Below are 144,179 nucleotides of genomic sequence, written 5' to 3' on the forward strand. Positions count from 1 at the left end.
GCTCTCTAGTTGGGTAATATGGAACTATAGGTTCCTTAAGATAAGACGGTGCCTGACCAGTTAGAGCTTTGTAGGTGAGTAGAATAATTTTAAATTCTATTCTTGATTTAACAGGGAGCCAGTGCAGAGAAGCTAACACAGGAGTAATATGATCTATTTTCTTAGTTTTTGTTAGAACACGTGCTGCATTATTCTGGATCAACTGTAGAGATTTAAGAGGCTTATTAGAGCAGCCTGATAATAACGAATTGCAGTAGTCTAGTCTAGAGGTAACAAATGCATGAACTAGTTTTTCTGCATCGCTTTGAGACAGGATTTGCCTGATTTTCGAAATTTTATGTAAATGAAAAAAGGCTGTTCTTGACATCTGTTTTTTATAAGAGTTAAAAGACAGATCCTGATCAAAGATAACTCTATAACCATACTACTATATAGTAGATAATTGATTTTGAAGGTGATCTGGGCCTAGTAGAATAAATTCAGTTTTGTCGGAGTTTAAGATCAAGAAGTTGCAGGTCATCCAGGTTTTTATGTCCTTAAGACATGCTTGAAGTTTAGAGAACTGGTTAGTTTGGTCTGGCTTAATCGATAGATATAACTGGGTATCATCTGCATAACAATGAAAGTTTATTGAGTGTTTTCTGATAATATTCCCTAAAGGAAGCATAAGGTGAATAAAATAGGTCCAAGAACAGATCCTTGTGGAACTAAACCAGCTAAGTGCAGTTCCTTTAATGCCTATTAGATGCTCCAGTCTCTGTAATAAGATTTGATGGTCAATGGTATCGAACGCAGCACATAATCTGTGCAATACAATAATTATTCTGTCTGTATATATACTATTTTAGTTATTGTGGATTTTTTACTTTTTTTAATTACTTATTCAATATTCTTTACTGTGTAATTACTTATTTACTTATTTATAATACTTGTTTTGAACCTTTTACTATGTCTGTTGTTTGCACTATCCTCTCTGCTGCTGTAATCCTGCAAATCTCCCCACTACGGGACTAATAAAGTATTATCTTATCTTATGACAACCACAACAAATGTAGCTCCTGCAGTGGTCCTCATGGTGACTTTACAGTAGAATCAGAGTCAGCCCCATCACAGTCCCCTGGAAACATCTAATTTGTTTTGCCAAATACGCTTTGACAGAAACTTAACTCAAATATTATCTCCTGTTTCATGTTTCAAGTCACTTTTTTAATACCCAACCATAATCATTATTTTCCCTAGCTAATTAATGAAAACAAACACAATTCTAGGTTCCTGTTTAAAACCATTGACCGCCTTGTAAATCTTGCCCATCCTTCTGTATCTGCCTCCTCCCCATTAGATTGCGAAAATTTCTTGTCTTCCTTTGTTAACAAAATCAACAACATTCGATCCAATTTTAACATGGCTACTGTCTCTTCTGATTCATAATTTACCCTCTTGTCTGATTTCTCCCCTATCACTCTGGACAATCTTATTGATACGGTATCCCATATGCGCCCGTCCTCTTGCCCTTTAGATGTAATCCCCCCCAAATTCCTTAAAGAGGTCCTGCCTACCCTGGGCCCAAGCATACTCTCCATTATTTATCTCTCTCTCACCTCTGGCTGTTTTCCTGATGGTTTTAAGATGGCAAGCGTCCAACCTAGTTAAAAAAAACCTGCCCTTGATCCAACCCAACCAAATAACTACAGACCTTTCTCCAAATTACCTTTTATCTCCAGAATTCTTGAAAGAATTATTGCACAGCAGCTCCTTGAGGTCATTGACGGTCACGACATTTTCAACAAATTCCAATCTGGCTTTCGCCACCAACACAGTACAGAAACAGCACTACTAAGAGTGACTAATGACATCCTTATGCGGGCTGACAATGGTGAACATTCAATCCTGGTCCTGCTTGACCAGCTGCTTTTGATACTATTGATCACCCCATCTTGGTTGAACGTCTTAATAAGTGGGTAGGTACCTTGGGCTCTGCTCTCACCTGGCTCTTGTCCTATCTGTCAAATAGGAAGTTTCAGGTTGTCATAGACAACTTTGTGTCCTCAACCGCCTCGAAACATTGTGGAGTTCCGCAAGGTCCCATCCTTTTCTCACTTTATATGTTACGTCTAGGAAACCTGGTTAGCCAGTTCAATTGCATCTCCCACCACTGCTATGCTGATGACATGCAGCTGTATTTTTCAGTCAAGCCAAATGATAGGAGTAATATTGGTACCCTCCATAACTGTATGGCTGCTATAAGGGATTGGATGTCACTTAACTTCCTTCAGACAAAACCGAGGTTCTCCTCATTGCACCTAATAAGTTTGAATCCCTGCATCGGCCCTCTAGCCTCCAATGTAAAACCATTCTTAAGAAACCTGGGTGTAATCTTTGACCAAAATCTGAGCTTTGACTCACACATAAGCAAGCTTGTGCAAACCTGCTTTTTCCAACTCCGGAACATCGCAAAAATCAAATCAATGCTATCAACCAGACATCTGGAATTACTTATCCAGATGTGGCGGAGCTCAGTGTAACAGTCAATATTAACGAGGGGAGGGGGAAATAACTAAAGAGGGACCGACAACGCCACCTGGGGAATTACACCCCAGGAAATATAGAACAAAGAAAGTTAAACTATGATATTACAGAAATAATAAGGACACAGGTTCAAGAACTAAAGAGGCAGAGACAATAACTATATTAACCATTTCTTTTATTACAATAACTAAATAAAAGAAAAAAGGAGCAAAACCAAAGCAAACCAAACAGCAAAACAGGGGTTATGTAACCCAGCAAACCAAAGGTCAAACAATGAAACAGAAAAGGGAAAATAACACAAAAGCAAACTGAACCACAGCAACCAAAACAAAATAGCAAACGGAACCAAAACAAAACAAAACAGCTAACCAGAACAACTAAAACCATACAAAACAGCAGCAGGGGATCCTAAAAACAAGAGACACTAATTAATAAAAGTTCAAATGGGAACTCACAACTATTAGAAAGCGGGGACCCTACTCACCACCCTAGGAGGCAACCAACAGAGGCTGAATTCAGCCATCTTGGCCCTTTTATCTGCACCTGGGTGCAGGGGGAGGAGCTTAGATGGGGTTGCATTCGCAACCCCTACTGAGGTTCACCACACATACTCTAATTTTTTCACGCCTTGACTACTGCAATGCTCTGTTTTCCTGTCTTACCCAAGCAGCCCTGTCCTGCCTGCAACTGGTGCAAAATGCTGCAGCCAGGCTGCTAACTAAAACCAACCGTAGATCCCAATCCTCGCATCCCTTCATTGGCTCCCTGTAAAATATAGAATAGACTTCAAGATACTACTTATCACATACAAGGCCTTACATGGTCTCGCCCCCTCATACATTTCTGAACTTTTGCACCCTTACACTACCTCTAGGCCACTCAGATCTTCTGACCAAGGTCTTTTAGTGATACCCTGCTCCCTTCGCAAATCAAAGGGAGATTGTGCTTTTGCCGTCAGGGCCCCGTCCCTCTGGAACAGTCTCCCTCCCTCTGTTAGATCAGCTGAGTCTGTAAATGGTTTTAAAAAACTTCTCAAAACCCATTTCTACCGTCTTGCTTTCCTTGTAAGGGGGCTGTAATTGTCTTATTTTATTTAATTTTTCTGGATTTAACTGTATTTGTACGTTGTTTATTTCTCTGTATTATTTTCCGTATCCTTTTTATGGATCTGCATCATGTACAGCACTTTGTAACTTCATTTTAAAAGGTCCTATATAAATAAAATCTTACTTACTTACTTACTTTTTTTTAATATGCAGATAAAGGTGATAAAAAGTGAAAGATAACTGTATTAAGAAGTTATAACATTTTTGTCAGAAATATCCAGATGGATAAATACTTGAGGTATTTTTAAATTCCTGAAAATGCATCTCAAGAACATTGTTAACATTGTGCATCATGAATAAGGAAGGACTAACAATCACAATTCAATCTCAGTTGTTTGCGAGGCAGGATATCTATCTCCAGCATGTTAGTCTTTACTGCATACTAGCAACAACTAATGAAGTCAAAGTGATTTCAACATGTTGCTTTACTGTCTCTTCAGAGCATGGCCTGAGCTTCTCAGTTGGCCTCATTAAAGCAGAGAAGCAGCTGTTGATAAGAGCCAGGGTGGCTGAGGGGAAGCACATGATGACTCACTGTGAATCTGGGGGAAGATACACATTACAGATGGCTAACGCTTGTTTTCACTGATTATGTATGTGTGAAACATGTCCAAATGAGCAATGATGGCATCCAATCCATGACCCAGTCAAAATGTCAATAATGCTTTAGAGGGAGAGGCTTTCCTTTACGATATCGAACATGATTGTCTTGTTATGGATTCTTAAGGAATTGCTCAACATACCATCAGAACTGCTAATAATATACAGTACCAGTCAAAAGATTGGACACACCTTCTCATTCAATGGTTTTTCTTTATTTCTTTTATTATTTTTTTCTACATTGTAGATTAATATTGAAGACATCCAAACTTTGAAGGAACACATATGAAATTATGTGGTAAACAAACAAATACTCAACAAACCAGAATATGTTTTATATTTTAGATTCTTCAAAGTAGTTGAATGAGAAGGTGTTTACAAACTTTTGACTGGTACTGTATATGGAGATTAAAACTAAAGTACTGTATACAACAACAATAAGAATTCGTGGCTTATACAACTGCTGACTGATGTGGCTGTGGCTCAGAGGAAGAGCGGGCCGTCAACTTATTAGAGGATCTTCAATTCGATCCCCAACACCTCCTGTATGCAATGTGTTGTATTTTATATGGTGTCCCTGAGTGAGACACTGAATTCCAAACTGCTCCCGTGCCATCAGTGGATGACTGTGTGTGTGTGTGTGTGTGTGTGTGTGTGTGTGTGTGTGTGTGTGTGTGTGTGTGTGTGTGTGTGTGTGTGTGTGTGTGTGTGTGTGAAAGTGTGAATTTATAATGTAGTTTAGAGCGCTTTAAGTGGTCGGATGACTGAAAGTACATAAATTCAAGTATTTTACTTTTACAGTTTTGAGGTATTTGTACTTTATGGAAGTACTTCCATGAACTGCTGCTTTACACTTGTACTTCATTGAATCTAAAATGAATGAATTCACTACATGTATATGACAGATATACAGTAACTTATCAGAAAATACATTAACATATACAAATCAACACCTTATGAAATACAACACATTGTTAAAGATTAAACCAGTGGTTTTGAACATTTTTGGTTGTTTCTTCCTGATTCCTTTCCTCGCCTCCTTACGTCTTACTCCCGCCCATAGGAGATGTGAGCGAATGAGGAGAGGAGGAGAGGCGAAGAGGGAGGAGGAGAAGCAGCAGGTATTTAACAAATAAGACATTGCTGCCTCGGTGCCGTCATTTTATTACGTGTGTCATAGCTGAATCAACTGTCCATTGTTTTATTAAACAGCTCTTATGATCTCTGTCATAACAGGGATCACGACGACTTTTAGATTTACTTTAAATCAATTCACAAGGTGGCATAATGTGACAAGACTTTATATTCTCCCTCTGGTCTGTTGTGTTCCGGCAGTGATTAACACGTATTAAAGAATCCCTCATAAGAACACAAATCACCATGCTTATCAGGTTTACCAAGTTTATTAGGGTCTCTGGGTTTCACTGATATAGTGGTCCTGTCTTTTATATAGAGTGCACCAGCAGAGACGTTGCAGTTTTGAATGGTTTGTGGTAGGTGCTGACTCAGTTCAGCCATGTAAAGCTTATTCACAAGTTTTAGTGCAAGTATCACATATTTAATATTACAGTACTTGTTATTTTACAGATTTCCCGTTTGTATTGGAAGTTTATTAGAGCACCAGGCAACAGGACCTCTATCAAACTACTGTATCACCGTGCGCTTCAGGTCTGATCTGCGGCGAAGAGTATGAGCCGGATAATACTCTGAATAATATGCTAACTGAAACTACTCGTTGCGATATACTTAAACTAATCTCGTTTGGCCGAATGACGGTAATTAAAGTTGATATATCACGAGGTTAACAGACGTACACCCAAACAAAATAAGGCTTGCTTAAAATGAATAACTATACGATGCTCAAAAGGAGTTAAGAAGAAAGAGCACTAGACAATAACTGCGATTCTCAAATAAAATAACGGGAGTGTGTATGAAGCTCCGTAAACCGAACAATACGCACAACCAACACCAAAAGAAGAGAGCAGAAGAAGAGAACACGAAACAAGAGAGCGATAAAGAAAAGTTCAAGTTCAGTTTTATCAACCCAGGATAGGTGTCAACTAGAGGCGGGGTGAGGTTGTAATTTACGATACCTCTCTGCAACTATTTAAAGTTTCTTTGTCTCTTAATATTAGCGTATTCTTGCTTAGTAAATTAACATCTTAAACAAATAAGTCACATACTTTCCCCCACTATGGACCATGATAATAAACCTTACACACGTATCAACTTGTATGTATACAACAATGGAATTTTAGTTACACATAGTTAATACACAGGATTTAACAAAGATAATACAGAGTCAGAAATGTGCAGCTGTCATGTGACTTAATAGCGTGTAAACATTTTATAACTATTGCTAACATTTACCGTTTCTCTACCTGTTGTTCAGAACCTTACGGTCCTTAAGAAAATATATGTCTTATCACCGATGGTCGCTGGATGGCACTGTGGTCACACAATGTGTCAGGTCTTTAAAGGGCATGAAACATGTTTAGAGCTGTTTTCCTCTCACAGATTCAGAAAAATATCTACTTTCTTGAAATCAACCGTGGAATAACTTGAGTGGGGTTATTGAATACTCTGAAGATTTATACAGTGTTATTCCGACCTACAGAGAATAATTGTAAGACACCTATAGTTAGTTTCTGTTTTTGACTCAAGGTATTTATGACTTGTTCTGTGAAGTCATGTTTGACTTTTTCCTAGATAAGAGAGAGGGGGAAGAGAGAAAGGTTAGGCATTGGTGCAGAGAAATACTCTGTGTTTTCACTTCCCGGTGTTAAATAATTTCCCCATTGTGGGACTAATAAAGGCTTAATTATTAACTCAGATTTGTCACCTTTATTGCTTAAGGAGTAGTGATGATTTGCCAGTTTGGGGGTAATGGAAGGTCTCTGCGTCACTTACCCCCAGTAGTGGGATGATTCTCAAGTGTTAGATCCAAAATGTTTATCCACACTTGCTACAAACAACAATGAGACTTCATATGGGAAATCAACAATCTTTCAGGGTGGTACTGCTCAACATCAGTATAACCAAGGAGCTAATTGCTGATTTTAGAAAAAGACACCCCTGACTACATCAATGGAGCTGAAATGCAGCAAGTTACCAGCTTTAAAGTGGCCCTATTATGCTTTTCCACTTTTTCCCTCTTCTTATATTTCTTTGTACATGTAAAAGGTCCGTAGAGTGTAAAACCTGAAGTCCACGCCTAAAAGGAGTTACCCTCCCCCTCAGACACACTGCTCCTGAGCTGCCTGAAACGGCTCAATTGAATTATCCCCTTCACTTCCGTAACATTATGAGTCATAATGTTACAAAAGTGATGTAAAACTCCTTCCTGCTAGTTTGGCCCGCCCTCAAACAATAAAAGAGAGAGATGGAGCTGAAGTTCCGGAGGCCAATTACCCCTGTCTCCATAATGTGCATGCGTCAGAGAATCTGTACATTCATCTGACATGTTTGGGATGTGGCATTTTCCTCTTTAAGGCCAAGGTCATTAGCATACACAGTGGTTTTATATGAGAGCCCTGGACTTAAATAGCTCATATGTGTTTCAGCAAGATTTCCACTGAAAGTCAAAACTTCACACATATCTATATTCTCTGAGATGTCAAGAATAAAGTCATACTAGTTCAAGAAAAAAATCTAACACAAATATTCACTTCTCAACCTCTGTTCATGAGCAGGCTAGATCCACTTCAATATTCAAACAGCATTGTTATTTATGCATATGAACCATAACTATTCCATAAGCATTTTAGGTCCAATTCTGTGGCTGGTTCAGATTAGTTTTATTCACTGTGCAGTAGAGACAGAACTCCACAACAAGGTTGTAGAATTCTCTCTAACTACAGTAGGTTCTGGTCAAGATTATATACAAGGTTACAGGAAACAACAGTTAAACAATGGTGTGGGTTGGGCTAAGCTTTTCAGGAAGGACAAAGGACCTTTGATCAATCAGCACCCAATATATGTATTCATTGTCAGTTCAGAGAGTGAGTTGGGTCTGAGAACACAACTCACAAGTCCGTAGTAGTGGATTTACATAGGCTCAATACACGTCTGTTCTACAGGAAGAAAAGGTGATTAGTACATTAAGGTGTGACCTCCTACAGGGCTCGCCTGAGCAATCTTCACATTACACCAAAAGGTTTTACTAACAGAGGTTTGTTAATTAATATAAAATAGTTTCTGTCTGGACAGAGGTTACTGTTAAAGACAGAACAGGCAGGAATGCAAAGGCAATATAAAAGAATACAATTTTATTCTACACTGCCATAGTTCACTACTGTTAAAGCAATTAAACAAGTAAAAAAGAAATAACAAAAGTAACAAAAATAACACAAATATAAAAGAAAAAAGCTCAGTGGGAGCAGGAGCTGCTGTAAAAGGCTGCCACTTGTGCGGTGCCGTATATAGGTTTTATTTGTAGTTATAAATATTGATAGTTTGGATCCAATCCAGTACCGTAGAGAACATTTTGTGCTTCTTTAAGCATTTCAATGGAACTGTTTCAGATTTCAAGAACTCCTGCTGATGACAATATTGACAGGTGTTGGCCAAAAGTGAAAAAAACGTTTGCCAATATGGCGCCTGTCTGCTCTACAAGCTGTGTGCCTTTTTGGTGGGTTTATTATCCCTGCGGACATGTAAGTAATCAAAACTGCTGTTTTGGGCCAAAATAACATTTTGGTGTAATACTTTGACAAGAACATAGAGTTTAGGAGACCAGGATGTAAGTTAAAACCATGACCCAAACTTCAACTAACTTTGCCTTATCTTGAAGAAACCCTTTTACCTCAATGCACTCACAATTAATTTCAAATAGCTTCATATGATTTGTACAAACTGAAATGAATTGCCGTTAGAATAGTTGAGTAGCTAATGTCAAAAAAGTTGAAGTAGAAAATTACTCACTCAAAAACGAATGATGCTACCAACAGATGTTCACTATTTGCTTTCACCTCCAACCTCTTTGAACATTTTACATGTTCCCCCCCATTACTCCTATTTTGCCTCACTAACTCAGCACTTCAGGTATCAAAACAGATCTGTGCAGCTGCTGTGATTGTTGTCCTCCTCCATTGGGGCCCCACTTTGTAGTTTTTACCCTCTAACCTCACCAGGTGTAGGGCACTTGCCATGTGGCCACTGGGTTAGTGGACCTCAGGGCTGACAGGAAGGAAGTGGTCTTCTGCCTCCAGGACTCCTCGAGGTTGCTTGCCACCTGGGCAGCCCTCTTCTTGTGGCTTGTGGCCTTTCCGGTCTTGTGTTCTGATACTTACATACAGCCTAAGTTAGGGCCTCTTGTGGTTGAGGAGAACCCTCCTCTAATTTTTATCATGACTGAAGGAAACGACAAAGAAAAAACAGGCAATGACTCAAAAAACAATTCATCGGTTCACGTATAAATTAAGAAATAAACTAACAGGAAAGGACTGGGACAAGTGGCTGCTATTCCTGCTCTTTGCTTATCTTGAAAAAAAACAGAACTAAACAGGATTTTCACTATTTGTGCTGATGTGGGACCATCAAGTCGGAAGAGGCTGACTCACCAAAAAGTATGAACATCATCTCCTTGTGATGAAAATGAATGGGCAGCTGATGAAGAACCTGCTGAAGTCCCAGGCCAAGCAAAAGGATTAGTATGACCGATCATTCAGGAAGTGGAGCTTGGAACCTAGTTTTGTTACTTTTGCAATCATCTGATCACAAACTTAAAGTAGCAAGGATGAGAAAGATGTGAGTGATTGAACAATCCTCCAGTGAGTAGAGCAGATCCATCATCATAGTGCCAAGAAAGATATCACGATTAGGTTCTGCCTGGACCTCAGGATAGTAAATGGAATGGGTACACCAGACTTGTATCCCTTCAATAAAAGTACAAATACATAAATACAATAACAAGAAAACATATAAAATGGTACTATATACAGCAAAGATAATAAGTGCAAATATGAAATGTAAAATATAGTGCAGATATTACACATTGTGTCAATAAAGAGGGATGCAAGGGAATGGTGAAGATGACTGACATAACAGGGGTGTGTCTGTCAGGAGTGTGGCAGTGGTGTGTTCTTGTAATGGGCATCATATATGAGCTATTCAGTATAATTCAGTAGAAGAAAGTAGAACACAGGACAAAGGATATGTTAATACTTGGCAGAATATTAAAATATAAGAATAGGTTAAGTTAAGTCATATTTTTTATATATATATATATATATATATATATATATATTGTTGTTCTCTAAGATATTATTTTGCAATAGAGAGCCTTATATTTAAAAGAAAACAGAGTAACAATTTATTTGGTTCAATGCTCTTGCACAAATATTCACATTCACTATGAAGTGTAGCTGTTTTTGTCAAGCTTTGAATAAACAACTTCGGAATAACATGTTTTTAAATTTGTCGGCCATTAATTAACAAGAAATGACAGCCAAAGATATGTTTGAATTCATTTAGAAACACTGCCTTAATTACATAGCTTGTCCATCAGAGAGAACTGACCCAACAAGTGCACATCACCGTTTTTTATTTAATTTTTAAAAGGTCCAAATCAAAACTGTTTGTTAAACTTGGATTCAAACTTTTCAATAACACCTTTTTGTAGACTTAAAGCATGCGTTATCCATTAAAACAATATATATATATATATATATATATTTTTTAAACATTAAAGAGCAAAACTCTGGCATAAATTGAGTAATTTCTTTCATTTAATGTTGCAAGGGGCTTCTGCATCCGTTGATTGTTGAACTAAATGAGTTCTGTCTCTCTAAATCCACATAGAAACTGTTGCTAATAGTGAGTGGGTGAGATATGGTCTTGTTCCTGAACCTAAGTTATGTAGACTTAATTTGGGTTAAACTTATATCATTATCCGATGGTGCATACTCCATTGGGGTATCAGCCTAAAAACATCCAGACAATCTTCAAGAGGACTTCACATTGTTGGATGAATCTGGGTGGGAAGAGGTGAAAGCACAGATCATCATAAACACCACTGACATCCCCTTGAGCAAGACCCTGAGCACCAATGGTTCCACAACCTCTGTCCCAAATAGAACCACGTATTCTGTTTTCTGGAGCAGGAAAGTTGAGCTTTCTACTGAATACTTTCCACCAATATGTCCCATCAATTGTGTATATGCTAGAAACCATTAACCTTTCCCATTGTTCCTTTTCTTTTTCCATTTTTTCCTATTTCTTTAATTTCCTCCTGCTATCCTTCTCCTTTATTTCCATCACACCTTCACTCTTCATCCTTTTTACTTATATTCATTCATTCATTCATTCATTTTCCATAACCTGCTTATCCAATTAAGGGTCGCAGGAGCGGATCTCAGCTGTCAATGGGCGAAGGCAGGGTACACCCTGGACAGGTCGCCAGTCTGTCGCAGGGCCTTCTTACTTATGTTTCTTTTAATCAAGTAAATTCACCATTACCAAAGGAGTGGATGTTTGTTCCTGTGGAGCAATGGCCAGGACTTCTGCACAGATGTGAACACACACACACACACACACACACACACACATTCATACAGAGGGAAAAAGGCAGTCCTTCGGAGCTCTGACAGTAGCTGAGCTTTTGTTTAAGCTCTGGCCTTTGTTAGAAATCCAAGAGAGGAATGAGGGATCCTGGTACACAGACAAAGAGAGCAAGAAAGAGGTGGACAGTTAATGAGATAAGGATAGAGAGAGAAGACCACAATAGAGATTGAGCGAATATCAACCAGACTGAGGGAACTGAATAAGCTGAGTGTTGCAATTCCCAGCCAGAAGGCAGCGTGTGTGTATGTGTATGAGAGAAAGAGAGGAGGGGATAAAGAGAGAAGGAAAGGGAGGGTGAGACAGGTGGGGAAACAAGCAGAGAGAGAGAGGCATGCAGTCTGAAGGAGAGAGAAAAGGACATCGGTGTGTTTCTCCCTTCTCTCCTCCATCTGTCCAGCTGCTCTCCACCTCTCTGTTTATCTCTCCATCCGTCCGTCGAGTCTCCTGCACTGTTGGTACATGACTGATTCAGGGGAGGATGTTAAAGTTCCGTGTGGACAGGAGAGTCGGGTAGGTGGTGGGAGATGGGAGGAAGTGACACACGGGGCTGGAGTAAGATGTGGAAGAAGAGGAGAGGAGGAGGGGAGGTTGATGGAGGAGTGGACAGCCTGGAGCTTGGAGGTCAGAGATGACTGCAATGCAGTGCCAGCAGGAAACCATAAGCCGTGCTGTGTATGTATGTATGTATGGTTGTCAGTGTCCTTTGTGTACACTGATGTTTAGAGTGTCGTGTGTTGGTAAGTGTGTATGTTTGGACAGTGTGGTGGTGCGTGTCTGGCTGGGGTGTTCTACAGTGGTGCAGTGCTATTGGGGTTTTTCCCGTGTGTTGTTGGTGAGAATCATTCCTTGCTGTGGGGTTGTCTTGTATTAGACTTTACTCCACATCAGCTGTCTATCAGATAGTGGGACTAGAATATCATGTTATATTGCTGCCATTTTTATCTGTTGAGTCCATCTTAAATATATAATATAATGTATAATATATATAGTATATATATAATACTCACATAGGACTTAATATCTGATTGAGATTTATTTGACCAATATAGCAAATCAATAACATTAAAGCATGAACAATTATTATTTACTGCGGAAACAGTTAAAGAAGGAACTCAAGGTCCACTCACAAGCGTTTTCCAGAGCTTTCAACCTCACCCCTCCATCCGCCATCCTGAGAAGATGGACTAAGGCATTGATTGATGTGCTGAAGTTCCATACTAAACTCCATCTGCTGAAGAAAATGTGAAATGTTTTTCCTAGCAGGAAAAATGTCTGGAAAGCTTGCAAGTGGACATCTAAATGCAGAGGTGCATTTATTGTTGTACATGATACATTAATTGATTTGACAAGGTCATCATGAAGGGGCTAAACATGCTTTGAGGGAAGTTAAGATAAGATAGATTGTAATGCATTGAGTGACTTGACAAGGTTGACAAGCTTTCTGATAAAGCTTTGATGGTCTTTTGCAAAACAATCCTCCATTTGTATCCATTAGGTGCATGCATGGAAGTTTGCATTGAAGTTTAAAATGGACGCATGTGATTTTACTAGTTTGAGCACAAACAGCAAGGGTGATATTTAATAGGGTAGCTATCTGCAGCAAGTTGAAGTTGAACTTTTTTATTATTGTTTGATGCTAACTTTGCTACCAAGTCAAATTTTTTATCAAATTGCTCAGCATAAAAAGGCTAGAATAAATCTTAAATTACTTGGTGGTAATTTAAGCAAAAGCCTGGTATTGGTATCGGGACCAATGTCAGTTAAAGTGAAGTTCTGTTCTAACTTCTGTCATGGAAATGGCTTACATTTGCTTAATACTAGCTGGCATCAATTTAACAGCAAATACAACTACATAAAAGTAGTTAATCAACCAACCATTTCCAACAATAGACAACCTGTAAAGACAACAAGATGACAGCAATGCCAAAGAACTTGACAATGCTGGTTCTCTTACATGCATGCATAGTTTTAGTTTGTTTTGTTTATTTAGCTGACTAAACTAGACTATTGTTTTCTTCCCACTACTTAACTATCAAATATTAGAACATTTCAGTTTTGTTTGTCATCAAAAACAAAAAAATGATATCCCTAACCCAGCTACAATGGCTGCTCCCCAGTCCTCATTTAATTTCAGATACTTTTGCAGGAAAGTTGGCAGTAGGCACATTGAAAAAATATTAGTACTTCAATGTTGAAAACAAGACCTTCATATTCATTGCAATCGCTATAGAGATGTCGATTTGAATTAGATTCTTCAACCTCCACCATATAGCAAACTCCATGACCATAACTCAGAGTTGAATAAACATTTCTTGCAATCTTGGATATTAACCAAACTTGATTTCTGCTGTTGATCCAAAGCATGGAATTCAACCTAAATAACTACAGGGGAAAATCAACGGTGATACATGTTTGTATGTATGTATGTATGTATGTTTGTATGTATTTATGTTTGTATGTATGTCTGCTTACTACTTTCATTATATGAATCCTTTGTCATATGCATTTCCTGGGTTTTTGGGAATTACCTGCTCAAATCACTCTCCATGCATTCTTAAGCTCTGTATGTATGTATGTATGATTATATGCATTTGGGTCAACAGCCATCTGTTTAGCAGTTGGTAACTTCGGCAGTGCAATAAAATGTGCTGATTTAGAAAACCTGTCAACCACTACTAGTATAGCCGTGTTACCTTGGGATGCTGGGAGGCCCGTAATGAAATCAACGGAGATGTGCGACCATGGGCGAGAGGGAATAGGTAGGGGGTGAAGAAGGCCTTCGGGGGCGCTGACTTCTGGTCCATCTCAATTCCTGATGTGGTGATGGCATAACCCAGGAATGCAATGCTGGAGGTGTGGAATTCGCATTTCTCCAACTTTACCGCTAGGTGGTGTTCATTGAGTCTCTTGAGGACTTTATTGACATGATGCACATGTTCTTCTGGGCTCTTAGAAAAGATAAGGATATCATCCAGATACACAAAGACAAAGCGGAAATGGCCTGAAATGGCCTGTTCTGTTTCTGTCCCTGATGCAGTTGTCAATCTGAATAGAAAGAGAGGTGAGTGATTCTAGGTCATTCCCCCACTCCCTACAAACCAGTTCGTCTTTGAGCCTCTCAGATAGCCCATGGTGGAAGGCAGCAATCAGGGCCTCTGAGTTCCACCGGCTCTCCATAGCCAAATTCCGGAATTCGAGGGCATGCTCGGAAACAGGGCGAGCCCCCTGACGTAAATCAAAGACTTGTCTGGCGGCTGAATGGCCGGTGACTGGATGGTCAAACACTCGTCTCATCTCCTGGCTGGACAATGCAAACTGTGCGCAGTCAGGTGTCTTTAACTCCCACCGAGCAGTGGCCCATGAAAGTGCTTTGCCTGACAGAAGGGAGATCACATAAGCCACCTTTGCACGGTCAGTGCTGAAAGGGATGGTTGTAGTTCGAACACCAGAGAGCATTGTGTGAGAAAGCTTCTGCAGAGTCCTGGGTCTCCGTCATACCCGAGTGGCGCTGGCATGTGAGGCTCTCGGGCTGGGGGAAGGGGTGGCTGCTCTGGAGCAGGCGAAAAGTTTGGAGCTGAATCAGGTTGCGGGTGAGTATGGAGCTGTTGCAGGGAAGTAAGCACCTGTTCCATGGACTGTGAAAGCTGTTCCAGTAGCTGCTGGTGTTGACCGATCATAGCTCCCTGATTAGATAAAGCTGCTCGGAATCGCTCAGTCTCTTCTGGGTCCATATTAATGGCTTGAGCTTGCTGTAAAGTTTTACTTAGGTTGCTGGACCCACTCGAAGAGACGACAAGGCAAAAAGTGTTTAAACTGAGGCTTTTACTAGAGAAATTAAAATACACTCAAAGGTAGAAAGAAAACAGAGACAAGGCTCTTAAAAAACTGAGAATAATCAACACTGAAATCAAGGCACTCGCAAAACTGTGTGACATAGGGTCTCCATATAATGTCAAGCTCAAGCAGCGAAACACAAACAAGGCAGGGTTTAAATACTCTACTGAATGAAGGAAAACGAGGCACAGGTGTGGCACAGGCTTCTTTGCTGGTGCACTCCCTAGGATGAGCTGCACTCTGCTGCCACCTGTCTCCTGGGATGTCTTGTGACACTATTGAAGTTAAAATAGTAAATATTTCATAGTATCATAGTAATCATGTTCAGTACATAGCAACTAGAATAGGCTACAGTGCAATGGATTGATTAGAATGACAGACTGTAGTGGATTGTGATTGAGCATAATTAAGTCTTATTTTGATATATTCATAAAGAAACACCAGCTCAAGACAATTTAAAACAACTCAGAAAATATTTAAATGCATAAAATCAAATGTATTAACATTACATTACATAACATTAAATTAAACGCATAGAAACTGGAATGCAACACTAGTTCATACTAAATACAGCAATACTTGAATGACTTGTGACAAAATATTTCAAAACATTTTGAACCTTGTAAGGTATGTTGACCTCACATGGTTAAAAATGCTTTGAAATATTTTGGTATACAGTATTTTCAGGTGTGAGTACTAAAGCTGTCCCAGTCATGAGTGAGTTGTGTGTGTTGTGAATTAAGAGGCTCTGAGATCACATGGAACTCCTCAGTTTTGTAAAAAGAAAATAATTATTTAAAAACCTGAAAGGTCAGACTACTGTATACAGTTAGGAACTGCAAGCCATGTTTGTTGTGTACCTTCATAATGATCATTTTGGGAGTGTCTTTGGAGGGAGGCCTGGGAGACTGTCAGTGTTGAAGAGTTGGACACTTTCCTGCTAGTCTAGTCTAGTGCCGCTATTTTCAATAGAAAAGCATTGGCAACACTGGGCTGTTTCTTTGGGTCGGATAACTTTTAAAATCTACCATACTTTTGCTAGTTTCTCATCATTACCAACCCTGCATTTAACTTGAAACTATTAAACGATTTAATAATTAAATAAATAATCTTAGAGCTTGAATAGTGAAACTATTTTCAAATTATTCAGGGATCTACTTTGATTCCTGTTTTAGTTTTTGTTCTTGTTAACAAATCCATACATGTCATTTTTAAATACAATAAAGAGTTACATGATAATATAACATTTTTCTAGTTTTACATTGGTTGTACCACCTGACATGGAAAGTGTACCAGCCAACCTATAACTTCAAAGTAGCTGTTTTTATCAATATTTGAGAGGGATCTTAAAACATTTTCACTTAGCCATAACGGTCCGTTGAGTTCCTCTTGATGATGCTATATCCTGGAAACTATTGTGTACTTTAATATTAAAATAAAAGTCACATATTTAGAGCTGTGCCACCCTGACATTTGAAGCATACAAATTGTTGGATAAAATATTTTAAATTGTCTAAATTGCTTTGAACTTCATTTGAAAAGATTTGAACAAATCATGCTATTGGATTAATTTTCAATTTATAATTATTAAAATACATTTTTTTAATAGTTTATTTTAGTCTGTTCATTTGCTAGGACAGTTGCGCTGCCCCCCAATTTCAGGGTTTGCCAAAACATAAAATAATATATATTATTTGAATCTACTGAAAATGTGTTCAAACTCATTAGCTTTTAGTGAATGAAATGAACATGTCATTAATAAAATTATTCTAAAATGAAATAATGGGTCATGTCATTGACCCATTTATCTATATGTTTATATGTAGCTGTGTGTCAATGTATGAATGAACTTATGAATGTATGCTTTGTATGTATGTCTGCTTAATACTTTAATTATATTAATCATTCTTATCATATGCATTGAATGTGTTGTCACTCTATTATGTTGTTCATTCTGTATACATGACATCTATTACTTTTCTGTCCATCCTGGGAGAAGGATCCCTCCTCTGTCGCTCTCCGTAAGGTTTCTTCATTTCTTTCTCCCTGATTTTTTTTTTTGGTGGGAGTTTTCCTGTACCGATGAAAGAGTCCTGGGCAGAGGATGTCGCATGTTATGCAGATTGTTAGGCCTTTGAGGTAAATTTGTGATTTTGGGCAATACAAAATCAATTTTATTCAAATAAACTGTACGTTTGTGTGTATATATGATTGATTGTATGTATGTATGTATGTATGTATGTATGTATGTATGTATGTATGTATGTATGTATGTATGTATGTATGTATAGCGGGTAAAATAAGTATTGAACACGTCACCATTTGTCTCAGTAAATATATTTCTAAAGGTGCTATTGACATGACATTTTCACCAGATGTCGGTAACAACCCAAGTAATCCATACATACAAAGAAAACCAAACAAATAAGTTCAGAAATTAAGTTATGTGTAATAAAATGGAATGACACAGGGAAAAAGTATTGAACACGTTTACTGAAATTTATTTAATACTTCGTACAAAAGCCTTTGTTGGTAATGACAGCTTCAAGACACCTCCTGTATGGAGAAACTAGTCGCATGCATTGCTCAGGTGTGATTTAGGCCCATTCTTCCAGACAAACAGTCTTCAAATCTTGAAGGTTCCGTGGGCCTCTTCTATGAACTCTGATCTTCAGTTCTTTCCATAGATTTTCTATTGGGTTCAAGTCAGGTGATTGGCTGGGCCATTCTAGCAGCTTTATTTTCTTTCTCTGAAACCAATTAAGAGTTTCCTTGGCTGTGTTTGGGATCATTGTCTTGCTGAAATGTCCACCCTCGTTTCATCTTCATCATCCTGGTAGATGGCATCAGATTTTTTATCAAGAATGTCTCGGTACATTTTTCCATTCATCCTTCCTTCAAATATATGAAATTTGCCAGTGCCGTATGCTGAAAAACAGCCCCACACCATGATGTTCCCACCTCCAAACTTCAATGTTGGTACAGTGTTTTTGGGGTGAGGTGCAGTGCCATTTGACCTCCAAACACGGTGTGTATTATGGCATCCAAAGAGTTCAATTTTGGTCTCATCTGACCAGACTATATTCTCTCAGTATTTCACAGGCTTGTCTAAATGTTGTGCAGTAAACTTTAAACGAGCTTCAACATGCTTTTTCTTCAGCAATGGAGTCTTGCGTGGTGAGCGTGCATACAGGCCATGGCGGTTGAATGCATTACTTATTGTTTTCTTTGAAACAATTGTACCTGCTAATTCCAGGTCTTTCTGAAGCTCTCCACAAGTGGTCCTTGGCTCTTGGACCACTCTTCGGATAATTATTTTCACTCCTGTCAGAAATCTTGCGAGCAGCACCTGGTCGTGGCCGGTTTATGGTGAAATGATGTTCTTTCCATTTCTGGATTATGGCCCCAACAATGCTCACTGGAATATTCAGAAGTTTAGAAATCCTTCTGTAACCAATGCCATCAGTATGTTTTGCAACAATAAGGTTGCGAAGGTCTTGAGAGAGCTCTTTGCTTTTACCCATCATGAGATGTTTCTTGTGTGACACCTTGGTAATGAGACACCTTTTTATAGGCCATCAGTTGGGACTGAACCAGCTGATATTAATTTGCACTGACAAGGGGCAGGATTGCTTTCTAATTACTGATATATTTCAGCTGCTGTCTTAGCTTTCCATGCCTTTTTGCACCTCCCTTTCTTCATGTGTTCAATACTTTTTCCCTGTGTCATTCCATTTTATTACACATAACTTAATATCTGAACTTATTTGTTTTGTTTTCTTTGTATGTTGTACTTGGGTTGTTACCAACATCTGGTGACAATTTCATGTCAATAGCACCTTTAAAAATATATTTACTGAGAAAAAGACGTGTTCAATACTTATTTTACCCCGCTGTATGTATGTATGTATGTATGTATGTATGTATGTATGTATGTATGTATGTATGTATGTATGTATGTATGTATATTTGGATGTATGTATATTTGGATGCAAGTATGTAGTATGTATGTGTGCATCTTTATATTTATGTATGTTTTTATGTGTTTTTTTGTTTATGTATGTATGTGTGTATGTATGAAGTTTTTCATCTCTAATAGACCGAGCACTTAGGGAAATACAGTGACTGATAGACGGCCTTTACCCCTTGATAGTGTGTGATACTTTAAATAAGGATCCAGGTAAAAATTTAAATCAATAAGGCACAGGCAGAAGTGGGTGCTTTTGACTGGGGTCCGCTAGTACCACCATACATTATTATTTTAAAAAAGCACAAATTTAAAAAAGACACAATTACACTTGCAACCATTTGTGATCCCTTTTGGCATAACAGTTATTTGATTGATGGTTAATATAGAATATATTGAATACTGCAGCTTTAAGACCGTACAGTATGTATATGAGGAGGAAACACAGATATCCAATGCGAAAACTGGGTCACATGCCAAATAAAAGATGCAAGTCCACTCTATTTCTCTCTTACACACACATACATACAAACACACATACACATTCAGAGAGCCCTAGGATCCAGAACAGCAGCATGTGAGTTTGAAGCCCTGAGGTAGCTGAGGATTCTGAATACTGTTAAGCAAATTATGCAAGGACAGAGCTGATGCAGGCAGACAGCTGCAGTGCAGCTGTGTTCTGATCAGCTGACACATCAGCTGAGTGTGATATCATCAGTGACTGGGCAGTTGCAAAACCCACTTCTAATTTCTAATTTCTGTCATGTTTTACCTTACACCATCACAAACAAAAAAAGAAAAGAAAGGACAACTATGGAATTAATTATGGAGTCCATCATGCGATGATGCCAATGTGGACTTTTTGGGTGATACTGTTTGCAGAGTTTTGTATTAGATGAAATATCAAAATTAATTGTGAAAATTCAAGTTGTTTGAAAATGTACTTTTTATTGCACACCAGGAGGTAACTCTAGTTATGCCCTTGTTTTTGTAGTTTTTTCCATCAGTAAAATAAACATTGTATTAATCAAATTAATTGCTGGCATTTAGGGCTGACTGGGAACTTAAGACCCAGGTTTAGATAAAGTGTAATTATAATCTTTATCCTTGTTGATAATCACAATTCAACAAAGCAGAGTTTTGATTGAAATCCTAGATATCATCTTGAATATCTTATGTTGATCCATTATTTGTCTGTTTCCAGTCAACATGACCCCAGGGTATCAGCTGGACCAGCACTGAGAAAGTTCCAGCTGGAAGAGCAAACAAAAATACACTCCTATCTGCAGTAAGTTACCTATAAACAGAATTAACCAGCAGTAATGTGTATCTTCAGCTAATAGTATCAAGTCTTCAACTATCAACTGGTGAACAGTAGCATGTAGTAGATACTGCTCACAGGTTGGTGGATGCGTGAATATGCATACAGGACTGCTTGTATCTGTTTTCAGTTTTGTCTTGTTCAGAAGGGTTAGTATGTCACTCTATTCTAGTCTCACACACCACATTAATTAACCAATAAACCCAACACAATAACATTAAGTCTTCTCTGCAGAGCAGCCTCCAACCTTACATCCACATATAAATATGCATTTTAAAGCCTATTTGCTTCAGGCTATTAAGGTCAATACTACGATGTCATAACTTTTATATTGTCAGCCACAAATTATTTGAATGGGGAAAACTATGAAAAAAAATGGAAGGATTATCTAGTGCAGCATGAGCAACTGGATGCAGCTTGAAATGCAACATGAGCAGCAGCAGACACTAGACAGTATCTATTATACAGATGTTTGGTATAAGCAGAAAAATGCATTTTACTGTTGATGACAGTAAGGAAATACAAGAAAAGGAGAAAAGTGAGTTACATTGGCAGAAGTGTTTAAGGGGAGAATGGAAATGAGATGCAGCCCATGCAATAATCCCTCCACTGGAAGTAAATCGATGGGGGCTCCCTGAGGTTGTCGTTGATGTTGATAATTGAATGATTGGTGACAACTCCAGCAATCATCCACTACTAACACATGTTAGACACACATGAACATGACAATATTACCATCTGTTAAGGCATCAATGGGCCTGAGCACCAACCAGTAGGCAACAAAGGCCCTATTGAAATGGATGGAATTGTTATTGTTCTCTTAAATCATTCACTTTTGTGAGGTTCTCCAAAACACATCAAACTTTGCACACATGAATCTGATATGGGACTAGCGCATGGGTATGGCAAAATGGTTTGCTCACGCCCTGCATTAATTAGCCCCCACAGTTGCACAGTGTTACATCAAGATCTATAAAAATTGGTTCTGACCAATTGCCATTAAGTGAGGAGTTGGGTTGATAATGTGTTGATGTAAGACATACTAAAACGCCTCTAGTACATATACCATAAACCCAACAGGAAAACTATCTTGAATTAAAGGGTGTTTTCATTTTCAATCAGAGCACCCTTATCTTTGGTCAGGACAATCTAAAGCTGTGTGAATTGCATTTTGTGTGAATTGCCAAGAAATACAAAGTTGTTGAAACTCCAATATGTATTGTCCTAAACTGCCCTGAAGTTGTCAGGCGTGATAAGAGTCCAGGCCTAATGACATTTACATCTCAATAGTTATAGTGACGCCTGCTGGCAACAGACAGTCAGCCTTTAAATCTAAACTGTGTGTTTGACAATTGATATAGAGCAACTCAATGCATGCAGAGTGAGTGTTGTCTATTACCACATAGGGTACACAGGAAGTGATAAAAAATTTGCAATGTCTGACAGTAGGGGAAACGCACAGCGGTGTCAACCTGCGTACCGCAGATAGCCTTGGTAGCACAGGTACAGCTAGGACCCCTGACATGCAGGAGGCAATTTACTCAACTATCCTGTTCGGATCAGCGGCGGCCAGTGATAGTTCGATATGATATTTTAATTAGTTATTTCTATTATTTTGCACTTGCAACTCCGTTTTATGTGTACTTTACTTTACTACTTCTCTGTTTTCAACCCAAAAAAATTATGCAGTACAACAATGGGTTACATTATTTTTAATGGCAAAGCTACTGCACGATGTTTTTAATGGTTGTTGATTGGTAAGAGAGCATGTCCTCTTCCCGCCATTTAATGTGTTTTAGCCAATCACAGATTAGCATGAAAAATATGGATTGAATAGAGGTTGCGCCCTAAGGGAGGACAGCAGCTGCTCATCCTTTTTTTATTGTGCAGAAAAGTGAGAACAAAACAAGTGCAGACAAGATCATGAACACATCTACGACCTAAGACCAAGTAAGACGGGGACGAAAAAAATAGCAGGCATAAGCAAACTGAGGAGAGTATCATAGGTTTCACTAGCAAGGACCACGCCACAATAATGATAGTTAAGTGATTTAATAATGTAAATGAGTAATGGTAGAGAAGAAGAAGATGAGGGTGGAGGTCCTGTGATCAGGCAAGTCCGGGTATCTGACGTAGTCGGCGGGGGAGAGGGAGACTCAGGATGTGGGTTCCGTCTCAGGGTGAAGTAAGGCCGAGCCAGCTAAGGAGCCCAAAGGATTGGGTAGAGCTGAGGTGAGCGTGGGCTCGACGAAGGTCGTTGACGCTATTTCGAATGTAGGATTGGTAAACCAGGGATGACCAGCGCCCTAGGACTCGAATTGTCTGGTCGGAGATGCCTAGTCTGGCTGCCGTGGAAGCTGTATTGAGTAGTGTTCGGGAGATATGCCGGAGATGTGAAGAATTCTACAGAAATGTTTGTTGAACCAGAACCGGGTGGCTATTTTCCCGTTTTTGGTGATGAATAGTGGGTCTTGAGGAGAGGCCTGGATGTATTTTGATAGTGGCTCATACGGGCTGAGGAAAGAGTTTAGATGGAAGATGTAGATGGGAAATGACGTTCCTAGCAGGTCGGTTTTACTTCTCCGGAGTGTGAATATGAGAGAGTCTGGGGTGTGAATAGTGATGTCGGACAGACTTAGATGGAGGGATGGCTTGTAGATGGATGAAGTTGGAGCGAATTCTGAGCACTTGTGGAAGCCTAAGAAGGCTAGCAGGAACATGGATTCCAAAGTTAGGTCGACTGAGGGGGATGAGTAGCTTGATCGAAGTGAGAGGATGCATAGGCTGAGTAGGTCGGATGTTAGTGGCAAGCGTTTAGCAGATGGGATAGGTTTGTGTTTTGTTAGGCCTTTGAGCAGCATGGACACGTGAGCATGGGAGATAGAGGGGCAATGGCTGCCGCTGGCTAATTTGAAGATGAAGTTGATTCCTGATAGGTAGGTCTGGATGGTGAAGGAGCAGATTTTTAGAGTGGAGTGGGCATGGGTGATAAAGTTACAGATTGACAGGACGTCGAGTGAGGGAAAGGACAGATTGTAGGTGTTGAGGTACACTTTAAAACAGTTTCAGCCGGTTAGGTAAGCGGAGAGTGTGCGCAGGGCTAGGCTGTTAAGGATGGCTTCTTGTGATGCTTTTGAAAGGTTTGCCAGGTCTGGAGCTAGTTGAAGGTGGTGGCTGAAAACAGTCGGATTGGAGTTGGGTGGATGTCCGAGTCTGGAGCCAAGAGTCTGAATTTCTGGAAAGAGAAAGGAGACAATGAGTCGGCTATGAGATTTTGACACCTGTGGGACATGAGCTGCGCGGAGAAGAAACTGGTGTTGGCGGAGAAGAAACTGGCGCATGAATTGCATGATTGCTGGAGAGCGGGATCTGGCTTTGTTTATAATTTCTACTACTGCGGTGTTGTCTGAATGAATGAGTATGGACTTCCTTGAAGATTCGTGGCCCTAAAGAGTGGCTGCTATGATGATTGGATACAGCTTGCAAAGTGCGGATGAAGGGGAACCTGACTGTGCGTCTAGGTGACTGAACTCTGGGGGCCATTTGGAGGTGAACCATCTCCCGCTGTAGTAGCCGCCAAAGCCTATGGAAGGGGCTTCGTCGGTGTAAAGCTGGATATCCTCGGGTTTAGTGATGAAATCGTTGTTTTAGAGGAGCAGTGTGATGCGCTGTATCTTCTCGAGGGGCAGAGATGCCTGGAAAGAGGTAGAGTCTAGGGTGAAACCTAAGAACTCTATGGAGGTGCAGGGCCCTGAGGTTTTTCATTTGCAAGTGGAATGCCGAGTTCTAAAAAGGTTGCGATAAGGGTGGAAAGTCCAAGGCGTCGAGGTGAGGATGGGGGTGTGACGATAAGGAAGTCGTCAAGAAGATGGAGAACGTAAGGGAGCCTGTAATTGTTAATGAGGATCCAGCATAAGGATTCTGAAAGTGAGTCGAAGATCTTAGGGCTGCTTCTGCAGCCGAAGGTGAGGCGCACGGCGAAGTAATAGGCTCCCTTCCAGGAAACTCCGAAGAAACGGCAGAAGTCTGGGTGAATGGGCAAGACTTTGAAAGCGCTTGTGATGTCTGCCTTGGAGAGCCATGCTTCGCGACCTGCCAAACAGATGAGGGTGATGGCGTGGTCAATGGTTGCATATTGCATGGAGAAGTCTGGAGCTGGGATAATGCTATTGATGCTTGGAATGTCTGTACCGTGGGAGGAAGATAGGTCTATGACCAATCTCTTTTTACCTGAGTATTTTCGAGTGGCGATACCGATTGGACTGATGCGGACTACTGGGAAAGGTGGGTTGGGCCTATCATGAACCCATCTTTGACCTCTTTGGCTGAAGAGCAGACTGAAGATTGTGACAGATGTGAGAAGTGTTTGGAATGATTTCTATGCCCGGGTGGAAACCGTGGGTGAACCCGTTTAGCAGAAAGTCAACGAACTCCCTATCGGGATGGTTTTGCAGCGTGTAGGCTAGAGCCTTTACCTTGACTGGTGTGCTGACGTGCCGTGCTAGTCAGTCTGCCGGTGTTGTTGGATTAGGTGTTTCTTGCGTGAGCGCCACCGCAGAAGGAGCAGACGTGTAGGAGTCTGCAGTTGGAGAGAGAGCAGCTGAGATGGTTAAAGTTATTGCACACCATCCGGCCTCCCTGATATAGGCCCTCGTTTGTCGACGCCCTTGGGGATGGGCACGTTGACAGAGGGGCATATGTCGATGGGTTTAGGGATGATGGAAGGAGGCGGTGCTGCAGGAGATAAGTGGTTGAATGCAGGGTTGCTGCGTGAGGAGGAGGGGCGTGAGCTGAGAGGAGCAAAGGTAGTGCAGGATGAGGCTGTAATATGGAACTATAAGTTCCTTTAGATCATTTGTAGGTGAGGAGAAGAATTTTAAATCATATTCTTGATTCAACAGGGAGCCAGTGCAGAGAAGCTAATACATGAGTAATATGATCTCTTTTCTTGGTTTTTGTTAGAACACATGCTGCAGCATTCTGGATCAACTGGAGAGACTTATTAAAGCATGTGTTTGTTCACCACCTTATTTGCCTCTATGAAGGTTTATTCTCTGGTGGGCCCACTGCCCAACAGACCTGTAGTATTGCTTATGTAAATTATGTAAAATATGCAGTAATCTAGTCTAGAGGTAACAAATGCATGAACTAGTTTTCTGCATTGCTTTGAGACAGGATTTGCCTTATTTTCGAAATGTTAAAAAAAAGAAGTGAAAAAAGGCTGTCCTTGAAATTTGATTTATATAGTAGCTAAAAGACAGATCTTGATCAAAGATAACTCTGAGGTTCGGTAGTGCTGGATGCCAGGGCAATGCCATCTAGAGAAACTATATCATTAGATAATTGATTTTGAAATGATCTGGGCCTAGTAGAATAACTTCAGTTTTGTTGGAGTATAACATCAAGAAGTTGCAGGTCATCCAGGTTTTTATGTCCTTAAGACATGCTTGAAGTTTAGCGGACTGGTTGGTTTCGTAATTATTTCATAATTATAATTCTACTATAATAATTGCTGCTGTTATTATAAGTAGTCTTATTATATGAATCATTTATGTCATATACATTGAATGTGTTGTATCTCTGTTATGCTGTTCATTCTGTACACATGACATCTATTGCATTCTGTCCATCCTGGGAGAAGGATCCCTCCTCTGTCGCTCTCCCATAGGTTTCTTCCTTTTTTCTCCCTGTTAAAGGTTTTTTTTAGGGGAGTTTTTCCTGTGCCAATGTGAGGGTTCCGGGACAGAGGATGTCGCATGTGTACAGATTGTAAAGCCCTCTGAGGCAAATTTGAAATTTCGATGGATGGATGACAATCGATGGATATAATTAATAATAATAATAATAATAATCAATCCTTTATTAGTCCCACAATGGGGAAATTATTTCTCTGCATTTAACCCATCCCGGAGGAGCAGTGGGCTGCAATGAAGCGCCCGGGGAGTTGGGAATTGGGTATCATCTGCATAAAAATGAAAGTTTATTGAGTGTTTTCTGATAATATTTCCTAAAGGAAGCATATATAAGGTGGTCCAAGAACAGACCCTTGTGGAACTCCGTGACTGACTCTGGTTTTCATCGAGGTTTCATTGTTTACATATACAAACTGAGATCTGTCTGATAAATACTACTTAAACCAGCTAAGTGTGGTTCCTTTAATGCCAATTAGATGCTCCAGTCTCTGTAATAAGATTTGATGGTTAATGGTGTCGAACGCAGCAATAAGGTCTAACAATATAAGTACAGACAAGTCCTTTGTCTGATGCAATTAGAAGGTCATTGGTAATTTTCACCAGTGCTGTCTCTGTGCTATGATACACTCTAAATCCTGACTGAATATCCTCAAATAAACTATTGTTACTTAGAAAGTCACATAGCAGATTTGCGATTTTGCTTTCTCGAGGATCTTAGAGAGGAAGGGAAGGTTAGATATAGGTCTATAGTTAGCCAACACCTCCTGATCAAGAGTGGGTTTCTTAAGAAGAGGTTTAATTACAGCTAGTTTGAATGACTGTGGTACATGGCCCGTTAGTAAAGACAGATTGATAATTTCTAATAAAGAATTGCCAACTAAAGGTAAAACTTCCTTAAGCAGCTGGTGCTGGTTGAGGGCAGGAGATTTTAAATTTTGTCTCTAAGAGTTAGAATCTTGTCATTAAAGAAGTTCACGAAGTCACTACTACTGAGGTTTATAGGAATACACTGCTCAACAAAGCTGTGACTCTCTGTCAGCCTGGCTACAGTGCTGACGAGAAACCTGGGGTTGTTCTTATTTTTCTCTATTAATGCTGAATAATAATTCAATTCAATTCAGTTTATTTTGTATAGCCCAGAATCACAAATTACAAATTTGCCTCAGAGGGCTTTACAATCTGTGCACATGCGACATCCTCTGTCCTTCCCTCACATCGGCACAGGAAAAACTCCCCTAAAAAACCCCTTTAACAGGGAGAAAAAAGGAAGAAACCTATGGGAGAACGACAGAGGAGGGATCCTTCTCCCAGGATGGACAGAATGCAATAGATGTCATGTGTACAGAATGAACAGCATAACAGTTCTTAGATACAACACATTCAATGTATATGACATAAATGATTCATATAATAAGACAACTTATAATAACAGCAGCAATTATTACAGTAGAATTATAGCCATGAAAATAGGGATAGTAATGTGACTAATAATAATAATCGAAGTAGCAGTGGGTGTCAGTCGGCTCACAGCAGGAGGCACGACTATGGTCCAGGTACCACAATGATTCATGGAAACCTGCAGAACGAGAAAGCAAAAGGGCTTCAGGGTGGAAGTAAAGCTAAAATGCTTAATGGTACAGGTAATAGTAATAGTAATGTGACTAGTAATAATAATAATGGTGGTAGCAGTCGGTGTCAGCAGGGCCGTAGCAGGATGCACGTCCACGGTCCAGGTACAGCCACGATTTATAGAAGCCTGCGAAGCGAGAAAGCACAAAGACTCCAGGGTACAAGCAAGTCAATAAGCGTAATAGTACAGGCAATAATAATAGTAATGTGATTAATAATGATAGTGGTAGTAGTAGTGGGTGTCAGCAGGGCCTCAGTAGGTGGCACGATGACAGTCCAAATATAACCCCGATTCCTGGGAACCTGCGAGGCGAGAAAGCACAAGAACTCCGGGGAAGAAGCAAAATCAGTAATGTGCATAAATAGGAGATTAATACATAAAGAAGGAGGGAGAGAAGAGGAGAGAGGAGCTCAGCGTATCCTAGGTAGTCCCCCGGCTGTCTAGGCATATAGCAGCATATCTAGGGGCTGGACGAAGGCGAACCTGAACCAGCCCTAACTATAAGCGCTATCAAAAAGGAAGGTCTTAAGCCTGCTCTTGAAAGTGGTGAGTGTGTCTGCCCCCGGACTGAAACTGGAACCTGGTTCCACAGAAGAGGAGCCTGATAACTGAAGGCTCTGGCTCCCATCCTACTTTTATATACTCTAGGAACCACAAGTAACCCTGCATTGGTTGAGCGCAGCTCTCTAGTTGGGTAATATGGAACTATAAGTTCCTTAAGATAAGACGGTGCCTGACCAGTTAGAGCTTTGTAGGTAAGTAAAATAATTTTAAATTCTATTCTTGATTTAACAGGGAGCCAGTGCAGAGAAGCTAATACTGGAGTAATATGATCTCTTTTCTTAGTTTTTGTTAGAACACGTGCTGCAGCATTCTGGATCAACTGTAAAGATCTAAGAGACCTATTAGAGCAGCCTGATAATAAGGAGTTACAGTAATCTAGTCTAGAGGTAACAAATGCATGAACTAGTTTTTCTGCATCACTTTGAGACAGGATTTGCCTGATTTTTGCAATGTTACGTAAATGAAAAAAGGCTGTCCTTGAGATCTGTTTTATATAAGAGTTAAAAGACAGATCCTGGTCAAAGATAACTCCAAGGTTCTTAACGGTAGTGCTGGATGCTAGAGCAATGCCATCTAGAGAAACTATATCGTTAGATAATTGAATTCGAAGGTGATCTGGGCCTAGTAGGATAACTTCTGTTTTTTCAGAGTTTAACATTAAAAAGTTACAGGTCATCCAGGTTTTTATGTCCGTAAGACATGCTTGAAGTTTAGAGAACTGGTTAGTTTCGTCTGGCTTAATTGATAGATATAACTGGGTATCATCTGCATAACAATGAAAGTTTAGAGTCTTTTCTGATAATATTCCCCAAGGGAAGCATATATAAGGTAAATAAAATAGGTCCAAGAACAGACCCCTGTGGAACTCCGTGACTAACCCTGGTTTTCATCGAGCTTTCATTGTTTACATATACAAACTGAGATCGGTCTGATAAATACGACTTAAACCAGCTAAGTGCGGTTCCTTTAATGCCTATAAGATGCTCCAATCTCTGTAATAGGATTTGGTGATCAATGGTATCAAATGCAGCACTAAGGTCTAGCAATACAAGTACAGAGACAAGTCCTTTGTCTGAAGCTATTAGAAGGTCATTGGTAATTTTCACCAGTGCTGTCTCTGTGCTATGATTCACTCTAAATCCTGACTGAAAATCCTCAAATAAACTATTGTTATGCATAAAGTCACAGAGCTGATTTGCTACTGCTTTCTCAAGGATCTTAGAGAGGAACGGAAGGTTAGATATAGGTCTATAGTTAGCCAACACCTCTGGATCTAGAGTAGGTTTCTTAAGAAGAGGTTTAATTACAGCTAGTTTGAAGGCCTGTGGTACATGGCCCGTCAGTAAAGACTAGGGGTGTGACGATACACTCAGCTCACGAGACGAGACGAGACACGATATTGGGTTCACGAGATCGAGACGAGACGATATTTTAAGAAAACTACAATGACAAAATATATGACTGGAACAGACTTTTATTTAACCGATTATTATATATTATATTATAACTTAAACACTAAATAACTTAACTTAGAACTTTAACTTAGAAACTTAAACTACAATTTAAAAAAGTTAAAGTAAAATAAATTAAATTAAAGTGCAATAGCATTATCAACAGTCAGAATATCAAAACATAACCAATACTGTACGCATTATTTTCATACAATGCTTGCATATTGTCCGTGTTTTGTCAGTGACTCTACTCCCATTTATCATTTCGGGCGGGTACCCAAAATGCTGCCATACAAATGATTTAAAATTTGCAGGGGCATCTACCACGGTAATATTGGTATTTTCCGCCATTCTGGCCGTCTATGGCTGCTTTCGCGGCTTCCCCTCCTCTTCTTCTTTTCCTTCTCCGTCTTTAGGTTCTTGCAGCCTAGACGTAGCAAAGGCGCATTACGGCCCCCACAGGCCACAAATAGAAGTTTGGATAGCTCAGAAGTCTCGCGAGACTGATTTTTAACACGACGGGTAATATCGTCGAGTTTAATCTCGCGAGATCTCGTGGCACGAGATCTCGTCACACCCCTAGTAAAGACAGATTGATAATTTCTAATAAGGAGTTGCTAATTAAAGGTGAAACTTCCTTAAGCAGCCTAGTCGGAATCGGGTCTAAGAGACAGGTGGAAGGTTTAGACTTAGAAATAGTTAAAGTCAATTGTTGAAGGTCGATGCGAGAAAAGCCATCTAAATATATTTCAGGTTCTACAGCTATGGATCGATCGGTACTGGTTGAGGGCAGTAGATTATGAATTTTTTCTCTAATAGTTAGAATCTTATCATTAAAGAAGTTCATGAAGTCACTACTACTGAGGTTTATAGGAATACACGGCTCAACAGAGCTGTGACTCTCTGTCAGCCTGGCTACAGTGCTGAAGAGAACCCTAGGGTTGTTCTTATTTTTCTCTATTAATGCTGAATAATAGGCTGCTCTAGCATTACGGAGTGCCTTCTTATATATTTTAAGACTGTCTCGCCAGACTAACCGCGCTTCATCCACATTGGTGGAACGCCATATCCTTTCAAGTTTTTGTGATATTTGCTTTAAATCGCGGGTTTGAGGATTATACCATGGAGCAAACCTCCTTTCTTTTATTAGCTTCTTAATAGGCTGCTCTGGCATTACGGAGGGCCTTCTTATATATTTTAAGACTGTCTCGCCAGACTAACCACAAAGTTTTTCTGATGTTTGCTTTAATTTGCAGGTTTGAGGGTTATACCATGGAGCAAACTTCCTTTGTTTTACTATCTTCTTTTTTAGCGGAGCAAAAGAGTCTAGTGTCATTCGCAGTGTGTCTGCAGCACTATCGACAAGATGGTCATCTGGGACTGACTAAAGTTAGCGTAGGAGTCCTCTGTTAAATTGAGCAATGGTAATGAATTAAACGCTGATGGAATCGCTTCTTGAAATTTAGCTACAGCACTATTAGATAGACATCTAGTGTAGAAACTTTTGCCTAATGGCGTGCACTTACATGCCATATACCAGAACAAGTTCAAGGGTGTGGTTAAAACAGTGAGTCGGTGTCTGTACACTCTGACTGAAGCCAATCGAATCTAATAATGGGCGGCAGGCTGGGGCGGAAACCTGGGCGTGCTGACCCCCGGCATCACAGACTAGCTCTAGGGACGTGGAATGTCACCTCTCTGGCGGGGAAGGAACCGGAGCTGGTGCGGGAGGTGGAACGCTACCAGCTAGATATAGTTGGGCTCACCTCCACGCATAGCACCGGTTCTGGAACCAAACTCCTGGAGAGGGGCTGGACTTTTTCCTTTTCCGGAGTTGCCCAGGGTGAGAGGCGCCGGGCGGGTGTGGGGATACTCACAAGCCCCCGGCTGAGCGCCGCTGTTCTGGAGTTCTCCCCGGAGAACGAGAGGGTCGCCTCTCTGCGACTGGGAATCACAGGAGGAAAGTCTCTGACTGTTGTTTGTGCCTATGCACCAAACGGCAGTTCGGAGTACGTGGCCTTCTTGGAGTCCTTGGGTGGTGTTCTGGAAAGGGCGCCGACTGGGGACTCCATAGTTCTTCTGGGAGACTTCAACGCTCACGTGGGTAACGATGGAGAAACCTGGAGGGGTGTGATTGGGAGGAACGGCCTGCCCGATCTGAACCCGAGTGGTGCTTTGTTGTTGGACTTCTGTGCTAGTCATGGACTGTCCATAACAAACACCATGTTTGAGCATAGGGAGGTTCATAAGTGTACTTGGTACCAGAACACCCTAGGCCAAAGGTCTATGATCGACTTTGTAGTTGTGTCATCAGACCTGCGGCCGTATGTCTTGGACACTCGGGTGAAGAGAGGAGCAGAGCTGTCAACTGATCACCACCTGGTGGTGAGTTGGATCAGGTGGCGGGGAGGCTGCCGGACAGACCCGGTAAACCCAAACGTGTAGTGAGGGTGAACTGGGAACGTCTGGCTGAGGACCCTGTCCGCAAGGTCTTCAACTCCCACCTCCGGAACAATTTCTCGTGCATCCCGGGGAGGCTGGGGACATGGAATCCGAGTGGGCCATGTTCAAATCCTCCATTGTGGAAGCTGCTGCTAGGAGTTGTGGTCGGAAGGCGATCGGTGCCTGTCGTGGCGGCAATCCGAGAACCCGAGAAAGGAGGCCGTCAAGCTGAAGAAGGAGGCCTTTCGGGCTTGGTTGGCCGAGGGTCTCCTGAATCAGCAGGCAGGTACCGGTTGGCCAGAAGGGCTGCAGCTGCGGCGGTTGCTGAGGCAAAAACCCGGGTGTGGGAGGAGTTCGGCGAGGCCATGGAGAAGGACTTTCGAATGGCCTCAAGGAAGTTCTGGCAAACCGTGAGACGACTCAGAAAGGGGAAACAGGGCTTTTCTCAGGCTGTGCTCAGCAGGGGGGGAGAACTGCAGACCCGGACTGGGGATATTGTTGAGCGGTGGAAAGAACACTTTGAGGAACTCCTGAACCCGACCAACACGTCCTCTGTGGAAGAGGCAGAGTCTGAAGACTCAGGGGAAGACTCGTCCATATGCCTGGCGGAGGTCGTTGAGGTAGTTAAAAAGCTCTTCAGCGGCAAAGCGCCAGGAGTGGATGAGATTCGACCGGAGATGCTAAGGGCTCTGGACATTGTTGGGCTGTCTTGGTTGACACGTCTCTTCACTGTCGCGTGGAAGTCGGGTACAGTGCCTGTGGAGTGGCAGACCGGGGTGGTGGTTCCCATTTTCAAAAGGGGGACCGGAGAGTGTGTTCCAATTATAGGGGCATCACACTGCTCAGCCTCCCCGGGAAAGTTTACTCCAGGGTGCTGGAAAGGAGACTCCGTCCGATTGTCGAACCTCAGATTCAGGAGGAGCAATGCGGATTCCGTCCTGGACATGGAACAGCGGACCAACTCTTTACCCTTGCAGGTCTGTTGGAGGGTGCATGGGAGTTTGCTCATCCAGTCTACATGTGTTTTGTAGACTTGGAGAAGGCCTTCGACCGTGTCCCTCGGGGAGTCCTGTGGGGGGTACTGCGGGAATATGGGGTACCTGGTTCGTTACTACGAGCCATTCGGTCCTTGTATGACCAAAGTGAGAGCTGTGTCCGGATACTCGGCACAAAGTCGAGCTTGTTCCCAGTGCGTGTTGGCCTCCGCCAGGGCTGCCCATTGTCACCAATCCTGTTTGTGATTTTCATGGACAGGATTTCAAGGCGCAGCCGGGGGGGAGGAGAGTTTCCGGTTTGGGGACCTCAGAATCGCATCCCTGCTTTTTGCAGATGATGTGGTTCTGTTGGCTTCTTCAGAACGTGACCTTCAGCACGCACTGGGGCGGTTCACAGCCGAGTGTGAAGCGGTCGGGATGAGAGTCAGTACCTCCAAGTCTGAGGCCATGGTTCTCTTCCGGAAAACGGTGGATTGCACCCTCTGGGTTGGGAGTGAGTCACTGCCCCAAGCGAGGGAGTTCAAGTATCTCGGGATCTTATTCACGAGTGAGGGTAAAATGGAGCGGGAGATGGACAGGCAGTTCGGTGCAGCGTCAGCAGTGATGCGGGCGTTGTACCGGACCGTTTTGGTGAAGAAGGAGCTGAGCCGAAAGGCAAAGCTCTCGATTTACCAGTCCATCTACGTTCCAACCCTCACCTATGGTCATGAGCTTTGGGTAGTGACCGAAAGAATGAGATCGCGAATACAAGCGGCCGAAATGAGCTTCCTTCGTAGGGTGGCTGGGCTCAGCCTTAGAGATAGGGTGAGGAGCTCAGACATCCGGAGGGAGCTCGGAGTAGAGCCGCTGCTCCTTCGCGTCGAAAGGGGCCAGCTGAGGTGGCTCGGGCATCTGATCAGGATGCCTCCTGGACGCCTCCCTTTAGAGGTTTTCCAGGCACGTCCAACTGGAAAGAGGCCCCGGGGTAGACCCAGAACACGCTGGAGAGATTATATATCTCGTCTGGCCTGGGAACGCCTCGGGGTTCCCCAGGAGGAGCTGGAAAGTGTTGCTGGGGAGAAGGACGTCTGGAGGACCCTCCTTAGCTTGCTGCCCCCGCGACCCGGCCCCGGATAAGCGGAAGGAGAGGGATGGATGGATGGATTCATTTAGGCAACATATTTTTCATGCCAGGTCTCAGTTAGACAAAGTAAATAAATATGATTATCTGATATTAAATAATTTACTAGTACATCCTTAGATGACAAAGATCTGATATTTAAGAGTCCACATTTAATTTTCCTGTTTTGGTGCACTGTACTTTTGATTTGATTGAATTGACCGTGTGGCTGACATAGTTTCTAAAGGGTATTGGGTGGGTAACTGCTCTATGGAAGCACAGAGAAGTTTTAAAGACTGCAACTCTGCTTCCTGGTCTAAACTCTGGGTTGTAATGGATTAGGTCCACTAATAAACTGGGTCAGATTTCTAGATATGAGATCCACTCCATCCAAAGTGGGATGAATGCCGTCACTCCTAATCAGACCAGGTTTTCCCCAGAAAGTCTGCCAATTATCTACCAAGCCCACATTGTTTGCTGGACACCACCTCGACAGCCAGCAGCGGAATGATGTTTAAATGTAAAACAGGTAATCAGCCGCTATAATAAAGAATATCACTCAATTGAGTAGTTTTAGCTGGTGTTGCGAAAGTACACTATCAGATACGCTGGTAACAGGAACAGGAAGTGAGACAATACGCTTACCGGATTATAGAGGATAGGTAATTTATCATGGGTAGTATGGTCATTTTGATTAAGCAATTATGCCGTTGAGGGATATTGGTAGATTCATCCAACATTGAAGGTTGTCCTCTACTGTTTTGAGAAGTGGGTTAAAGTTTAGATGGACTAACTCTGACAGCCTGGGGGAAATGTTTATTCCTAAAAATGTTATATTACCAGTGCACAGAGGCATGGGTGGTTTTTGGACTGCCACATCCGAGCTGTTGGGGCTGAGGGGGAGAATGGTGGCTTTAGACAAGTTTATATTGTAGTGAAATTTCAGAGAAGGTGTTAATGAGGCTAATAGTTTCAGGTAATGAAGAGGAGGGATTTTGTAGGTATAGTAGAATGTCATTTGCTTAAAGGCTGATTTTATGGTGTATATCTTTAATCCCGTCCCAAATTTCTTGCTTGCAACGCAGCGGTTGCTGTTGAAGCATTTTTCAATTCAAAGATTTTCAATTATATTTTTTTCCAAAGTCGAGTGGAAACTATTTTCTAAATTATACTTAGATTTGGTAATAGTTTATATCGACCAATTACTTTTTAAATATTTTGATCTCTTTCTTGCCTCTCAATGATAGAAGATAAGCAACCTCCTCTGACATGGATGTATATTACTGGTCTTATTATTTTTGTGTGAATAACAATGGAGTGTCATATTTGCCTGGACTAAAGCAAGGCTTTCACGATAGATTAGTTTGACCTTTCCCACAGGGGAAATAACAAAACAAACTTGAAACCAGAGTGTTGTTAGTTAACATAAATGGGTCCCACATACTGGACCTAGTTTCACACCTCCTTTGATGCCCACTCGGCCCAGAGTTAACCAATTTAACTTGACCTTTCACGAAACCACTCCTATAACAGAGATTGTCCAATCAGTGTTCAGCTCCATCTGTAAGGCAGACGTTTGGGATTTCTCAATGTGCTGAAGTAGTGTTCATGGGGCTGAAGCAAGAGCTATACTATCAAAAGTTTGGAGGGCCATGTTTTGTATGATCTTTCTCAAACCAAAAAGCACATGAGCGAAAGTGTCAAATTTAGTCTGCTTATGTTAGCATGCCTGTCTAACCAGCTTTTTAGCTACAGTAGTATTGCTACTGAAGCCAAGCAGCATATCATTATTACTATGTGTGAAAGGCTGGTCTCAGAAGCTACTCTACAAGTGCTTATGGTAACATCAGTAGCTTTGTCCTAACATCTTTAAAGATCCCCTTTTATGTTTAATTATAACATCTGTTAATGCAATACCAATGGTGGAAGAAGTACACAAATATCCTACTTTAAAGGTAACAATACCACAGGGTAAATACGTTGTTTCAAGCAAAATTCCTGCATTCAAAATCTTACTGAATTTAATGTACAAAGTATTAACATCAAAATATAATTTGAGTACCAAAAATCTAAGTATTAATTTTGCATAATGGATCATTGTATACTTATATTATATCATTATTTATATACTTTGTATATACTGCCATGTATCTCAATACATAAAAATACAACATCATTCATGAATTTATATTTGTATTAATAATCCAAATCTGCAAATTTACTTAACTAATGTCAAATGAATGTAGTGGAGTAGAACTATGAGGTAGCATAAACTGTACATACTCAAGTAAAGTAAAAGTACCTGCAAAATTGTACTTAAACAGAGTACTTGAGGTATATCCCACCACTGTATAATACTAGTCAAGACTACAAGAGTTAAACTACTGTAGTAATCCAATAGATTTAGGCATGTCCAGACCAGATTAGACTAGACAGCAATGACTTCCACAGGATTATTAATTAACTAGGCCACAGTAAAAAAGTCACAAAAACCTTCCAAGCTAAACAGCAACACAGGTCCTTTGCTATGTCATGGTCATGGTTATACCAACAGTGACTGCTGTGGTGTGATGTGAACAGCAGTCTAAGGTGTCATAGTCACACACTGTGGGTACATCCCAAGTCTCTTATTTGTCATTTCCTCGCTCCTCGATCCTCGCTTGAACAGGAAGTTGTTCTGCGCCGCCATATTGACAGCCGTCCCAAAGCTCTTATTTCGTCTCTGAGGAGCAAGGAGGGACCTCTGAGGAGCCGTGAGCGAGGATACACGAGAGCAAACTTCCAGGAAGTGTTGTGAGGGCCGACACGCCCCCTCTGCCCCCTTGTTCATCAGTTATTTGATTGGATGTTGCAGCTGATCGTACTGATCTGATATAGCTCATGATCACTGGAGTTTCATACCAGAGTGAGGACAGATCTCAGATTGAACAGATTAAAAAGTCAGAGAGAGCAAAAGAGAGAGAGAGTTGGAGAGTCAGTCTGTATGTCAGTAGAAACACTTACTTTACATAATTTATCGTCATTTCCATTCAGTCACATGAGGCTAATAATTCCTGAGCGTCGGATTGGATGAGTTACGTAATTCCAATTTTCACCAAAACATTGAGCCTAATAAATTAATTCCAGTGTTTAGGAGAAACCATAATCATATTCTGGATTATTTTATAATGACTTCCCAATCCGAGTTTCCAAACATACAGATGTTAATAATTAATAAATAAGTCAAATGCATTTCGCTGGTAGAAATCGGCCCTGCGCTTATGAGCAGGACACAGAACACAGTATGAATACTCAGTGCAGTTTGTTAAACAGGTAACATTCTGCAGAGATAAATATATTTGCTGCTGGCTGGAAGCTGGCTGGAAGCGTCAGCTTTCAAGCGTCTGGCAAACGAAGGCTAGGGCGAACAAAGGCAACAGGGCGACTTTTTCAAGCCAGACTTCGTCAAGCAAAGACTTCTCGAACGCGTACTTGTACGGGTCAGTAATTTGTTTATATTGACTACCATGTGTCTGCATCCTATTTCTGTCTGTTCCTCTGTCCGGTGGTCACGTAGACAGTGGGTCACTCCCAGGTGCCGTGACCCCACTAATCTCATCTATCCCACTCTCTCAGCCCATGGTGAGCAAGTGGTGTCGGGGGGGCTTTGGAATTGCCAGTCGGCAGTGCCGAAAGCTGAGTTCATCTCAGGCTACGCATCCTTGCTCTCCCTCAACTTTCTTGCTCTAACTGAGACCTGGATCACACCAGAAAACACCACCACACCCGCAGCTCTCTCAGATGTGTACTCCTTCTCTCACACTCCCAGAGCTGCGAGGCGAGGTGGTGGCACTGGCCTGCTAATTTCCCCAAAATGGAAATACTCTCTTGTCTCTGTTCCACAGTTCTCCCCTTCCTCTTTTGAATTTCATGCTGTTACTGTCACTTATCCAGTCAAGCTCACCATTGCTGTTGTGTATCACCCACCAGGCCCTCTTGGTGAGTTCCTGGAGGAGCTTGACACACTAGTCTCGCACTTCCATGACGATGGCTCCGCGCTCATCATGCTCGGCGACTTCAACATCCAGACTGATAAGTTAGAACCTCTGCTTTCCTTCCTCTCCTCCTTTGACCTCTATCGCTCTTCCTCTCCTCCTACCCACAAGGCCGGCAACCAGCTGGATCTTATCTTCACTAGACACTGTTCTACTGCTAACCTCTCTGTCACTCCCCTCCAGCTCTCGGACCACTACTTCATGTCCCACTCCCTCTCCTCTCCCCCCTTACTTCCTCCACCTACCCACATGGTTTCTACCCGTAGTCACCTCCGCTCCCTCTCCCCCGCTGATCTTTCCTCTTCCGTTACCTCTGCCCTCCCTGACCCTGAATCCTTCTCTCTCCTATCCCCCGATACTGCTACTGATCTTCTCCTCTCCACCCTTTCCTCCTCTTTGGACAACCTCTGTCCCTTCACCTCCAGGCCTGCACGGCCAACTCCTCCTGCCCCATGGCTGTCGGACTCAGTGCGTACTGATAGACGGAGCCTAAGAGTGGCTGAGCGTAAATGGAGAACAGGCAAACTCCCGGAGGACCTTCTTAACTTCCAATCTCTCCTTTCCACTTTTTCCTCCTCTCTAGCTACTGCTAAAGCGGCTTTTTTCCGCTCTAAAATCCTAACCTCTGCTTCCAATCCTAAAAAACTCTTTGAAACTTTCTCTTCACTCCTCCAACCCCCACCCCCTCCTCCTACTTCCTCCCTTCTCCCTGATGATTTCGCCAACTTCTTTGACAAGAAGGTAAATGATATCAGATCCTCCTTCTCTCAGCCCCCTCTCCCTGTCCACCCTCTCCCTCTCTACCCTCTCCAGCTCTTCCCCCTCAGCTCCCCCTTCCCTCTCCACACCCCATCTTACCCTATTTTGCTCCCCTCTCCCCTAACGAGGTCCTCGACCTTGTTACATCTAACCACCCCACCACGTGCTCCCTTGACCCGATCCCCTCCCCTCTTCTTCAGTCTATTGCCACTGAACTCCTTCCTTTCCTCACCCACCTCATCAACACATCTCTCGTCTCGGGATGCTTTCCCTCAGCTTTCAAGACTGCCAGAGTCACCCCCCTTCTGAAAAAACCATCACTTGACCCCTCTGATGTCAAGAACTTCAGACCGGTTTCTCTTCTACCCTTTCTATCCAAAACACTTGAACGCGCTGTCTCTAAACAACTGTCTTCCTACCTCCACCAGAACAACCTCTTGGACCCCCACCAGTCCGGGTTCAAGGTGGGTCACTCGTCAGAGACGGCCCTCCTTGCGGTGACAGAGTCGCTTCACGCTGCGAGAGCGAACTCTCTCTCCTCTGTCCTGATTCTCCTGGACCTGTCAGCGGCGTTTGACACGGTGAACCACCAGATCCTCCTCTCCACCCTCGAGAGGATGGGCGTCTCAGGCTCTGCACTCTCCCTGCTTGCATCCTACCTGACAGGCCGATCCTACCAGGTGACATGGAGGGGGGCCATGTCGGAACCATGCATGCTGACTACGGGGGTCCCACAAGGTTCAGTTCTGGGCCCCCTTCTCTTCTCGCTCTACACAACATCTCTGGGTTCTGTTATTCGCTCGCATGACTTCTCTTACCATTGTTATGCCGATGACACCCAGCTGGTCTTGTCATTTCCTCCCGGTGACACCCAAGTGGAGGCACGCATTGCTGCGTGCTTGGCTGACATCTCGAAGTGGATGGCGACACACCACCTGAAGCTCAACCTGGACAAAACCGAGCTACTGTTCCTCCCGGGGAAGGGCTGCCCGCACCGAGACCTGTCCATCACCATTGATGATGCCGTAGTGACGCCAACTCGGACTGTGAGGAATCTGGGTGTGACCCTGGACGACCAACTGTCGTTCTCAGCAAACATTGCATCGGTCACACGCTCCTGCAGATTCCTCCTCTACAACATCAGGAGGATTCGCCCCTTCCTCACTGACGAGACGGCGCAGGTGCTCATCCAGGCTCTGGTCATCTCCCGCCTGGACTACTGCAACTCACTACTTGCCGGAGCCCCGGCGTCGGCCATCAGACCTCTGGAGCTTGTCCAGAAAGCTGCAGCACGTCTGGTGTTCAATCGCCCCAAGTTCTCTCACACAACTTCCCTTCTCCGTTCTCTACACTGGCTCCCTGTAAGAGCTCGCATCCAGTTTAAGACTCTGGTGCTAGCCTACAGGGCAGTGAAAGGAACAGCTCCTTCCTATCTCCAGGCCTTGGTCAAGCCCTACACCCCCGCCCGACCACTTCGCTCTGCTGCCTCGGGGCGATTGGCTGCCCGTCGCTCAGAGGTCCCTGCGGCCGATCCACCCGGTCACAGCTTTTTTCTGTCCTGGCCCCTCAGTGGTGGAATGAACTCCCCACCGACGTCAGGACAGCAGAGTCGCTGCCCATCTTTAGGCGCAGGCTGAAAACTCACCTCTTCAAGAAGTACTACCCTGAGCCTTCCTCGTAGCACTTATTGCATTCGTATTAGTTGTTGCACTTACTGTATTCGTATCAGTTCGCTGCACTTATTGAATTCGTATTTGTTTACTGCACTTATCCTATTCGTAGTAGTTTGTAGCACTTATTATATTCGTATCAGTCTGTTGCAATTATTGTTTTCGTAGTAATTTGCCTCTGCACTATACTTTTGCTCTGGTTTATGCTTTAGGATGCTTGTTTAAGAAAGGAGCACTTATGACTTCTGGTGACTAGTAGTTCTCTTGAATACCTATGTTGAATACACTTCCTGTAAGTCGCTTTGGATAAAAGCTTCTGCTAAATGACTGTAATGTAATGTAATGTAATGTAATATTTCTACTCTGGCAGTGATGATTGCTGTGTGTCATTATGGGGGGGGGGGGGGGCAGACACACGGAAAAGACGCAAGTGAAGGAAACGGGGATGCAATTAGGAGACTTGGGATGTACCCTGTAGCATCATCACAGTCCCTCCACAAGGAGGGACCTGACCTCTGCGGCCACTAGAGGTCCTTGTCAGTAAACATGGGTCTTTTCTCTGGAGAGGAAGTCTGCAGTGTGGCAGACTGGACCTTGACAATCAATTCAGATCAAATTCATCCATCTGTCATCCAACTTCTCTGGGCAGGCCACAAGAAAATAAGGGGTAGGTGTGCAAATGCTTTGATGCACAAATGGGAGCTCAAGCCTTCTCTCTTTTGTCTAGGTACTGTGATTTGGACATGAATGGGGAGGTGAGTACTCCTGAGAAGATCTTTCACTCCAAAAGTGCCAATATGGTGTCAGACCTGTCCCCAGAAGCCCAGCCTTACACCCGGGTGAGTACACAAACACACACACACACACACACACACACACACACACACACACACACACACACACACACACACACACACACACACACACAACTGAACCCATCCATGGCAGATGAATTGTTCCAAGAAATCCAAAGATGCCAGACAAATTTAATTTCAGAGATTCTTGTTGAAGTTTGATGTTGAATTAAGAAATATGCATAAATCCTTAATTCCAGAAATTTGCAAAAAATCAGTGCTGCTGCAGCATGCGTTTCATGGTCGAAAAATCGGCTGTGAACTGAGGTGAATTAGGTTCATCAGAGTGATCAAACTCTCTTATGTTACTCAAAGGGTCTTATCTTAGTAAACAAGTTCTCCCTCATGTCCTTTTTGACCACATTTTCCTCATGTCAAGGATAAGAAAATAATGAATTACACTCCTCTGATCTAACCCCAGTTTGTAGTCAATGAGGTCCCTGAGTGGATGTTATCGGCTACATCTGTGCATGACAATGACCTATTATTATTATATTCCTTTATTGATCCCCATGGGGGAAATTCGAGTGTTGCAGCAGCTCAACTACACAGACACAGGCAATAAATACACATACTATACAACAAAATAAAGACAGAACAAAAATAAGAAATAAGAATAAAAATAAAAATAAAAAGGCTGTCTTGGTTGACACGTCTCTTCACTGTCGCGTGGAAATCGGGTACAGTGCCTGTGGAGTGGCAGACCGGGGTGGTGGTTCCCATTTTCAAAAAGGGGGACCGGAGAGTGTGCTCCAATTATAGGGGCATCACACTGCTCAGCCTCCCTGGGAAAGTTTACTCCAGGGTGCTGGAAAGGAGGCTCTGTCCGGATTCAGGAGGAGCAATGCGGATTCCGTTCTGGACGTGGAACAGCGGACCAACTCTTTACCCTTGCAGGTCTGTTGGAGGGGGCATGGGAATTTGCTCATCCAGTCTACTTGTGTTTTGTGGACTTGGAGAAGGCCTTCGACCGTGTCCCTCGGGGAGTCCTGTCGGGAATATGGGGTACCTGGTTCGTCACTACGAGCCATTCGGTCCTTGTATGACCAAAGTGAGAGCTGTGTCCGGATACTCGGCACAAAGTCGAGCTTGTTCCCAGTGCGTGTTGGCCTCCGCCAGGGCTGCCCATTGTCACCAATCCTGTTTGTGATTTTCATGGACAGGATTTCAAGGCGCAGCCGGGGGGAGGAGAGTTTCCGGTTTGGGGACCTCAGAATCGCATCCCTGCTTTTTGCAGATGATGTGGTTCTGTTGGCTTCTTCAGAACGTGACCTTCAGCACGCACTGGGGCGGTTCACAGCCGAGTGTGAAGCGGTCGGGATGAGAGTCAGTACCTCCAAGTCTGAGGCCATGGTTCTCTTCCAGAAAACGGTGGATTGCACCCTCTGGTTTGGGAGTGAGTCACTGCCCCAAGCGAGGGAGTTCACGAGTGAGGTTAAAATGGAGCGGGAGATGGACAGGCAGTTCGGTGCAGCGTCAGCAGTGATGCGGGCGTTGTACTGGACCATTTTGGTGAAGAAGGAGCTGAGCCGTAAGGCAAAGCTCTCGATTTACCAGTCCATCTACGTTCCAACCCTCACCTATGGTCATGAGCTTTGGGTAGTGACCGAAAGAATGAGATCGTGAATACAAGCGGCCGAAATGAGCTTCCTTCGTAGGGTGGCTGGGCTCAGCCTTAGAGATAGGGTGAGGAGCTCAGACATCCGGAGGGAGCTCGGAGTAGAGCCGCTGCTCCTTCGCGTCGAAAGGGGCCAGCTGAGGTGGCTCGGGCATCTGATCAGGATGCCTCCTGGACGCCTCCCTTTAGAGGTTTTCCAGGCACGTCCAACTGGTAAGAGGCCCCGGGGTAGACCCAGAACACGCTGGAGAGATTATATATCTCGTCTGGCCTGGGAACGCCCTGGGGTTCCCCAGGAGGAGCTGGAAAGTGTTGCTGGGGAGAAGGACGTCTGGAGGACCCTCCTTAGCTTACTGCCCCCGCAACCCGGCCCCGGATAAGCGGAAGGAAATAGATGGATGGATGGATAAAAATAAAAATGTACAGTATATCCACATGGGGGGGGCTGGTCAGCATGTTGACAGACTGTGGTCTCCGCTGTTGTTATACAGTCTGATGGCAGTGGGCACAAATGAGCGCCTGAAGCGCTCCGTCCTGCTCTTTGACAGAATCAGCCGATGGCTGAAAGAGCTGCCCAGCTGCCACAGTTCCTCATGGAGAGGGTGAGAGGGATTGTCCAGGATGGCTCCGAGTTTGGCCTTCATCCTCCTCTCACCCACTGACTCCAGACTGTCCAGCTCCAGACCCACCACAGAGCTGGCTTTCCTCACCAGCTTATTAAGTTTGTTGGCATCTCCAATCCTGATGCCACCACCCCAGCACGCTACAGCGAAGAAGAGGGCACTGGCTACCACAGACTGGTAGAATGCCTTGAGCAGTTTATTGCACACATTGAAGGACCTCAGCCTCCTTAGGAAGAACAGCCTGCTCGGTCCTTTCCTGTAGAGGGCATCAGTGTTGTGTGTCCAGTCCAGTTTATTGTTTATCTGCACCCCAAGGTACTTGTAGGACTCAACCCTCTCCACTTCCCCTCCCTGAATGAAAACAGGGACAGGGGGGCTTCTGTTCCTCTGGTAGTCTACCACAAGCTCCTTGGTCTTGCTGATGTTGAGCTTCAGGTGGTTGTTGCTGCACCATGTGATGGAGCTCTCAATCAGTCCTCTGTACTCTTCCTCGTTGTCCCTGGTGATACATCCAACAATGGAGGAGTCATCGGAAAACTTTTGGAGGTGGCAGGAACCAGAGTTGTAGGAGGAAGTCCGAGGTGTAGAGAGTGAAGAGGAACGGTGCCAGTACAGTTCCTTGGGGTGCGCCGGTGTTGCTGATCACAGACTCAGAGACACAGCCATCCACCCTGATGTACTGTGGCCGGCCTGTGAGGTAGTCTGTGATCCAGGAAGTGGTGTCGGGGTGCAGGTTCATCTCCAGCAGCTTCTCTCTCAGTAGGGAGGGCTGGATGGTGTTGAAAGCACTGGAGAAGTCAAAGAACATGACTCTCACAATGCTTCCCAGCTTCTCCAGGTGAGAGAGGGCCTTGTGCGTCAGGTAGATGATGGAGTCCTCCACCCCGATGTGTGGCAGATAGGCGAACTGTAGTGGGTCCAGGAAAGCTGTAAGCTGGGTCCTCAGGTGCCGCAGAACCAGTCTCTCCAGGGTCTTCATGACATGTGATGTCAGGGCCACAGGTCTGTAGTCATTAAGACCGCTGGGACGACTCTTCTTCGGCACCGGGACAATACAGGACGTCTTCCAGATTGTGGGCACCTTCTTCAACCTCAGGGAGAGATTGAAGAGGTGCCTGAGAGGAGCTGCCAGCTGTCCTGGTCCACTGGTGTGGAGATGTTGGTCTGAAGAGGGCTAGTGGGTGAGGGGGGGGGGGCATCCTCTGGTCCTAACAATCTGCTGGAGGTGGCAGAGGTGTAGATGGAAGGGGGAGCAGAGACTCCAGCAGAGGTGTGAATGGGGGAAGAGGTGTTAGGTGGAGACCTAGCCTCACTATCGGAGCACACCGGGGTAGTGTCGAACCTATTGAAGAATAGGTTGAGCTCCGATACGAGTGCTAGGTCACCCTGTATTCCAGATGAAGGCAGACTGCAGCCTGTCATCATTTTCATGCCATTCCACACCTCTTTAGTGTTGTTCTGTCCCATCTTAGCCTCGATCTTCTCCCTGTAGCTGTTCTTAGCCTCTCTCAGCTTTCTCTTCAGCTCCTTCTGAACAGCCCGAAGTTCCCCTCTGTCCTTAGCCATGAAGGCCCTCTTCTTCCTGTTGAGAAGGCCCTTCAACTCTTTGCTGATCCACGGCTTGTTGTTGTGGTAGCAGCGGACCTTCTTTGTTGGCACAATGGTGTCCTCACAGAAGTGTATGTAGTCTGTGATGCAACGAGAGAGGCCCTCGATGTCCTCTCCGTAGTCCTCCTGGAACAGTTCCCAGTTTGTGACCTGAAAACACTCCTGGAGGGTCTCCTCGGCGTCCTCCGACCAAACCTTCACAGTCCTTGTGCTGGCCGCCTGTTGCATAGCCAGTGGCTTGTAGGTGGCCACAAGTTCTATTAGGTTATGGTCAGATTCACAGAGGGGGGAGGGCAGAGGAGCTGTAGGCCCCCTTTACATTTACGTAAAAGAGGTCCAGGATCTTGTTCTCTCTCGTTGCAACACTGACATACTGTTTAAAGTTGGTCAGGACAGGAGAGAGGGAGACGTGGTTAAAGTCCCCGCTGATCATCATGAGTGAATTGGGATGTTTAGTCTGAAGCCCCGCTGTAACAGAGTGGATGACGTCACTCGTGCTCCTCGCTGCAGCTGATGGTGGGATGTAAACAATAACAACAATGGCGTGTGAGTACTCCCGTGGTAGATAGTAGGGTCTCAAACGCACCGCCAGGAGCTCAATGTTGGGAGTGCAGATACACTCCTTCACAGTGACATGGCCGGGATTACACCATTTAGAGTTGACAAAGACAGCAAGACCTCCTCCTCTCTTCTTACCGCTCTGTTTCCCTCTGTCCGCCCGAGCTAGCGTGAAGCCGGCTAGTTCAAGCAGACTGTCCGGTATATTCCCATGCAGCCATGTCTCCGTGAAGCAGAGCAGACTACACTCCCTGTAGGCCCGCTGGTTGCTCACCAATGCTGACAGTTCATCCACTTTGTTAGCGAGGGACCTCACATTCCCCATAATGACCGTGGGGAGAAAAGGTTTAACTCTCCTGTCCCCCTCCATCCCCTCTCCCGGACCCTCACTCCGGCTCTTTTTCCGCGACGGGGTTGTCTCCATATCGCGTCGGGTATGCGGGCGGAGGGAACGCCGGCTCCGCTCCGGTAGCGCAGAAGCAGAAGCTCGTCGCGGGTGTAGGTCAGCATGATTAAAAGTTCCAGATGTGTGCAGAGAAAGGGGAAAAAACGCTACAACTAAAACGCTGAAGCAGGAACATACAATTACCAAAAAAAAGAAGACAACAACGAATAAAAATAGTAGAAAAAATACAAAAGTAGCAAAGCTGGTAGAGAGCTGCTGCGACAGGCTGCCGACCTCTGGCACCATCTTAAATATTGTTACTATCAGTTCATAACCAAATTCTTTACCACCTATGTGGAAGTTCACCTAAAATCTATGAATGGAAACAAATACTTGACTGTCTGTCAGACTGGTTTGATAAAAGTTAGTTAATAGGTACATTAACAATATAAGAAGCCTATTACATCTCCTCTATCTCTCTCTATCTTTTCTGACCTGCAGTTGTCTCGCACTCTGAGAAGTTCTACCAGAACATCAGCTACGTTCGGGAAGCGCTCCAACTCCATGCGCAGAAATCCAAAAGCAGAAATCACCAAGCAGGGATGGCTGTACAAGCAGGTAAAACATGTTTTCTCTACACTCATATTAAAGCAAAACTCCACTAGTTATGTTTAGTACTACTCAGACTGTAGTCTTATAATGCAACACATTCTCACTCACAGCTTGCTTGGTCATTGGCTCTATGCTTCAACCTATGGGGTTCTAGGCTTCCCTCTAGCATCAGTGTTGGACGTGTCAGGAACGGCGTGTCAGTTCCCACTGATCGTAACATTCACAATGTCTTTTTAAAATAAACAAGTTTAGGCAACAAAACCTCTTAGTTGGGTAAAGGAAAAGAGCGTGGTTGACGTTAACTTGACTGACTAAAGACTCACTTGACAAATTGTCAAAGTTTACTTTTAGTTTAGAATGAGACTGGGTTGTGTAATGCCAAACAGACATAGTCTAACATCTGAAGCAGACATACAGTGACCCTGAAAAAGAGCAGGAGAGTGCAACATCTCAATAGACCCCCCTTAACCAGAAGTGCAGTCGACATGTCAGAGCTTCAGCTAAAGGAAGTCAGAGAGGTCGTCCGTAAGGCAAGGGGCAAGCTTAGCCCCACAACCTCGTACAAAGTGTACAATAACTGTCCCAAACTCCTGCTGCGTCTGTGGAAAATGTTGCAAGTCTTTTGGAGAAGGGGATCATCCCAGGTCAGTGCAGAGTGGCTGAAGGGGTGTGGATCCCTAAGTAGGAAAACTTCACCCAGATAGACCAGTTTCGCATCATCCCTCTACTGTGTGTCGAGGCTAAGATCTTCTTCAGCGCTGTATCCAATTGGGTATGCACCTACCTGGCAAAGAACACCTACATCAACATCTCAGTCCAGAAGGGGTTAATTGCACCGTTGTGGTGACACAGCTCATCAGGGAGGACAGAGAAAACAAGTGTTGTGGCTTTACCTGGAAAACGCATATGGTTCCATCACGCACAAGCTGATGCAATTCACACTGAACGAACATCCTGTCCCCAGCAGCATAAGAGACCTCAACACTGATTACTACAGCAACTTCAGGATGCAATTACATCAGGATGGCACCAAGTTGAGATCGGCATCATCACAGGGTTCACTATCTCTGTGATACTGTTCTCCATAGCCATGAACATGCTCAGGAGGTCTGCTGAACCAGAGTGCAGAGGGCCCAGAATAAACTCCTCTCAATGGCAACCACCCATCAGGGCCTTCATGGATGACCTCACAGTCACCACAGAATCAGTCCCAGGCTGCCGCTGGATTCTGAAGGGGCTCAAGAAGCTGGTGGAGTGGGCCCCGGATGCATCTTAAACCCACCAAATCAAAATCCATGGTGCTGAGAAAAGGGAAGGAGGGGGGACAAATTCCGATTCAACATTGCAGGCGCAGCCATTACAACGATCACAGAGAAGCCAGTTAAGAGCTTGGGCAAGGTTTTTGACAGCCTTCTGAGTGACACAACTGCCATCCAATCGACCTGCACCCATCCTGAGTTGGATGGATGGCTGAAAGCCGTGGACAAGTCAGGACTACCTGGAAAGTTTAAAGCCTGGGTCTATCAGCATGGCGTTCTTCCCTGAATCCTTTGGGACCCTCCTTGTTTATGCAGTCCCAATCTCAACAGTTGAGACCTTAGAGAGGAGGGTCTGCAACCACGTCAGGAGATGGCTGGGTTTGCCAAAGAGCCCTAGAAGCATTGCACTCTACGGACACAACAACAAACTGCAACTGCCTTTCAAATCCTTAGAGGGATAATTCAAGGTAACAAAATCCAGATAAGTGGTACAGTACAGGGACTCAAGTGATCCATAGGTGGCAAAAGCAGGGATCAGCGTGAGGACTGGCAGGCAGTGGAGGGAAGAGGAAGCTGATCTGGAAGCAATGCTTTCCAACTCCAAAGTAAGGGCGTTGCCTAGTTCAGGAGGAGGTGTGAGCAGCAGTGGAGGAGACAAGAACCTGCAAAGCAGTGGCTATGATGCGACACGAAGCTTGGACTTGATTGGAGAATGCAGTTCAGAGGAAAGTGACCTGGGCTGAGCCACATTTCTTTCAATTTCTCATCCAGGCAGTGTATGATGCACTTCCAAGTCCAGCGAATCGCCACACGGGGCATAGCAGAGTCACCGGCATCCCCACTCCAAGAGAGGATCCCTGAAACACATCCTCAGCTGCTGCACGACAGCTATCAGAGAGGGTTGGTACTTCAGCGGTGGTCTTCAGCCTTCAGCGCAGGAGTTTAATGGGCAAAGCGGCCCCGACCCTCGAAGAGGGCAATCACCTTTGTCAGAATCAGTCAAAAGAACATCTGGGGGCATCCTGACTTCAGCCAGGGACTGGGACTTGATGGACCTCAAACATCAGCTGAAGTTCCCCAGCCATATTGTAGCCACCACCCTGCAACCAGACATTGTCCTTGTTTCTGAGACCACTTAGCAAGCTGTGCTGCTGGAGCTGACAGTTCCATGGGAAGATCGCTTGGAAGAGGCCTTTGAAAGAAAGCTCTCCAAGTACATATAACTGGTCAGCCAATGTCAGCAAGCTGGATGGAGAGCAAGGTGTCTTCCATTGGAAGTTGGATGTAGGGGATTTGCAGCCTGTTCTTTCGCCAGAGCCTTAAGCACTTTGGGCATCGAGGGAGAGGGGAAAAGAAGAGCCATCCGCTGTACCACTGAAGCAGCATAGACGGCGTCAAGATGGCTGTGGCTCAAAATAGGAGAGCTCATGGGGTTCATCTGGGGTCTGATCAGCCTCGGCAGGGTCACCTGGGAGAGGGTCTATGATTGTGAAAGACCCAAAACACCTGATGATTCAAGGACTATCACTGAAGATGTGTTCAGAGGCATCAGCAGATGTATTTTCACAGCACAGAAGTGCAATACGAAATTACTTGAAGTAATAACAGGAATACAGAGGCCAAGACTAAAAAGATGTTAGAAAAAGTAAGTGACAACTGTGCTTCATTTTCCTTAAAATGATTTGATACTGATAATTACCAAGCACCTTGTACAATCTAGAGTTGCATGTTAGAAGCTCTGAGGATACGAAGTTGCTCTGCTAACATTGTCCTCAAGAGTAATCTTCTACCATTTGCTCACCGGAGCAAATTAACAGGCAGTAGGGTTTCAAGTTGTAGGCAGTGTCACACTCTCCGACCAGATCAACCAGATACTCTCCTATAATATTCTGTAGTATTAAATTTACACCTTTTGTGTACAAATTGCTAGCAAATTTTCAATCTGTTAACATGTCCAAACAGTCGAGGCATCCCAACAAATTCGATTAGCAAATCAGCAACTGCAGAGCAATTTTAATTTGGCTTGACAGGAAGAAAACAGAGGGTAGGGTGACCTGATTCCTTGTGTCGAGTATTTAATGTGTCAGCCATAATCTTCCCAGAGAATAGTTTTTGTTACTGGTGTTTAAATTCCTTATGATGAAAATTTTAAAAATGCACTACAGGAATGACCTACTGTTTTAGTTTTGTTTGTCATGTTTTTCTTGTGTTGAAAATGGGATACAAATGTACTTCGTTGTGCACCCCTGTGTTGCATAATGACAAGAAATGATCCTTGAAATGTGCTTCAACAAGCTTTATGGCAGAAGCTGAACAGATACATTCATGGTTTGTTTTTGGTTGTTTATGGGATGTGTCGATAATCATGACAAAGATAAAGATGATGACGAGTAATGAGTGTGTGACGCGTGTTCCTACAGGCCAGCAGTGGAGTGAAACAGTGGAACAAGAGGTGGTTCGTCCTCACTGACAGATGTCTCTTCTACTACAAAGGTTTGTGCTTAATTCTGTTCTCTTGCTCAGATATCTGCTTCTATTATTTTCACTTATTTCAATTTGTAATTAGAGGCTTGTCTTGTATTTAGAAGATGTGTTACCAGCATGAGGGTTACTAACTCGTCTGTCTAGCATGCCACTTCAAAAACACAAAGCATGCTGATGATGTGTAAAACCATTTAAAAAAATGGTGAAAAAAGTAGAAATGTATAAATTGCATAGTCACTTACTATGGCCATATTGCTGACATTACAGTCAGGGGACAAACTTTACATCTCTGTATATATAAATATTTGATGGCAGTGCCGGTGTGACACACTTTGATCAAAGTGTCCATAATTCACATGAAACTAATTATAAAATCAATAACAGACATTAGTCAGCGTTGCGGGTGGCTTTGAGTTGGTTACTTTCATGCTTTGTAATGCTGTAAAAATGTACAAACAATGTAAAACAGTTTGATCAGACTTTTATAATCATGTTGAGACTGTACATATTTCAACTGGTAATGTCAAATAATTGCTGACTACTGTTTTCCAAGGGCCTAAACCACAGTTTAACTACACATCTACACAACTACCAAGGCCCCCATGTCCACAACACACAGCCCCAGTTACATTGCAACGTTCCCTCCCAGTTTGCTTGGTCTTTTTTGTTTAAAATTGATGTTGAATGATATTTTTCCTTAGTGCATTTCAGCTGTCAGTCAAAGGTTGGCTGTGGCACACACTTGGCTTTCATCCATTCTGCGAGTTTGTGTAGCTGATATATTTAATGTTGTGTATAGAAAGGATATCACTGAGATCTGTTGTGAGTGGGAGAACATGTATGAATGAAATCACTACTTCTTAATACTTTATAGAGGATGGTCTAGTCCTGGGCTTTATGAAAAGTGTTTTGCAATAACTAATGTGATGATTCGATGTTATTATAAATACAATTTAATTGAATTTACTTCAGCTATTTATATCAGTTAGATATACTGGGAAGGCCTGTATATTTCTTCTTGTTTATGCAAAGTTGTGGCCAACAGGGGGCATCGATTAGAATGCACTCCAGACGAGATGTTCCTTTGAGAGGTTTATTGACAGTAGTCAAACAAATGAGTGTGTGGTTCTGAAACAGACTTACATGAGTTTGATTTGTAAAATCTCTATATAATATTGTAACAGATTGTTTTACCATACAAGTCTACAATTCAACTTTACAGGTCAGCATAGATGTATAGTAGATGCCTAATATAAACAAATACAAACCCAGAAATAATAGAGTAACTGAGGAATCATTTCTGACATCTTTGGACAAAGATTGCTTTGCAAGTGAAAAAACATGCAACAACAAGGCATCACACTAAATATTCATATACATAGCACCTAGAAAAGTGAATGCACTGTAATTCTGAGATATCTCAGGAAACCACATGAACACTTAGCAGCAAGTGTAAAGACAGCAAAAAGTCACAAGAGCAGGGTAGGGGGATGGGTCAAACCAACAGCCGTATCTGTATTAAGAGTGTATTGTTTCTCTGTGTGTGTCTGTGTGCGTGTGTGAATGTGCATACACTCATCAGGGGCATTTCTCACATGCAGATTAATGGGTCACTGAGCTAGCTGCAGCCTGGCTCTGCTCTTATGACACTTGCTCTCTTTTCAGCAGAATATATCACCATGGTAATGCTGGCTGGCTGCAGAGATGTGAGGAACTATTTGTTTATACTATAACAGTAGTTTTTTCACCAAAAGTATTTCGATACATACAATTTCAACCTCTATGGACGCTGCTAAACCCTCGTAGTTTACATGTTGTTTGAATCATTGCCTGTGCGTCGTGTCACCACATTTCTCAACACAAAAAAACCCAAAGAGTCCTCGATAATTAGACATATTTTTATGATATATTTTTATGATCCTATCTACAACCCTCTTTGCAAACAGGAAAACTACCAACGAAAAACACAATTTCTAGAGTAATAACTAAAGATCTTGGAATAAACAGCATATTTACTTTTTCATAAAATATATCAACTTAATGTAGTGTAAGTACTAGTTCGGCTGTACTAGCTGTTTGATACATTTAGTAGATATATCTTTTCACGACACTATTTCTATGCAAACCGTAGAACTACCACCCCAAAACTCAGTATCTGGAATACTAGCTATATTAATTTCCTTTTTTCTTTTCATGGATAATCTTGATACGTTTTGTTACTACTTCGGCTGTATTAGATATTTGATATATTCAGTAGATATATCTTTTCACAACCTTATTTTTTGAAAACCGGATGAACTACAACCGTGGTGCTGATTCTAATGAAATGTTTGGCGCTCTAGGGAATTGTAGTTTTTATAAGAAAATAGTGTATTTTTCTAAAATTGGAAGTTGTAAATACTGATTTTAGAGTACACATTTGAGTTTAAAACGGTGATAAACACATTTTTGTAATTAGATTTAAAATATCTAATTGTTAAATGCGAGAAAATTGACTTAATCCATATTTTACCCATAATGGACTATGCCCCCAGGTGTTGTCCATACTTGCTTCCTATAAGCACTTCTCATCTAAGAAAACAATAATAAGAGAAAAATAATAAAGACTATAGCTCGATTTTTCCTATTAATACAAGTCCCGCGCGTGGTCGAGTACATTATAGGAAAGCAAGAAAAAAAAGGCAAAGATATGTTGATTAGAAACATATTTGTAATACGTCAAACACATACGTAATCAGGGAGATAATACGTTTCCGTTCAAACGTAATTAAGAATGCGTTTTAGTTTTGGGGAATGTAATTTTTAGGAGACAGGGTTGGGAAAAGGATATCATTCCTAGAGATTCATATTTGCTGTCAGAGCCCTAAACTTCAGAGCAGCCTGCCTGCATGTGGTAAAATAAGCTGAATCATTTTGCTTTTTACTTAACGTACATACATTCAATATTAACGTGTCATGTAAGTTCATTATAGAGAAACAAACATGCCACATTTTGTTATCAAGTTACTGCTTTGAATTTTTTTTATAATTTGCAATTCAATTTAAAAAACGAATAATTACAATGGAGTGTATAAAACTGATACATTTGGTACATTTTGTTGACATTTTAATTAACTTTATACATGGATACAGGAATATTTCATCAAAGCTTGTGAAAATATGATGGTATTTCATGTCTTATTATGACTAGAGGGGAATTGTCTTTTTCTTGTCCTACAGTAATTCTCCTGTGTTGTGGGGCTCATTTCTCAGTGATCTGTTGTTACTCCTGTTTGTCCACTACCTCAGAGCAGATTGCAGCCTTGAATAACCTTGTGGAGAATCCCAGCAATAAAGCCAGGATATTCCCAGAAGACGTATACAGAAAACACGTTGTGATAAGAGTAACAGGCAACAGAACAGTCTCTTCCGGATTAACTGCAGTATTATTTATTTTCCTGTGTTGCTGATGTATTACACAGGTCTGTCACTTTTTTCTTCCTTTTTCTGTAATCATTTAACACAATAATCCAGGTCAAGGATGTGATTATTCTACAAACATTGCCTTAAATTGCAAGCTTTTCATTTCTTTCTTAATTTGATGTTAATTCCTTCTTTTCTGGGGGCTTCTCTTTTTATTCTGATCACGTCTGTTTAGTTCCAGCCTTCCCCCAGTCTCTCCCTGGCCCAGCTGTGTTTCAGAAAAGAAGGCTTATAGAGAGCGAGCAATGGAGGGAGGAATTTGTGACAGTGCAAATTACCACTGAGATTGCTATGCCAGCAGGGACCAAGGGCCAAAAAATGGGCACCAGGGGAGGAGAAAAAGTACAGGACTTTTGTTCTCTCGGTTGTGTTTTACAGGGCTATCTCTGAGTCATCCGAGTCACAGCTAGTGCTTGCATGAGTGTGTCTGTTAGGACAAATGTGTTGAAGTTTTGGTAAAAATGCGATGTTTCAGATATTTCTTCTATTTCACTTGGCTAAAATCTGATGTAAATGATAAATACTCTACAATCCATATGCTTATTTAAAATAATAAACTTTAAAGGTAATTTAACCAGTTTTGAGTTTTACAAATAAATATTTTATATGATTTTATGAATTTTGCTATCCAGATTGGGTATTTCTTCTGTACAATGAGACATGTTTTGTAAACTCCCCCTTGGTACCTCTCAAGCAATTGCTGTTGTAATTGATCAGATGCAAAATATACCTTAAAGGAGCAATGGCTCAACTCATTAGCTCATTTTCGACATCTTGTGTTCTTGATATAATTACTTCGATCACTACCCAAAGCTCTTGAACATAGGTAAGTATTGATAGATGGACTGGTGAATCTAAAACTTGACTTTTGGCTCAGATCCTTCCTCAACATGATTGTCCTAAACAAAACTCACACCATTTATGACATCGCACCGAACCACCTGTCAATCTCAATTCCATTTAACCCTCACGTGAACAATATACTGAGATCCTCTTGAACTCTCTTTCTTGGTGCAATCCACCTTTTTCTTGCAGAGAATCGTAGCCTCAGATTTGGGGTAATGACTTCACACATGGCTCCAAACAGACCCAGTGCATACTTGCGGTTAGGGAGCAGTCAGAGGATCAGCAGTTTGATCCCCGGCTCCGCTAGTCTGATTGCATTGTAGCCCATGCAATCAGTGTATGAATGGCTATGAATGGGTGAATGATGACACGTAGTATTAAAGCGTTTTGGGTGGTTGGAAGACTATAAAACTGCTATACAAGTACATTCCATTTACCAATTTTCTAGTGAAGCCAACAGAGAACCACATCATATACAAAGAGCAGAGACACAATGCTAAGGTCCCCATTCTGCCCACTCTCCTCTGCCTGGCTGCACCCCAGCTGGGGTTTACATTTGGTTCACTGTTCCACAGCTTTTAGGGAATCTGCATTGATCCTCCTGGATCTAAAGTACAACAAGCCTCATTTCCAGCACTATGGAATATAATTTTACTTTTATTTATAATTTTTACCCATTTTTATTAAATGGGGAACCACAACCCTAATCCGCCACTCACAGACACTATCCCTGACCTCCATGTGACACATAAGAGTTGTGTTAGCAGGGAAAGCATAACAATGTCCAGAGCCTTCAGTATCTCAGGGTGAATTTTATCCACCCCTGGCACCATGACGCCAAATAACTTTTGGACTACCTCAGCAACCTCTGCCAGGGATATGAATACGTCTTTCCCAAGTCTTCAAACTCTGCTTCCTTCATGGGGAGACTGTTAGTCATGTTCAGAAGTTTGTCCCTTGCTTTGCACTACTTGACGATATCCCCAGACCAGGTCCACAGTTCTCCACCCGTACTGAACAATGCCTGAGCTAAGCCCTGATTTCCCTTTCTGAGTTGTCATAACTTCATTGAGGCCAACCGAAGGTCCTTCTCCATAGCCTTCCCAAACTCCTACTAGACCCAGGCTTTTGCTGTGGTGACCGCTGCTGCCGCAGCCATTCTGGTCAACTGGTACGGGTAACATCAAAATCTCCCTTATATAAAATTGTCCCAGATATAAGCATAACAAGAAGTTGATAAAAGTTTTCAGAATCAAAATCAGAAATGGTTTATGGCCAAGTATGTTACATATACAAGGAATTTGGCTTTGTTATTGGTGCTTGACATTAGAAAAACGGCACCTGCTGAGGCCCTCTTGACTCCTCACTGGCTTCTAACAGAGCTGCACTGCCTTTTCAGTCACAAATTCAAGGTTTTGGGCTAGCCTCACCCTGACACTTATTTCTACCCCACCTATCTGAATAAATCAATATTGTGGACTCTATTGCAGCAGCACTGGTCATTCTTAAACAGTGGGGGAAAGAGGGAGTCACTGTTTTATGCTGCGTTGAGGTTCCCCTTGGCTGGGTGTGACACTGAATCCCTTTCCAGAATTCAATGATTATGAGCAATTACAAAATAAAAAATAAAAGTTTTTTCAGCAATTTGCCAATATGTGATATAACTTAAATGTAAAAATTGTTGACAAAAACAAAATGAATTGATAAGACCATAATGACTTGAATTTAATGCCCAGGTAACTATGACTGGGTCGACAGATTGACACAAACAATAGATGATATTTTGTTTACAAAGCTGCCGCAGAAAAGCATCTTCAGTGATCAGGTATCTTGAGAAATGCACATGAGATAAAATCTTCATTAAGATTTAGGCTAGAGGCTGTGACCACAGTTGTAATATCCCCCACAAAACCCACAGACCCATGCAAAAAGGGTCCTGGATGCCAAGAATTGCAACTTAGTATGAGGTAGATCATGTTCTTGCTATGAAATGCAAATGCCCTTTTTTTCCCCTAGGGTATTACAAGACACCTGTTTGTAACATAGCACTTCATGCCATTTATTTATCTATGTGTAAATTAAATTCCTGAATAATATTTTTGAACCTGTGGTGTTTATAAGAGCCAAAAGCCATCCAAGAGGCTTTTGATTGAACATGGGAGAAACTTCCAACAAGTTTTCTGCCAGAGAGTCAGTTGAGACGGTATAAAGAGTGAAAGGAGTCTGTATAGAGAGGAAGTTGTGGTGGACGAATGTGTCCAACATAGGGCTCAGGGCCTTTGTCCTGTGTGAAACCAGAAGGTAACATGACAATTTCTTTATATATTCATTCATTTATTTATTTAAATGTTTATTTTTACTTGGTTGACTCTAAGACCCTAACCCAACCAATGCCTTCACTCCTTCCATCTTGACGAACAACAGCTCTCGGTTCCCAATGTCACTGTTGTGTTCCTTTGGAGAGAGCTTGCTTTAGAAAAAGGAACACGGATGCTTCTGGTCAGAATGCCATGGCAGTGGCTGCTCAATTGGATAATGGAGGCTGTGCCCAAGTCAATATGTAGATTAGGAATGTTAGAGTATCAAGGTGATTATGCAACATGCCCAAATTAATCTAAACTGTTCTGTTGGTAACAGAAAATAGGAGGGGTCAATCAACGCACATTTGTAAGTGCTGGGGAAGGGATTCCCGTTGAACCCCCAGCTCGGTGGATAGGTTAGAATCTAAGATGTTGGAGTCAGCTTCAGAATGGATGAACACCTGGACGTTATAATAAAGTTCTGTAGTTCCAACATATGCATGGAGTAATGGGTGAGATTGCATTTTGGAGAGGAGGGCTCGGGGCAAGAGCAGAAAAAAAAGACCAGTCATCCAGAGGCCGCTGGTGAGCCTCTCCTTTTACTCAACAGGTTTTCTGCTCTTGCTGCAAATTTCATAAGTTCCCCCGAAGACTGCGCTGTTGTTCTGCAGTGGTGAGCCTGGTACTGGCAAGCTGCATAGGCTCCACCGGTTCGGTAGGTGCACTCGTAAAAGGCACCAAGGAGGAAGAAGAAAGCGAGGGTCCAGAGGGTCCCTTTGCCTGTTTATCAGGGCTCTCTCTCCTTCACTAGGTCTGAAATTAAAAGAGTGCCTGGTTAGTATCACTAACCAGGCAGAATAAATGAAAGAACGAATGATTGAGAGATCAGGAAGGATTCGTGACAATAATAGATAAAATAATAAATGTGATACGTTATCTTTATCTGTTCATACAGCAGTTACAAATGCTTCACAGTATAAATTTTTTAGTTTGACCTTTTATCAATTAACACATATCCTATTTTTTCTTATAATGAAAAATGAGTGAGTTAAAAAACATTTATGAATAGTTTACATACAGCTTTTAATGGCTTAATGCAGCTGTTGAAATTAAGTTTTACTGTCATGCCTTAATACTGTACCACAAATGAAAAACCAATCACCTCCCTTGCATTGCGGTTGAGGCAGATATCTCAAAACTGGACCAATAAAACCAAAAGCATCTGCATTGACAGATAGCCAATCTTGGTAAGTAAGTAAGAAAATATGATTTAGATAATTCCCCCTGTGAAAACACCCCAAACGTGTAAATCATTATTATGTGTTTTTTTCTTCCCACTTGTCACTTTGTATCATCATCACAGTGTATACTGAATGCATGTTCACGGTTTCAGTCTATAAATACAGACATCAATAAGTAATTTAACTGTGAGTGGTAGACATGGACAGGAAAGAGGCTGTCCCTTTATACATGTGTGTGTGTGTGTGTGTGTGTGTGTGTGTGTGTGTGTGTGTGTGTGTGTGTGTGTGTGTGTGTGTGTGTGTGTGTGTGTGTGTCATTGGTGCAGACGAGCAGCAGGTACAGTTGGCTGTAGATCAAGATTCCTGCAACACTGAGTCACATGGGCTGATCATTATCTCGCGCAAACACACAACACACACACACAATCACACAGAGCAGGGATCAGGATATTGTATGATTGCACAAGCACTTCCCCCTCCCCCAGACCTCTCTGTCTCTCTCTCTTTCTCTCTCTTTCTCTCTCTCCCCGTCACACACCCACACATAAACACTCACACTCAGTAGAGAGAGGGTCGGTGCAGAGCTACATTCGGCAAATAAAAGGTAGGAGGTCACAGACAGAGGAGTGTATCCCTTTTTTAAACTGCTGAAATTTGTATGCCTCCTTCCATTATTTAGTCAGCACCGGTGCTCCTTCTACAGAGCTCCTATTTATCACCGCTGGATCCCGATGTATGTGTGAGCCATTACTGCTGCTTATCACAGGGACCCAATGAACCATAATGGATATCTATTCTAGGAAGCTGTCACCGTGGGAGCAGAGAGTGTGCTGGGAGGAGAGCAGCTTGGATTTCGCTCTCATGTTTGGACTCTGAACACTCCTCTGTTTTTCTGTCTTTTATCCTGCAGGTTGAATGAACTGGCTCAGTCTGTAATTGTTTTTTCTCTCATACAGTAGTTGTAGCCATGCCCTCGATAATGGGTTCTGTTTGGACTCTGATTCTTTCTAGGATGTTTTCACACGTTTATTTTTTCTCCTCACAGATGAGAAGGAGGACACGGTGCTAGGAAGTTTGCCATTGATTAGTTTCCAGATCGAAGGACTGGAGCCTTCGGATAACATCACCCGCAAGTTTGCCTTTAAGGTCAGTGACATCCTGGTGGAGGGACAGAGGGTACTGGGAGGTCAATGTGTAATTGAATTTCATGCAGGGAATGCAACGGGTGCAGGGGAACGTAATGAGTGCATATGACTTACTATGCTCATACGTTAGTGGTAAACAAATGGGTTTTATGGAGGATCTTATAGGTCATTTCAGAGTGTAAGATATGTTCCAAAGCAGTGGTTTTGAAAGGCTGTTGGCTGTAGGTTTCCTGAGTGAAAGCAATTCCTTAAAGAACAATTGCTCCAACCATTGAAAACAACTCCTTTTGCAATGTAAATACTTATTGCAAAAGCATGATTTACTAATGTTTGAACTTGTTCCTTGGTTGCATCGCTGTGGCTTAGGGTGTTGGTTTGGTTCTGGTTGAATGATAGAAGCTGACTGGCTTCATGCCTGAGTCACATGATGTTATTTATGACAGTTGAAGAGCCCCATGGGAACTAGAGCCTCTCTGGCCCATCAGAGTGAAGGACTGATGGTTTTATTTTCAGATGGAGAGACTTTAAATTAGAATCAAGTAGTTTTGGTTTTAATGTTTGATCAGATTCTCATGTTGATATTGTGTGTTCATTTCACCAGAACCATTCCCTTGCATTTAATTGGAAACCCTGTAAGGTCCAACGCTTGGGTTTTTGGAGTGGATCAAACATTCAGTCATTCTTTGCCTATTTTTGAACAAAGTTCAGTTGTTTGGAAGAAGTGGACAACAAGATGCTTGAGTAAACAATCATCAACAGCAGCTTGACTGATGACAGTTTTTACCATGCCTTCCATTGACAACCAATTCAGTAGCATCATATCCGTGGTGTCCAAGATGGACAGCAATGACAAGACCATGTATAAAAACATCCTTGCAGTCTGGAGACACAATGGGACTTCTCTGCAGGGTTTAAGTTTGGTTGGAGGCAATGACAATTAAAGACTAAAAACGTAATTGCTGTTCCTGACAAACAGATCAAGGCTGTGTTTCCTCAGATCCTGATGAATCACATCCGCAGCTCTGACGGTTGGGGACAAACAGCTCCAGAGGAGCATGCAGCACTGCACCTGACTGAGCTGTGTGTCAGAGCTGAATAAAGATGAGACAATGAGGATGTAATCTAGGTTAGCTTGGTCTGAATCTGCTGAGTGAAGCTTTATATAAATTGGAAAGTTAGCCTTGTTTCCTCTTCAGCATTAGTATGAAACACACACACATGTTGACAGCTCTCTGTCTACATCTATCTCGTTTATCTCATCTTCTTCCTGTGCCCCTCTTCCTGCACTCACTGTGTCATTATCAGTTTTATTCACTTTTCAGGACATTTAGTCCATTCTGTTGCTCTTCTATGCATGCCCAGTACAATGTCTGGTGCAAAGTCCAGTGTATGTACCCAATGTGTGTACACATACACCCCCCACACACACACACACACACACACACACACACACACACACACACACACACACACACACACACACACACACACACACACACACACACACACACACACACACACACACACCTGCAGAGGACACAGACCACAGACTAAGCAAATATAATAAGGGTGGCTTTGACAACTTGCCAAGTGTAGGGTGCCAATGTTCTGACTGGACGCCCAGTCTGTTTCCTTTGCAATCTCACTGTAGAGTTAATATTGAAGAACTTCAATGTGTAATATTAACATGAGTAATCATGTTGTTGCAAATACAGCATCGTTAAAAGACTAAATTTATCATCAAGAGTAATGCTATAAATGTACTGGAGAGAAATAAAAATAGACATAGGAAAGTAAACACAAAAGGTTATCACAAGGCCATTGAATCAAAGTTCTTCTGAAGAAGAAGTGGTTTTGAAGGCTGAGTCATAGATACAGCGTTGTCACAGTCAAATCATCTGGATGTTATTTCTAGGGAGACTAGGCTGGGTAGGTTGACAGAGCCCTGCTTCCAGTCTAAATGCTAAGCTCAGTTAACCACATCCTGACCCTGACTTTGACTGTGAGGGCACTGTCAGCTTGCCACTCTGTGGTGACCTGCTTGATCTTATTAGTCAATGTGAATTGCTTATGTTATCTTTGGATTAGTCATTGCTTTGTATTTCTATTATGCTTCTCTAAAGGGAGAGTGGTATGTTGTTATCCCCTTTACTCGTTCTTCTGCCCTCTTGTTGCTGCTCTTTTGTAGGCTGTTTGTGAATTGATGGATTATCAGACTGCCATCAGTTATTTCTATTTATGTGGGTCTGTCTACGATACTGCAAATTGAAATTGGGGGGGGGGTCATTAGAGGGATCATAATCTGAAAAATTGGGAATCTGAAAATCGATTTGAGATGCAGTTTAGTAGTGTGTTCTAGTAATAGATCAGAAGTTAAATTTAATTAATTAATTTTAATATATAATTATTATTTAAATAACACAATTAAATAAATCGTGAAAGTATAAAAGGGCTTACAACATTGTGATGGAAGAATATAAGTGATTTCAAAAACTTTACACTTTTGCAGATTTTCGATAGATGGTGAGCACTTCTGTGGAAACTGCGCAGATACCCCCTTATGTCAATACACATAGAAACAACCATACATGCCCTGAATGCACTAGGTCTCTATTTTGTAGTTGTAAAGTTTCTGACTTTGTGATCATCATAGAGGTCACAACAGGTCATTTTATATAATGACATTAAGTTTTGAAAAATAGTCTAACTCCAATAAAATGGCTACTATGGGGACTGACATCTTCACACATGAGTCTCAGCTTTCCTGTCGAACCCAATTTATGCATGTCTGTTCATGCAGAAATCCTTTTAGAATAGGCAAAAATAACACCTTTATACTACATGCAAACAACTGCATGTTGACTAACGTAGTCTAAAAGTGGGCATGTCTAAACAGGAGACTCATGGGTACCTTAGAATTCAATTTCCTTCAGGAATCTTGTAGTGAGAAGTCAAGGGACTCTTCAAGAGGGGTTCACTCTCTAAGAACAGCCCCCTACAGCCTCTTAAAGACAGTGTGTCGGCCAGGTCTTAAAGCAATGTGTGTTAGTTATTTGGAAGGCTTTACTGTATCTTTAAAAAAGAATGAAACACAAAAGTAAACTGCAAAATATCATATTCACATGATATTTATGTTTTTGCTGGGTTGATTAAGATTTTGAGACTTGAGGTGTCACATACCAGACAAAAAGGTCTGCGATAGAGAAATTACCTCAAGTCCAGTTTGATAGAGATCAATAACAGATCTGTTTGAAGACTTCTCAGATTTTACAACCTCTGAAGAATTAGGATTGGCCACGAAGAGCCTTGACTGCTGTTGCATTGCAATGTGTGAGCTCTTTTCTAAAACAGCACACCATAATGTAGTGCACCTCTTTGATCTGTATGGAGTCAACTTGTCAGGTGTCTGTGCTGCAGTAGTGAGGTGTTACGGATCTTAGTTAAGACTAGGCCACCATCAGAAGTAGCCGGTGTCAGCTCAGCAGGGAGAGGAGGACCACACAGGAAGGAATCATGGCAGCTGACAATTCATACTGAATTTATGAACGGGACTGATTCAGCTTTCAATATTTCACAGTGACGGGTGGTTGAGACGTGTATGCTGGCCGGTTGAAGCTAAGTGTGTTTTTGTGAACCCTCAGGGTGTCATAGAAGTGGTGCTCAGACTCTCTGTGGTCCTGTCCCAGCATGCCTCTGTCAAAGCTGTCTGGTTCAACCACTTCTGTTTACAACCCTGCTATCTGTCATAATATACAGTATGACCTCGACTTAAAAAAAATTGTTTATTTGGAGATACATTTTTGTCTAAAATGCCCACTCAATTTTCAACATTGAATTAACAAAGGAGTTGTTACAGCTTGGGTAAGTGGCTGTCTGGCTCAATTAAAAACAACTTGTCCAAATAGAAATATTGATCCAAGCTTCTCTATTTGTCAGTTCAAGTATGATTTGTTTTCAAATGGTACAATTGTCAATGTACCACTAGAAAATTTGTTCTCTAATACGAATGTGTCATGTTTGTTTCTAGAAACAGTCATGTGTGCTTAATGATAAAAATATTATAGATCATAAAACATGATTTATAAAATATATGATTGTAATATAAAAAAATTATATTATATCGTACAACTGTAGAACTGAAGGAAAGACAACAATAAATTATTTTACACAAACATGTCACCATTCAAATAATCTTAAATGTGCTCTTGAGTGGGTAGAACACATCCCAAATCAGAAAACATTTGTGAATGTAAGAATCTTTTGAAAGCTGCTCAAGTGGGAAGATTTCTTCTTCAGAACGGTTGGTGAAGTAAATTGAAGAACTTTGGGTGTGTGGGAACATTGACAAAAAGAAGTCATATAATCAGATAGGTCGTAAACAAACCCTCAGGTTATTCAAACGCGTTTGGAAAATATATTAGGTGACCGGTTAAACTACTACCCAAACTCTTCAACTCAGATGTAACATGTTTTTTCTGAGCAATGGGGACCATGCTGGCGTTTATAACCCACAGGGGTTTAGATAATCTGATTGAACTCTTGGTTTGTTAACAACCTTTCAAATTGTAATGAACCAAAATAATCCATTAAGAGGGACACTTAGCCTTCTTTTCAGATTCATTATTAGTATTTAATTGACGTTGAAGTGTATGTCATTAGAATTCCAATGAATGGTCAATCACCCTTTATATCATATGTATTGAAACAGAAAGCAGCTTTTCTATGCTTGAGCACCAGGTAAAAAGTAAATTAATTAAGGCATAATAACAAAAGACAAATTAATTAAATTTAAATAAATTGGCTATATAATTCAGCCATAGTTTACATTGTATCCTCCATCCTAGGCCCAGTCAACTTCATGATTACAACTCATTAAGGCTGTGAATTAAGTGTCAGCCACTTGATATGTTTGTGTGTGGAGGAGATCCAGGTTTGGCCTTCAGAAGGCCAATGGCTACTCATTCATTGATGACGTTTCTCCCCTCAGATGTGATAGCTTGTGTGCATAAATATGTTTGTCTGTATGTGTAACCTTGACTCAATGCATTTGGACAAGTGATATGTCTTTGGCCCTATGCATAATCATTATTTGGGAATATACTGGATTAGTAGATTATTTGTCCTTTTTTCAAAAAACATGGTCACAATTAGTTGATTGAATAAATCTTAATTGGTTAAATTTAATGAATCTACATTTATAAACTTGTGCTGATATTGAAACACTTGATGTGTGTCTTAATTCTGTCTGTATGACAGATATGCATGGAAATCCTTATTTGTTATTCATGGGGAAATTAGATGATTAGCCTGACAGAGATAGTCAGGGATTTAAACCTGTTCAGAGCACCTTTGTTACACATGTATTTCAGCTTGAACTGTTGATAATTAGATTATTGTCTGAAAAAAGCCTGTTCGAATGGAGGTAAAGTGATGTTTTGTGGTTCCATAGTTCCCAGTAAATCCTCTTAGATCCAGGCCCTTTTGTCTAAACTGGAATGGTTCTGTTTTTAAATATTGATATGTATTGATATTTTTGTCTTATTTGGCTAAACTTCCATCCATCAACAAGAGTCTGCAGCAACACTAGTGGCTGAGCATAGATGAAGCATGCTCATATTCTCAAAATGACCATGCTAACATGCTGATGTTTAGCAGGTTATATTTACCATGTTCACCATTTTATTTTAGCGTGTAAGCAGGTTCACCTTTGCTAATACTAATTAGACCTAAATAAAAACAAGGTGGCTGATGGGAATGTCATTTCTGGAGGTATTTGGTCATAACCCAGAAGAATTTAACAGATATACATTTTTACCTTATGATGGCGCTGGATAAAAAGTCAGAGGATCACCAAAGTGGTTGGAAATCACACTTAGGGGTGCATGGATGCGCTACCAGATTTAATAGCAGCCTATCCAACAGTTGTTGGGACACTTCACAAAACATTGCATGTTTGCACTAGAAGAAGGTCATGGTCAGGATTTTCCCTCTGGGAATCATGGATGTTTTTGTACAATTTGGTGCCAACCCATCTAGTAGATGTTGAAATTTAAGGGGAAAAGTAAGGGGATCAGCAAAGTCAGGGGATTTGTCCTCTCTAAACCATATATATGTGTACCAAATTTAAATTTATCCAGTAGTTGTTGAGACATTACAGTCTGGGCCAAGTAGAAGACTGACATTGCCATCATTTAGAGCCATGTTGCTGGCATGCTAAAGGAACTTCATACTAAACAACTCTGTTTTCCAGACCTGCTTTTATTCTTGTTTTAGGAAATAACATCCAGCTAACCAAGCTGTTCACCGTACCATCATCACCATACATCAAAGATCTCTACTCTTTGGAGTTTTGATTTCAATCAACAGCTTAGTTGTAGAGCTGTCAGAACCTGTTATACCTGCAGCTTTTCACTTTCGGACTCTATAGAGGTGTGGCCGTAGTCAAGAGACATTCAGTAAGAAGAGTCTTCTCTATCCAACTGAAGGTTTTGTTCTATCTCAGTCAGTGTATGTGTGTGTGTGTGTGTGTGTGTGTGTGTTTTTGTGGAACCGATATGCTTAAAAACTCGTAAAAGTCTTAAATACTTTGTTCTCATTACCCCCTTACAGAGTAAAATATTAATCATGCGCTTTAGGTGAGTGTGTGTGTGTGTGTGTGTGTGTGTGTGTGTGTGTGTGTGTGTGTGTGTGTGTGTGTGTGTGTGTGTGTGTGTGTGTGTGTGTGTGTGCGTCTGTGTGTGACTCAACAGACAGAGTCATAGGGTTACACCTATGGGTGTGTATGTGTGAATGTGTTTGTGCTGTGGAGCTTAGCCTCACCCTACCCTACCCCCCTACAGCAAGCAGTTCAAGAGAACTATCATGTTGCTGTGAAAAAGCAAGTGTTCATTCCTTTGGGCCTTTTGTGCTACTTTCTCTCCGTTTCTGTGTTCATGTCACTGACTGAAGCAACATTCCTTAGTTTTCGCTGCCAGCCAAATCCTCTCCCAAACACAGGACTGGGGAATTCTCGAGGTGCAAAGAGACAGGAGTGCCCTCCTAATCAGTAAAGGCAATATGAAACTGATCGATATAAGACAACTCTGTCTTTACATAATAGTTGAAAACTCGAAGAATCATTCATAATGTTGACAGTCAAATTCAGAATCAGAATCAGAATCAGAATCAGAATCAGCTTTATTGGCTTTATTGGCCATGTATGCGTACTCATGGCATGGAATTTGACTCCTGTTACTTACGCTCACTAATACACAGAAACAGGCAAATAAACAAAGAAATCAAGGAGGTCAAAGAAGAAAAAAAAGGATAAATCAATGTTTGAATGATGTGTTGTTTTCTTATTTCTTAATGTCTATTCATTGTTTTTAAACAGTTGCAGGTCAAAATTATATTATTTTCAGAATTAGACTCCCGTGGTGACTGAATGGAATTGTTTCAGACTCCTGAAAACCAGACATTTGCAATAACTGAAGGGTATTGTTAATTTCAGAAGTCAAAGTTTATTTAAAGAAAGATGGATTCATTGTGACGTATTTGTGTACGACTAAACTGATATATGTTGTGCAGTGTCTGTTAGCTAAAGAATAAAGATCATAGTATATGTGTGATGGCAGATATGTATGTGTGTGTGTGTGTGTGTGTGTGTGTGTGTGTGTGTGTGTGTGTGTGTGTGTGTGTGTGTGTGTGTGTGTGTGTGTGTGTGTGTGTGTGCGTGTGCATGTGTGTGAATGTGAATGACAGTGTGCATGTTTATTGTGGATGGTGGACAGGCAAAAAGAGGTGATGAGTCAAATGTGTGCGGAATTTAAGAAGAAGTGTATTGCCAAATGGATTCCAGTCTGTAAAACCCATTTCAAAAAATGTTTTCCCTATGTAGTTGACTCTTTTCTGCCGAGTGCAAAAAGAAGTCTGATTGTATAGAAGTCTATGAGAAAATGACCATACTTCTAATTTGATTTCACTAGCAGGGACCACGCCACAATAATGATAGTTAAGTGATTTTATAATGAGAAGAATGATTGAATAATGTAAATGAGTAATGGCAGAGAAGGAGAGGATGAGGGTAGAGGTCCTGTGATCAGGCGAGTCCAGGTGTCTGACGTAGTCGGCGGGGGAGAGGGAGACTCAGGATTGAGGTTCCGTCTCGGGTTGAAGTAGGCCGAGCCAGCTATGGACCCCGGGTGGCGCCTGAAAAGAGGAGCGAAGGAGAGGAGGCGAGAGGGGAGAAGAGGGAATGGGTAAGGTGGGTCAGGAAGGAGGATGAATGGATGAGAGGGAGGGAAAGGGTGGGATCGAGAAGATGGAGACGAACAGTGCTTGATGGGATGACCAGGTATAAGTAGACTTGTCAAGTGATTAGAGGAGTGGTTGAGGCGTGGCCCTGCTCCCGAACCTTAGTTAACAAGTTAACTTAATTTATAACCAAGTAAAAATTGTAAACATGAGTTTTGGTCACAAACTCTAGTTTCAAGTTTTCTTCAATACAGCATGATGTTCATTTTAGTAAATTATGGTCCATTTAGAGTCAAATAGAACATAAACCAGAGAATGCATAAGAGCGGGCTTAATTTGATTGACAGTTCAATGCCGCTACCAGAGCCGTATACGCACGCAGTCCACAAACCAGTGGTTGAAGTCCCGATGACTATGTCCATTTTTTATATCCAGTCCATGGTGCTCTCTTAATCTTATTTTGAATGAGTTGCATGTGCACAGATTGTAAAGCCCTCTGAGGCAAATTTGTAATTTGTGATTCTGGGCTATACAAAATAAACTGAATTGAATTGAATTGAATGTTTGTGTGGGTGGAAATAGAGAAGATGTTTTTGCAGATTTGGTTGTTCTTTTGAAAGAAGGGAAATTGATGATTTTTGGATAGTGTTTTTTTTTTCTTGGAGAGATGTTGAACAGGTCTTCTGGTAATGGGGGGTGAACTGGGTGAAATGATTTAATATAAATTTTGGTCAGAAAAGAGGATTTAATCTTGAGAAAGATGTGATTCTCCCCAATGCCATGATTCTGAACCAAATAAGGAAACCAAGGTGTTTTATGTAAGATGTGTTTGGGGTGCATGATACCTTAACTCATCCATGATGAAAAATTAAGTGGTTTTCTTTTCACTAAAAAGTCAGGATTGTTCCAGATAGGAGTGTGTTAAGTAGGTGATATTGTGATGTTAGTTTTGGTGAAAGAGTTGAGGCAGTTATGGTAGGGTTTTTTTAAACATGGCGTGTGATGGAGCGGTTTATGAATGGTAAATCCACAAATATGTACTTCTTTACATAATGTTTGTTCTATGTCTGTCCAGGATTTGTCAGATTTAGTGGAATTTGTCCATTTGTGAATGTATTGTAGTTGATGGACAATGATGTAGGTTCCTGATTATTGTAAAGCAGCTAGCTTGATTCTAGGTGTCTTATTTTTTCAGTGGAATTTGGAAATGATTGATTCTAGGGATTAAAACCAGGAGGGAGGGGGGGCTTTATTGGGATTATTGAGAATAGGTAATTTATTATGGTAGTATGGTCATTCTGATTAAAGCAATTCTGCCAATGAGGGATGTTGGTAGATTCATCCACTGTTGAATGTTGTCCTCTACTGTTTTGAGAAGTGGGTTGAAGTTGAGATGGACGCTTACAACCTAGGTCAAATGTTGATTCCTGATATGAGTGGAAGGTATAATAGGTATAGACCAAACCATGATGTTTTTCCTAAACCTAACTAAGTGGTTTGACACCTTAACCTAACAACAACTGTTTTGGAGTAATGTTTTGGAGTTAGGTGACACACGACGACCCATAAAATGCGTAATAATGACAATGAAATCTCATACTATTAATTTATATGGCTACCGTGAGATTAATTGTTGTTGTACTCTATAACAACAACATAGCGTTCAATGTCATGAAACTTAACTCACAGTTCAGTGACATCTTGGCGACGGTATATGCGCGTGTGTGTGCATTTGTGTGTGTGTGTGTGTGTGTGTGTGTGTGTGTGTGTGTGTGTGTGTGTGTGTGTGTGTGTGTGTGTGTGTGTGTGTGTGTGTGTGTGTGTGTGTGTGTGTACACTTTGACTACCTGACATGCCCTCAGGTCATCAGGAAATGCATCCCTCTAAGTCCTGTCAAACTACACATACGCACACACAAATATTACTTAGGCCACACACTTGTGATACTGACCCGGACAGTGTAGCATACCTGATAGCGTGCACACACATCTAGCAGCCGAACAGGAAGCTCTTGAGAGTCTTAATGGAAGGTCTGCAGGAGAAAGTATTTACCATACACTTCCCAAAGAATAGATTTCAAGGCATCTTGAACACATTATGTCCTCCTCTTTTTCCTCCCTTGTTCCAGCCCTGACTTTTATTTATTCCTTTACTGACAGTAAGTACATGTTTTTTTTTTTACATTCCATTAATTTTTCCTTTCTTTTCCTTACTTTCTTCCTTCCCTTCTTCCCTCCCTTTTTTCGTTTTCTTTGTTTTTTATTATATTTTCAATCTGATCTCTACCTATTACTTTGTTTTCCGTGTTTTTTGTCTTCCATTTTGTTCAAATGATATTAAAGATTAATACATGAAATGATCATAGTCAAAAGAAGAGAATTCAATGAAATAATGTTGATATGTCACCTTCCCTCTCTCCTGCATCCGTCCTTCTCCCTCTGACTACCTGAATGAATGAACTAAGGAAGGACAAATGAGGGAGGCTACACACACACACACACACACACACACACACACACACACACACACACACACACACACACACACACACACACACACACACACACACACACACACACACACACAAACACACACACACTCTCTTCCCATAGACCCACTTCTGTTGCTAGGTTACTGCTGCCTCTTACCACACAGCCATTTCAGCCAATTGCATCACCTTGCATCACTGCTGGAGGTGGAGCCTCAGAGTGCTCCAGCGTGGAAGGAAGTGTCTCCTGTTTATCAGTGACATCATTTCCTCTTGCTGTCATATGGCAATATGCTCCTCCTCCTACACAGACACAGGTTATCTTCAGTCAGTGCTACTGCACTCAGCAGGTCGAAGACACAACCAATCGGTTGACTCAGTGACAGCATCACTGACACACGCATACACACCAAAATGTATTATTCTTCCAATCTCATTCAGTCATCACTATGTTGTTTTATTAGAAATGAGGGTTTATGTTTGAACATCGGATTAAACTGAAGCATCTGTACATCTTTTAGGTATGTTCCCATGCACTGCATTAGGGCAGGACAGTGTGATGTTAGGAGGAGGGCTCATTCACATGAGATTAAAAGGAAATTAGATCAAACTGAATTTGATCTCATCAAAAAGCTCTAAAGTGACAAAGTATTTCAGTTTGCTCTGTTCAGGGTTCCCATCTCAAAGGAAGTTCTGCATTTGGACTGAGTGCATAAACAATGAGTGATTCCATGTTTTAGTCTTGTACATACAGTAGGATGAACCCATACACTTCCTGGTTTAAGGACTACAAACTTGAGATGAAATGCCAATGGACCACATATGGAAATCAGGTCATCAGGACACTTACAGGAATCAATAAATAAATAATAGCAAGGTACAGCAAGTGAGGTTGAATCAAGGCTGTAATTCCCCCTACTCTTGACTTGGTATTTTTACGTCAGGTCTTTTGTAGAGGCTTTTAGCCACTTGGTGAATCAGTCAGAGAAAAAGCCAAAGCTAATGCTTACGAAATGTCAGTGAATGTGTCTTTGTCCAACTTGCAGTGTGCTCATGCTGCCCCCTTGTGATATATATATGAAATTGTTTTGGCTTACATATTCAATAACATTACAACATCGTTGATGCATTCATCCTGTACAACTGTGATTGTTATTAGTTTGTTATATTTAATGTTTTTGCATTTCATTGTATATTGGGTCACAGTAGCATTGGTCTAGACATACAAGGGTTTCCACTCATAAGTGACTAATGTACAAGCAGTGTCCATAGGGACATGTATGCTCATCTCTTTGTTAGCTGTCAGTTGTTCATGTTCGAAAGCCTGCTCATATATTTTGTATGTAATGTAAAATAGTTAGAGCCAACAGATGTTCCTAACCATTTTTACTCTTCTAACAAGAGACAGCCAGTGCCTTACAGAATACATGTTCAGGCCCTAACACCACGGTAACCAGTAGTGACCTGTGATCCCACTCATTGTCTCCTCTTCGTCCCACCTTTGTCCACCCCTGTGAGCTCTGCTGGGCCATCGTTGTCTCCTGTTATGTTAGAAGGTACAGTAGGTTTACGGTTGATATTTCTTTCCTTATTTTTATTAACTGTACTGCCTTTAAGAATGCATCATTACGTTTACTGTACTGCATGTCTGTTGGATACCTAAGGATTCATGTTTGGGTTGTTTAGTTAGTATCTGCATGTCCAATCTACTGTTCGGAGGTTCACCCTGTGATTTAGTTATTGCAACCAGTACCACCTCTGCAAACTAAAATGTTTTAAAACTCCACTGTGAACTAGTTGGAGTTTCAAAACATACTAAGAGATCTGTACGGATATATAAGGATCTAAGGGGTGCTGTGTGGAACGGTAACAGAATCAGTGAGTGTATCTTTGATGCCAACAGTTGACCAGGGAATTGTGCATGGATATGATTCAAGAATAATTCTGGTTTACCTCACACTAGTTTAGTCTATTCATTTTATTATAACATCGTACTCACCAAGGTAATTGCTGAGATCTGGGAACACGGTAGCATCGCTTAGAATAACTCGTGGCAAGAAGCATGAGCAGTCAGAAGTCAGATAGCTTGGAAACCAACCCTGCAGTTCAATAACATGAATCACTAATGAGCTACAAGGAGCGTTAAAATTTGTAAACCATTCAACATCAATTAGTCATTAGACTTTCAAACTGTCCTTCGCTGGCGTCCGTGACAATTTAGAGACACACTTCCTATTTGATCTTTGTTTGACCTCCAAATAAAGTGGTTTACCAATAATAATAAACCAGAATTACCTTGACATCTTTAATATCCTGCTTCTTAATTGCATGAGCAGATGAAGTTTCTGCCTTAAAGATGATGGGATGTTGAGAACGCTAAAAACAGTGATGTGTCTAAGACTGCCACTCATGTGTTGCCTCTCTGTGATTTGTCTCCCTCTGCAGGTGAGGTTGGAGAAGGAGGAGTGTGAGGATGGGGAATTGAAGGGTCCTGTTGTGTTTTGCATGCAGGCGCAACACGCTGGGACCAGGACATACTACTTTAGCACAGACAGCCATGGGGAACAGGAAGAGTGGATTAGAGCCATGAACGAGGCTGCAGAGGTCGACATTCAGCAAACACAGAGGTGCTGTTCACTCACAGGCTCATACACACACATGGACAATCTATTTGATTGGGCCTGTCCAATAGGTCCAGCCTTGGCAATATTGTATTGGCTAGTATGTGCTATTCATATCTAAAAGGTACTATGCATTTCATTTAGATAATTTGGTGTCTTCTGGTGGTGCTATCAGGAACAGCACTGTAATTGGCAAAAATGCACTCACTATGAGACAGGTTGTTTTATGGTATTTAAACCTGCATTATGTCTTCCGTTCATCATATGTCCACTTCTTTAAAGTGGCCCTATTATGCTTTTCCACTTTTTCCCTCTTCTTTAGTGTGTTATATATATTTTTGTACATGTAAAAGGTCCGTAGAGTGTAAAACCTGAGGTCCACGCGTAAAAGGAGTTACCCACCCCTCAGAATCACTGCTCCTGAGCTGCCTGAAACGGCTCGATTGAATTATCTCCTTCACTTCCGTAACTTGATGAGGTCACAATGTAACAGAAGTCAGGTAAAACTCTCCAGCTAGTTTGGCCCGCACTCAAATATAAAATAAAAAGATAGAAATATAGCTCACAGCTACCATGGTGTAGTTGTTAAGATAGCAGTCTGTCACCCTGGAGATCTGGGTTCAAACCCTTTTGTGAGCTTTTTTTAAATGTGAAACGTTGACCAATCACAACAGAGTGCGCTAGCTGACCAATCAGAGCAGATTTTGCTTTCTGGAGGGAGGAGCAAGCGCTACAACGGAGCATTTCAGAGAGAGGGTGAGATGAGGGGCTGCAGGACAGCCAGGATGACAAAAACAAGGCAGATTATGAGCATTAACGCATGTAAACATGTTGTAACTGTAACTTGAGATAAAATATGCACCCGGAAAATAGCATTATATGGCCTGTTTAAACAATTTCAGCAGCAACGGTTCTTAACAGTTACAAGCTAAACACTGTGGAGGGTTACTTGACTAGGAAACAAATGTTCTACTTGGTCTACATTGATGAATTTCATGCTCAAGAAATAAAACGTATATTATGAAAACATCAAATTGTTACTAGTAAAAAGCATGTCACAAACTCCAGAACAAAGATATCAAGCCATTTGGCTCTGTTGCATGGTGCACATGCTGCCAAAGGTAATGAACCCATGTATAACAACCAAAACAATCTGTCCTTAATGTTTTAGAAAGTCAGCAATAAGTAACAGTATCCTCTACTCTAACCTAGGCCATGTTTGAGAACTGGCTTCGATAAAGCACTGCTGAAGATGCAAATAAGTACAGCTTTACTTTTCAGTTAGTATAAGTGGATTTGCCTCTTAGCTCTGTGTTTCGCTTATGATGGAGGTGAACCTGACCAGACCAAAGATAATAAGCAACAATGGATCATTTTTTTTGTTGGCCTGGAAAAATTGGTTATTGCCATAAATACAATGTTTAAAGGAGAAATGCATAAAAATGTTTGCCTGAAGTTGAGATTTTCCAGAATTACATTTTATTTCTATCCTCACAGCTTTTTTTTTCCTCCACATATATAGAATGAACACCATAGCGGATATCAACCACACCATGGTGACCAAGGCACCTAACCGACAAACACAGCACCCCCCTTACACACAAACACACAATGACACTCACAGTGAAATTAACCCTAAAATCAATGGGGTCAACAGCCTTGAGACGCCCACCGCCTCCAGCCCTTGCTCTGATCAAGCGGGAAAAAATACTGATGGAAGACGAGGAGAAAGTGGAGGAGAAGGTGAAGATGAAGGGGAGAACCTGCTCCTGACCACGCCTCTCACCTAAGTCACCATCCAAAAGGTTGGGGCAACTATGGCCCTCGCAACACCATGCCCAACAACAGCAATAGAAAACCCCCTTCATCAAGGAATCACAGTCGACATTGTGCCCCCCAGGAACACCCAGAGGGGGGTGTTGGCCCATCAAATGACAGCAGGGAGCAGCAGGATAATGTGATGCTGAGGAGGGGCTTTGTGCCCAGGACGGCTCCAGAGAGGGTGGCCCAGAGGAAGAGCTCCATGGCCCAGTTGCAAAAGTGGGTCAACCAGCGGCGGGGCATGGCCTCCCAGGAGGACATCAACAGGTAGATCAGTGGAGAAGAGGAGAAATATGACATACGTCTCTCTTTTCACGTCTTTTTCAGTGTAGTATTTGCATTTAGCTTAAGGATGATTCTTAGGTGGTCATGGGCATACTTTAACAAACTGATGGTGCTGCTGTATTATTGTTCGTCATTTACAATGAATTTACACTGGCATAATGCGTGTAGGTGTCCCCCTCATTTGTGTTCATTATTTTCATAGTATGCAGTAACACTGAGAAATCAAAGTAGGACTGCACTTCCACTGCCTAAGACTCAGAAACGTATTTCCAGCAAATTCAAAATTCTTGTGTACAGTGTTTAGTTAGTTAAGTGGCTTAATCTATGAGTGGAATGTGTATATTTATTCAAGGGGAAATGTGTTATAGATTATAATAAGAAGGTCTTATCAAGGTGAGGTGTGTGTTATAATACAGCTGGCCTCCCTGACATGCATTCATTTCATTCTTTATTTTAGCTTTTCCTTCATCAGCTAAATTATGAGGCTACACTGTATTAAAAAAAAAAAATCTACTGCTGCTGGTTTAAACACCCTCAATTATTACCGTCTTGTTTTTTTAATTCCAGCCCATCTTGTTACTACCCAGTGAACAGCGGGGTCTCTGGTGACTACTATGGCTACCCAGGTGGCCCCCCATATTTGGAGGAGTACCCCCTGCGACCTGACAGTATCTGCTCAGTCTCTGCTGTCGGGGGATACGACCGACGATGGACAGTCGAAGAGAAGCGTCACTCACTGAGAGACCGACCCCATCAGCTGTATGGACCAATGCCCAGGGATCTATGGGGGCCAACTTGCTATGGCGGAATGGAAACATCCATGAGACGTCTGTCCATCCAGCCACGCTCCAGGTCTGTGCCCAGGTCACCATCGTCATCATCAGGGGGACCCTACTCACCGGTGCCACCCAACTTTGCCTCGCCGGCTCGATCTCCATCTGCCCGCTTTGACCGGTTTCCAGGGAGAATGAGGGACGACCTGATCTATGCTGATCCATCCGTCTACAGCCTGAGGAGGTCCCTCAGCTCACCGAAGGTAAAACGAGCTTTCGTGTTTAACCAACACCTCAACTTGACAACAACAGACCACAGCACAACAAAAGACTCACTTATTAAGATTTTTGGTTCTAAAATGTATGACACTTGCCTACCCTTTACATGCGAACCCCACAGTATATAACGCAGCACACACCGCTGTCTACTTTAGTTTTTCTCTTGAACAGCAGTTTCCAACTGTGGCTCATGTCTACATTTGGATTCGCAACTTCAAGAACTTAGTCAGTGCCTCATCGCTGGAACAGATCATTACAATGCCTGCTTCTGCTTCGAGCGCCTCAGCGCAGACCACGCAGAGAGCAGTGTTCAGCCTGTCCATCCTGCCCGGCCTCCATCCCGTCATCCCTGCTGAGACCCCAGCTCTGTCTGCATAGGATGACAACAATATGTCATTGGTGTCCGATACGTCACCATCCTGAGGTGAATACCCACCGCCAACATCCCTCCACCAACTTCCCCCTAGTGTTGCCAAATCCGCCTCATTTGGCAACACTAGGGGGAAGTTGGTGGCGTGTTGATCTTCAGGCAGCTTTCATTTGCCACCTCTACCAGCCATTGGCAGTATGTCGAAGCATCCTGGCAGCAGCCGTTGATGACGAGAACCCCAGTTGGAGGTCTGGTGTATTTTCTCAGGGTGCAGGGTTGCCTGAAGACATCTAACCCGGTGTACCCCAGTGTTTACAGGCGCTTCACTGCCCACCTGCTTCCATATTCAGCTGGCAGGGTAGAGAGCTGGAAGCCTCTACCACCAATACTGCGTGACACAGAGACATTGGAATATTTTGACAAATCTCAGGATGCCTAGGCATACTTTTCGCTGTAGCGGCTTAGGTTTTCAAGTCAGGATCAGAGGGGTGTGTATATTAGCAGACAGCGGTGTGTGCTGCCTTTTATACTCTGGGGTCTGCATGTATTCATGTATGCACGTCCTGATTGCCCGGCTAATCATTTGAGCAAGTTTGAAAAGGACAAAAGTTCCACTCCTGCATTATTGTAATGTAAGGTGGTAGATCACAAATTACTGGAAATGTTAATAACGCCTCTCTGCAAGAGAAGGCCAACTAACCTTATTATACAAGAAACAATGGTGAGTATGATATATATATATGCTGTAACCATATTAATCTTACTCCGCTCTAACAACTTTCATTCATTCTTGCCTTCATTCCTACCTTCCTTCTATGCTTGCCTTCCCTCCCTCCTTCAGTATGACTACCCTGGTGATAGGAGGTCCTTAAGCCAAGGATTATACCACTACAACTACCCTGTATCCCCTTCCATCCGCAATAAAATGGTATGTGCCGCTAATGTGCTGTAAAACATATCCATCTACTGCATTAGATGCATAGTCATACACAGACCTTGTGATAGGCACAGATTACAGTAATTATGGCATTTAATTCCGTGGTATGTGTTGATTTTCTTTGGGCTTTCTTCTGCACATCTGTCCTTTGTATATCTGCACTAACCCTGTACTCATCACTCCCTGGACCCTTTCTATCCTCTACTCCTCTCTGCTGTCCTATCTCTAACTCGGTACCGGGACGGCTCTTGTGTGCATAGGTGCATGAGTCTACTTGTGTATGTGTGTGAGTTTACCATAAGATCAGAGAAAGATGACTTAATGGCAGACAGATCCAACCACCGTGTCACTCATGATAATGGAATTTAAGGCTTCCTAGCAGTCCCATGAAGTTCAGTAAGCATTAAGCCACTTGATTAAAGAGGAAATGTGACAGCATACATAACGTTACATCTTTAATTATGATGATAAAAAACATTGCCATTTCCTTCCACATTCAACAGAAATACTTAAATACTTAGGTCACAAATATACAACTAACCATCTCCATGAAAACTGATCAAACTCTGATCTGCAGGGCAAGATTTTGTAAGACTAATGGAGCCCAATAAAGGTAATAAACTAGCAACGGTGACTTGAGATTAGATTTTTTTTGCCAGTAAGACTCAAGAACACTGAAATGAATTGGTTATAGTCAGAGATTGGAATCGATTTAATTCTGTTTACACTGTTGCAGTTAATCATTGCCCAGGGGCTGTGAACCTTTAGTGTAATTGACAGATTGGTTGTAGAGCTTTGCTTTGCTTTGCTACTTTCTCACCAGCAAGCCTTCTATCTGTACAGTATGTGTTTGTGTTATTTCCATGTGTGTTGCTGTTGCTGCTGCTTGGCTCAGGAGGACATATTAGACCTTCAGCTCCAGCGCAACCTTGATTACTTAGACCAACAGGTAAGAATATGAACACACAGTATTATTTCCCATTATATATTTTACATGCTGTGTTTCACAGTCAATGTTGACATTGTCAGTGCCTGAGGTTCCTTCCCTACAGTCTCATTCCCTATGTTTCTTCTTTCCATAAAAAAGATCCTTGACTGTAAAGTAGCTTTAAAAAATATTATTAGCCTACCCTACCACATTTTCGGTATTGTTCCAGTTAAACAAGCTTGTTGTCAGGTCTCTATAATCTGAGCTGAATCTTCAGGTGCTCGAGGAAAGATGCTTAATTGGCACAGTTACCCGAATGTTGGAGCGCTCATCCTCAACAGCAAAGCTACAAGTAAGAGAGGAGAGCACCACAGGGAGGCAGGCTTCAGCCAGCAGCACTACATCATAGCAACTAGTTATTCCATTTTCCAGCTGGACTTTCTTGTGAATTGCTTTTTTGACGTAGGAACTAATAGGGGAACCTTTAAGCCAGTGTTGGCTAGTCCAGTCATGTTTTTTTTTAATCAATTTAGTAACAGACAAAGGCCTGTATAGACAGCTACCCAAGCCTGCCTCTCTTTTCTTCAGTCCTTGTGTCGTCCGCATGTGGTCCATACTGTCACTCACAGTCAAACACATTTATGGTGATATTCTTCTCCATCATTCCATCAGAAGATCACATATACTTTTTGCTTCTGTTTGGTTGTAAGGGTCTGTAATGGTCTTTGTGAAAAAAATGTATTCATCTGCCCACATCTGCAACGGTCCATATGGACTTCTTTTTGTGTGGACCGTGCAGAAAAGTTGTGCAGAATGCACATGTGAACACCAATGCAGACTCTTAATGTAGTATAAATAGAACTGTTTGCATGTCTGAATGTCAATGCATACAATCTCTGCAGTCATATGTTTGTAAAGTTTGTGTCATATAAACCCTCTCTGACACTTCAGCTTCACTAGTACTGTTGACCATGGATAACACTTTTCCCTGAGTTTTTCCTCTCAGGTAGCACGTCATAATAATCCTTCTGAGGACTGATAGATCATAAACCCTAAGCTCAATCATCTCTGACCTAAACCTTCTGGTGACCATACAAAAAAGTACTCTCATCTGTAATGAAAAGGCATTAAAATTGTGACTATATTTCCATTCATTGACAATTTATTGTCATAACTTTGATAAATGAAACATAAAAGCGGCAGCATTGGTGCTTGTGAAAATTATACTTAGTCTTTGAGTTAGAAGCCTTGGTAGGTTTCAAACAAGCTAGGTCATACAAATTGTTTTCGGGATGGAAGGTTATTGGCATGTGTCATAGCTTCTTCCTGACTGCATCACACTGTGTCTTTATTGACATGTTGAATCGTACACATTATGAATCATGACATATTTCAGCTTAGTTATTTTGGCCCCATCTAGCTAATGGCAGATGTTACATGATGTATTTTTTGTGGAAACCTAATCACTTGCAATCTGCTGCATAAACTATGAACACCGAGCCAGGAAAATAATTACTACAAGCTCATTTCAAATAACAGTTTCTTTGTTGGCAGATTAATGATTTCTTTGTGAACAAAGAAATGTTGATCTTGGTGACTTTCTGAATGAATGAAGCTTTAAGTTCTTCTGAATTGAGAACATAATGTTAACATTTAACTGATGCTTTCCTCCTATTGGTGTAGTAAGTGTCTGTACTGTTTGATTGATTTTAATCATCCAGACCATTTGTTCAATGTTTGCTCTCACAGGTGCCTCCTTTTCATGATGTCTACAGCAGAGAGTTACATCCTACACTGAAGCTCAATGAGATTGAAACCAGTGTAAGAGACACTTCAATGCATGCACAAAGCAAAAATACAAGCACATCGAAACCCTTTAAATCAGTTTTTTAAATAAACTACATGGCCAAAAGTATGGCCCTGTCTATAATATTCAATATAGTGTTCTTCTTACTTTATAGCAAGAGTTTGTGCTTGGCTCGTTCCTGACTGGACATGACAATGCCATTGTATACAAAGCCAGCTCCATTACCAAAAGTTTTTTCACGTTTCTGTGGAGAACTTTACTGGCCTGCCCAGGGCCCAAAGCTGAACCCCATCCAACACCTTTTGGATGAACTGGAAAGCTGACTATGACCAAGGCCCTGTTGCCCAACATCTGTGTTCAACCTCAATAATTATGTTGTGGCTGAAACCAGAAGAGTGGAGACTGTAACAACAGTGGATTAAAAACGACACATTCAGTTATCACATATAGGTTTAATGTCCTAGTGTCCATATGCTTTGGGACCTATACTGTAAGCATTTACTTACACAGATACTCTTTATCTTTGTTTTGTTTTTTGTCACTGGATACTGCAAAATATATGTGGTAACCATCCATTGTTGGTCTGACACAGAAACTCCTGGGTCGACTGTGTGAGCAGAACCAAATTTGGAAAGACCATGAGGCTATTGTCCACAGACTGCGAATGGAAAAGGTACATCATTTTTTCACAGTATTTTACCATGTGTTTAAAGAATGTTTTGGATTGTAAAGCTAAACTAATTTGTGTTGATCTAATAAAAATGATGAAGTTCTGTTCTTCTAACCTACTGTATGCTGGTCATTCAACATACAGTAGTTTGTGGTAACATTCCCATTCATTGCTTTATGTCAACAGTAACCCAACAACTAACCCTAACCCAACAAAATAAATGTACCTTTACACTTTCAATCCAGAAACCTTGAGCACCTGTGTTTAAATAAACTCTTGTTATGTCCTAACATTACAAACTATGATAATAGAACCATGATTAGCTCGTTTAAACGCAACTTGTTTAATAATCTGGAATATGTCATTGAGACTCAAAGTGTTGAGCTGATTTACTGCCGCTGTTATTCAAGTTTAGGAAAAATGGCAGGACAGCCAATTTCAAATAAGCTCTTCTTTTCTTTCTTCCTTTCTATTACTGTTCCTAGGACGGCCTTGAGGAAGCACTGGTGGCAACTCATCAGGAGATGGAGCTGTACCATAACCAACCTTTGGCCCTGGAAAAGCTGCGATTCAAAAAAGAAACTCTGCAGAACCAGCTCATCAACATCAGAGGGGAGCTCTCCCAGGCCTCTAGTGTAAGACACTGCATAATATATTCAGTATAAAGCTAGCTGCAATGTTAAAAGATGACCTGCTGTCTTTACAAATGTGGTTTTACTCAGGCTGAGTTGTTAATTCCTGCACACATAACCCGATGCTTTAAGAAGAGTCTATCTACAGTCTGGAAGGCTACAGGGCACGCTCATTAACTTCATGACACGCCTACTTTTCTACACGACATACTGTCATATAACTTGTGATTCACATAATTATTTCAGCCCAACCATGATGTTTTCCTAACCATGCAGGTTTTGTGCCTAAACCTAAAAAAAAGAGTTTTGGCGCCTTTAAGTTTTGCTGCCTAATCCTAACTGAATTGGGATAGTTTCAAGGGGCTTGGCATGTAGTACTGTGGACCTGCAGACAGACCTTCTTAGATGCTTTGGCAGAGTTTTAGCTTAAAAAATATAAAGTACACCAGACGGGGAAGTGCACATGCACAGACTTAATGTGGTACTGGCTTTAGAAACATCATGGCATCAGAAGTAGAGTTAAGGAGAGCTGTCCAAGAAGTTGTTCAGTGTGTGGAGGAAAATATTGAACTGGACTATGTTTTGAGATGGTAGAAGATGTCATGGAGATATCTGCACTGACTAATACAGACGTCAATAAGGTTGTGTTGCCAATCTAGAAGAGGTAAGTGCTTAGCCTCAAGCTTGGTAAAGTGGGAAAGATATTCACAGATTTGGACTTCCCGGTACAATAACTCGTAAGCAAAAAGTTGTTAAAACACAAAAGATGCTTTTTTGAAACTCTTTGTTTCATGTCGGGGAATATCTACTGGGGAAGAAAATCCAAATAAAATTTGAATGTATTGGTCAGTGCAAATATTTGCCCAAGAAACCCTATGACATCCTGTAACATCCTCAAAACATACTCCGCTAACACACCACATTCCGACTGTGCAAGGCCGTGTCACTTTTCCTTCTGCTGTTTGTGCTGCTGTTTGAAGTATTCAACTAGGTCTACAGCGGGTAAAATAAGTATTGAACACATCACCATTTTTCTCAGTAAATATATTTCTAAAGGTGCTATTGACATGAAATTTTCACCAGATGTCGGTAACAGATGTCTTGGCTTTCCATGCCTTTTTGCACCTCCCTTTCTTCATGTGTTCAATACTTTTTCCCTGTGTCATTCCATTTTATTACACATAACTTAATTTCTGAACTTATTTGTTTGGTTTTCTTTGTATGTATGGATTACTTGGGTTGTTACCGACATCTTCATGTCAATAGCACCTTTAGAAATATATTTACTGAGAAAAATGGTGACGTGTTCAATACTTATTTTACCCGCTATATCTGCAGGTCCACAGTAATTCATTATGCAGTCCTGTCAGGTTTTACGCACCAAAATGTTTGGGTGCCAAAAGTACTTTGTTAGGAAATCAGCGTGGTTTGGGCTAAAATAAGTATGAGATTCACAAGTTATCTCAGGGGGCGTGTCGTATAGTGAAGTGGGCGTGTTGGGAAGCCTGCTAGACTAAAGAGATCGACCTTTCTTAAACGATCGGTTCACATGTTCAGGAATTGACTAGCCACGCCCAAAGACAGTTGCTAGCTTGGCCCTCTAATATTCAGCAAAGCTTTACATAAAAAGACAAAGCAATAAGATAAATAATACAAAATTAAATGGATAAAATAAATAAATAATGTGATATGAAAATAAATACATATTTATAAAAAACATTAACATATATTTTTCAAAAATAGTCAGCTGTATATTTGTAATTTATATGCAAACAAATATATATATATATATTTATACTTTGTATCTATTAAAATTATATCAATAAATATACAAAAACATATATGATATATTTAGTTTTTTGTACATGTTTTCCACAGTAATATTTTCATTTATTTTTCTCTCTAATTCTCTAAAATTCCTAAAAGTTTTATTAACTGATTTATTCTTTTATTTACTCCTCTTTATATTTCCACATTTCTTTTCTTCTACCTTTACAGATCTATTCTTTATTATCGCAATCCTATGACTCCATAAGTATAATCTACATTTCAGATGCTGTGTTTACCAGCATTGCCATATTTGCGGATGTAAGCAATACATTTTGGTGACAAAAGTGTTCTGATAGCTGAGGAGAAAGATGGCCCTAATACAAAACATTATCCAGGTTGGATTTCATTAAACAATTTAAATGGATCTCAGTTTTTAATATAAACCCAATTTATTCCGAGGGTAAAAGCCATTCATATCAGTGGGGTATGTTAGTGTTTTTTTGTATGTTTTTTTTAATCAGGCATAATTTTTGTTAGCCACATATGTAAGAGACATTCTCTGGGAAACATTTCATTCATTTGTATATTTCTTAGGCTTTAACCACTACTCGTATGGAGTTTGAAGCACTAGAGGATGAGGCCAACGCCATCCATGGAGATCTATGGGAGCAGCTTAATGCAGGAGGGCAGGTAAAGGGTCATACAGTCATAAGATCTGTTTATCTTTAAAGTCCAGCTGTAATTTATTTTGGAAATGGAAGGCTTGGTTCCAAAAGAAGATTACGATTTTGGATTTACTGTGTTTAGCAAGAAACTTAAGCATACGAACTATAGAGAAACTTCTTAACATAATTAATACATAGTTCTTTATTATTTGCTTTCAAAAGCTATAATCAACCTTATCAGTAACCCGTGGAATTTTTATTATGTTCAACATCTCTTTCTCTCAAATCTAGAGATCCCCGAGGAGGTTTTGTTTTCTAAGACTACAGCCCTCCAAATGTTTCCTAACAGTGCTGGACTTATGACGTACTGATAGTGATGGCCTGGTACAGCCATTATTTGTCTGAAGTAAATATGGGATAGGAAAGCAAGGTCAACAGTACTCTTTAGGAAAGACCCAAATACAATGTAAACGTGTATTCAAATCAATAGTACATACCTTGGTCATGGTACATTCTAGGTACCCCAGGGAGTGCAAAAGGTTACTATGAATGTGATTGTGAACTAATTAGGGTGTATATAATTATTTGTTCCACGTGCATACTGAACAGAACAATGGTTTAGGACAAATACGGGTACTGTTACACTCCCAGTATGAAATAATCCACAAGACATCTAAAATATTGTTATGTTAAAATCATACGTATATACCTTGGGTTTCAATATTTCCTTCAATTTTCAGTTTTAGTTTTAATGAAGTATTAGTAGTAAGTACGGTATATGCAATACTGTCATGAGGTTTGGTAAAAGACCCTTTTCCTAATGTATATGTCTAACGGGTCATTCCCCTATTAAAAATATATAAAGTTGGCTTACCTCTAGTGGTATCCAGCCCTGTGATTAGTTGTTGTTTCTTTTGTCAAATTCATCAAATATCTGTCACTGTGATTTTTCTGCCCACACAACAATATAACTTAATGGAATGGAACTTGTCTGGGTACTTACATAATTGAATAAATATTTTTTTTCTAACAGCAACATTTCCTTCCAGAAACAATTTCCTTGTTAGGGGCTGTTTCTTCAATAGAGAATAGTTTACCTTCCCTCTCTCATACTAGTTTGTCTGTTTTTGTGATTTTTGCAGAGTGAACTGGTTCATAGGCACATCCAGAAAGAGTTTTGGAGAGTCCAGGATGTATTAGAAGGACTGCACAAGAATAACTCATCCAGAGGCACTGACACAGCCAAGCACAGAGGTAACACAGCGATGCTCGAAAAACAATCACGTTAAGTGGGAATACCAGTGTCTCTATCATGTAAATTCTAATGACTCTATCCCTGCCCCTCCCCCCACCCCCCTCTCTTTCTCTTGCACAGTGGCCAGTGGTGCATCAGGCTCCTTTAGCACCAATAGTCCAGCCAGTCCCCTGAGCTCAGTAAGCTTCACCAGCCCACTCAGCCCCTTCTCCCCAGTGCCCGGCTCCCAGGTCTCCCCCACCAAACAGCTGGGCCCGGAGGTAAGCACCGGACACACCCAGCTGGGGACCAACCCCAATCCATATCCTTGCACAGGCCCATGCTCCAACTCTAGAACCAACCCTGAAGTTCATATAAAATCAAGCCCTAAACCCCGTCCCAAGTCATGTATAGTGCCTCATTTCAAAGCAGAACCGAAGCCTAGGTGTAGACCCAAAAGCTATAGGGAACATGACACAAGCCTTCATGCAGAAAATATAAACAACTATGGTAGTGAAACACATGAAAACACATTTCCTCAGCTTTCCCTAGCTTTCCAACACCTTGGGGAGTCCTTAAGTAAATTAGACACTGTGATAGAGGAATCAGACAAAAGCGTCATCAGCAGAACCAAGACAAACTTTGACCAAGCTATAAATCAAGCCAAACACACCAATCAACATTCATGCACACCCCAAACCCACTCTGACCATCAGGAAGTTAGTTGGTTAACCTCAAATGTTTGCAGCCAAGAAGTAAAGATTGGCCTCAGAAAAGATGTCTATCCAGACTCCCACTCATATCAGTTATCAGCAGGATACCAGGGTGGCCTCAGAAACCTGACCCCCAAAAAATGCTTTTCTATGCCTGATTACCAGATCCTGTTTCTCCAGGACTCCTATCGGACTGATGTTTTATCATTACGCCACAGCCCAGATCTATTAACATCTTCAGTCTCTTGCTTAAGAGGTGCTAGCCATGAAACCCAACTCCATCATCAGCTAGCTTCTCTATCATCATGTCATGCTGGAGCAGGTGCTAGGCCACTTTCTTACCCCAACAATCAAGAGGGTAAGGTTGGGCTGAGCATTGCTCCAGCTGTAACAAAGTCGGAATCACCCAGTAATCACTCAGGTGAATTATTCATGCAGACTCATCTTTAAAGAAAGGGATATGCACCATGTCATAGTCAATTCTGATGATCACATTCAATCTGTTGGGTATTGTAATATTGAAAATAAATGGACAATAATTTCCCTAATATTATAAACATTTAATTGTATATTGCAAAAGGTAATCATGACATTCTTTTTGTCCCCACTTAGGAAAAACATTGGCGCTGTAATTGCCTTTGCAGACAGAACTTATCCAACCTTTCACTTGTCAGAGCGTATCTTTTAACTGCTTTACACGGATCTCATGGATCAGAGAGTATGTGCACGCATCCCTGATTTATGTTCTTTGGCACAGATGGGCTTCGGTCTAAATCTCATAAAGCTTTGGGGGTTTTAAAGTCATGAGTCTTGAGATGGTAGGCTGGTGGTGTGCTGTTCTGTAAAAACATAGAAGGGCATGTCCTCTCATTTTTGCATCTTTCAGAAAACACCTCAAAAATGAAGCTGCTATCCTTATAAACATCCATGATTTCTGTCAACCAAATAAAATGAAGAAAAAATATTTGAGTTGAACATTTGGTGCTGACCTGAGTCATGCAGTACAAGCTGTCTCCTAGACATAAATGACAGGCTTTACTTTTTCAATATCAAAGTCCAGAGATAGATCTAAACTCTTTCTTAGCAATCTAAAAATGTTAGTCTATTTTAGGTGACAAATTACTTATAGAGTGATGGTTGAAATGTCACTGCTGTTTCACCGAGTCTTTCACAGACTGATTATGATAAAGGAAATTACCCCAGTTATTTATTGACCAGCTGGGGAATTTCACGTCTAACTCCTTAACATAGGATAAAGACCCCATGCCAAAGAATCATTCCCATGAGTCCTTTCTGCTCTGCAATTTGCCTGGCTTATCACTCCTTTTGATACGCAGCACTCTTTCTTACACCTATCCTTTCCCTCCTTCCTTCCTCCCTCCCTCCCTCTTTCCCTTATGGTCATTTAGGAAAGTGTTCCCCCAAGGCCTCCCCTCCCCAAATCCTATTACCCTTTGGAGCCCTCCCCTACCTTCCCTCCCTCCGTCCCTCCCCTGCCCTTTGACAGCACTGCTTGGCTACGCAGCTTGGGCATCAATGATGATTACCTTGATGGTGAAGATTCTCAAATCAGAAAGGTATTTGGGTGTTTCTATTCCTGTCCTGCCCTCACTTCATCCAGTCCAAACTGTCATTAATGTCATCTTTTAAAAACATTATTGTTAACCTTGTAAAACAACAGGGACCATTCATCCCTTAAAATTCCAAATGTCATTCCTTTTTCCAAACCTCCATTGTAACTAAGAACCCCACCCACTGCCTCCAGTTTTCCCTCTATGTCTCCATATCAGCCCCTATTTGACCTAACAAACCATTTTCTCCACAAGTGGGTGCCCTCCCTTGGCAGTTACATTCTATAAAAATGCACTCCAGGTGCTTTGGAAAAGTAGTTTTTGCCAAGGATGGACAGCACTTATCACTTGGTATGAGTTCTCTACAGCCACAGATCATCTTTCAAACTTTCAATGCGCCTATTTGGGTAGTACCTGGTGATGATGTAGTCATTGTAGTTAGTATGTGGTCACACCAGGAAGTAGCAAAGGGACAATTGTTCACACATTCTCACAATATAGGTTGTTCTGGAAGCCTTGTAGTGATCACTTTCACCCTTGCTCTTTGGACAGTGAGTAAACAGTTAAATCAAGGCAACACATTTGTACCATCCAGTCCTGTCCCATGACTGTCTGCAAACCCTGTTGCATCCCTTTATGGACCAATTTATACTCCAGGAGAAATAAAAGTCCACTTTTTACTCTCAGTCTCTCTTTGTTCCCTTAAGGTCAGCACTGTCAAGACACTTTGTAGCTGGTTAACAGATGATGTTGGTGTGAAATTTCTCTGTCAGACATGCTGGTGTGATCAGGCCATTGGTGTGTCAGCAATTGATGATTTGCTAAGTCAAGACGGGTATAACAGGCATTTTAACATGATGCCCTCTTCACTATACAAAGTAATACGTTTTCTGATGCCTTCTGTATACTGAATGTTCACAACCTTCACGTTTAACCTTGATACATGACAAATAATATCAGTTCTCCACCTTGCAGTCCAGGTTTGCAGAACAGAACAATATCAATGACGTGCAGGACCAGGTTCAGGAGAGACAATCCACCATGAATAAAGGTACCACAACCGAACCCTGCCTTCACCCAATGACAGCTGGGATCGGCTCCAGCCCCCCATGACCCTTAACAGGATAAATGGTTACGGATAATGAATCAATGACAGGATTGTCTTATAGTATTAGCTCTGATAATTCAGCTCCCTCTTCTTTCTCATGGTTTTGAACATGTCTGTTGTGTCCTTTGCCAGTTGGCATTGTCCCTCCTAGAACGAAGTCCCCCACCAACAAATCACACAGCAGCTCTTCTGGAGTTTCCCGCCATAATGGCAGAGGGCCTAATGGAATTTCTCGGGTATGTCAACCTTGCCTCGATGTAAATAATATCAAAATGCCAGTCTGAACTACAGCATGTACAGATGTGTAGCCTCAAGTGTTCAAACAAGATAGTGTGAGGAAATCAAACCATTCACAGACCTTTAACCAGTTTTCGCTGGAACCCTATGTTGGAGCAGGGACCATGGCTCAGTCCCAATACTCACATTGGTGGTGTGAGAACTTGGATAATTGCCTCCTTGTATTACTTATCAGGCAATTTCCAAAATGATAACTCGCTTGAGCTTGAGCTGATATACTTTTACTTTTATTTTTTACATAAGATAGAAACAACCATACAACTTTCTGATTACCACAAATGTATCAACTCAATGAAAGCATTTAATTTCAACACATCTTCAAAAAGCTGAGGGGGCTGAGATGTTGATATTCAAATATTTGGGATTTTATTCTTATGAGAGAACAACCAGAACAAGTACAAAAATGAGATTGTAGTAGCAACTGTAGCTCAGCAATAGAGCGGGTCGCTCTTCAATCAGAGGATCGGCCGTTTAATCCTTGGCTCCTCTAGTCCATGTCAATGTGTCCTTTGGCAAGACACTTTTCCCACAAATTGCTCCCTACGGCGTGTAAATGGGTATGAATGATGAGATAGTTCTGATGGGCAGGTGGCCAAGTAATTTGGCCTAATGACAGCATTGATGCCCAAGGATTTAACTTTTTGCTACTCCACACGTCATGTCAACTATCACAAAAAGGCACAACTAAATTACAATAGGACTAAGACTGAAATTTTGTCTGAATTGAAAAGTGTTTCTATGCCCCATCTTTGTCATAGGAGCGTCCAAAGAGCGCTGTGTTTCCTGCAGAGCTGAAGTCAAAGATGAGTGTGGAGGAGCAGAATGAGCGAATCCGACGCAACCAGAGCAGCTCTGTGAGGGACAAGAGGCGGAGTCTAAACCTCCCAGGTGGCCAACTTCCAGCCAACTATAAAGTGGTATGATCCATGATGTGATGATCCTTGTGAAACATAATAACACAGAGTGCCAGTAGAGTCAAACCTAACTAGTACTTCCAGGTATTGGAATTGGAAAGCCAGTGAGAGCATGTGTTGTGTTAGGGCACTAGCTGGTGGAGAAAAAGTGCTAACTAGGCTATGTACCAAACATATAATTCAACCTAAACAGATGTTAATAACATCCAAATCTCTGAAGTAATAATTTTTCCTATTAAGTTGAATGAATGACAATATTTGCCTTAACCTTGCACACCTTTATCTCAGAGAGTGGTTAATCAATAAGAAAACACAGATAGGAAAATAGGAAAAATATGTAACTCACTGTTTTCAGTGTCCCCGTATCAACTAAGAAATCATATAAAAAGGCACTCCTTATAACTGCAAATGTTCCTCAAAGTATCAGAGTAATACAGGGGATTTGTGTATGTACAACCATGGTTACAGTGCAAATACAAACCACTGAGACATACACAGCTTTAAAGTTGATATTCAGACAACGACACAGTGACATTTTGTACCAAAACAGAAGTGTACTGGTGCAGCTCATGTGTGTGTGTGTGTGTGTGTGTGTGTGTGTGTGTGTGTGTGTGTGTGTGTGTGTGTGTGTGTGTGTGTGTGTGTGTGTGTGTGTGTGTGTGTGTGTGTGTGTGTGTGTGTGTGTGTGTGTGTGTGTGTGTGTGTGTACAGATTCGTAGGCGGCTGACAGCTCACGAGATTGACATTAAAGACTTGGAGGTAGCGGTTCGAGGCCAGGGGCATGAGTCGCCTCGGGAAGAAATCGCTCGACTGAGACGGTTAAAGGTTGAACCAGAACCCTACAACCTGGACATCAGCAAAGAGGTGAGATTAGTCAGCTGATGTGTCTTCATTTTTCACTCTCTCTCATGTTCATGGTTCCGAAGGTTATAATTATAATGCACATATAATGCACATATTATCATATTTATCACACCATATATTATCACACTTATCATGGCTCACTGTTTTAGATTCTATGAAATTAATTACATTTAAATAGGTTGTGTCCATATAGTCTATATCTGTGTGGATTTGTATTTATTCAGTTGATTTTTTTCTAGTTGGTGACGCCTGAAAAGCTTCTGATCCCAGAGCGCTACATGGATGTGGAGGATAACACCCCTCTTAGCCCCGAGGAACAGAAGGAGAAACAGAAAAAACTGGAGCGGATCAAGACCCTCATTGCCAAATCAAAGTGGGTTTCGACTCACATAGATTTATTAGTGTCTTTTCTATGCTCCTCACACTTGTTTCAAGACACTATGAAAACATACCTATTGTTTCAATAAAGCACACCTTTCATGCTCCTTCCTTTACACCAAAAGGTGCTGATAACTCTACCTTGTTTGTCAATGGTTATGAGGTAACATGCCACCAAGTGCAATGGTTAATTCAATAGTTTTAGAAGTACATCAGATAATTGGTCATTTGGTTTTGCCATCTTTATTGAAAAAACTGCTTTAACTTTTCACCTTTTGAACAACAAAAATAAATATAACATCAGAAGCAAAGCAAAATTACAAGCAACTGCTGAAATTGAATGTGAATGTGTTAACTTCTTAATATCATCACTACAGACGTGATACAAGCATTGCTGTCTACACTGAATATGCTGTCATATCCACCTACCTTCTGCTGCCCGCCTATTATTTTCACTTTGGGTTTGGAAGCATTAGTATTAGTTCTTGGGGTTTAGCGCTTGTAGCATTGTCAACAATTAATGATTTTTGGAAACATACAGCAGCTCCAGTGTTTCATCAACCATCAGGGACTGGGATAATGACATGTGAACATGGCCTGAAATGACATGAGGAAACTGTCAATGACTTTGTAGTGTCTCTTGGAGTAGATGGCTCCACTAGCAGGAACAACTAAAGTACCGAAGCATCAGTTCACCAGTGGGCCGGACTCTGTGGAGAACAGCACATGTGACAATGTTTAGTAACTATTTTCACTCTAAGAGCAGACACAGGTCCAGCGGAGAGTTGTACTTTATACATATTAGTTCAACTAAAGAGAGAATTAAACCAACCTGAGAGTCTGCTTGTCTGAATGCTAGTTGCTAATTTGTGTTTCTTCTTTTAATTTACTATTGTTATTTTTGAATACCCCATGTTTATATCTGCAGTGGACCTGTGTCTTTTGGCAATGAGAGTAATTGTTAAACACCATCACGTTTGTATCTGACCAGCCATCTCACACAGCCAGAAGTTACTCACAGTTCCAAAAACATTGGGTTAAAATTCATAATTGCTCTTACTTGGACAACCAATCAAAACAATGATTCATTCTTAATAAAGTTTTTTGGGCAATTTTCAGGATGGTAAAACTGGCGATGCTAAGCAAAGTAATCACACACATATATATATATATGTGATTTTATTAGAAGTAATAATATTAGTATTAGTCAAATGTATTAAGAATGCCATGGTCAAAACTCCTTGTATTCGTACACACCTACTTGATCCTTAAAGCTAAATAACTACCATGCTCTTCCTTTGTCTGTGCATCTCCTTTCATCTACCCACCATCAGTTTGCAGAACATGGTTCCTCTCCTGGACGGCCCAGTGGACGGCGGAGCTCCAGTCAGTTCCCAGCAGCAGTTGCAGGAGCAGGAGAAGCGTATAGAGATCTCCTGTGCTCTTGCTGCTGAGGCCTCTCGTCGTAGCCGCCTTCTCTCCGGTGAGGACTCTCTGCACATGGCTGCAAGTCACAAACTCTCTCCCTCTAACTGCTCACAGTAATCACACAGCCCAGCACAAGCAACACTACTTCCTCCGAGTACCTCATTCACATTCATGAAAAATCCTCAATGGTTCACTAAACTCACATCTGAAAACTAACGCTAATCTTCATATGCTGTTTCAGATCGATATTTTGCCATGGTCTGGTATAATAAAAAGTGAAATTAGCTAGGGCATTTTTGACAGTAAAAACTTTTAACATCCATTCTTCATAGAGCTTTATCATTTAAAAAATATAAAGCTGAAAGTTCAGGCTTTTTAACCGAACCTTAAGAACAGTTCAGCTCGACTGTGTCTCAATGTGTAGAAAGGCGCATACGGTCATTAACCATTACCTCTTGTGCAAATGTCGGACATTTTAAAATTCAAAGTCGGTTCTGGAAGGCAAGGGCAGGTATAGGTTTGTGAAACTTAACCCTAAGCAGGACACTGATTTCAGGTGCATTCAGTTTCAGCTCCACCTCCAAAATAGTTGTTTGTGGTGTTCCTAGATGTCAGCATTAACTGACAGGCTGGAATGTAGGTGCCTTCAATTACCCTGCCTTTCAGCCCATTTCAGTCTGTACACTCATACACAATGTGATATAATAACTGCTTAATTTACTACTTAAGCATAATATATCTACAGCAGAGCAATCACAGATTTTTTTAGTTACATACAAGTCATCTTATAATTCAGTAGTACTGAGGACTCACACATGCATAGCTGAGCCCAATCTGGACCTGCTAATTTGTTTATTACCATGAAAGTCCAGAGAGGTCACACATCTTCTCTTTGCCCACTTATAATATAATAATAATAATAATACATTTTATTTGTATAGCGCTTTAAAAGGTACTCAAAGGCACTTTACATGTTAAAGACAGAAACAAAAAAAAAATGTAAACAAGAGATGATTTTATAACAATAGTAAACAAATCAACAACAAGAAAAAATACATACTTTGAGCCAGTATCACAGGTTGAAAGCAGATTTAAATAGATGAGTTTTATGTGCAGTTTTGAATGTGGCGAATGATGGGTATATGTCTGAGGTGCTGGGGGAGAGAGTTCCAGAGGGAGGGAGCAGCAATGGAGAAGGCCCTGTCCTCTCAGGCTCGGTGTTTAGACCGAGTAGGGGGAGTTAGGAGGTTGGCGCGGTGGATCTGAGGTTGCGGGTGGGAGTATATCGGTGTAGGAGATCGGAGAGGTTGTGATGTGCGTTGTGATGTGCGTAGTCGGGAAATGTTTTTTAGATGAAAGAAGACAGTTTTAGTGATCTGTTTGACGTGAAGTTCGAAGGACAGGGTTTGATCAAAAATGACACCAAGGTTATGGACATTTGTGGAAGCAGGAACAGTGGTGCCATCGATGCATAGGGAGAAGTTGTGGTGGGAATTGTTTAGTGATTTGGGGCCTATGATGAGGATTTCAGATTTGTCACTGTTGAGTTTGAGAAAGTTGCCTTGCCTAGAAGTGGAGCGTGCAGTGTTGACAGACAGGTTGGGGCAGCCTGTCTGTCAAGATAGTCTTACCCCACTGTACTGTGTTAACTCCTCCAAACCTCCTCTTTATATCTGTGAGGCAGTTGGTGATGGTGGATTGGGTTGTGGGGTGATGGATTTGGTGGAGATGTAGAGCAGGATGTTGTCAGCATAGCAGTGGAAGTGGAGTCCATGGTTGCATTCGATGTTACCAAGGTGGAGCATGTAGAGGATGGAGAGGAGGGGACCGAGAACCGAACCTTGGGGGACACCTTGAGAGACTGGGGCTGTGTCAGAGTTGAAGTTATTGATGCAAATTAACTGTTGGCGGTCGGAGAGATATGATTTGAACCAGGAGAGGGCTGTGCCAGTGATATGGAGGGAGGACTCAAGACGGTAGAAGAGGATGGAGTGGCTGATGGTGTCAAACGCTGCGCTGAGGTCCAGTAGTATTAGGATGTTGAGGGAGTGGTCATCTGAGGAGATGAGTAGGTCGTTGGTGACTTTGATTAGGGCCGTTTCTGTGCTGTGATGAGATCTGAATTCTGATTGAAATGGTTCGTAGAGGTGGTTGGAGTCCAGGTGGGTTTTGAGTTGGTAGGCAACAGTGTGTTCCAGTATTTTAGACAGAAAAGGGAGATTGCAGATGGGTCTTGTTGGGGATGTCTGGTTCAAGGCCAGGCTTTTTGAGTATAGGTGTGACAGATGCAAGTTTGAGGGCGGGAGGGACAGAGCCAGTAGACAGGGGGGAGTTGATGACAGAGAGGAGGAGCGGCCGGAGGGCCGGGAGACAAGCCATGACTAAAGTTGCAGGTCGGAGTCTTCATGCCAGACAGTGATTTATTGAGATCTGATGGGGAGATGAGTCAGAATTGGGAGAGTGACCGGTCGGATAGTGGGGGATCGACAAAAACAGGGTTGGGGGGGCGGGGCTGGATGTGGCCAGTTGGTTGTAGATGGTCTCTATTTCTTCCTTGTAGAATGACAGGAAGGAGTTCCATTTCTCTACTGTGAAGGAGTGGGTGAGACTGTCCATGGGTTTAAGGAGTTTAATTATTGTGGAGAAGAGGACCTTGGGGTTGGTGGAACCGGAGTGGATGATGCCAGAATAGAAGTGGAGCGTGCAGTGTTGAGAGCCAGTTTGTGTTTTTGCCAAGTTTCAGTGAGACAGAGGATATCAAGGTTGTTGTCAGTGATGAATTTGTTGATGATTAGGCTGTTGTTGCTTAGTAACCGGGTGTTGAGTAGAGCAAGTTTCATGCAGTGTTTTGTGATTGGTCGGGAGTAATTGGGTATGGTTTTGAGGTTGGATGAGTTCACATGCTGTTTGTTGTGATGACGTAATATTGAAGTGGGCCGGTGCTGGGTCCACAGAGACGGGATGGAGTTCATAGAAGTGGAATTGTAGGTAATAAGCTTGCGCTGGAAGCCGGTGTGAACATAACCAGGATGGATGTAGGAGAGATTGTTTTTGTTTGCTGCTTTGTGAGTGCTGTATGGATGGGGCAGCCTGTCTGTCAAGATAGTCTTACCTCACTGTACTGTGTTAACTCCTCCAAACCTCCTCCATCTCATTCCAGCCCAGTGCGCCCCCAGTCCCCCCATCTCCCCAACCAGCCTGGCCTCTCCCCCTTCCTCGACTGACTTCCCCAACTTGGCCCACATCATGAAGGCGTGAGTCGTACAAGGTGAGACTCCGTCCGTCTCCCGTCCTGTTTAGAGTGTTTCACTCTCTAGGCCTGCTATTGATGCAATCTGCTGGGGTTTATGATACAATACATTGGGTTTGTCCAATATAGGTTTTAGATAGCATTGCTAATGTTAATAATTTTCAGCAAATTGAGACAACGAAATTTAACTATATGTTTGGATTTGCTACTGGTGGGTCCTTTCTCAAAATTCTCAACACAAGTTTTACTTTGAACATTTTACGAATCATTTCCAACCATCTCTCATCACAACGTGGCAACTCTATCCACAAAGGACAAAGACACTTAACCTTAGCCTAACACTTAGGCTACATTTACGCTAATACGTTTTGTTTAAAAACGGGGTTTTAAAACGAAATCAATCTCCGTCCACACAGGCGTTTCAGCATCGTTTTTTAAATGATTTCCGTCAATACGAGCAAGCCTAAAAACGAATATCACATGACTATTCACGTACACTGGGCATGCGGGTGCCGGTGTAAACATAAAGTACATTGGTTTTTGAGTATTATACTACTCTTTAATAATAAAAGGTCGTGTTTGATACTTAAGATCTTCCTCTAAAATCTTCCTCTTTACACTAAAACAGACTCAATTCAATTTTTCAATCTTGCCGGTCTTGCTCTATTTATATCTTACACAGAAATCAAATTTACTTTAAAATTAACACTTACAAATCAAAGTTTACTAGATTATGGGACAATACGTTGGTTAACAAACGTCTCTCACTGATTTCTTTTTGGTTTTGCTGTTCTCTATTTTCCCAATCATAGTTTTGCTGGCAGCTGAAATCCCTGACATACTGGAGAGCAGCTATGCTTTTGTTTCTTAACAGTTTATTTGTGAACTTCACAATAGTTGTGCAGAACAAAATAAGCATTGATTAGAAAAGGAGAGTCCTCCGTTTTATTCTCCATCGCCCTCCTCAAAACCGCAAACCCTGACTTCAAACATCCGCTCCCTAGGGTTGATAACAGCTCCAATAACAGCCGCTTCCTCCTCATGTCGGCAGTAGTAGAATATTAAAATGCAGAATTGAACTGCACAACAGCTGTTAGGAAAGACAACAAGGTCAGCAACGCCTGTAATCTGTTATTCATGCCGAATTAACCCCTGGTAGTCTATTGATAATCAAGGCGGTTGTTTGTTTTCATCTGGAAAAGTGTCACCTGATTCGGGGCGTGACGAATCAGAAAAGGAAACGTCGTGACTACTAAAACCCTATCAAGTAACAAACGTGTGTGACTGCATCATCGTTTTTTAAACTTATGTGGTTCAACATCCACACTATGAGGTAAACCTGGCATTGTCTGTCCTCGGAATGGTTTTTAAACGTATTTGTTTTTGATGCTCTAAAACTCAGGCCTAGTTTGGACACTCAGTGTAAACCTAGCAAAAGCAATGCGTTTTAAAATGGAAACGTAGTAGTGTGGACATGGCCGTAGCCATCGTATGTATGGGTGAATGACATGTAGCCATTTGAGGGGTCGGAAGCCTAGAAAGTAAATTTACCATTACCATTAGGGAAGGCCAAGGGATGACTCTCAAGTAATAACCATCTGCTGTAGCTTAGTATGTGTCGTGTTAAAAAGGCTAGCAGGGATTACAAATCAATGTTCTTAAGATGGCTTACAGAGTTAGTATTCCATTTATTTCCCATAAAAGTAAACATTTCTCAGTACCCAATAACACAAGTCACTGTTCTTACTCCGTCTTTCTTTGCTTTTTTTTGTCTTTAGCTCAAGCCCTGGCCGCTGTCAATTTTGATGGAGCATCTTTCTGAGGATTCACTGACTAAACAATAAAGGTGGCCAGGGACAAATGACTTCAGCAAAAGCACTGAAAGCTGTCAAAGGAAGTTCCAAGGAGGCAGGAACAAAAATGAAAACCCAAATTGAAGCTATAAACCTTGTTAGCTTACCCCTCCAAACTTCAGTACCACTACTCACGACGGGCTCCTTTTCTGTGTGCATCAATGGCACAAAGGAAGGCTCCATTTCTCTTACCAGCTTCAAGATGGGAATATTTCCATAGAAATTTTGCTCAGGACATCTTCTACAAAGTAGAGATTGGTGAACTATGTTGATGATGATGATGAGATATTTTAGACATTGAGAGGCCACACTGAAGAAGAACAAGACAGAGAGCAAGAAAGAGTCACTGAGGTTGACAAATCAACAAAAGACTCCCTACAGTAAAACCTACAGAGACTTTGTTTGTTATCATAATCGTCATATAAACCTTCAGAGACCAAGTGGACACTTTGACAACGGAGTAAAATAAGATTGAAGCATCTCATCCTCTGTAAAAAGCAGAGGACTCTCCTTCTGAGCTCACTGTGATGCCTGTTTCACCACCCCTTACACTACCCCCATCCAATCAGCCTTGTCTGCCATCAATATCGATTATATGGAACAATTGGTTGAACACAATGGATTACGTTTTGCATCAGTATATCACCCATCTTTCACACCAAACACAGAGTTTGGTGAGAGGCCAAGTCGAAGATGGAAGAGCATTACATAAACCATGACCTAGTTTAAAAAGCTGAATATGGCGACACCTAGTCCTACTTCAGATTCAGAGTATGGAATTTGTAAAACACAATACTCATTTTCTAACCTGGTATCCTCACCCTCTCTAATATCTGCTGTCATGCTTGAGGTTTTAGGTAGCTTGTAGACACAAATATTCTGCGTTGTCTCACTTTTTGAACAGCAGTCTGTGCAGATCATGTCAGACATGCACAGCTGAGGAAATGTATGTCACACGGACCTTACCCAAAAGGTATAATTAAGGCGTTACTCTTGCATACATGCCTCTGCCTGCTGTCAATGCTGCAGTGCCATTGACCCAGGTCAGTATATTTCATGGTAAAAAAATGAATTTATTTGAAATTTTGCCACAAAACCTGGAGGAAAATCAAGGCACAGCTAGAACTCGCCCTGCCGCTCTTCACTGGAAATAATAAGCCTGAGACAGACACATTTTCTGTGGCTGGACTTGCTGTCTGTATGGTTCTGATAAGTCTGAAGCTGTGAGACAGGAAGTGACGAGCTTCCCTCCAGTGTTGGGTCAAGCATTGTTATAAAGAGCAGATCATCAGCAGTGGACTATGTACTAATCTACACCAAGTGTATTTCAACTTTTACAATAGCTGATTCAAAGAAACAGCAGGCAGTGACACAATCCTCTGCCCTATGTAAGGAACCATTTATCTGAGGCAACAACATAGCCTAAAGAAGGGATAGAAATTGCTCACAGACGAGGTGAATATGAGTCCAGAAGCCTTGTCAATTCAGTTTTCCTTCAACATGTGGTCATGGCAACTACACTATTGTTAAAGTAAGGTAAGGTTAGGACTTTTTGTAACCTCTATCACCTTTAGACAAAGATGGTGGTCATCTGGTGGTTAGACAAGGACAGAGCTTGCTTGAACTACAAGTAGGAAACAGGATGTGTGTACCATCACTGTACACTGCTCATTATAAACCTGATATTTCTCAACTGAACAACAGCTCGTCCACAAGAGATGCATATGAGTGTTATCATCCTGCATCTTGAAGGGGCACGTTCACCTCACCGTCAACCACTGTGTGCAGACTCCCCAGTGATTGTCTGTATATATATATATGTTAAGTATGTTGGAAAGATATGGTTCAGTGTATGTGGAAAGTGACCTTAGAAGAGTTACTCTGCTACAAAAGCAGTTGTCTGTGTAAAGAGGAATTAGCTAATGATGCAGTCATTTGAGAGTCATGTTACATATCCCATCATTTCATCCAGTCATGCAGTGCCATAAGTCTGAGACGTCTGTGTTTTTTATGTTGTGATGAATGGACATATTCATGACATGACTTACAAAGGAGTTTGAATCTGGAGGAAAAGCAATGATTGAAGGTTAGAAACGTCTACACATGTGGCTTTAAGTCAGACTTCTAAATGGCCAACATTAAATATTGAAATAAATGTATTGTCCCACAATTATGAAGTAAATAATGCATTTGTTTCATGAGTTCATTTTGAAAACACAGAAATGGATAAAATAAACAAATATTGTTAAATACCTGAGAGATATATTAAAACACAACTTATGATTTGTTATGTATTCATTCCTATTTTCATGCTAACAGCTTTATTGCATTACTTTCTGTATATGTATGGTACATTTTATTTTAGTAACATTTCTGTCACACAGAAATGTCTATCTTCATATGTTACAAATATGTAGTTTTGGCCATGCCTCTTCATTGCAACCTCCTCAAGATTTGAACGTAGTGACCACACAAACACACCTCCCCTTTGTTATGTTTATGTTATGTATGGTTTTTTTGCCCTTACACTTTTCGATGTTCAAAGGACCTGCCTTTGTAGGAAGGTATTGTATGACCATAGTAAGTCAAAGACAATACGGCACACGTTTTACGCTGAAGAGCGGTTAACTGCTCTCACTGCGCTAAAAACAAGTATTTAAGAGAATACTTCTATTTTCTCTTTTTTTAAGTATCTTTTTTAGAAATGGTCCATGTTTAAAAGAGGCAGTTAATATTTTTTCATGAATATTCAATGACAAGTTGACAGGTTAAAATTTTAACTCAATTACGTTTTAAATTTTTCACAAATAAAACGTTTTGTTTTTTTTGTATTGCTCTTGAGGATTGTTTAAAGATATTTTTGAATTAATTGGAATCTGATGTGTTAAGAAATGACAGCCGAACAGTGGTGTCCATTATTTGATACTAGATGTAGCATTTGTGTAAGATGAAAATAAAGAATATATACATTATTCAAATTGATCAATGTATATAATATTTTGGATCTCAGTTACAGTATATCCTACAATCACATGTAACCATTGCCATTTTGGGGGAAATAGACAAACTGCTTGAACTATGCAAATAATAAAAAAAATAGGCATATAACAATGCTTGCTTTCAATAAACCTTGCAATAAAGTGAATGTATAAAAATTATGTGTTTCTCTAGATGCTTATGAATTCATCACAGTATTTTGTTTGATAGAACATGCCTGGAATGATAATCTATTCACCGCTCTAATTTTGTGTTGATGACGTTCACTGCCAAAACACTACTGACGTAACTGTCCAGCCTGCTCGTTACCAATATACTCCCTGATGATATTCTATAGTCTTTGTTATATCAAACTGTATGTCTGAATGAATAAAGTACAAAATAAAGACAGACTGGATTATTTTACATCAGGGCTTTTTTGAGTCAGCTATTTATTGTATCATATATACTTTTGTACAAAAATAAGAAGTATAAAATATATCATGAAGTACAGCATTGACCGCCTGCTTGTTTCATAGCCCCTTTGATTTATTTTTAGTGATCCTGTTCCCAGATCTCAGCTAATAATTTCATGTCATTATTACCAATAATGGCCGATTTTACAAAAAAACAAGACAAAAGTTGTGAAACACAGGTATTTTCCTTGAACATTTTACCACCCAGAGTTCCACTTGAAGGGTGCCAACTTTCCAAGAATAAAATTTATGTTTAAAAACAAAGTGTAATGTAGGTTAGACGCTGTTATAGTAATTTCCTATATGTGGTGCCCCTGGTACAGAAAACACCCCTCTAGATCCGACAACGCCACAGGAGGAACCCTTAAGCCCTTAATCTATATCAGCGTGTTATGTGACCAAGTCTTCCCCTGAACAGGAACAATTTGCGAGAGTTGAATATTTATAAAAATAAGTTGAGCTTTATTACAAAAATACATACAAGTATATAAAATGGCAATTTAAAATACCAGTGGCATTGAGGTCAGTAGGCAAGACAATGTAATGATTGGATGGTGAAAAGTTAAAGTTAATTCTCCTCAAATTAAGAAGGTCGAGTCTGCCGGTTCACACCACCCTGCTGGACGACTGTGGGAGACAGAAAAGGGGGAAAGCAGGCCTGACACAAATAAAATACACAATAGCACTACACAATTCAAAATATCCACACTAAACTACCATGCAGTGTCTGGATTTATTATACACACCACTAGAGAGTGCCAGAGAGTGTAGTCCCACCACGGAAAGGAGGCAGTGTGTCAGTGTCTCCTTTCCACAGCCTTGTACAGATCAAGATGTTGATACAGAATGGAGGAGAATAACAGTCAAAACATGAAATCACCATCCACAAATACAAAATACAATAATTGCCTAGCACCTATAGCCTACTACAGGTAAACCTGAAATGCAAATAAAATGGGAAAAAGCAAATAAGCAAATAAAGAAAAGAAAACTAACAGTAGAAAACAATGGCTGGCCTGGTCCCTTTTAAGAAAACAAATGATACATTATATTGCTCATATTTAAAACATTAGTAAAAGATAATAAAATACAAGCCTACTTTGCAAGAAATACACAAACTCCCGTAGCACAGTAATGCAGGCGGAGGGAGGGAGAATTCCAGTGTTACGGCTATAAACGGAAGAGACATCATAAATATCACAAGGATAAAAACATATTAAAATACACAGATAACACGTGTATATTGTTTACCAATATCTACGGGTCTCTAGCCACGGCAGTTGTGCACTGAAACATACAAAGACAATATGAAACAATAGCTTTTTCCAGTGGTGTTTAACACAGGTTAAAAATGCTAAAACCTGTCAAGCATCCATGATACACAGACTAGACATCATAGAAGCATAACACACACAAAGGACTCGCACTGGCCAAGGACATTCAATGCTATACACATTAGCGTCAGTTTTGGACGCACCTAATACTCGCATCTGATCAGTAGGATCAAAGCCACAAAATCTACCTTATGCTGCGCTCATTGCAAACGGTGCGACGTTAGGTTTACAAAACCTGCGGGAACAGGAGAGTCCACCACAATATGTGCGTGCAGTACGTTCCAGGTGCTCTCTACTGAAACCGGTTATCTTTTATCACTTCCTGATTAACCTGTGGTCATGTGACTATGTCAGAGGATGGTGCTGCTGCGCCAATCACCCAGATTCCCACATATATAAACAACAACACTCTAAAAAGAACTAATCCAGGTACAATGCATGTGTTATGTTCAGTATTGAGTGAATCCATAAACACACAGACTTTGAAAGCCAGTTAAAAGCTTTATTGCAAACTTGGTTTTCAGAATGGCGATAACGGCAGATGGGGGGCAGACGGTGAGTGTTCTTCAGACTATCCAGTGGATGAATAGATGGGATTGAGGAGCTGGGTATGATAGCTAAAAGGAGCCAGGACCAGGACCAGGACAGGGGGAGTCCAGAACAGCAGATAGGCTTGCAAGGTGCCACCTGCTCATCAATAATAGGAGCAGACCTGTACAGAGGACATTGAGCTGTTGGCCGTTAGCATGAGGCCGGACTATCTACCGAGGGAATTTTCGCACGTTATCATGATAGCTGCGTATATTCCCCCCTCTGCTAACGGAGAAGCGGCCTGTGACGTCATACACTCGGCGACAAGCAGGCTGCTGACACAACATCCCAATGCCCTCCTCCTCCTCTCTGGTGACTTTAACCATGCCCCTCCGTCCTCCACTCTGCCCACCTTCACCCAGTACATCACCTGCCCCACCAGAGACAACAAAACCCTGGACCTATTGTATGCCAACACCAAGGAGGCATACACCTCATCACCCCTCCCTCCCCTGGGAAGATCTGATCACAACCTGGTGCACCTCCGGCCTGTGTACAAACCTCTTGTGCACAGGCAGCCAGCTGTGACCCGCACAGTCAAACGATGGTCCGATGAAGCCGAGGAGGCTCTTAAGGACTGTTTTGACTCGACTGTGTGGGAAGTATTCAGTGATGCCCATGGGGAGGACATCGACGGTCTCACAGACTGCATTACAGACTATATTAACTTTTGTGTGGAGAACACCGTACCCACCAGGACTGTACTGTGTTTTTCCAACAGCAAACCCTGGATCAATCCTGATATAAAGACCCTCCTCAAGGAGAAGAAGAGGGTTTTTAGATCAGGAAACAAGGAGGAGCTGAGGAGGAAGATCAGGGAAGGGAAAAATGTCTACAGGACAAAGATGGAGGATCAGCTGCAGCAGAACAACATCAGCGGAGTCTGGAAGAGCCTCAAGGCCATGTCTGGCCACAAGGGGCCGGACCAACAGTGGGTGAATGATCTGAACTTATTCTTTAACAGATTTGATTAGCCATTCACCCCTCCCCCCACCCAGACCTCCCTGCTGCTGCATCCCCCATCGTCTGCACCCCCTGTAGATTGCCCCTCTTCCTCCTCCTCCACCCCCTTTTCCACAACACTCGGCTCCCCTCCACACTCCTCAAACCCTGCACTCCACCAGCACCCCACCCCCACTCCAACAACCTACAACACACAGCCCCCAACTTGTCCTTCACAAATAACCAGGTGAGAAAAGAACTGAAGAGAATAAAGGTGAGAAAGGCCACGGGTCCGGACGGCATCAGCTCAAGGCTCCTCAGATCCTGCACAGACCAGCTGTGCGGGATAGTGGAGCACGTCTTCAACTTGAGCTTGAAGCTGGGGAGGGTACCACAGCTATGGAAGACGTCCTGTGTGGTACCAGTCCCAAAGACCCCGGGGGCCAAGGACTTCAGCAGCTTCAGGCCGGTGGCTCTAACATCCCACCTGATGAAGACCCTGGAGAGGCTGGTCCTTGTGCACCTCCGCCCCCTGGTGATCTCATCTTTGGACCCACTTCAGTTCGCCTACCAATCTGGCATCGGGGTGGATGACGCTGTCATCTACCTGCTACAAAGATGCCTTTCTCACCTGGAAAAGGCTGGAAGCACTGTGAGAGTCATGTTCTTCGACTTCTCCAGTGCCTTCAACACCATCCAGCCTTTGCTTCTGAGGGGCAAGCTGGAGCAGACTGGGGTGGACCACCACCTCACTGCGTGGATCCTGGACTACCTCACCAACCGTCCACAGTATGTGAGGATAAGGGAGTGTGAGTCAGATCTGGTGTCCTGCAGCACGGGGGCCCCACAAGGAACCGTTCTGGCTCCATTCCTCTTCTCCATCTACACATCGGACTTCAAATATAACTGCTACCTGCCACCTGCAAAAGTTCTCTGACGACTCTGCAATCGTCGGCCTCATCTCCGCCGGTGATGAGGGGGAATACAGAGAACTGAACCAGGACTTCATAGGATGGTTTCGGCAGAACCGCCTCCAGATCACCTCTGGTAAAACCAAAGAGCTGGTGGTGGACTTCCACTGGGGTAAACACTGTCCTCCGGAACCAGTGAACATCCAGGGAAAGGACATTGAGATTGTGAAATCTTATAAGTACCTGGGTGTTCACTTGAACAATAAACCGGACTGGACTAATCATACTAATGCACTATACAAAAAGGGTCAGAGCAGACTGTATCTGCTGAGGAGACTAAGGTCCTTTGGAGTGCAGGGAGCACTCCTGAGGACCTTTTTCGACTCTGTGGTGGCATCAGCCATTTTTTATGCAGTGGTCTGCTGGAGCAGCAGCATCTCAACAGCTGACAAGAAGAGACTGAATAAACTTGTCAGGAAGGCCAGCAGTGTGCTGGGGTGTCCACTGGATACGGTGGAGGTGGTGGGAGACAGGAAGATGATGGCTATCATCCCTGATGAACAACACCTTCCACCCCATGCAGGACACTCTGGCAGCTCTGTGCAGCTCCTTCAGCCACCGGCTGCTTCACCCCCGGTGTGTGAAGGAGAGGTACCGCAGGTCCTTCCTTCCAGCTGCTGTCAGGTTGCACAACCAACTCTGCTCCCAGCAGACCACATGACACATGACACGTGCAATACAATACACTGTGCAATTATAGCTATAATAGTTTTTTCTGTCTGTAAATATAATATTTCAGTTATTGTTGATTTTTTACTGTTTTTTATTGCTTATTTATAATACTTGTTTTTTTATTTCATTTTTATTTTTATCTTGTCTTTCTTTTACTATGTCTCTTGTGTGCACTTTACCCTATGCTGCTGTAAGCCTGCAAATTTCCCCGCTGCGGGACTAATAAAGGATTATCTTATCTTATCTTATACTCTAACTAACCATTCACACCGATTCATACACCGCAGGCACAGCCATCGACATGGACTAGTGGAGATGGAACCACCGATCCTCTGATTGATGGATGACTCGGCTCTACCACTGATACGCAGTCTATTATAAACCATCAGTGGTATTTTTAAATAAATTATTTGACAAACAGAAAGCCAGTGTAAAGACTTCGGAAGTGGAGTGAGATCCACTTTCTTGGTCTCAGTGAGGACTGGATCTGTAGTGTTCTGAATCAGCTGCAGCTGTCTATTTGATTTTTTAGGGTAAAAACACCGTCTGCTGAAGATAAATGCATGGACATTAAACTATGCAAACCAGATTGTCTAAATTGACAAGGAGCCAAACAACAGATAATGGTTTTAAGTGCTACCATTAAAATTCTTTCAATGGCTGATGATATCACTCAATAGTGGCCTATTTACCTGAGAAATGGGGGCTCAGTGTGTGCCTGCTCTGGTTAATGTTTACCTCACACACTGACAACATCAACGCACAAAGGTCACCGTTAAGAAAAGGAAAGGAGCCATTTGTTCCTGACACTCACAGAGAAGAAACCAAGCCAGTGAGTAGAGGAGCAGGGGAGACAGAAGGGATAACCATGATGGCCATAGCAGAGTTCCAGAGTAAGTGTTTCCAAAGTTGCTCTCTTCTAAAGGTTTGGGGTAATGCTGTAATCATCTGAGTGACTCATAGCCCACAGAGCATTGGTTCAATTTCAGAATACAGAGATGTACTTGTGGCAGTTTAATCAGTTCAGGCCCTTATTTATGAGCCTCACAGAATTACTACGAGGAACTTTGTGGAATGAATTGTCGGGTCAAAGAAGTTAGGACTGGGCCAGTTGATGAAGCCAGAATTACTGCTCCAACTCTTACTTATTCTATACTAAATACTATACTGAGTTCCATATGGTTCTTGGTTCCATAAGACATAAACTTGGTCATCTTTTGCACCTTCTTGGCCAACACTCCTCCCAGTCCTGCTGCTACCTAGCCACGGAGGACTTAATACTGATATTTGTCCTTTGATCATAACAGGTGTACATTTTGTCCAATTCGCCTGTAATACTATTTATACTTGCTCATCATCACATGACAAGAACATGTCTGCCAGCATCATTAACCTTTTTAGGAGATATGGTATGCTCAGCCTCATTGTCAGCCTTCAATTTCGTATAACATATAGGTAAGAACTATCTTCAAACACTTGTTGACATTGAAATGCTGCTTTGTCTGTTGTTCTGCATCATTTTTAGTAGTTGAGTGTGTCAATTTATAATCACACTGTATTTGTGAATTATCTTTGTATGTGTTGTACCTCAATGCATTTATCATATTGACTGCTTGTGCTATAAAATATGGAAAGATCGTTCCCCTTATCACGTTGTCCAATGGTGGTGTCCATGATTCAAATTTGTTTGACATCTATTTAGTACAAATTCTCCTATCCTCACTGCATCCTCCAAATCCTGCTGCCCTTTGTATCACACAGTATGCTAAACAGGATTATTATATTATATTCCTTTATTGATCCCCATGGGGGAAATTCGAGGATCCTTCATCCTCAAACTCTTTTGTGTCAAAACCTCGAACTGGCATTTTTAGCGGAACTCTTTTGGAGTTGTTACAGGCTACACGCTTGCTTAATTACTTCTTTAGCCGAAAAGTGCATCCATTGGTAGAACATGTTGTCCTCCCACTCAGATGTTTTAAGCCTTGCTAATGTATTTTGTACTGTTCTCTGTACGTTTCTACGTGTGCGTTGTCTTGGATTGATTTCCATTGTCATTGCATCAATGACGTGTGCGTGGTTCTGGATCTGACTCATGTATTATCTGGCTTTTCTGCATCTCATAGCCATCAATGCTAGTGGCAAAGCATCCATCCAGTTAAGCTTGCTGTTGCTACCTGCTATTATATTAGTTAGTTTTGCTTTCAGGTTAGCATTAACCCGTTCTACTGTTCCCTGTGACTGAGGGTGATACAAACACCCAAACTTCTGCTTTATTCCCTGCATTTTTGTTGGGGGAAAATATTTTCTTGCATTGTAAAGTGCCCACATGATACATTCTTTGAGTGTCCTGTCAACTGTAATGGCCAAAAAAGGCGTCCACCAGACCGCTGACAGCTGCCGAATCACTTCCCCCCTTGCACAATGATGGCTATCATGTCCATTCCTAATAGCAAACCAAAACAAAGACATGGGTAACACAAAAGGTCCATGGGGACCTCTCCATAACACCTTTCGTTGACCATCTCCCGTGTATTTATTGGCTCCCCTCTTTAGCCATATTGCCTTTTCATGAAGGTCAGCTTTTTCCTGTGCTATTACAGGGAAGACAGGGTTGTCAAAGGTTCACAATCTTCGGCCACTAAAAGTGGGCCTATAGTTTTTGCTGCAGCCGCAGGTTTTGCAGCCTCATCATGTCAGTTTTCTGATGGGCTTGACACTTAATGATGACTACAGCTGCGAGAAAGCAAAGAGCATCTAATAAAAAAAAACCTCTCTGCTTCCAAATGTTTCCATGCACATGACAAACTGACTTAACCTACATATATGTATAAATAAACACGCAAATCCCTTCCACAAGTACTCCACACCTCCTCTAAGATTGTGAATCTGTAATGTAAGCCATCAGAGTTTTCCACGTTTGGTCAGTTCTACTTGGAATGATCTTTACCCTGGCAATCATATGTTCAAATGTAGCTGTCTCTGTCATTTCAGTTTGAGCCATTCTGTAGCCAATCTTACATTCAATATTATCTCTATACATATTCCCTAATCTCACTGCAGAGATCCTTTTGCCATATTAGTCTCAGGCCTTCGCACGGTCTAGTTTGAATATTTGACATTTTTCTACAAAATATTGAGGAGGACTATAATGTAAAGGAAGCATTTAGAAACTCTTGAATCTTATTCTCTTCCTTCTCTTCTCTTCTCTTTTCATTCCAAACACTGACCCTATGCAGCTCCTCAGCTGTAAATACTTCCAGAAATCCCCCTTTTCATTTAAGTTGAATTGTTTTCTAAGTAAGTAATTTCTCGTGCATCGGGGAGGCTGGGGACATGGAATCCGAGTGGGCCATGTTCAAATCCTCCATTGTGGAAGCTGCTGCTAGAAGTTGTGGCCGGAAGGAGGCCGTCAAGCTGAAGAAGGAGGCCTTTCGGGCTTGGCTGGCCCAGGGGTCTCCTGAATCAGCAGGCAGTACCGGTTGGCCAGAAGGGCTGCAGCTGCGGCAGTTGCTGAGGCAAAAACCTAGGTGTGGGAGGAGTTCGTCGAGGCCATGGAGAAGGACTTTCGAATGGCCTCAAGGAAGTTCTGGCAAACCGTGAGACGACTCAGAAAGGGGAAGCAGGGCTTCTCTCAGGCTGTGCTCAGCGGGGGGGAGAAATGCAGACCCGGACTGGGGATATTGTCGAGCGGTGGAAAGAACACTTTGAGGAACTCCTTAACCCGACCAACACGTCCTCTGCGAGGCAGAGAGGCAGAGTCTGAAGACTCAGGGGAAGACTCGTCCATATGCTTGGCGGAGGTCGTTGAGGTAGTTAAAAAGCTCTTCAGCGGCAAAGTGCCAGGAGTGGATGAGATTCGACCGGAGATGCTAAAGGCTCTGGACAGTGTTGGGCTGTCTTGGTTGACATGTCTCTTCACTGTCGCGTGGAAGTCGGGTACAGTGCCTGTGGAGTGGCAAACCGGGGTGGTGGTTCCCATTTTCAAAAAGGGGGACCGGAGAGTGTGCTCCAATTATAGGGGCATCACACTGCTCAACCTCCCCAGGAAAGTTTACTCCAGGGTGCTGGAAAGGAGGCTCCGTCCGATTGTCGAACCTCGGATTCAGGAGGAGCAATGCGGATTCCGTCCTGGCCGTGGAACAGCAGACCAGCTCTTTACCCTTGCAGGTCTGTTGGAGGGGGCATGGGAGTTTGCTCATCCAGTCTACATGTGTTTTGTGGACTTGGAGAAGGCCTTCGACCGTGTCCCTCGGGGAGTCCTGTGGGGGGTACTGCGGGAATATGGGGTACCTGGCTCGTTACTATGAGCCATTCGGTCCTTGTATGACCAAAGTGAGAGCTGTGTCCGGATACTCGGCACAAAGTCGAGCTTGTTCCCAGCGCGTGTTGGCCTCCGCCAGGGCTGCCCATTGTCACCAATCCTGTTTGTGATTTTCATGGACAGGATTTCAAGGCGCAGCCGGGGGGAGGAGAGTTTCCGGTTTGGGGACCTCAGAATCGCATCCCTGCTTTTTGCAGATGATGTGGTTCTGTTGGCTTCTTCAGAACGTGACCTTCAGCACGCACTGGGGCGGTTCACAGCTGAGTGTGAAGCGGCCGGGATGAGAGTCAGTACCTCCAAGTCTGAGGCCATGGTTCTCTTCCGGAAAACGGTGGATTGCTCCCTCTGGGTTGGGAGTGAGTCACTGCCCCAAGTGAGGGAGTTCAAGTATCTCGGGATCTTATTCACGAGTGAGGGTAAAATGGAACGGGAGACGGACAGGCGGTTCGGTGCAGCGTCAGCAGTGATGCGGGCGTTGTACCGGACCGTTTTGGTGAAAAAGGAGCTGAGCCGTAAGGCAAAGCTCTCGATTTACCAGTCCATCTACGTTCCAACCCTCACCTATGGTCATGAGCTTTGGGTAGTGACCGAAAGAATGAGATCGCGAATACAAGCGGCCGAAATGAGCTTCCTTCGTAGGGTGGCTGGGCTCAGCCTTAGAGATAGGGTGAGGAGCTCAGACATCCGGAGGGAGCTCGGAGTAGAGCCGCTGCTCCTTCGCGTCGAAAGGGGCCAGCTGAGGTGGTTCGGGCATCTGATCAGGATGCCCCCTGGACGCCTCCCTTTAGAGGTTTTCCAGGCACGTCCAACTGGTAAGAGGCCCCGGGGTAGACCCAGAACACGCTGGAGAGATTATATATCTCGTCTGGCCTGGGAACGCCTCGGGGTCCCCCAGGAGGAGCTGGAAAGTGTTGCTGGGGAGAAGGACGTCTGGAGGACCCTCCTTAGCTTGCTGCCCCTGCGACCCAGCCCCGGATAAGCGGAGGAAATGGATGGATGGATGGATGGATGGATGGATGGATGGATGGATGGATGGATGGATGGATGTTTTCTAAGTAATTCCTATTGCCAGCCATGTATTCCCTAAACAGATGAGAGGGTTATTCCAAATGGAGGAGTAGCTTTGTTTGTATTGAGAAATCCCCAGTATCTTGTGTGCCCTTGCCCATGCTCATTGAGAATGTTGTAAAATGATATTACTTTGTTCTATCGGTTTTGTTGTGTGTTTTTGTGATAACGAATCCATAACCAGAGATGGCGCAGCCAGTACTGCCTCCATTTTTACCCACGCAGGGTTAGATTCATAATTTGCACAGTGCCGTACTAGCTTATGTATTTCAAATGCTATGTTATGTAATTCCATATTTGGAAGAGCCAAGCCCCCACTATCTCTTGAAGAAAATATCATTTTTCATACTGATTTTAGGCTTTTTGTCATTCCATAAAAAAATCTGTAATTAGATGGTTTGCTGTTTAAAGAGCCTGCGACAGACTGCTGACCTGTCCAGGGTGTACCCTGCCTTCGCCCATTGACAGCTGAGATCGGCTCCAGCACCCCTGCGACCCTTAACTGGATAAGCAGGTTACGGAAAATGAATGAATGAATGAACTGTTTAAAGATTCCCTCGGAAATGGTTTCTGGCATCAGCATAGAGATATAATTAAATTGTGGAGCCACCACCATCTTAATAATATCAATATATTTATAATTTTTCCCCATAAGGTGAGAATTATCAATTTCCAGTTTTTCTAAGTTTGCCTTGATTTTTTTGCATTAAAGGGAGCATATTAATATAAATTATGTTTTCTATATCTGAACACAGCCTAATACCCAAACATTTCTTATTTTATCTCTCTCTGATATTAGATATTAGCCTCACCGGTATTAGCATTTTGTTTGGGCGCTCTCGTTGACATATTGCGTGAATCCGGGCTCTCTCTGCTTGGACAGTGTTTAACTATCACCTCCTAAGAACTTAGTCACGCTGACTTCATTAACGAATTTGGGGTAATTAAGTGGGTTTATCGGGACGCATCCTGTTAGGCAGTCATCTTGTTCGGTGATCCCACGTGAACCGAAAACCTCGTTGATGTCCAGTGTTACTCCAGCTGTGTTTTCTTCCAAGGCAGTGATCCACTTGTTGGCTCCTTCTCTAAGGTCTGGCAACCTGCCAGACAGTCAAACCATATTCATGAAGGACCATGATACTTACTGTGTTTGGCCACCTTATGGGGCACATGGGTCGGTATCCATCTTGTTCATCTGTACTCTGTTGTATTCTTGGAGCGGTGACCGTGGTGCTCCCAATGTTCCTCCCACTTCTCAGAGTCTTGCCTTTGTTCACCATCGGAAGTGTTGAATTCTGCATTTGCTGTCTTGTGTGTTGGCTGAGCTCATCTAACATTTCTTGTATGTTGTATAGTTTGAGCAGTTTCCGCTGTTCCTGTCCCTCTGTTGTCATGTTTTCTTCCAGCCTCACTCTCTGACTGGGGAGAGTTTAAGCTCACCTCGTCCATCATTGTCCTGACTGTTGGCCAATTGCCTATTTTTCTTATTTGCGGCTTCTGTCAGCCCCTCACATAGGGCTAAAGCCTCCTTCTCTTGACGTAACTATGTTGTGCGTTCTTCCTTATTTTGGTTGTAATCCGAATCATCCGTGAGGTCGTTATTCCTTACTGATCTGCTTGTCACTCTTGTTTGTTTTCGCATCATTGTTGAACTTCTCCTGCCATCTTTGTCAATTGGCTTCCTTATTCCCTTGTCTGGCTGGGTTTTGTTTTTCTGTAAATTTTCCTCATATTCTTCGATATCCCTTCTGTCTGTGTTTCTTGCTGCGGCTTAGTACTGCTCTCTATCCTCTGCACCAGATGAGGAACATGATCATTTTGCTTTTGACTGATCTTGTGACTGCAGATGGTGGGCCTGTCCGTGTTAAAATTTCCAAGCTGTCCTCAGAACATTGAGAGCCTGAATATTCTTCCTCATCGGAGTGCTAAATGCTTGAACTGTCTTCATCTGAGCTCGCTGTGCCCTCTTCATCCTTCACACTCTCTTCCTCATCTCTCTGACCTCTCTAAATTTTCTTTCTTGGCCTTTTGGTGTTGAGGGCACAAAGACCAAATGCCAGAGCAGCAAGGCCATCAAATATGCACTCAAATGCACTAACATGCACCTGAAGCACACATTGACGGCCGGCCATGTGAACAAAGAGAGGAGAAGCTCTGATAACAACACACACAGAGGAAGAGACTTAATTCCCTACTCAGGTAGACATTACTTCTCTATCTCTGTACAATACAATAGTTGTTTCTATATTAATGCTGTGAAAATGTGTACAAGGCTCCTTTGATACAAAATATAACAGCATTAAAATTATAAATAAATATATCAGTATTTGAAAATTAGCAATATTTGTAAATGGTTTATTGTTGTTATTTACTCCTTTATTTTGCTGTAGCCTACAGACAAAGTAAATACTGTTTAAAGTCCATTTCACACACAGTTCCTATTATCAGAAGGAGAACGCTTGCATTTCCTCTCCTACTTGAAATACTACAGAGGGGGCCATGGCCGCAGTGTCTTCAGGTGAAATTCCTGCAGTATTTCTGTCTGTTTTTGTAACATATTCTAAAATTAAAGTGTCCAGCTGTTAAGGGAATTACTGAACCGTTTTTCAAGATTTAACCCGAAGCAGAGAGGTTAGGTAAATCAGAAACTATTGAGAGGCGGATTAACATGTTCGTTGGTTTTGTTCTTTTGATGACATTTGTTGACAGTTATGTTGATAGTTGACCTTATCCATTACATCACAGTTCTACATTCCTTTACATTAGACTGTGTATGTAACATCTTGTACTGGGCTAAACTCTGAAATCCTGGAGAGAACAGGTTTAATATTTCATATTAGTTAACTTGCTTAAAGCTGAATGGTTAAAAGGAACTTATAGCCCATCGAGGATTGATTTTATACCAGGTCTATTAACACATCTATCCCCAGGTAAATAAATCTGGGGACATATGATCTGCAGATTATTGCTATTATTATATAGGCATCTCAGTTTAAGTTTTTATATTCCCTGTGAATGTTTGTCTTTCAGAGATCGGTGTTGGTCTGATGGGATTTGGTTTTTTTTTCCTGCTCTTCGGAGTGCTGCTGTATTTTGACTCCGTACTGCTGGCCTTCGGGAATGTGAGTAACCTTTGTAATAGTGTTTCTGTTAAGCCACTTACAACTAACAACTAAAGATGATAATAATAAACAAGGTTTTCAGCTTTGGATGATTCACTGCAAGAATATTAACAATGTTTTTCAGTATGATGGTGTGTTTGTTTTACCTGTAGCTGCTTTTCGAGCAATACCATACAGTGCTTGCTTTTTACTTTGGAATTGTGTATTTATTTACGTAGTTATGTGTATAATACTACCCTTCTATATGCATACATATGTTTCTGTACTGACTGATGTTCTTATCTCTATTATGTTTCAGTTTTAGTAAAAAACAAAAGAGGAAGACTTTAGTAAATAAAAGTTGAGCTTATGAAATACAAGTAGTGGTGTGTGTCATCTCATCTCTTTAATCATTGAAAAATTATTTTAAAAAATATTAATGGTACTGCTGATGAAGTGTGTTTTTGAGGTCCGGAGATCCGTCCTGCTGGAATGTACAGAGACATTTGGTAGGAGGCAAGGAGGAAATATAAGGGTTGGGGACTGATACACTAATAGGCTGCAGCCTGGAAGCAGCTGCTGTTTGATATTCTTACTGGATAAGATCAGAGAGAGTCCAGGACAGCACATAACAAGACAGAACGTAACACACCATTACACCCAGCCAAACCATCTCGAGCATAACTAACTGGTCCAACTACAGCTTTCCACAGGGCTCCACAGATCACTGAGCTACAGTTTGTGTGATAGTGGTCTGGTTGCCTGCTGCTCTAATAAACTACCATTGCAAATGAGAAATATGTAAAACAACAAATTATGCAATAATAAATATGTGATAATAAATGTACTTTTACATCCATTGCAGAGAAAAGAGAGAAAAGCACATGAAAAGTCACAATCAATGGTGTGAGATAGGAACAAAAAAAGATGTCAGCTACAGCGGAGAGGTGGCTACTGATCTGTGTATGGCTACAGGAGGGCAGATCTCCATGTGCATGTGACAATCTGCACGCAGCCCATCTTTTGTCGATATGTTTTCTGGATGTCTACACTCACTGCCCGAATGTTAGGAGAGGTCCAGCTTAGCAATTTGTGAACAAGCAAAGGTGCACAACAATGCAAAAAAATGAAGGATGACATCTTTATGACTTATGGTTAAGGTTAGCTTTATTTGATCTTGACATAAGTAATAAAAAATTTAAAAAAGGATGACTTGTTTAATGCACCACCAGGCAAGCGTGCTGAGTGATCCAAATCAAACACACCCATGATGTGAACAATAGGTGCATGCTGGGTCTGGCTAAATAATATATGTTCAAAGGTGGATACTATAGCAGTGATGTCTACATTCGTACAGACGACAAACTTTTTTAATTTGAGGAGCACTGTTGGACCAGATAGGTTGAGTTGACCAGTCATATTATACATTGCAAGTGATTATACAGAGAAGTTGAACCTGGAACAGATTGAGGTTCAGACAGGTTACAACAACAAACTCAGTAATTGTTTTAACTCACTGTACAAAGGGGAAACTCAACAACCACTGTGTTGTCTAGGAATGTAGCATTGTGTGTGTTGTGTGATAATATACAGTTTGCAATAACTGTGCATTATCTACTTTTTGTGTTTTTGTGAGCTGTAGCTGCTTTCAGGTTTATTTAGTTAATACTTTTCTGTTTAGGTGACCTTGGTGATGTTTTATTCTGCTGTTAAAATTGCAGATAATTTAATTAATGTAGCCTAATAATGCTTGTTGCACCTGTCACGGTATCTCTCTTTTTGTTAATTGTTGTTTTACGGGAAAATTATTTATTGTTGCCATTGACGTAATGGCTTGGTGGTGTGGTTCACACCTGGGGACACCATGTTGGTGTTCCAATGGTCTTTTTGTTGACATTTTAATACACTTTATTTTGTATCCAAAATGTGTTTTTTATTTCAATTAGATATCAAACAACATTACCATCATCTACATCATCATTGTTCTATGTAAAAAATAAATAAAACATTTCAGCTAGGGCTTATTTAAAGTCAGTATGAGTTACACCCTATTTAGACAGGTACGGTGATGTGGGTCAAACCCACAATGGGGGTTATTTGATTGGGTCAGTGTCCATCAGCCAACCATTCTTCACCACCCTACTCCCTACAGGAATTGGACTGAAAATAAGAGAAAGAGAGAGAGATACGGTTTCACACGTGACATTAATGCTGTTCCGCTGGAGAAAAGTCCTTCACCAGTCCTTTCACGCTCTTTATACTGTATGTTGACCTGAGCATCTAATAATAGCACAGATGGATTTACAGTGGAGTTAGTTGAAAGCCTGGTAAGTCTCATACAGACGCCTAAAGGTGCCTTGTGCGTCGGTGTCAAGACACCGAGGGGCACTTACAAAGCATCTGTATCTGTCAACCTCAGAGTAAGACTGTGCTGTCAAAATCTATAGGTGACCTTATGTGTCAAAGTACTGAAGCCATAGAATACCTTATGGGTTGTAACAGTGAAACTAAGACTGCTGCCCAAGAGTCAATATATGACACCTTAGAGACCAGGATGAGACAGAACAAATGATAGGGGAACCAAGAGTTGAAGAGCTGATAGAAGAAGGTGATTACCTCAGAGACTGAAGGTATTTTATCTCAGAGACATATTCTTATAGTTCAGCAAGAAAGTTCACATGCTAATCATGAATACATCAGCAACACCTGCCTGACAACAAATAAAATGCAATGACAGTTTGGTAGAAATTTGCCATTCAAGGCTGTTTTATTAGGAGGAAGAATTGGTTAAAATATAGATTTGGGGAAAGATGACAAATAGCAAAATGAAATAATTATTTATAGTGTGAGTATGTGTTTGATATATCCTCAGACTTTTTGGTTTGATTGCCCCCTTCTAGATTTTGTTTTTGACTGGTTTGATGTTCATCATTGGACTCAGGAGGACAGCCCACTTCTTCTTCCAAAGACAAAAGTTTCGGGGTTCTTTCTTCTTCCTGGGAGGCGTGTCTCTGGTGCTGTGCCGTTGGCCAATAATTGGAATGCTGCTGGAGAGTTATGGCTTTGTGCTTATATTCAGGTAATTTCCACTGTGACGTTTTGGAAGGTAAAATAAGGCTTCAAATTAACCTTTGTCCAAAAGTCTTTTGTTATTTTGTCTCATACTGTGATCATGTTGTGATTTAGTGTCCCAGTTTATGCTTAATCTGCTATCTGTGTCTCATGTTGTAAATGATCACATTCGATCATAATTGATGATGTGTTACATTTCAATAATAAAACATGAAATGTCAGAAATGTCAGAAAGGATGCTATGCTAGAAAGAGATGTTTTCCCATCACACTCATTTGTTTCCCTCTGCAGGTCCTTCTTCCCCATGGCCTTGGCATTTATGCTGTCATCTGTGAACATCCCTTACCTAACTGGAGTATGTTTTGTTCGTGACTGCTCAAAATTAATAGGCTTTTCCCTTTTATTTGATGTACCTCAGAGATGTATACAGGGATTTGACAGATTGTTGCTTTTGATTTTTTGCATTAGTTTTTCTCCAGCAGCTCCTCCATGGTCTGAGCAGAAGAACATGTTGCAGAAGGGAGGGAATGCTGGATGCCCTTTGACTGACTGTAAATCCAATACTGGGTTGGCAGAGGAGTACAACTGATGAGTAACTGCACAATTATGAACTCTTGTTGTCATTTATGACCAGTGAGAATAATATATTTTTTACAATGTATTTTGTTTTGTACCATATAAGGTTACAGTTATTAATTAACAGTCAAATGATAAGTTGCTTTAAAGCTAAACTAATTTAAAACCATTGTTGTAAAAATAATGGTGTTCTCCATCTAATAAATTACTGTTTTGTCTAACCATGTTATTATCTTTTTGAATTCTTTTTTTTTTTTACAGTTTTACATACTGTATAATATTCCCGGAGGGTGTGTTTATGGGACCATCATTCCTCATTCCAAAAAAGTAATCATATGATTTAATCGTACAAAGCCTTATCTCCTCAGGCAGGTCCTTCCAAAGCCAAGGGGCCCCGATGGCAAAAGCATGGTCACCTTTAGTTTGAGCTTCAACTTTAAAACAGCCAGAAGGGGCTCCACACTGGGATCTAAAGCTGCGAGCTGGCTTAAGAGGGCTCAACATTTCTGCTATATATCATGGGGCCAGACCCAGCTGTGCTTTTAAGTGATCAGTAAAATCTAAAAATGATTTCTTAAACGAACAGGGAGCCAATGGAAAGAAGCCAGGATCGGGATGATGTGATGTCGTCTGTCATGCTTTATACAAACAAATGCCAAAGGGCACCTAAATGGGACTGAGGGTTTGGGGGACTGAATAATATGATTTGGACTTTGAGTTATTTAGCTTAAGAAAATGTTGTGTCATCCAACAGTTGATATCACTAGGACAGTCTAAAATAGCAGCTAGGCTTCTTGGGTCAACAGGTCTCAAGGGAAGGTGTATCTGTGTGTAATCTGCGTAGCAATGAAAAGAGACGTCATGACGTTGGATGGTTTGTCCAGGTGGGAGCATTTATATGGAAAATAAAATCGGACCTTTGTAGTGTATTTTATCATATTCTGCTATACCTTGTTGTACTGAGGCCATGAAGTTGTTGCATGCTGTGTGATGTTGGGAGTCCTAACAATGACCTCATGAACAACACACGACATGACAACCTTGTTTATAGTGATGTTTACACAGACGAAGAGTCTAGGTACTCAGGAACTGCCCTAACAATGACCTCATGACCTATATACGACATGACAACCTTGTTTATAGTGATGTTTACACAGATGGAAGATTCTAGGTTCTCAGGAAAAGTGTATGTTTCAAGGTGTCTGAATGATGTATGTACTGCTCAATATGTTTTATGCCTTTGTGCACATTGAGGGGATGCACAACACAGATATAAGTTCAGACTGAAGGCTGAGAGCCTCAGTCCATGCTGAATCTCTGTATGGGCTCCATTCTGCGCAGAATGACTTCAGATGCATTGATTCAATAAAGAAATTGTTGAAACTGCATCAACGGACCTGGACATCTTCCTTCATCCTTTGATATCAAATGATATACTACACCTTAAAATTGAACCTTGCCTTACACCACAGGTAATCGGTTGTAAAGGATGAGTTATTACCAATGGTGGCCGAGTAGGTTCTATCTAAAAGGTAAGAATGAAACCAAATAAGTGTAGTATTCTTGATGCCACACCAGGTTTTAACACGGTTGATTAAAATGACACGGTCTACTGTGGCGAAAGCTTCAGTTAGGTCTAAAATAATTCAAATAGAGCTCTCCCCCCTGTCCGCTGCTAAAAAGAGATCACTACTCATACCTCGAGGAGGCTGGTTTTTGTGCTATGTAAAGTTCTTAAACCTGACCAAAACTTCTTGAAGACGTTATTACGACACATAAATGCTTAAAGTCTAGTTGAAACCATGCTCGCTCTAAAACTTTTGATAAAAACGGAAGTTCTGAATATTGTCCCACAAACAACAACAGCATAAGCTTTGTGAACTGACAACCCATGGTACCTTTATTTGTGAAACACATTTTTTACACTGCTAAAAGTGCTCTACACTGGTACAGCATTGGAATCTATGTTCAATGTAATATATACAAAATAGACAATAGAAATTATTGAATTACAAAAGGATTGGAAAAAAATACACATAAAACATAAAAGATAATGTATTTTGAATAAAAGAGAAATGCTGCAAAGATGTTTGGTAAGAACAAGAACTGAGTGCACAGCATATGATGGCTAGTGGAGGATCTCTGGGAGATTTTAGGATCAACATCAAAAACAGAGCCAGGCCTGCTCTGCCATCTTAAAGAGCTCAAAATCTCAATCCAAGAATAATTCACTTAACATAACACATCATCATCCTTTGCACTGACAACACCCCACAGTTAATTTCTTGATGTAGTTACTTCAGTTGGTGTTTGGGTTTGATGATCACATGAGTGTAGGTGACTTCATCTTCATCGCCATCCTCTTGGATGTTACTGCATCCTGAGCTACTCTGAGCAGTGTCCTGACACAGTTTTTTCACTACTTTGCCTGTGTTTGTCTTACTCCGGTATGCAACCTCACCTTTTCTACCCCAACCTGACACATTTTCATAGCTATGCAGTGGAAGCCCGCCTTTGCCAAACTGTTCACTGTCCCTTAGCAAAGTTTGGACATTCTGAGAGTGAGCTGCTTCTCCAGGTTTAACCCTGACGTAATCTGTTTCCTCTTGCATGGTGCTGGAGGATCTCTTTGGGCGAACAGGCAACTCCTCAAACTGTTGGGCAAGGTGAAAAACAGCAATAATAAGGAATGACAGAGAAAGCAGGTGTAACACAAACAATTAATACAATGGCCAAGTTAATGTGACAAGCGCATATTAAAATAACTGAAATTTAAAACGTATTCTGATCAAAGGACAGTTTTCTTCTTTAAATGTGGCACATTCAGCCCCATTTTTAATCATAACTTATACCTGTATTAAAAGAGACACTTATATAAGACCTATAAACAGATTGCAGATCCTATATCCTGTGTATCCTATACAACAGCTAGCCATGGCTTTGTAACTGTAGCCAAGTACTATACTTCTTTACAGTAAGGCTGTCCCTTATTTAAATATCAGCCACTGCTTGGATAAATGCAGTGCTATCAAACCCAACCATGTTCTGTCCAGATCTACGAAAATGAAACCCTCATTGTAATAAACCATAGATTCCTTTAAGTTCTTTGTCTTAATACTTCTGTGCGCAGTTATTAACACCACCCAAATAACTGTAGCAAGATGAATTGTAAGACCGGACCTGGATAGGAGAATACTGTAGATTAATAATTCACAATCACAGTATTTACATTTCTGCTGCTTTTCATGTATTAGTAAGATAAATATTGGCAAAGTAACTGAAAAAATTGTATTTCATCTTCCATGCATTATTTCCTGTTGCATCACTCACCTCATCATCTGAACTACTTGAAGTCCTCGTGTCATCCCCTATAAACATAGACAGCCCGTTTTTTCATCTTCAGCTCAACTGAGGTATTGTTAAACTGTGTTACACCCACAAAAAGTTTATTACGTCCGCAGTTTGAAATTTAGTCCCGGTAAGAAACAGACAACACATAATGTTTGTTCCAGAGAACTCAGCATAAGAGCTCCTAGTTTATGTTGGTGGCTAAAATTGGTAGATACAGTATATCCTTACAACTTTTGTTTGTCTTTCTGCCAATGTTGACACCAAAGCCCCAGATTTTCAGTAATATAAGCTGAAAACACAACAAAGACATATCTTTTTTTACTTATTAGGTTGTTGTTGCTAAAGTGTTGCAAATTGTGTGAGGGCCCCAGTCTGTTTCATGGTCCTGTGTGTGTGTGTGTGTGTGTGTGTGTGTGTGTGTGTGTGTGTGTGTGTGTGTGTGTGTGTGTGTGTGTGTGTGTGTGTGTGTGTGTGTGTGTGTGTGTGTGTTGATGTGTCTTGCAGATCCTTGGCTGGGTGGAACTCATTGCCATTGATCTAACAAGGTGAATCTGGCAAGTGTTCCTAAGTTATGACTGCCCATCTGGCCAGTGTGTCGGTCCCTTCACCCCTCAACAAGCTGTCCCCAGTTCGGTGTTGGGGATGTAGTGTACAGGTTTACATTGCAAACAGCTGCCTGCTAATTTGAAGAGTCGAAGGAAGAGCAGAGTGTGTGATAATTCTCTGTCAACCCCCATTTACAATACACAGACAAGTTGTCTGATCCAATGTTATAATACTAAATGCGGATAAGTATTGCTTTAGAATTCAACTGTACAACAAAAGTAATGGTAATGAGAGAAATCACTCATACCTTCAACTTGTTTTTCAGGTGGGGGCAATTGACGTTGACCATGACGGTAATAGTGAGCAACTGCGTCAGCGTACATATTTGCATGAATGTCAACTGCTGACAACGGTGATCTCCTTGCAAAAAACCATTCCCTGAGTTTTTGACCTTAAACACAAAACTGTAGTTAGTTCTTAGTCATCTGCAGCAAATATGACATATACAAGGTAAATAAATATTTAAAATACAATACAGCAATAAAATGTAATAAGCAATATTTTTTGCCTCTTTGCCAAAAACATAACATTAATAAGTTAGGGGCTTAGAATTGTAGCTGATCGGTGCTTTTTCCACACAGGGCTGACACGGCGTGAACCGTGGCATAGATAGTGGTTTGCGAATGTGTTTGTGTCTGGACACAGACTTAATTCGCTTACCCCATAAACCAATAGTTCCAGCTCTTAGAAGGTAAATGGTAAACAGACTTGTACTTGCATAGCGCTTTTCTAGTCCTATGACCACTATAAGCGCTTTAACACTACATGTCATCATTCACCCTTTCATACATTGAGGTACCATGCCCCTTTCCACCTTTCCTGCCCCTTTTAAAGCCAAACCCAAAAACTCATTACATATATGAAATATATATATGATATATATTGTAAAAATCTCACTTCCTATTAGTAATTATAGAAACAGAGCGACTGTGGCTCAGTGGTGTCCTTGGGTAGCAGGCTGTTCCTGCTGTGTACAATTCCTATAAAAAGTATTCACCCCCCTTGGATGTTTTCCCCTTTTGTTGCTTTTATACATGAAATCATGGTCATTATAATTTGGCTTTTTTGACAAGAATTTGCAAAAAAAGCTTCTTTCATGTCAAAGTGAAAACAGATTTTTACAAACTAATGTCAATTAATTAAAAATATATAGTGTAAAATAAGTGTTTGCATAAATATTCACCCCCTTTAAAGTGACTGACCTAATTCAACAGAGGTCCAGCTAGTTGATGCCAGCAGTGTCACAATTAGTGAAACCAAACACTGCACATCACCACAAACACACCATCTCCACTGTGAAGCATGGTGGTGGCAGCATCATGCTCTGGGGATGCTTCTCAGCAGCAGGCCCTGGAAGGCTTGTAAAGGTAGAGGGGAATATGAATGTAAAAAAATATCACCAAATCCTGGAGGATAATCTGACTCAGTCTGCAAGAGAACTACGACTTGGGAGAAGATTTATTTTCCAGCAAGACAATGACCCCAAGCATACAGCAAAAGCTACACAGAAATGGTTCAAAGACAACAAGGTGAATGTTCTAGAGTGGCCAAGTCAAAGCCCAAATCTCAAATCCAATCGAGAATTTGTGGCTGGACTTGAAAAAAGCTGTTCACGCCCGATCCCCGAGCAACCTGACAGAGCTTGAGCTGTTTTGCAAGGAAGAATGGAGAAAAATCGCAGTGTCCAGATGTGCCAGCCTGATTGAGACATATCCACACAGACTCAGTGCTGTGATTGCAGCCAAAGGTGCATCTACGTAATACTGACCTGAAGGGGTGAATATTTATGCAATCATTTACTTTACCTTATATATTTTTAATTAATTTACATTATTTTGTAAAAATCTGTTTTCACTTTGATATTACATTACATTACATTACATTACAGTCATTTAGCAGACGCTTTTATCCAAAGCGACTTACAGGAAGTGTATTCAACATAGGTATTCAAGAGAACTACTAGTCACCAGAAGTCATAAGTGCATCTCCTTTCTTAAACAATCATCTAAAAGCATAAACCAGAGCAAAAGTATAGTGCAGAAGCAAATTACTACGAAAACAATAATTGCAACAGACTAATACGAATACAATAAGTGCTACAAACTAATACGAATAGGATAAGTGCAATAAACGAATACGAATACAATAAGTACAACGAACTGATACGAATACAATAAGTGCAACAAACTAATACGAATGCAATAAGTGCTACAAGGAAGGCTCAGGGTAGTACTTCATGAAGAGGTGAGTTTTCAGCCTGCGCCGAAAGATGGGCAGTGACTCTGCTGTCCTGACGTCAGTGGGGAGTTCATTCCACCACTGAGGGGCCAGGACAGAAAAAAGCTGTGACCGGGTGGATCGGCCGCAGGGACCTCTGAGCGACGGGGCAACCAATCACCCCGAGGCAGCAGAGCGAAGTGGTCGGGCGGGGGTGTAGGGCTTGACCATGGCCTGGAGATAGGAAGGAGCTGTTCCTTTCACTGCCCTGTAGGCTAGCACCAGAGTCTTAAACTGGATGCGAGCTCTTACAGGGAGCCAGTGTAGAGAACGGAGAAGGGAAGTTGTGTGGGAGAACTTGGGCGATTAAAGAGGGTTTTTTTGCAAATTCTTGTCAAAAAAGCCAAATTATATTGATCATGATTTTGTGTATAAAAGCAACAAAAGGGTGAAACATCCAAGGGGGTGAATACTTTTTATAGGCATTGTATGTATGTGAATGAATGTTAGATGGAGTCCTGATGACTCTTAGAGTCCTGATGTGCAGGTGGCCCCTTGCATGGTAGCCCCTGTCATCAGTGTATGAATGGGTGTGAATTGGTAGCTATAGATATGGTGTGTTAAAAAATTTTGAGTGGTCGGAAGACTAAAAAAGCGCTATGCAAGTACAGTCCATTTACCATTAATGATAGTGTCTTTAGATGTATTGGCTGGTACTTACCTTTGTATCTTGCGAAAGTAACACTCATAATGATGATGAGAAAGATTATGCTGGTCACTACTATTATGATGCCTACATTGTGCTCTTTGCCACTGTAGGATCTAGAAGGCAAGACAATTTTGTGTAAGGCAGCTTCCAAGTTATACGACAACAATAAATAGGCATACTAGTATACTTTCCAAATACCAGAAAAAAATATACATTTTAAAAATGATTAAATTACGAACCCTGGAACAAAGTTCTGTGGTGTTTTGGGCCTCACAGCTGGAGTGACTGGTTGAGGAGGAGTAGGTGCTGTAAAATGGAGAGTAAAATGTGGTGTCACTGTACACAGAATGCATCTTTGTTTGCCATGTTATTCAGTGGGGTAGTCATGTGAAATGGACACTTCTAATGCCGACACCAAGTAGCAGTGCAGGAAGTAGTGCACCCTTTATGCATCAAGGCAGAAAGTTAGGCTGTGAAGTGAAGGATGGGTGCTTGTATCCTGTCACAGACTTGTTATCATTTTTATCATTTCTTTAACTATAACCAAGATCTTTCCGTTAACTTAACTATGCCGTAGTTGCCATGCACAGATACAAAAAGACCGAATCTGGGTCTAGTACAATATCTACAGTCTTGTGTGGTCGTGGTCGGTATTAGGTGTTTGGACAAATGAAAAATGCTTTCATTCTTATCTTATCTCATTTACATGGATATTTTTCTTTTTTCAATTAAAAACTGCTTTATATCTTGAGACAAAATGTTTAATTGTTTAAATATTTCATGAGTTTGTATTAATCAATAAACATTAATACCCTATTGTATATGTATTTGTATTGTCACTTCAATGCATATAAAGTCATTCTTTTGTTACAGTTTTTCTTCCTAGACAATTATTAATTAAATAAACATTTATTTTTAACTTAAATTTTATCACAAACGCTCACCTATTACAAACGTTACTGCAATTTAACAGAATTAACAGAATATTTTTCTATTTAATGAAAGTAAAAATCTGTATGTAAATATTGTACACACCAATGACAATAATTTCAACTTCTGGATTCCACTTGCTGGACAGGCAGCGATATGTTGTTCCATTATCTTTTGGCGTGACACATATTTGTAATATGAATGAGCTTGTTGTCTCTTTCACATTCTCTTTCACATTCAAACACTGACTGTGACTCACTCTACACCAATAAGGTGGGTCTTGATAATAATAATTGTCCCTTGAACCCCATCTGCCCCTATTCATTATGTAAGGATCCCAAAAATACGTACCAGATTTAGGACAAATGAGATTTAGCAGACTGTAAGTTTTTACCTTTACTTTCCTGCGATTTAGGTCAGAAGCTAACACCACATCCACAATAGGATTTAGGTTCAAAGGTTTCTGATAAACATCAGACTTTACAGAGCTCGCTGACATCTTTGCCACACACTGGAAATATCTAATATTTGAGCAAGCCACATGATCAATAGTCAATACTAAGGCAGACTGGAATCTATCATCTTTACTCCTCACTGTCTCAGGACACTCTGAAAAGTCACAAAGCCAAGATTTAGAAAATTCTTGCAACTCCTGGGAATACTGGCATGTGATCTGAAAGTACTCATCTGGTTTTGCCTTGACCAAAACAGGACTAATCTGCAAAAAATTGGGCTTGTCCTTAACCTGGAGTTCTACTACATAGACCTTTGTCCGATTTTGAAAAATCTGAGTGAATCTGTAGAATCCAGTATCGTTGAGTGTAAGATGACGTTTCTCCAGGCAGACTGAGCTGTGACTGTACAGAATCTTGAAATCCCCTCTGGTTTCATTTTCGGGACCCATGACCATGTCTGGCTGACATAAATTTGCATTGGACAAGCGGCACCAGTGTTTCTCTGAGGCAGCCGTGATGTCCAGTTCAGTGTCACATGATATGACTATGGATCGTCCCACAGTCCCAATCACAACAGTCGGGTCATGATCTACAAAATCCAAAGTAAAAGAAATTAGCAGCCTCTGAGCACAGTTTGAATGATGAAATCCATTTCATAACTTTTAATTTGCTGTCACCAATGTGTGCAAACAGTTCTCAGTAGAGAGTAACAGAGTTATACATACAGTCAGGCTAATGGGTAGCAATGATCAGTGCAGTGCCTTATTATTGGTTTGTGGAAAATTAGCATGGTACAGTACATGTGAGCAGTATGGGAATTAGAAGGCATGGGGAAAGGTGAACTAGGTTGTATTCAAATCCAATGGCAGTATACTGGAGAGAATTGGGACAAAATAAGTTACAGTTTAGCAAAGATTCTTCACATAATGCAACACGTAATGCAAAAAGACTGAACGCTCATGGACCTGCCAATTATTTTGACACAAGAGCTGGATATTACTCTTGATGGACAGTTTTAGACAAAAAAAAATTCAGACAATTAGGAAACTTATATAGATTTAGTTCACATAGAATAGATTATTATGTGAATGTAGAATTTGTCATTAGGAGGTAAGAATGTTGTTGCTCGAACATATACAGTTAAGAATATGTTGACCAAAATGTGGAAGTTGCTGTTAAAGTGTCACAATGCGGTCAGTTCATCTGTTTTCTGTAGCCTGAAGAGCAGTTGAGACTAACATGCAGAACATCTGATGATCAGATGATCAAAAATTGGATTGGCCGTTTAATTTTAGGATTTCTAATAATTGTTTACTTTGATTTGACTTGCAGGCTTCAATTAACTATGCTTCATTAACATAAACTAAATTGAAGAAATAAAAGTCTAAAAATCATATTCATCATGTAACGTGAATCAGTATTCTTCATATTGAGGCTTCTTTTAGTATGAAGAACTAAGTAATCAGTAGTGTAGTGTGGGTCACTGCTGGTTGGTGTTATCAACTGATCACGTCACTGTCCTATCCCAAAACTAGACACCTGAATGGAAAGTTACCAGTATGGCAGTGATCTGATTCTGCCTTGCCATTAAGACCAGAAGAGCAACAGAATGTATTGGTAGGGGTGTGTTGCTTCAGGTACTACTAAGACTATCCGGGACGACTGGTTTAAGTTACAGATCTATCAATTTCGAAGGCTCTGAGTGATAAAACAACTTCTGTCATGCAAACTAAATCAGTTTTCACAAAAAACATCTGTACTAAAATGCAAAAAATAGAGTCTGACAAACAGATGTAGGACTTACCCTCAAACACATTTAATCTGTACTTTTTCCCAAGTACGTGTCCTGAACTATAACATGCATAGAGTCCTGAGTTACTGAGCTTGAGTCCAGACAATTTGAAATAATTGTCTAATCCATAGAATGTAAAAGGACTGAAAACTGTTGTAAAACCTGGACACGTGTTGCAATTCTGAGGGTATGAGGGGCAGAGACATTTCCTTAAGTCCTCAATGATGGAACATACGATTGTTACAGAAGCATTCTTCCTCACATTGATGGTTAGCTCTGATCCCAGAGTACCTGGAATGAAAAGCAACACAGATATTACTGTTGTAGCAACAGAGTTTCAAATTCACCTCAACATGTATCCTGCATATATGTTTGTTCTTGGCTTTTATGCCTACCCTACTTTCAACTAATGTGATCAACGGTTAGAAAGCCATTTATCTCTCTCCACCATCTGCTCAGTGCACTGGCTTGGAACTGATAGACAAAGTATTATTACTCAACAGCAACACAGAAAAATTTCCATTCTATATCAGATGCAGGAAGATGATTTCTGGCTCCTGCGCTAAACAAGATCATTAAATGTTAAAACAAGTAAAAGCTGCATTTTAAAGATGATTACATGTAATAGAGGCATGTTAACAATTATTATGTTGAATATTATATCATCTTTTACATGTAATAGAGGCATATTAAAGATTATTATGTTAAAGATTATTATGATAAAGATCATTACATCTTTAACATGTAAAATAAGCATGTTAAAGATTATTATGTTGTAGATTATTACATAGTTTACATGTAATAGAGGCATGTTAAGGATTACTATGTTAAAGATTATTGCATCTTTAACATGTAATAGAGGCATAATACAGATTATTACATGTAGAAAAGGAATATTAAAGATTCATATTTTAATGATAATGACATCTTTAAAATGTAATAGAGGCACTTTAAATATTATTAGATTTTTTTACATGTAATAAAGACACGTTAAAGATAATTTAAGATTGATGCATCTTTATGTATGTTAAAAATAATTAAAGATTGATACATATTTAACATGTAATAGATAAATGTTATACATTTTATGGTTATGATTACATCTTAAAAATTGTGATATAGGCATGTTAAACTATTATTATGCTTAAGATTATTACATCCTAAACATGTAATAGAGGCATGTTAACGATTACAATGGTATAGATTATTCCATATTTTACATGTAATAGAGACATGTTAAAAATTATTACATCTTTAACATGTTATAGAGGAATGTTAAAGATTATTACATATTTGTAATAGAGACATGTTCAACTTTATTTATGGGTATCGGTGCAAAGTAGTATAAAAATGAGCTGATCAAGTATCAAATGTTGGGAGGCTTACCACTAACAACCAAAATTCCCCACAAAGTTTGTGTGGGTTCTAATTTACTTCGTCAAATATGTTTTGGAGGAATGTTATACCTGCCTAGATCCCAAGTTCCTTCTCATGTTTTAAGTGAGTGCTGACTTTTTCATGGCCTGATTAACCTGTTATGGGCCACGGGGAAAAAACATTGCTGTTGGGCCTCCCACCACTCTCTGTGCAAGGCGTATTAACACATCTTCAGTGTGTGTAAATTAGGTTGGGGTCATTTGATTTATTTGGGAATATACAACATGTAAGTACAGTATCAATAAAGTGGTCAAGTGTTATGTTGGAACAGTGCACCTCTGCAAGCTAATTACTTTCTGTTTTGTTGAGTGTTTCATGGAAAGCCATGTCCAAAAACTCACAGAGGTATGGAGAGGCAGAGAGTTTGTCAATGCGAGTTCACTCAAGTCCCAAAGAATCAGCATGAACACATTCAAGATGATCAGTCAATACTGTTACAAAAAGCTACAAACCTACACAGTCATTGGTTAGAAAAGTTAGAGAGTGATCATGGAAAGTTGAAACCAGGAAGATTTGAAGAGCAACATATGAATGCATGTGTCTAAGCAAGTTGTATCTCCTCTTAATGTTCCTCTCTGCAACCCATGCCTCTAAGAGGAAACCTTATGGGCACTTTAGCACATTGACTAGGAAGGTGCACCTGGTCCTGTTAGTATTATTATTATTATTATTATTATTATTATTATTATTTTAAATGATCTCCTCATCAGATGGGTCTGAAGTAAGCAGATCTGTAAAAGGCTCAAGAACATTTCACCAACGTATCAAGGTCAAGTTTATTTCTTTTGAGCATTTTGTCAGAATCCCCCCCAAAAAATTGGATGCATTTTGGAAATATACACAAATTATACAATATGTTTTTTCAATGATCATCAGTGATATTCTTTGTTTTCAAGATTGTTTGGGGTCTTGGCCCTTTTTCCCCTATCCCCGATCTTAAAGCATACACCAACAGTGCTGCATGAATTAGATATTTCTGTTTAATACACAGATAACAATAAAAATAAACTGTTAGCTGTTTATTGTAATGAAAAAGTAAAGGAAAATCAAAATCACTTACCCTCTACTGTAAGAAACAGAAATATGCAGAGTTTGGCAAGACAGCTTTTCATTTTCTTATCTTGCAGATCCAGACTCCGTAATGATGAATAATTGTTTGTTTAATTATTTTATGATTATTTGTTTGAATGCATTAAGAGAAGTATATCTCATTTTTGGGTCTAAGTGTCCTGCATCAACTCAAAAGTAAATGCCTCATGCAGCTGCGGAGCAATGACAAACCATCAGGAAACCCAGTCAGACTTGTTGCTTAAGTGGAAAGTTGTGGTTTACCACACAGGATGAAAGAGGAAATTGAGATTAAATACACATGAAGATCTCAAAATGACTCATCTTTACAAGTCCTCCTGACTAAGACTCAATTGTTTTCAGGAAATGTCCTAAAACATTTCATGTTTACATTCAAGTGAAGTATTCTTGTCATAGTAATTATGATTTTCAGGAACAAAGAAGGAAGTCCAGCAATGTTATGGTGCGACACATTTTGTAGAGGTAGGCGCTTTTGGTGGATGAATCAACAGATCATTATACTTTTTACACAATTTCATTATCCGTTCAAATGAAAAGATGGCGCCACACCAGTGGCAGCCTGTTACAGCATCTCCTGCTCACAATTGAGCTTTTTTCCTCCTATTTTCTATATATTTGTGCTTTTTTTACCTTTCTTTGTCTTAACTGCTCTTTTACCTTTTGTGCACCATGGACAATAGATACATCGGGTTTGCTTTGACCTACATACTATTTTTTGCACCTCCAGCACACAGCCATGGTACCATTGTTTATACCAGGGATCAGCTGTTAGCATTCCATAACACGGTGATGCTGCTACCGGAGGACAGACCTAAGGTTCTCTGTGAGCTGAGGAGGAAGAGCCGGGGAAGCTGTGTTGGGGCAGAGCGTTGCACCAGGAGGAGATGTTATAAACCCATCCTCCCCTCAATCGTCATGGGGAATATGAGGTCTCTCCCCAACAAGATGGACGAGTTATTGGAGCTGACTCGCCATCAGAGGGAATACCGGGAGTTTGGCATCATGGTGTTTACAGACACATGGCTAACTTAGCTCCAAACATGAATGCTACACTGGACAGGTTCCGTACTATACGGACTGACAGGACAACGGAGAGCGGTAAGAGGAAGGGAGGAGATCTGGCAATGTTTGTTAACGATAGATGGTTAACTGTGGGCACATCACTATCAAAGAACAAATCTGTATTTAAGACATTGAGCTGTTAGCATGAGGCCTCACTATCTACCAAGGGAATTTTCACCTTATTGCGATCGTATATTCCCCCCTCTGGTGACGCTGAGGCGGCCTGTGACGTCATTCACTCAGCGACAAGAAGGCTGCTGACACAACACCCCAATGCCCTCCTCCTTCTCTCTGGTGACTTTAATCATGCCCCTCCGTCCTCTACTCTGCCCACAATCAGCCAATATTTCACATGCTGCACTAGAGATAATAAAACACTGGATATGTGTTCTCTCTATGTTCTCTCTAGTGGCATCAGCCGTCTTTGAAAGAAGGGTCTGCTGGGGCAGCAGCATTTCGACTGCTGACAGGAAGAGACTGAACAGACTGGTTAAGAAGGCCAGCTGTGTCCTGGGGTGTCCACTGGATACGGTGGAAGTGGTGGGAGACGGGAGGATGATGGCCAAGACAACACCTCCCACCCCATGCAGGACACCCTGGCAGCTCTGTACAGCTCCTGCAGCCACCAGCTGCTTCAACCCCGGTGTGTGAAGGAGAGGTACCACAGGTCCTTCCTTCCTGCTGCTGTCAGACTGCACAACCAACTCTGCTCCCAGTAGACCACACATACCAAAAAACTGGCAATACAAATCCAGTATATCCACCGTGCAATATAAATAATCTGTGAAATCCACTGTGCAATATCAACAATATTTCTGTCTGTCTATATCATATTTTAGTTATTGTTGTTTTTTAATGTTTTTTACTTATTTATTATTCTTTACTGTGTGATTACTTATTTATTATACTTGTTTTGATCCTGTTTTGTACTTATGTTTCTTAATTGTTTGTTTGCACTATCCACTATGCTGCTGTAATCCTGCAAATTTCCCCGCTGTGGGACTAATAAAGGATTTTTTTATCTTATTTTAGACAGTCAATATTGGTTTCTTTTAACCATGACCATGGCCATTCCTGAATCGTAACCATTGGTTGTAACTGGAACCATGCTCTTTCCTAACCCCACCAGATACAGGTGATTGGAGGAACTATCTGTCAATCAAACTGTTATTGAAGCCAGTCAGGAGAAGAGATAACAGGTTTTCCTTGGACAAAGGATTTCAGTAACGTTCTTTGCTCTTCTTTCAGTAAAGAAATACTCTCCAGTTCTGATAGAACTGATGCTCCTGCAGCATCTACAATAACCTCTTCAGGAGCTGCCATTGTTGTTAAGAACAAACAGTTGTCACACACTTAAGCTACGCCCCTAGCCGCCAGTTGCTCCCCACAGGATGCTCATTGGTCCTAACTCTGCCTTACTGGACACAATTTCATGACTTGAAGCCTTCCAAGATGGATTTTGTTGTAATATGTGGCCCTACAATTGTAACGTGGAGGCGGCTGTGGCGTAGTGGAGAGCAAGGTAGTTCTCCATTCAGAGGATCGGTGGTTCAATACCCGGCTTCGGCAGTCGATGTGTCCTTGGGCAAGACACTTAACCCCAAGTTGCTCCCGAAGGCTTGCCATCGGTGTGGACTGGATGTTGGTTAGAGTCTGATGGTGGCACCTTGCATGGTAGCCTGTCATCAGTGTGTGAATGGGTGAATGATATGTAATATACTACTGATTGTAAGTCGCTTTGGATAAAAGCGTCTGCTAAATGACTGTAATGTAATGTAATGAAATGTAACGTGATGTTACGCCAGAATCCAGCTGCCGTGCAAGGTGAGCTCTTTTTTTTTCTTTTAGTTTCTAAACCTAAGAAAAACCTTAACCATAGTAGCATGAGATCAGAAAAAGGTGTATACGTGGTACGTTCTGAAGTGCATGGATCAACCACATATTTTGTTTATTTCCAAACTAAGTGAAAAAAAATCTGTCATTTGTAATTTTTCATGAAATGTTGGTGCCTTCCAAAACTCTTAAAAACCATGACGTTACAAAAGTGATGACAACCACTATGATTTAGTTTGGTTAAACTCTTTCAATTCTGTGGGATCTAGGATTCTCTATACGTTTTGAAGGAACTGACAGTGTGACAGCTCAGTGTTTACATGTTGCCAGGTTCAGCATAGAGAGTTGTTTTAACATTTGTATTTATAGGTAGAGTATGTCCAATTGCACTGTATATTTATGAAACAAAGTCTAGATGCTTTAATGCACTAACACTAAAATTCAATACAGTATTTGATCAGTTTTGATTAAGCCTGGTGTCTCCCAGTAACAAGCGCCATGCCTTGGTGAGGTTTTTGATTCATTTGAAACTTTAGAAACCTTTGCCGTGGTCATGTGTCATCTTTATTAAAAATAAATTACAGTAAAGTTGATAATATTTATCTCCCTGAAGATTCATTTTTAGATTTATTCTTTTTATTTATATATTTTTCTTATTTAATAAAATAATACTTTTGTGAACAATATGTCTTGCTCACTGGGAACTTTGGAAAATCCTGTTTGGTCATCTGTGCTTGAATCTAGTTATGGAGTGTTCACTGTATGGGGTCACACAAAGGACACAGATCCTTTAATAATCTTTAACTGATTTTTTTTATTGAGCCTTTAACAACTACATTATTATTTTATTTCCCCATTCTGAATGTAAAAATGTAATTAAAATACAAACAGATCTAAATGAAAATATCAGATCTGACACAGAATAACTCATTATAAGTAATAAGTCATTTTCCGTAGCGTAGACCAAAGGAGTTGAGGTTGTATGTTGACACATCTTGACGTTTCCTGATCTGAGGGAGGACCACCTTTGACATCCACCATCCTTTCCTGGGAAACTTTCCATCAGCTGAATGGACCTCATCAGCAGGTAAATTCCTAGAACTCTTTGTTAATGGTGGTATTGATGCATGGCTTGAATCTCTGAGGGCTTTGATTATTTTCTGATCTGAAAGACAAGCAAGACAAAGATCCACCTTGGTGTCAGTCAATTTATTCATAAATGCTTATTGATTAAAGTTGTAAAGCTGATCAGTCAAAAATGTAATTGAAAGCAGAGAAGTAAGACAGCAATTTAATAATTTATATCCATTTTAAAAACATAGTCAATTAACTATTAAATTGATAACAAACAGGAAATGTACTTATCAATGTTCATCCAGCTCAATGATGATGTTTTAAAATGTAATGACAAGCTCATTTTGTCAAGGTTTTCTTTTAACTGTATTTGCAGAATGCTTTTAAAACATCCAAAACTCTGACTGTACCTTCATTGTAGGTAGTGTAGACCTCTGTTGACGAAGCAGCCATCATCAGAGCAATAATAAGTCGCGCCTGCATGACAGTCAGTTTGTTAGAGCTGCTGAAATTCCTCTGCAAGCAGAAAGAAATTATTTAAATGTCATTATGTTGTAGGGTGAGGCAACAGTTCTATTGTCCTCTGAGTATTCGCTGCATTCTGATCCAAACAGTGGATACTTTTGTGTATGGATTGACTTACATTTGTTATTTATTAATGATCACAAAACATGTTGGCCGTAAGCCAACACCTTCCATGAGTACAGTGATTGTGGGCAGCGTTAGGCATATACAGTATGAACCAGAAAATAAAACAAAACAAATATAACCTCTATATTGATGATTTCAGACAACCCTGACTGAAAATATTCTGTGATTCCTCAGTGTTTAACCTTCTCAAAATCTTCTTTTCCTTACTTCACTCTGGAGCCTTAATGTCAGGCTCCTTAGCATGTAACAAGAACAAGACAGGATGATCAATTTGGCAAGTATTTCCAGAGTTTGATTCAATTTGTGAGGGTATTCAAGGACGCAAGAAGATAGAAAGGTGCTATGAAATATCTCTTTAACTGATTTAACTTATCACATAACATACCATATGATGCATGGTGACTTTGTTTGACAGCACATGATGTAAATGTTGCCATTGAGTTATATTTCACTTGACATACTAGTGATATGACAACATGATGACAGTCTCTCCATGATCAACCTCCACCCCATTCACCTCCATTATCCATCATATCAAGTGTCCAGTCCTGCCCCTTCATCCAGTCATCAGATCTTCAATCACGACCATCATCATCATCAACACCACCAGTGTCTCGAATCCAGGTGGGTATATTCCTGGTCTAACCAGAGCATCAATACTCCCTTTGATATTCTACGTTACAATGGTGTCGAATCTCTAAAGACTCTATGTATATATGTATGTGTGTATATATATATATATATATATATATATATATATATATATATATATATATATATATATATATATATATATTTGTTTGTGTGCATGATTTCTATGATTGCAATTTAAGAATACTTAATTACTTATTAATTACTTATTATTCCCTGTACTATTACGCTTATTGACTTTGCTTCTACCCTGGAGTCTTTGTGCTTTCTCGCTTTGCGGGCTTCTATAAATCGTGGCTGTACCTGGACTGTGGTCGTGCATCCTGCTATGGCCCTGCTGACACTGACTGCTACTACCATTATTATTATTAGTCACACTACTATTACTATTACCTGTACCATTATGCATATTAGCTTTGCTTCCACCCTGAAGCCCTTTTTGCTTTCTCGCTTTGCAGGTTTCCATGAATCGTTGTGGTACCTGGACCGTAGTCGTGCCTCCTGCTGTGAGCCGACTGACACCCACTGCTACTTCGATTATTATTATTATTAGTCACATTACTATTACTCTTCCCTATTTCATAATTATAATTATACTATAATAATTGCTGCTGTTATTATAAGTAGTCTTAATATTTTCCTTCGTTACTCTGCTTACTACTCCTATTATATGAATAATTTATGTCATAAACATTGAATGTGTTGTATCTCTGTTATGCTGTTCATTCTGTACACATGACATCTATTGCATTCTGTCCATCCTGGGAGAAGGATCCCTCCTCTGTCGCTCTCCCATAGGTTTCTTCCTTTTTTCTCCCTGTTAAAGGCTTTTTTTAGGGGAGTTTTTCCTGTGCCGATGTGAGGATTCCGGGACAGAGGATGTCGCATGTGTACAGATTGTAAAGCCCTCTGAGGCAATTTTGTAATTTGTGATTCTGGGCTATACAAAATAAACTGAATTGAATTGAATTGAATTAAAGCAGACCTTAATTTGTCATAATCCTATAATTAGGATATATATGGAGCTATTTAGCTGAGACTTTGTGTACTGAAATATTGCCCGTCCATTCTCTGTAACATGGACAAATATACCCTCACACACAGGCTGACTGAGTGCAGATGGACTTGCTGGGGAATGCGTCACTCTGACCTCAGCACCAACATATCCCGTAGAGATAAAAAACATACATGGTTTTGATCAATAATTCATCAGTGCCTAAAGTCCATGGTCATGTTTGGAATGTACAGCTATGTACAAACCAAAGCCCCTCAAGAAAAGGTCCAACTTTTTTCAAAAACCATAAACCTTTTACAGTTTTAATATCTTTATACTATACTTTATACTTAGTTTAACATCAGAGAGGGATCAGTCCAAAAGGTCTCATACATTAAAATCGCTATGTAATCAATTTTATTGGGTGACTAATATCAACAAGTCTACCTGTAAGTCATGCTGTTTAAGTAGGAGCTTTTGGTGCAGCAATGAACTGTGCAGTAAACTGTGGACCGCATTCAGCTTCCTGTCGGCCAGTGGAAGTTTCAGAAAGGAAATTTAGAGATTTATCTGATGCTGGAGGCTGACATTGCACTCTCAAACTCACTTTCAACCTGATATGGTTCCTTTTATTTATGTATTATGAATCTCATTCTGTAATCATTTATTTGTTAAACCTGCTGTTTTTAGGCATACCACAGACAAACCATAAATAAGAGCAAAAGAAAATATTTGGAAACTGAAAATATCCCACCAGGAAAGTTTTAGCCTGAAGAGATGAATATATTAGTGAGAGGACGATTACAAAACAAACTATCAGATCAATAGTTGTGCTCATGCAAGTTTTATTTTCTTATTTCTATATTTAGACATAGTCTATCTGGCTCCACCCGTCTGGCCAATTATTGCATTAAAGGATCAAAAACTCCTTTTTAAACTGAACTCAAGAATTTGGTTTCCTTTGCATTGCAGCCACACAGCGCTGCCTCCCTAGTCCTTTTGTTTGGTGCCATTCACTGAGTGAGGACAGCTCCCTGCCTTGTGCCCTGGACTCTCTCCCCATTCAGCTGTAGACTCTGTCCTCATGCTCTTAACCATGTTATGCTGCTAGACAAGTTTCCAATAGCTTGCAAACAATGCCCTCTTTGTTGTGATTGCCAGGCTATTGTGGGGTTTAGTAGTGGCTGTGTCCACTGTCTGTCACATAAGCAGGTCCATACACACTGATGGCTTTACTACATTCTCATATCATCGAACAAAAATGTACTGCACATACAAACAAAGCACGAGTAGATTTGAAATTTGATGCTGTGATCTTACCTGTGTGTTGGAAGCGAGCGCCGATCGAGAACCGACTGCCCCCCTTCCTGGGTCAGGGTTCTCTTTTATAGGGTGACACCTCCTGCGTCATCATCACTGACCACTGGTTGGTAGTATGTGTGTGGTGCTACAGAATTACTCCTCATTTCCTTCCTGTCCATCTTACAAAGATGAGTCAAATTCCTAAATGTTGATTCCTTTGGATATGGTTACTTTCCTGTAATAGACCTGAAAGGAGGTTCTTGGAAAGACAAAGACCTGGAGGTCATGACAATAAGTATACAGAGAAAGTGAAGTGGGCTTTATAATAGTAACTAAAAATATACACTGGAGGGACGAAAAGACATTTGTTGTCTTTTTCTGTGTGAATATTCAGTCTCATGGAATACAATATGTTGTCCTCATATAAGCCTGTAAGGAATAATAAGAGATCTTCTTGCCTCAGTTACAATGTGTAATGTTTAAGTGACTACGAGCAAATACCCTTCTTATTGGGCCAGACTGATTTCACATGTCATATTCTCATACAGTATATTTTATGACTTTCCTCATGAATCCTAAATAACAATAATAATAATAATAATAATAATAATAATTATTATTATTATTATTATTATTAGTAGTAGTAGTAGTAGTAGTAGTGTTAGTAGTAGTAGTAGTATTGCTATTATTATAGGAAATAATAATCCCTGAGAGTGATTAGAAATCCTTATCATTTAGACATCCACATTTTTTTTGCCATAAACAACAGTATAATTTACAGAAATAATAAAAAAAAGGATTTGGATAATATTTTCTTGATTGAAAAGATATTCAATAAATCCTCAATAGATATTTATGAATATGTTCAATAACTGGACAGTCATTTGGACTTATTGAAAGAGTAATTCCAATTTAACCCACACTCATTTCCTTGGTGGTCCTGAATCCTACAAGTTACATCTTTTGAAGAGAAATGGAGAATCACAGAGGAGTAGTGTTGGGATCTGGTCCGGATATACCGAGCAGCAAAACACATGATACCAGTGAATAAGTAAATTACATCTGGACCAGATATCAACACCTTCACTATGTTAATGAGGGATGGCAAAGAAGTAATTATAGAGTAAGTGGCTATCAAGCTCAGAAGAAATTAGTACACTTTGACGATGGGCACAGCAGCGGTCACTGAACTCGAGCCCATAAACAACAAATTGTCAATTGTGGAACTACTTTACACAGATATAATAATGTCTTAAGGCGAGTCTTAAGTAATCGAGACACTACAGATGGAAAACAAGGAAAAAAAGCATGCAGTCAACACACTCTCAGACCAGCTAAACACAATCTCTAGCAAAAACAAAATCAACAATCGTATATTCATGGAATTAACCCAAGAAAACCTAGAAAAAGCAATTCAAGAAGTACTGCACTTAAATCTAACTCGAGACACCATAAATTACATTACCATCATCAAAAAGTTTTTGAAGAGCCGAGTAAAGAAGCTAAAATAAACTAAACACATCATGAAGGGCCAGTAGCAACAGGAGATTCAGGACTGAAGAACAAAACAACTACCAGTCATGAAACAGTACCACAAAAAGAGAAGAGTAACTGCACTGACTAATAACAAACTGTATATAGATGGCCAGCTTTACCGCGACAAAGACATTACCACCTAGCTAACTACATGCACTACTCCACCTCCCCTGATCTCACATGAATCCATTCTAAATGAACTTTTAAACTCTTCCATGAAGTGTGTGTGTGTGTGTGTGTGTGTGTGTGTGTGTGTGTGTGTGTGTGTGTGTGTGTGTGTGTGTGTGTGTGTGTGTGTGTGTGTGTGTGTGTGTGTGTGTGTGTGTTTGTATTGTGGCATGTCGATACATATTGTGCAGCAAGATCTGCCTCATCACCTTCTCCTAGGAGTATTAGACATTTTGAGAGATGTTCCTGATTTCACTGAATGTCTTACATATAGCATCTCTGTCTCAGCCAAAATTTTCCAACAGTGACCACATTCTCTCTTTTCTTTTGGTTGTCATGGTTTTTAGTGTCTTCCAATTTAGATTTCCAGTTTGTGGTCACTGAGCCTGTACTTGGTGAGGATCTGTCTCTGATTTTTGTCTTTGACAGTGGAGAAACATTCTGACTTTTCATCCTCTCTTTTTAGTTCCCGATAACATTCTGATCTTCTTTCCAATATTCTGACTGCTTACTTTATATTGTGTTCTAATGAGTTTGACTCTTGATCGATGTTTGGAGAGCAGTTTTGAGGTGAGAGGGTCCGAGAGGGGGCAGTTAGAACCAGCTGACATAGGGGACACTTGGGTTTGGAGGGCTTTGGAGTGGAGGTGGTCTTAGTGGATTTGAGGTGGTTCAAACATTGGAGTTTTAACTATCAGTGGGCTTCTTTCTAATTCTGCTCCAATTCAATTCAATTCAGTTCAGTTTATTTTGTATAGCTCACAAATTACAAAATTGCCTCAGAGGGCTTTACAATCTGTACACATGCGACATCCTCTGTCCCGGAACCCTCACATCGGCACAGGAAAAACTCCCCTAAAAAAACCCTTTAACAGGGAGAAAAAAGGAAGAAACTATGGGAGAGCGACAGAGGAGGGATCCTTCTCCCAGGATGGACAGAATGCAATAGATGTCATGTGTACAGAATGAGCAGCATAACAGTTCTTAGATACAACACATTCAATGTATATGACATAAATGATTCATATAATAAGACTACATATAATAACAGCAGCAATTATTACAGTAGAATTATAGCCATAAAAATAGGGATAGTAATGTGACTAATAATAATAATCGAAGTAGCAGTGGGTGTCAGTCGGCTCACAGCAGGAGGCACGACTACGGTCCAGGTACCACAACGTTTCATGGAAACCTGCAGAACGAAAAAGCAAAAGGGCTTCAGGGTGGAAGTAAAGCTAAAATGCTTAATGGTACAGGTAATAGTAATAGTAATGTGACTAGTAATAATAATAATGGTGGTAGCAGTCGGTGTCAGCAGGGCCATAGCAGGATGCACATCCACGGTCCAGGTACAGTCACGATTTATAGAAGCCTGCGAAGCGAGAAAGCACAAAGACTCCAGGGTAGAAGCAAGTCAATAAGCGTAATAGTACAGGCAATAATAATAGTAATGTGACTAATAATGATAGTGGTAGTAGTAGTGGGTGTCAGCAGGGCCTCAGTAGGTGGCACGATGACAGTCCAAATATAACCCCGATTCCTGGGAACCTGCGAGGCGAGAAAGCACAAGAATTCCGGGGAAGAAGCAAAATCAGTAATGTGCATAAATAGGAGATTAATACATAAAGAAGGAGGGAGAGAAGAGGAGAGAGGAGCTCAGCGTATCCTAGGTAGTCCCCCGGCTGTCTAGGCATATAGCAGCATATCTAGGGGCTGGACCAAGGCGAACCTGAACCAGCCCTAACTATAAGCGCTATCAAAAAGGAAGGTCTTAAGCCTGCTCTTGAAAGTGGTGAGTGTGTCTGCCCCCGGACTGAAACTGGAACCTGGTTCCACAGAAGAGGAGCCTGATAACTGAAGGCTCTGGCTCCCATCCTACTTTTATATACTCTAGGAACCACAAGTAACCCTGCATTGATTGAGCGCAGCTCTCTAGTTGGGTAATATGGAACTATAAGTTCCTTAAGATAAGACGGTGCCTGACCAGTTAGAGCTTTGTAGGTAAGTAAAAGAATTTTAAATTCTATTCTTGATTTAACAGGGAGCCAGTGCAGAGAAGCTAATACTGGAGTAATATGATCTCTTTTCTTAGTTTTTGTTAGAACACGTGCTGCAGCATTCTGGATCAACTGTAAAGATCTAAGAGACCTATTAGAGCAGCCTGATAATAAGGAGTTACAGTCATCTAGTCTAGAGGTAACAAATGCATGAACTAGTTTTTCTGCATCACTTTGAGACAGGATTTGCCTGATTTTCGCAATGTTACGTAAATGAAAAAAGGCTGTCCTTGAGATCTGTTTTATATAAGAGTTAAAAGACAGATCCTGGTCAAAGATAACTCCAAGGTTCTTAACGGTAGTGCTGGATGCTAGAGCAATGCCATCTAGAGAAACTATATCGTTAGATAATTGAATTCGAAGGTGATCTGGACCTAGTAGGATAACTTCTGTTTTTTCAGAGTTTAACATTAAAAAGTTACAGGTCATCCAGGTTTTTATGTCCGTAAGACATGCTTGAAGTCTAGAGAACTGGTTAGTTTCGTCTGGCTTAATTGATAGATACAACTGGGTATCATCTGCATAACAATGAAAGTTTACTGAGTGTTTTCTGATAATATTCCCCAAGGGAAGCATATATAAAGTAAATAAAATAGGTCCAAGAACAGACCCCTGTGGAACTCCGTGACTAACCCTGGTTTTCATCGAGCTTTCATTGTTTACATATACAAACTGAGATCGGTCTGATAAATACGACTTAAACCAGCTAAGTGCGGTTCCTTTAATGCCTATTAGATGCTCCAATCTCTGTAATAGGATTTGGTGATCAATGGTATCAAATGCAGCACTAAGGTCTAGCAATACAAGTACAGAGACAAGTCCTTTGTCTGAAGCTATTAGAAGGTCATTGGTAATTTTCACCAGTGCCGTCTCTGTGCTATGATTCACTCTAAATCCTGACTGAAAATCCTCAAATAAACTATTGTTATGCATAAAGTCACAGAGCTGATTTGCTACTGCTTTCTCAAGGATCTTAGAGAGGAACGGAAGGTTAGATATAGGTCTATAGTTAGCCAACACCTCTGGATCTAGAGTAGGTTTCTTAAGAAGAGGTTTAATTACAGCTAGTTTGAAGGCCTGTGGTACATGGCCCGTCAGTAAAGACAGATTGATAATTTCTAATAAGGAGTTGCTAATTAAAGGTAAAACTTCCTTAAGCAGCCTAGTCGGAATCGGGTCTAAGAGACAGGTGGAAGGTTTAGACTTAGAAATAGTTAAAGTCAATTGTTGAAGGTCGATGGGAGAAAAGCCATCTAAATATATTTCAGGTTCTACAGCTGTGGATCGATCGGTACTGGTTGAGGGCAGTAGATTATACATTTTTTCTCTAATAGTTAGAATCTTATCATTAAAGAAGTTCATGAAGTCACTACTACTGAGGTTTATAGGAATACACGGCTCAACAGAGCTGTGACTCTCTGTCAGCCTGGCTACAGTGCTGAAGAGAACCCTAGGGTTGTTCTTATTTTTCTCTATTAATGCTGAATAATAGGCTGCTCTAGCATTACGGAGTGCCTTCTTATATATTTTAAGACTGTCTCGCCAGACTAACCGCGCTTCATCCACATTGGTGGAACGCCATATCCTTTCAAGTTTTCGCGATATTTGCTTTAAATCGCGGGTTTGAGGATTATACCATGGAGCAAACCTCCTTTCTTTTATTAGCTTCTTTTTTAGAGGAGCTATAGAGTCTAGTGTCATTCGCAGTGAGCATGCAGCACTATCAACAAGATGGTCAATCTGAGACGGACTAAAGCTAGCGTAGGAGTCCTCTGTTATATTGAGCAATGGTACTGAATAAAACCCTGAAGAAATCGCTTCTTTAAATTTAGCTACAGCATTATCAGATAGACATCTAGTGTAGAAACTTTTGCCTAATGGCGTACACTCTGGTAGAACAAATTCAAAGGTTATTAGAAAATGGTCCGATAAAAGAGAGTTCTGTTGAGAGACAATTACATTTTCTACTTCAATACCATAAACCAGAACAAGGTCGAGGGTATGGTTAAAAGAGTGAGTCGG

The 144,179-nt window shown here is 41.3% G+C and overlaps 3 protein-coding genes across 3 annotated transcripts; 2 read left to right on the forward strand and 1 right to left on the reverse strand.

The window, feature by feature from the left end:
* Nucleotides 1–41,964: 41,964 nt before the first annotated feature.
* plekha6 (pleckstrin homology domain containing, family A member 6) lies at nucleotides 41,965–101,519 on the forward strand. The gene is given in 24 exon segments (XM_054617766.1): nucleotides 41,965–42,093; nucleotides 47,402–47,518; nucleotides 51,192–51,264; nucleotides 60,150–60,250; nucleotides 73,415–73,596; nucleotides 75,113–75,342; nucleotides 75,345–75,678; nucleotides 76,264–76,732; nucleotides 77,960–78,046; nucleotides 78,951–79,004; nucleotides 80,733–80,804; nucleotides 81,383–81,463; nucleotides 81,946–82,095; nucleotides 84,457–84,552; nucleotides 85,670–85,781; nucleotides 85,903–86,042; nucleotides 89,021–89,096; nucleotides 89,286–89,389; nucleotides 90,209–90,367; nucleotides 91,076–91,228; nucleotides 91,468–91,601; nucleotides 92,941–93,089; nucleotides 96,195–96,302; nucleotides 98,063–101,519. Coding segments are annotated over 23 exon segments (3,267 nt in total). The 5' UTR covers nucleotides 41,965–41,997; the 3' UTR covers nucleotides 96,293–96,302; nucleotides 98,063–101,519.
* A 5,364-nt stretch (nucleotides 101,520–106,883) lies between these two features.
* golt1a (golgi transport 1A) lies at nucleotides 106,884–119,585 on the forward strand. The gene is made up of 5 exons (XM_054617764.1): nucleotides 106,884–106,992; nucleotides 114,522–114,613; nucleotides 117,493–117,671; nucleotides 117,956–118,019; nucleotides 118,133–119,585. Exons 1-5 carry the CDS (start codon nucleotides 106,968–106,970, stop codon nucleotides 118,160–118,162), a joined length of 390 nt encoding a protein of 129 aa, XP_054473739.1. The 5' UTR covers nucleotides 106,884–106,967; the 3' UTR covers nucleotides 118,163–119,585.
* A 14,944-nt stretch (nucleotides 119,586–134,529) lies between these two features.
* Nucleotides 134,530–138,437, reverse strand: kiss1 (KiSS-1 metastasis suppressor). Its single transcript, XM_054617765.1, has 3 exons — nucleotides 138,412–138,437; nucleotides 135,206–135,311; nucleotides 134,530–134,886 (listed from the first exon to the last, which is right to left on the reverse strand). Exons 2-3 carry the CDS (start codon nucleotides 135,276–135,278, stop codon nucleotides 134,666–134,668), a joined length of 294 nt encoding a protein of 97 aa, XP_054473740.1. The 5' UTR covers nucleotides 135,279–135,311; nucleotides 138,412–138,437; the 3' UTR covers nucleotides 134,530–134,665.
* Between the last annotated feature and the right edge of the window lie 5,742 nt (nucleotides 138,438–144,179).

The sequence above is a fragment of the Anoplopoma fimbria genome, chromosome 17 (genome assembly GCF_027596085.1).
Source record: "Anoplopoma fimbria isolate UVic2021 breed Golden Eagle Sablefish chromosome 17, Afim_UVic_2022, whole genome shotgun sequence".
In the NCBI taxonomy this organism is placed as follows: domain Eukaryota; kingdom Metazoa; phylum Chordata; class Actinopteri; order Perciformes; family Anoplopomatidae; genus Anoplopoma; species Anoplopoma fimbria.

Coding starts and splice junctions, on each gene's coding strand:
- golt1a (XM_054617764.1), top strand. CDS start 106,968: ATGATGGCCATAGCAGAGTTCCAGA. Junction 106,993..114,521: donor GGCCATAGCAGAGTTCCAGA/GTAAGTGTTTCC, acceptor TTTGTCTTTCAG/AGATCGGTGTTGGTCTGATG. Junction 118,020..118,132: donor ACATCCCTTACCTAACTGGA/GTATGTTTTGTT, acceptor TTTTTGCATTAG/TTTTTCTCCAGCAGCTCCTC.
- kiss1 (XM_054617765.1), bottom strand. CDS start 135,278: ATGCAGGCGCGACTTATTATTGCTCTGATGATGGCTGCTTCGTCAACA. Junction 134,887..135,205: donor CTACACTACCTACAATGAAG/GTACAGTCAGAG, acceptor CTTGTCTTTCAG/ATCAGAAAATAATCAAAGCC.